Source organism: Chrysoperla carnea, chromosome 1, assembly GCF_905475395.1.
Source record: "Chrysoperla carnea chromosome 1, inChrCarn1.1, whole genome shotgun sequence".
NCBI lineage: Eukaryota > Metazoa > Arthropoda > Insecta > Neuroptera > Chrysopidae > Chrysoperla > Chrysoperla carnea.
In genome coordinates this window covers 1,905,000-2,034,322 of record NC_058337.1, presented here as the reverse complement: position 1 = coordinate 2,034,322, position 129,323 = coordinate 1,905,000, and the positions used below count along the sequence as shown (strand labels likewise).

Sequence of the window (129,323 nt, the reverse complement as noted above, 5' to 3'; positions counted from 1 at the left end):
AATATAACGCAGATTTTAAAATTACCATTACTTGATTTTATTACATGGCCGCAGAATTCTTTTGAATCAGCAAGACATAGCATGAGTTATTCTTTTTTTTGATAATCATTTATAGATAATTCTTCTTCAAAACTAATTAAATTATATTTTTTTATTCAGTTAAAATCGAAGTTTTGTATTTTGTGACAAAATAAATTAAGTGTTTTGTGATTTAACATCAAAGTGTTTTTTTTACAATGTTAAATGTTAAATTTATTTTATTATGTGTAATTGTTATTGTTAATTATATTTATGCAAATCCTGTAAATCCTGTAAATCCTAGTAAGTTCTTTAGAAAAATCAATTATTTATCAATTTTTGGGACGGTAGAACGATAACGGTCCAAGTGACATTCTTTATATTTGTAAGAAAATACAGATAATGTGTTTTTAAGACGTTTCGATACCAAAACGGAAGTGTTTCGTAATCAATGTTGGTTTTTTCATCAATAAGTGCTTTTAAATAAAAAATAATTAATATATGTAATGTATACATACAATGTTTTAGTATTGTACACTGTTGTGACAAATAGTGTCCGAATATGGCAGCATGTTTTTATGGACTTGACTATATAGTTATCGAAACGACTTAAAGCTTAAAGTATTTCGATACCGTAAAAATGAAAATGATACCAAAAATTTTTAATTTTATTTGTCAATAACTCACCGTTACATAAGCACATTTATAGTTCTCATGGGAATTAATAAAATTACAATTTTTTGCTTGCAGGTTTTTCTAAATATTAATTATAATTATTAATAAATACTTTTTTTTATAAAGCTTAAATTATTTTTATATAATAAAAAAAATTAAGAACGAGAGGTGTCGTGAGACACTCGGTTGGAACTATGTTACTGTCATATCTTCGTATATTATAAATGTAGCGCTAACTCTTTTACTAAGATTTGCATCTAGGTCAAGATTGTAAATTATTTTCATAATATTCTCAAAATTCATAGCAAGCTGAATCGATTAAAAAAGTTTTAATTTCCTAGGTAACACATCGTCGGATTTTTAGGTCGTTTTAAATTGTTGTACATTTTTTAGGTTTTACCTCCCAACCAGCAAACAAATTATAACTTGCGATAAGGAATATAATTCCAAAAACTTGTTTTTTTTAAAATGTTAGTTAAATCTTTAAAAATTATAATTTTTTAAGAAGGGAAAATTTGCCACAATTATGGTAAATTATTTCATTCCCATAATAACTAATGCTAAAAAGTTGTGACTTCTAAACATGTTTAAGAATAATTTCTCAAAAATTTAAGTTAATGGTTTTTTGTTTTTCTGTAGCGCCTCAATAACCTTAACAGCTCAAAGATTTACTATTTTTAAATTAATTTAAACAAAAAATTATTTAAAATCTAAAGGCCAATAAATTCATTTAAAGGTTATTTTCAAAATAAACGCATATGTATATATTATATATTTATTAATAAAAATACAAGTTTTAGTTAATGATTATGTTGAACTTGACATTTTCAAAAATAAAAGCAAGCAAAGACAAATATTTTCAAAATCTTAAAAATCTGATGTCAAATTCATATTGAAGGTTGAATAATCATTTACAAATTTTGCATTACTAAGCCAAAATAATTTACTTTTTATATTTACGGTATTCCATAGTTTATTATCCAAAAATTAAATTTACTAATTTTATTTAGTAATAAAATTATTTATTATAAGCGTTATTTAAAAAAGCACAAAAAAAATTATTATTTTCAAAATATCAAAAATGGAAAATTTGGTTTAATTATATTCAGCTTTCAATATTTCGAAAACCACGGCAGATATCGAAAACTGTCACGATTAAATGAATTAAACTCAGATTTTTCGTAATTTCACAAATCAAACGAATAGAAGTAAAAATATTTTTAATTTTTTTAGCGCCACAATGTGTGGGACTGTATGAAAGATGGGATGATTGTGGACCAGCATGCCCACAAACTTGTGATAATTTCCAAGAAAATATTATTTGTACAGATAATTGCGTACCAAGTTGTGTATGCACTGATGGTGCTGTTCGTAATCGTTGGGGTAATTGTGTTCCAGAAAAGAAATGTGCTTTAGAGGTAATGTGTAACATAAAAAAAGTAGCGCAGTAGATGCGCTAGCTAAGCAAATTTCCTCAGAGATTAAAGAATTGCATTTTTTGTTTTTCAAGAATTTTTATTTCGAAAACTAAGCATCTAGAGAACAAATCACAAGAGTACGTTTTGACTTACAGATATAAAACTGATACAAAATTACAAAAATATTTTTAAAAATTTTAAACTTTGTGACCCCCCCCCCCCAAACTTTTTTTATCGGTCGATTTTTCTCATTCATGAATTTGACCATTCAAATATCAAAACCCTTCTTGACACCAAATATTTAAATCGGACTTAAATTGCGACCACTAGAGAGCTTACAGACACATAAATATATAGATATATAGAGTGTTCTGTTATTGATAGTATGTAAGGTGTTCTGTTATTGATAGCAGAAAATTATACCAGTAAATTAAGCTTATCAAGACAAATGGAAAAGTTTCTTACCAAATTTCGATCTGAGGCCAAATTTGGGAGATGTGACTATGGGAAGAATAGAAATAACTGTGCATTCACAGACCTGTCAAACTCATTTTTACCGAAGGAAATGAAGCTATTGCTTTTGTACTCAATTATGAACAAATTTCTTCAAACGTTCTTACCTAATAGATGTCAAATAGCTGACCATAGGACACCATAGGTCATTTTTGACAACTATAAGGTAGGATCGATGAACGTTTGAAGGAATTTGTTCAAAATACTATTTTCGAGTACCAAAGGAATAGCTTCATTTCCTCAATTTCAAAATTTTAACTAATCATAAATTACTATAGAAAAATTGTCCTTATCAAAGATATCGAGCATAATATTTATCGAGAAATCTTATGTATGCTTATGTTGAAAGTTTGATGAATGGGCTTATTTCTTAATTTTTCGTAAATTTTAAACGTAAAATTTCTAACATGTGTTTTTTTTTCCAGAACCGTGCAAGAGCATTAAATCCAGATCATTCACGTGTACTCCGTTTCCATTCAAAACGTGAAGCTCCGAAATCTGAAAACTTTTGGAAATCAGATCTGAAGAAAGCTAAAAAATTGTATAAAAAATATTAATATATGATTAATTAATTAATGTGAATTTATGTGATAATGTGAGTTATTCCCCTTTTTGTGATCAAATTTTTTAAACAAATATCCCCTCTCCCAAATATTTTAATTAGAGAGAAGGTTTGGGGCACACTGCACAACAAATGGAACAAATTATTGAATGTGGTAAAATGGTAAAAGTTGTTATGATTTTCTTAAAATATATGTTTCCGAACTGAAGTTATTCTTACTTCTTGACGGGCGCAGGTTATAAAAAACAAAATATATTACAATTGTGCCCCATATTCCACTGAGCGCCCAAATTCGCGTACTTAAATGTACATAGTTGTGAAATTTTCATTTATATTTAATTTATTATTTAAGAAAATGTATCATAAATTAAATTCTTAAATTTAAACACACTTTTTGATTATTTTTATTTCAAATTAATCCTTATATCTGTATTATATTTCTAACAAATTTTTGGAAAGTTGAGTTGTGACCATTAACAAGAAAAGCAGGGCGAAAAACACAATTTTCCATGCAATGACAAATAGCTAATTACCTACAGCGTGTAACAAGTAAATTTGGCACACGCAGTGGGTATAATTATAGCTATTTATCGGAAAATATTTAACAAAATGTTTTATTAACAAAATTTTTTTTACCCACACACTTTCCGAGATACTTAATATTAAACATGCCAACAAATGTATACGAGTTGGGTTCAAACGACAGGAAGTCTATAGAATTTCATAGAATAGGGTATTCCACTATTTTTGAAAAAGTACCTCAAAATGTTGATAATAAAAAGCCACCAAAAATTTATTTCGGAAAAATACACACGCTTTCTTGCCAAAAACTTAAATTAAATTTAAACCTGTCAAAAACGCGGGCATCCAATTTGATGACGTAATATCGGTATCTATCGGTATCATTATACCAAATAACACAAATAAGTTTGACATAGACATCGGATTATAATAAATATAAGTACTTATTATCTATGGATATATTATACCCAGCTCTCTACACTGAACTAATTGATGGTCTATGGCTTATACCGATATGACGCCACAGCAAGGCTTGCCCACGTTTTGGGTCACGTGATATAGAGTTTAAAAATTACGATTTTTAATTTTAATATTTTAAAAGAAAAATGTGCTTTTATGACTCGAAATCAGAATATTTAAGTATATTTTTACATAAATTTTAACTTTAGCATCCCCGTAGCATCCGAAATACCATAATAGACTAATTTTGTAAATAAAGTGTATTTATTTATCACTAATTCACGATATGAAAATTATTGAAACAATAAAAACTAATTTTGAAAAAGTTCGTGAAATTTTAATAGACATGTATGTTTAATTCATTAAAATTTTCATTCAATTCCCTTTCCGGATATTTTTATTTTTATTTTTATATATTTTTATATCTAGCACGTTTTATTTCAGACAATAAAAAATTTGCAAAGTAGGCACATTTTTATCACGATTTTGAAAACATTTTTTTAGGATATATTCAACAATTTTATTAGATTTGAATTTAGTCAACTGCTGTTATTTATAGTGAAATTTTAAAAAATAATAGTTTCTGTATGTTTTTTTGAAGTTTCTCAGATCGCAGAAGGTTTGTAGATTTACTTATTTATATTTTTTAAACGCATAGTGAACGCAATAGTCCAGGAGCTCGTGGCAATAAAACAGCACTATATGTACTAGATGTGCCAGGGTTTATAATGGCAGAAATATTTTTTGCCAGGATTTTTTTATTTTTTACTGGTGTGACAGATATTTTGGTCAAGTTTTATTGGTAAAAATCGGTATGACAGACCTTTCTGCCTCAATAAGAGCTATCACACCCAATTTTCCAGAAAATAGATAAAATTTTATGGTCTCTTACAAATTAATTTCCATGAAAGTGCAAATTCTTGAAATGCCTAGTCCATATTGTAGCTATCGTTAAATTTATGCGAAATTTCGAAATCAGTGAAAGTGTAGATTTACTTTCCCGGGTTCTCCGCTTGCAATGTGTTTTTGTGCTAGGAAATCCAACTTTCTGGCCTAGGATCGTAATATACTATTCTGTTTTCGTACAAATTTCCTTCAAAATCACTTTGATTGTGTCAAACAAAATAAACCAAATAACAGTAAAAATATTTATTTAAAATGAGACTTTCTTCCGTTATTTTATTAAACAAATTTTTATGATAGCAATAAAATTGATTAAACAATTTTTATTTAAATTCTTTGCTCTATTTTCCTTTCAATACTGTCAAGTATTTAAGAGCTTTATAGCTCAAAGGTTTAGCAGATAAACGCATAGAAACAACCTTTAAAATTTCTTTAGAAATATGATGAGTTCTTGAAATAAATACCACAATACTCGAAATAAAATTATTGAATAACGGTTTTGGCCGTGGAAATTCATCCTTATATTTAAGCATGGATATGTTTACATTCAAGGGGGGGGGGTAAATCATGTTAGTGTTAGCTGCCTCCTCCCCCCCCCTTGGGCCCTGGATTAACCATTGGTTTAATTGGCTCAGTGCGTCTCAAACATTACTCATGCCAAAATACTGTTGTGATTTTTTTTTTATTTTTTCAAAACATCCGATTTGACTCCAATTCTCTAGACCAGGAAATTCCTTCTATACTTCAGATGGACTGCTCTCTCTCTCCATTTAATTAAAGAAGTATCACCCAGAAATATCCCACATTTAATTACTGCCATTAGGCTTCTGAAGCACTTGCAAGAAATTGCAATACAATACAAAAGATCCTCTAAAACTTACTCTTAACTCAAATCTAATCAAATATAAAAGAAATCCCGAAGAAGTTTAAATAAAATGACGAAACGTTGCTTAGTGTTTATTTTTACATAATTTGAAACAGCATCCTAAAAATATGAATCACAATAATATTCGATATATATATTTTTTTTAAACATAAACTTCTGATTAATTTCATTAATAATTTTTCAGTTAAATACATATTTTTAATTCTGAATGAATTAAAGTTGTAAAAATGAATTATAGTCAGTATTTATCCATATTAAGTTTAATTTTATTAAATATTCATTTGAAACCAATATTGGGTACATTATGTGCCGAAGGACCAAATTCATCTCCAACTTGTCAACCTCAAACTGAGGGTAAGTTTTAGTTTTTTTTATTTATTTTTATAATTTTTTTTTTTTAATATTTCTGTTAGTAGCCGCTGGTTTAAATGTACACCGATCCAGGACATTTTTCTTCAATTTAGTAAATGATTTTCAAGCTTAATTTGTTTCAAATTTTTAAATATTTTTACAATTTATCAACCCCAAAATTTTTTTTCAACAAAAACCTTGTAAATCCAGCCTTATCATTATATTATAATTGATTTTGTAGAATAGCAATAAATATCCATCTGTTGATGAGAAAGAGAACTATTTTTAAATTTTAAGATACGAACGCTATCTATGAATAGAAAATAGAACTGTAGTTGAATTGTAAAACAAAGAGAGCCACCTATGAATGGGAAATGAAATTATTCCAATGCATATGTTAAATTGTATTTAGACAAGGGGTAGAAAAGGGCGAAGTGCAGACAGAAGAGAAACCAAACACAATTTTTGGAACATTTCGAACTGACGACGTCATTTTTTTAATAATTCACTCTCAGTAATATTATTTTCATAGGCGTCCATTAAAAAGTTTCACTTCAATAACAAGACTTTCATGTTCTCCGAGTATTGTAAATTACCTAAAAATTTAAGTTAACTAAGATAATAAATATATTTTCTCAGCCGACTGTACCGAACGAGAGACACTAAATTCTTGTGGAAATCTATGTGAACGTTCATGCGATGATATTGAAGGGAAACGTCCATGTCCACTAATTTGTGGACCGCCGGCTTGTGTATGCTCTGGAAACTATGTACGTCATCCAAATGGGCAATGTGTTTTACCCCAAGAATGCCCGATACGTAAGTATCTGCAGAGATGTCTCTGTTATAAATTGTCGATTTTTTTTTACGTCGAAACTTGAACTTATTTGATTGACCACTTTTCAATGAAAAATTAAGCAGTCAAAAATTTTATGCGTAACACTTTTCCCAAAACATCAAAAAATAATTACAAAAATTTCTAATAAACTTTGAAAAACAAAGTTATTGAAATAAATACCACGATACTCGTAATAAAATTGTTTATTAAGAAATACAAATTAATTAATGGGTTTGTAATGTGTTATATGAATAAATTTAGCTATTGACGATGGTTGCACTGCAATCAAAATATCGATATTTAACAAAATGTAAGTCTGTTTCATTTCGAGTATCGTGGTATTTATTTCTAACTATGTCTCAACTCGAAATCAACAAAAATTCATCGTTGTTTGCAACGAATTTTTTTTTTAGAACAATGTCCACCGCATGAATATCTCAAATTGTGTGGCCGAATATGCGAAGACACTTGTGAAAATAATGGCAAACCAAAATTATGTCCTCGGATTCAATGTAGTAATTTTACTCAAAATTGTTCATGTTCCGAAGGCTATGTTCGAAATTCGAAGGATATATGTGTGTTACCGGAAGAATGCCCACGTAATTTTACATTTTCAAAAAATTATTTATGCCAAGTCTGAAATTATTACCATCACTTCTTTTTTAGAATGCCAACAAAATCAAACATACACGGATTGTGGGTCCTCGTGTCCAAGAACTTGTAATCCCAGATCCGATGCTCAAATTTCATGTCTTGCTGTTTGCTTAACGGGATGTTTTTGCAGTCCAGGTTACGTGACATCCCAAACATATGGTGGTTGTATTCTACCTGATGACTGCCCCAATTCTGGTAAATTCGAAGATGTGTACATGAAATTCACATCGTTTTAATTGATAATTCATTTTGTAGAAAAATGTTTCGATAATGAAGAGTATCAGGAATGTGGGACAGCTTGTCCCGATACTTGTGATAATTACAGGAATCCAAATCGACCCTGTACCAAACAATGTGTTCAAGGATGTTTCTGTAAGCCTGGATTAGTTCTCAATTCAGACGGTAAGTTTCTTCCAGAAATTAGTACTTTGATAGGTTAAATTTGAATGGTAGGTGCCAACATTTCACTTAAGTTTGTCAACTCGAATTTCATAAGGGTGCCGCCCCGTTAACTTCCCATTTGTCTTTTCACGCTCTTTACAAAATTAAAATTTTACCCAATTTAGTTTTAACTCCCCTTATAAAAAAGTCCAATTCAGTTCTGATTCAAATTTCCAATCCATTCTTATTCAATCCAATAGAATCTGAAATTTCCAATTCGATCCCATTCATGAATTGGAATCAATTGGAAATTTCCGACTAGTTTTATTGGATTGAATCGGAATGAATTGGAAATTTTTTCCCAATTACATCAAATTCATTTCAATTAAATTTGGATTCAAAATTTTTATTGGTTTCAATGAGAATGAATCGGAATGAATTGGAAATTTTTCCCAATTGAATCCTATTCATTCCGATTGATTGAATTAGAAATTTCTGATTCATGAATCGGACTTTTATATCAGGGTCAAACCTCCGATATATTACTGAATTATTCAGTTATTTAAATAAACTTTCTGTAAAAAAAGGAAAATGTATAAGTCCTGACCAATGTCCACCTCCTACTTGTGGAGAACACGAAGTTTACACCGATTGTGGAACAGCATGCCCAGATACTTGCAGTAATTTGGGTACCAAACTCAATTGTATTGCACTTTGTGTGCCAGGATGTTTTTGTGAACAAGGTTATGTTCGATCAGCTAGCGGAAAATGTGTACTTCCATCACAATGTCCAGGTTTGTTGATGTACAGGATGGTACATAAGGCACGCACTCATTTAAAATTAGAACACCTTTTAGAACAAAATTTATTGATTGAAGAAATTTGTTCCAATTTTAAATGTACGCGTAACTTTTACGCCACTCTATAAGATCGAATTTCGATTAACTGAATTTTAAATGTAATAATATATTTATTTTGCAGTGAATGAAACCTGTACAAAACCTAACGAACGTTATAACGAATGTGGGACCAAAAATCAAAGAAGTTGTACGAACTTTTTTAATTACAGTCCACCAGCAGGTGGTTGCGAAAAAGTGTGCGAATGTGATAACGGCTATGTTCGTGATTGTAATGGATTTTGTACACAACCTCAATCATGTCCAAGTAAGTGAAGAATTCCCTCAAAAATGTTTATCAAATCTCCTATATCCTGAGAAAACTATGAAAATTAAAATTTATTGAGAAATATTCTTAAATATTCGGATTTTGAGTCATAAAAGCACAATATTGTTTTATTATATTAATTATATTAAAATTAAAAGTCATAATTTTAATTTGTATATCATGTTACCCAAAACACAAGCCGCCATGATGTTACATCATAAAGGCAAAAATAATATGTATTAATTACTAATTTTTTTATGGCGTTCATAGAAATTGTAGGTCATGTCACCATCAACTTAATACATATCATGAAGGTTATAAGAAGAAGAACGATCGCTATAGAAAATATTGTCCCCGAAATATGGATAAAATAAGTGAGGCGCTGCGACCGCTAAGTAGTATCAATAGAAGCGGGCTGTTGTGCGCTAATTTGAAATGATATATCAATTTGTACATTATGCGACTAACTTCGTCTACTTGAACTCATAAACAGGTAACTTCGCAGATACTACTTCTTGATGACAGCGCGGCTGGTGGCTGAAAAATGAACTATAAATTCTACAAATTTTCAGGGACAGACGCGCTAATGCTTTAACACGTAGCGATCGTTCTCCTTCTTTATAACCTTCATGATACATATAATAATTACATACACCAATCTTTTACCAAAATTACGTCACCAAAATGGCTGACATTGTTTTTTGCAAGAATAAAAAAGGTTTAAAATGAAATTTTATGGCAAAAAAGTGGGCTTATTTTGCTGAAACATGTTTTTTGTAGATTTTTATTAGGAAAAACAACTTTGAAGTACATTTTCAAACATAGTAGAATACCCTACTGCTGAAGAGGTAGTCGCATTTACAAACGCACCTTTCAAAAGACTTTGCACAGAGCATGCGACAAGGCTCGGTTGAAACTCACTAAAACACAGTTGATAAGGTTGGTGAAACTCTTGAAAGGACACTTTCGAATGAACTTCCACCATCATAACATGGAGACCTCTGGTGATACCACTTGTAGCGCCTGTATGGAGGACAATCCATACATGTTATTTGCACATGTAGAAATCTGCAGGGCGTCAGGTTTAGAATGTTGGGTCCGATTTCTGCATGGCGTCTGACCAGAATCTTCATCTGCTTAAAATTGCACCAATTACGTGGAGACGTCTCGCCTTTGATTGACAAGTTGTTTCTAAGAATGGTATAGAGGATTCCTTGATTTAGGGTCTAGGAACTCATTTGTATTACCCGTCTTATGTATTATTATTATTATTATTATTATTCCAGATTTGTGTGGAAAAAATGAAAAATTTGATTGTGGATCAGCATGTGACACAGAATGCGCAACATTGGGTCAACCATGTCCAATTCAAAATATCAAATGTAATGAAAAATGTTATTGTATTGATGGTTATGCCAGAAATTCGAAAGGGGAATGTATTCCAATTAATGAATGTCCAAAAAAAGAATGTACTTGCCCACAACCAACCAGAACGAGAAAACGGCGACGTTCTTGTAATCATAATTAAATTTCTGGAATTAATAATGACTCTCTAGTTTGGTATGTTTTAATAGAAAAATTGGAATAAAAAAATTACAGTCTACCATTTTGAATACTCAAAATAGAGATAGTTCGTTAGGTAAAATTTGATGCGGTCGTGTTACATAAGGCAAGAGGCTAAAAAATAAATAAAATCTCCTAGCAGTAGGTGTGTATTTCAGTGATAAATAAAGGGTAACTAACAACCTTTTTTAGCCTCCTGCAAAGGGTAACTAACACCTATAACTGCATAATAGGGTGTTATCGTTAGTCAAAAATAAATTAAGAAATTTGAAAAAAGTTAAAATTTATGTAAAACAAGTGAAAACTGAGTCAATTGTTAAAATACCATGCATAGAAAGTATTGATTTCTTTATCACATTACACATACAAACATGTGACACATACATAACTGTTAATCAAGTATACTTAGTACATATTATAAAATTTTCGTCTAATTAGCGCCCTCACGGGTAAATAGTGATGTTTACGAAAAAATGATTCAAACAAAAGTTGTTTAATTTTTGATAAGGAACATTTTTTACATTTAAACTTTTGTTCTATCTCTAACGATTTACGAGATGAGTCCTACGAACCCAAGACCAAATTGACCTATGATGCTCATTTACGAACTTGACCTCACTTTTTACGTCCTGAGCACGCTGTAAAAATTTCATCTCGATAATTTTTTTCGTTTTTGAGTTATCGTGTCCACAGACGGACAGACGGACAGACGGACGGACGGAAATGGACTAATTAGGTGATTTTATGAACACCTATGACAAAATTTTTTTCCTAGCATCATTATTTTTAAGCGTTACAAACTTGGGACTAAACTTAATATACTATGTATATTTCATATATACATAGTATAAATATACTTAAATATTCTGATTTCTGAGTCATAAAAGCACATTTTTATTTTAAAATATTAAAATTAAAAATCGTAATTTTTAAACTGTATATCACGTGACATAAAATGCGGGTAAGCCCTGCTGTGATGTCATATCGGTATGAGTTAATTCGGTGTAGACAGCTGGGTATAATATATCCATAGACAATAAGTATTTATATTTATTATAATCAGATGTCTATGAATATATCTGTCAAACTTATTTGAGTTATTTCGTATAGTGATACCCATATTACGTCATCAAATTGGATGCCCGCGTTTTTGACAGTTTAAAAAAGGTTTAAAATTTAATTTAAGTTTTTGGTAAGAAAGCGTGTGTATTTTTCGGAAATAAATTTTGAAGTACTTTTTCAAAAATAGTAGAATACCCTATTTTTTGCATTCAACTCGCCAACTGGCGATAATTATTCGTACTACTTAAAATCAGAATAAGGTCTGAAATGAGTAGTTCCAATTTAGATTACCAGATGGTCATACTTGTACTTATCATTTCTTAAGGCCAATAAAAATATTAAAATTCAAATCAGATAAATCCCGCTAACCGAACATAAAAATTTGTACTATTAAACAGGAAGTGGGTCGCTTTTTCAGTAGTTTAGACCATCTGATTACTTACCATTTATCAATAATATAATCAATCCTCAAATCAATCTAATAGGGAATATTCATGAAATTTAAATTTGGTTCAAATATTTTTCTTCCGCAACTTTAATGACTGGACATTTCAACTAAACCATTACTTTAGTAATTAATATCTTTTTAATTACTTAAAATTAATTAATAAAATTTAGTACAAATTTAGTGAGGGGATTTAAAAATTTCTAAAACGGAAATTCAAATTTTTATACGGACGTGACATCATAGTACGGGTTTATCAAATTTGTTGACATACTGTATGATATTAATTACTTACATTTTATTTGGTATTTCATTAAATTATATTATTCTACCGGCTTTTTATTAGAAAACTTAATAATAACGAGTGTAAATTCTGTGTTGTTAATTCTTTTTTTTTAAAGTGTAAATTATACATTGAACTGTCATCAATTGACAGATCACGTACTTATACGTCATCAACAGATAGCGCCAAAAAACTGCGTTTAAATATCTCAAAATTATAATGTATTTTAAATATTTTTTTACACTTAAGTACACCATTTTTAAGCAGTATTTATATTTTTTACTTTGTTATAACGGTGTAAACAATGAATTAAAAATATTTAAAAAAAAATACATGAATATTCCCTATTAGTTTTTAGGTTATATTTTCAAATAAATTATTATAAACAAAGATATTGTATTTATTAAATAATATATTTAATGATAATAAAATAAATTATATAAATCATTTAAATATCGTTTTGAAATATCTTCTGTACCTTTAGCGCCACTGTGATAAAAATAGAAACTAGTTTCACAGAATGCCAAAATATTTTATAGCAGTGTTTTTCAAATCTTTCCATGGCGTGACCCCCCAATGTAGTGACTAAAAATATTTCCTATCGGATGTCTCACAACATCTCTTGCTCTTTTCTTTTCCACTTGCGCATTAAAAGACGTCGAAAGTTAAATACTCCCGCTGTGTATTCTCGTTACGGCCCTGGTTATTCCAAGGGTTTTAAGAAAATCGAAATTTGATTCGTAAGATAAATATTATCGAAGATAATAAATGAGAACTCTAGGATATATCGAAATAAATTTCGATTTTTGTCCCAATTTCCTAGATCAGTTTTTTGTATTTTTAAAATACGTATTTTCGATTACCAAGTAGTCATCATCAGTAAGAATTTAGCTAGTGATTACTCTTATTATGAATGTTACTCTTTGCTAATTTGGTGGCGGACTGGACATGAAACCATCATTGTGCAGTCCGCCACCAAATTAGCAAAGAGTAACATTCATAATAAGAGTAATCACTAGCTAAATTCTTACTGATGATGACTACTTGGCAGTCGAAAATACGTATTTTAAAAATACAAAAAAACTGATCTAGGAAATTGGGACAAAAATCGGAATTTATTTGATTCTTAAGGGATAATAAGTGTATGAAGCTTTTTATGTTGATTTAAGGTTGTCTGTTGAGTAAAAGTTTTATCACAAACATCACATGCATAAGGTCGTTCTCCCGTATGAACACGTTTATGAACCCGTAAATAACTTCGTACTTTAAATGTTTTTTCACAAAAATCACATGAATACGGTTTTTCTCCCGTATGTGATCGTCGATGTAAATCCAAAAAGTTTTGTTGCGTAAATGATTTATCACAAAATTCACATGAAAAAGGTTTTTCACCGGTGGTGTGATTACTTAAATGTCGTTCTAATTCAACTTTCCGACAAAATTTCTCATCACAAAATTTACACTCAAATGGTTTTTCTCCCGTATGAAGTCGTTTATGTTGAATTAAACTACTGGATTGCGTAAATGTTTTCTCACAAAATTCACAATTAAAAGGTTTTTCCCCGGTATGAATTCGTGTATGAACGGTTAAATAACTTTGTCGACTAAATTTTTTTTCACAGTAATCACATGAAAATGATTTTTCTCCGGTGTGAAGTAGTTTATGTTCGATTAAATTCTGTTTATGAGTAAATGCTTTATCACAAATTTCACATTTGAAAGGTCTTTCTCCGCTGTGAATCGTTTGATGTCGCGTTAAATAAAATTTATGAATAAATGCTTTACCACAAACGTCACATGAAAAAGGTTTTTCCTTTGCATGAACTTTTTTCTTGTGTTGAATTAAATTCTTATTCCGATGAAATTTTTTCATACAAATATCACATGAAAAATGTTTTTCGGTGTTATGAATTAGTTTATGTCGGTTTAAAGTGTTCCGGAAATTAAATGATTGACCACAAACTTCACATGACAAAGGTTTCTCTTCCTGTTGATGTTCTGCACTAAATTCTTGCCCCAGTTCATCGGTGTCACATTCGGCGGCAATCGCTTGATTATCTTCAGTCTGTAAAAATGGCATGAATAAATAAATAGCAATGTATGAGTCTGTCTTTAGATTGTCAAACTAGCAATATGTGAATCTGTCGTTAGATTGTCAAATCTGCAATATGTGAATGTGTCTTTAGATTGTTAAATTATCAATGTGTGAATCTGTCTTTAGATTGTTAAATTATCAATGTGTGAATCTGTCTTTAGTTGTCAAACTAGCAATGTGTGAATCTGTCTTTAGTTGTCAAACTAGCAATGTGTGAATCTGTCTTTAGATTGTTAAATTATCAATGTGCGAATCTGTCTTTAGGTTGTCAAATTATAAATGTGTGAATCTGTCTTTAGGTTGTCAAACTAGCAATGTGTGAATCTGTATTTAGATTGTCAAATTATCAATATGATTGTCAAATTATCAATATGTGAATCTGTCTTTAGATGTCAAATTAGCAATGTGTGAATCTGTCTTTAGGTTGTCAAATTATCAATATGATTGTCAAATTATCAATATGTGAATCTGTCTTTAGATGTCAAATTAGCAATGTGTGAATCTGTTTTTATGTTGTCAAATTATCAATATGATTGTCAAATTATCAATATGTGAATCTGTCTTTAGATGTCGAATTAGCAATGTGTGAATCTGTCTTTAGGTTGTCAAATTATCAATATAATTGTCAAATTATCAATATGTGAATCTGTCTTTAGGTTGTCAAATTATCAATATGTGAATCTGTCTTTAACTGTCAAATTAGCAATGTGTGAATCTGTCTTTAGATTGTCAAAATAGCAATGTGTGAATCTGTCTTTAGATTGTCAAATTAGGTAAAGATAGAGCAAATTGCCTAGTTTACGTGATTTTTAGATCATTTTATTACATTTACATTATACAAATTGGCCTAGTCACGTAACGGCCAGGCTACTTTAATTTGATTACCTTCATTAGTTGATTTTCTTCGAAAATTTCCTCTTTAATTTTAAATTCTTGCCCTTTTTCATCGAATTCACAATCGGCATCAACCATTTGATTATCTTCCTTCAATAATTCATTTTCTTCTTCATAATTTTCTTCCATTTCCACTTTAATTGATACTTTTTCGATATCAATTTCCTTTTTGATTTGTTGTTCTTCCATTGTATCTTTTTCTTCAAAGATATCATGTTCTCCCGTTTGAAGATCTGTATGAAATTCTTGCCCGAATTCACTGGTTTCACATTCGGTCCTAACCAATTCATTATCAAACGGTTTTTCTAAGGTATGAATTTTTTCAGTAAAAGTTGGTTTTTCTTCGCTGTGAATTTTTTGATGTTGAATTAAACTAATTTTTTGCGAAAATCTACTATCACAAATTTCACAAAAAAACGGTTTTTCCCCGGTATGGACTCGTCTATGAACATCCAAATAATTTAAAAGCGCAAATTTTTTATCACAAAATTCACATTCAAACGGTTTTTCGCCGCTGTGAAGAAATTTATGTTTATTTAAAACAATTTGTTGGGTGAATTTTTTATCACAAATTTCACAAGCAAAAGGTTTTAAACCGGTATGCGTTCGTCGATGCGCGTTTAAGTACGCACGTAAACGAAATTTTTTATCACAAAAATCACATGAATAAGGTTTTTCCCCGGTATGAAATCGTCTATGTCGATTTAAACTTTGAGTTTGTGTAAATGTTTTGTCACAAAATTCACATGAAAATGGTTTTTCTCCGCTATGGATTGTTTGATGTCGCGTTAATAAATATTGATGGATAAATGCTTTATTACAAACGTCACATGAAAATTGTTTTTCTAAAAAATGTACTTTTTTCTTGTGTCGAATTAAATTCTTGTTAAGATGAAATTTTTTCTTACAAATATCACATGAAAAAAGTTTTTCGCTGTTTTCAATTAATTTATGGTGATTTAAATTGTTTCTGAAATAAAATGATTGGTCACATGAAATAAATTTTCCTCTGGTTAATGTTGAAATTCATCAATCGAAAAGTTCTAATTGGTGAAATATAGAAATAATGGTCGTAATATTATCAATTTCGGAAACGGCTCCAACGATATTCGTATGCATTAGAAAATGTTGTTTTATCCGTGTTTTCAGGAAAAACTGAAAAATGTAACTCTTACTGCCATCTATTAGCGGGTAATAATACTATTATTATTTTTAATTGAGAGGAGCTAACTGCTTTACCGACACTAAAGCCAGGTTTCGATAGATGGCGTTTCTAATTGATCTTGCTAGGTTTTATTTTAGGAAAACTAAAAGAAATTAAAATAAAAGTATTAAACCTTATAATAAAAAAGTTTTCCATATGTAGGCAACTTGAGTAACGCCCTGTATATTTCACCAATTTAAACTTGTTGATTAGACCTTGGTAGAACTAGACAAGGTATGCTCTTTTGTAGGTAGAAGTAGGATGGGGACATTCTCTCACTATCTTGCACGGTACCCAGTCAGCGCCATATTACTTATTTATTTATAGTGTAGGCGCTGAATATGTTTTGTATACATTAAGAGGTCCTACCGAACAAGGAGTGTATTGTATTTTGTATCGACGTATTTTGATTCGCTGAATCTGAATTTTCAGCTTACTCATGGTTCAACCTGGGGGGAAATCTTTTATAAACAAATAAATTGTTTATTCAAACATGTAAAAGCAAATATTTTCTTTTTTTACGACCAATAGAACCGGAGATATGATTAAAATTGTAAACAAAAATGATAATGCATCAGATCGACGTGAAGCGCTTGGTTCCAAACGGCCGTAGATTGGCCAATTGAAAATATTTTTGTACTTTATGGTACTCATTTTAAAGGTATGAGTCTATATTTTAATGTTATTCACATAATAATACGTTTTATGAAATAGCAACGAAACTAGCACGATTGTAAATATTAAGTTTCATCATTTTTCCGGCCCATTATTAGTTTATAAGTCGATAGTGAGCCCTTAGCGAAAGAAAATCCCACATAATTATATATAAGAAAATTTCAAATTTGTTCTAGTTTAAGAATCTTTTTGTAGGCACTCAGCGCCTTTACTATTCCATTTGAGCTGTCAAATTGGTCAATCTTTTGTTTACATATTAAAAATTGAAAAAATCTGTGACGGAAAAAGTTCATTAATCATTAATTATTTATTCATTGTCAGGAACTATTTTTCACACAAAGATTGCTCACGCAAACGTATTCATGTTTTTTTACAATATTTGAATCAGGAAGCGAGAAAAAACTAAAATGGCGTCGACTGGGTACATGCACCTACTGAACCAAAACTCATCCTACATCGAAAATACCTTGTCTAGTTCTACCATGGATTAGACTACTTACCCCATTTGTATATCCTCCTTAATTAGTTCATTTTCTTCTTGAAAATTTTCTTTTTTCACTTGAATTACTACTTCTTCGATATCAATTTCCTTTTTGAGTTGTACGTGTTCCATTGTATCTTTTTCTTCGATGAATTCAAGTTTTCCCTGTTGCAATTCTGTCCTATTAAATTCTTCCTCCCGTTCACTAATTTCACATTCGGGAATAATCAATTTATTATTTTTCTTCATTACTTCCCCGGTTTTTTCTCCGCTGTGAATTCTTTGATGTGAAATTAAACTACTTTTTTGTGCAAATGTTTTCTCACAAATTTCACAAACAAACGGTTTTTCCCCGGTATGAATTCGTAAATGCACGGTTAAAGTACTTTGTCGACTAAATTTTTTCGCACAATAAACACATGAAAATGATTTTTCTCCGGTGTGAAGCCGTTTATGTTCGATTAAATTATGTTTATGAGTAAATGCTTTTTCACAAATTTCACATTTGAAAGGTTTTTCTCCGCTGTGAATCGTTTGATGTCGCGTTAAATAAAATTTATGAATGAATGCTTTTCCACAAACGTCACATGAAAATCGTTTTTCTTTAAAATGCACTTTTTTCTTGTGTTGAAATAAATTCTTATTCCGATGAAATTTTTTATTACAAACTTCACATGAAAAATTTTTTTCGGAAGATTTCTCTTCGTGTTGTTCTGTCCTAAATACTTCGCCTTGTTCATCAGTTTCACATTCGGCAGCAATCGCTTGATTATCTTCACTTATTAATTCATTTTCTTCTGATATTTCCACTTTAATATTAACTTCTTCAATATTTATTTCTTTTTTGATCTGTACTTGTTCAATTGTATCATTTTCGTCAAGAATTTCAGGTTCCATTTTTACGGTCACTTCAGAAGTTTTCATGGATTCTTCATTTAACTCATTTTCATGTTTAATATTTTTGCCACTTATAAAAGAAGAATTAATTTTATTATTAAATAAATAATTATTTGACATTGACATGATGCGTTTTCAAAATACTCCATCTGTCATGGTAAATGGGTGCGTTCAACAGATTACACAGGTTTGCGACTTAGGATTTTTTTACATTTTCTTATAGATTTTGACCTCCCAAAAACAGGAAAACTATTCAAAACATTCTATCACATAGGTTTTCATAGATATTAGTAACAACATAAACTAGTTTTAAAGTATTATTATTGCACAATAAAAATAAATTAGCTTCGCTTCCAATGCGGTTATTCTGTGCATATGGAAGAAAACTAACTATAACCATTTGGCCATTACCTTGGAAAGAATCAAATATCAAGACCATCAAGGGATGATTTGTGGGGACTTCAAAATACTCACGATGCTTTTGGGTTAGCAGGCAGGCTATAGTAAATACGCAAGCTTCTCATGCTTATGGGATAGTAGGGTCAGAAAACAGCACTAAAAGTGATTGGCCACCCCGAGAAACTTTAAAACCTGGGGAGAAAAATGTTATCAATAATACTTTGGTGCCGCCAGAAAAAGTTTTGTTGCCATCTCTCCATATCAAATTGGGGTTGATGAAACAATTTGTAAAATCACTGCAAAAGAATGGAGACTGTTTTAAATATCTATGTAAAAAATTCGCGAAGCTGTCAGAAGCAAAGTTGAAAGTTGGTGTTTTCACTGGCCCCGACATAAGAAGGCTTTTAACTGACACCCTCTTTGTGGAAAGTATGATTCAGAAGGAAAAAGAAGCTTGGGTATCGTTCAAGGATGTAATGCGAAAGTTTTTGGGAAATACTAAGGATCCTGACTACAAAACAATTGTTCAACTAGGAGCATGCGAAGCTCAAGGCTGCAATATAAGCCTGAAGGTCCATTTTTTACACTCCAGGAATATTTTCCTGATAACCTGGGAGCTTACAGTGAAGAACAGGGAGAGAAGTTTCACCAGGATGTCCGTGATATCGAGAGACGGTACCAAGGAAGATGAGATGTCACTATGCTTGTCACTACTTTAGCGAGGATGAACTCTGAATTTTTTTTAAATTAAACCTTTATTCTCGTTTAATTTAAACATTAAAAAATATATATATTATAAATTTATTTATTAAATATTCTCAAAATTAATACCGATTATAAAAATAGGATATACTTTCGAACGATAAATAATCAGTTTAGGCTGTTCTGCCATCTGGATCTCCCGTTCGGCCTAAAATGACCACGTGACCTAATTTGACGCTCAAACTCATCGTCAAGCGTCATCATGAAAGTAGTATACCTTCATTAGAATTGAGTTAAAGTTGAGGATGTGCCTTTATTAATGTCGACTTGGCGGTGTCTAATGCCACCTTTTTATGAAAATGACAAGCAAAGAATAATATTGATGAATATTGATTATAATTCAATGTTTAAATTATTATTTAATTAGAATTTTTTAAAAAAGAAAATGTTTTACGGAATATTATGCCTTTTTACTCGACCCCATGCCTTTAATGGGGTCGAGTTAGGACGGGTCTGCGGGTTTTTGGTCCTTGCGTTCACTCTGTGATTTGATGTCAATCGTATTTTTAACGGGATCGAGTTAGCATGAGTATCGTAGATTAATAGTTGGTTTTAGGCTTTCATACTATCCATTAATTGTGTCGTCAACCCTATTTTTGCATGTTTACACAAACAAGTTAGATGTCACATGTTGACGCCATATTTATTTTGAAACTTAATACTTAAATATTTAAAAATATTATTTTATTGAATATATTTTTATAATTTTTGTATAATTTTAACATATTTAATAATAAATAAGGTAAATAAAAACATATGTTTAATTAACTTAACCCATATATTCCATTTTAGGCTTAAAATATAACTTGTATTAACCAAGAAAATTCATATTTTCAAAAAGCATATTTTCCTGAATTAAAGAATTTTTCGGTATCGCCGCATACAGATTCATAATCTACATGAAAAATGCTTGAAAATGTTTTTTTTCCTGATGTTCTGGGATGTTTTATAAGAAAAAGTGCTAAAACTGAACTTTTGGTACAGTAAATCTGGCATTTTGACTGGAAAAAATTACAATACTGACTCTGAGGTTATAGATCGTTAGGGGGGCATGTAAATAACTTTAAAAAAAATTAAGAGAATTTTTCGTTCCGCTGTTTTTGAGAAAATCCAAAAAAATGGGGAAAAAAAAATTTGGAATACGTTTTTCTCGGAATCTATTGATTTAAGGGAAAAGTTTTTCAAATAAAAAATGTAGAAGACACTGTCAGCTACATTTTATGTCATTGGAGCAACGTCATACGAGTTAAATTACAAAAAGTAGGTGGCGTTAAAGTATCAAAAAAAGGATTTTCCACGATTATCATTAAGAAAAAATGATTTTTTTGTAAAAGTGTAAATGAAAAAGTTGTTTGACTCGAAATTAGCTTCAACTTTTATTTAAGCAATTTTTTTGTAAAACTTACCGTTTTTGAAATACAGCTTGCTAAAAAATCTGAAAGTTAAGTTTTTTAAAATTTTGAAAAGGAGTACTTGATTTCCTTTTTATTTTCTTGGTTTATTTTAAACATACATTGTTTTACTATAGCTCGGAAACGGTAAGTTTTTCATAAAAATTGTTTAAATAAAAGTTGAAGCTAATTTTGAGTCAAACAACTTTTTCATTTACACTTTTACAAAAACATCATTTTTTCTTAATGAAAATCGTGAAAAACCCTTTTTTTGATACTTTAACGCCATCTACTTTTTGTAATTTAACTCGTATGACGTTGCTCCAATGACATAAAATGTAGCTGACAATGTCTTCTACATTTTTTATTTGAAAAATTTTTCCCTTAAATCAATAGATTCCGAGAAAAACGCATTCCAAATTTTTTTTTCCCCATTTTTTTGGATTTTCTCAAAAACAGCGGAACGAAAAATTCTCTTAATTTTTTTTTAAAGTTATTTACATGCCCCCCTAACGATCTATAACTTCAGAGTCAGTATTGTAATTTTTTCCAGGTCCGGCCTTTTTTTCGTCTATATTGACTGAATCATTTTACCGAATTATTTTATGCAAAAAAAATTGGTCGTTACTGTGGTTTTTGTACAAATATTTGAGTTCAATTTTAGGAAAGTCATACTTTTATGTCATTTAAATTACATACTTGTTTTATGATAAATAATTAATTAAAGATACAATATTAATTATTTCATACTTATAATTACTAAAAAAAATATTAGTATGTATGATTCTCTATAAAAATTAATTAGATGTACTGCCGAATTTGACATGGCATCCATCATTAAACCTTGAAAAAATATTAAAAACTCGCTGTTACCCGCCCGCTTTGCGTGGCGTAAAGGCAACATCCCCACTTGCACCCCTCCCTCCACATTTCCTTGTGTTGGATAACAGTTTTGTAATGTACACGTCATGCTCTTTTATTTGATACCCCACTTAGGTATATTTGTAAATATTCGATATTTCCTTCCCACTTTCTCGCTACACCTTTCTATCCTCCGAAGGTTAAAAAAATTTCTAAATGTAATTTAAAACATTCTGACCAAGTTTTGAACTATTAAAATCCATAATTGAAAAATTGAATTTTTTATTCATGAACACCCCCGCAACCCCCCTTGTGGGTGGAATTTCGTAAAATCTGTTCTTAGCTGACCTCTACTTGGCAAAAGGAATATTCCTGCCAAATTTCAAGTCTCTAGGTCTTATAGTTCCAGAGATATCGTGATGAGTGACTATCTATCTATCTATATCTATAGGAAGTCTCCTATATATTTATAGAAGATATAGAGCTCAAACTAGTTTGACTTAAATAATAATTTTGTAGATAAAATATATCATCTTATTTGTTTAAAATCTGATTAAAATCCAGAGGTAAAATGGGAAATATAAATTATAATATGTTGATATGTTATTAATTTAATAATGTTATAATTTTTAGTGCTTTAATTATGGATAATCCGGATATAAGGTGCCGTTTAATTGATGCGATTCGTCATGGAAAACTGGAAACAGTAAGGGAGTTAATAAATTCTTACGGGCTGTCATATTCAGAATCATCGCCAAAAGGATATGATTTACTTTGTGATGCTCTTGATAATAAACATTCGGAGATTGCTAAATTACTTTTAACAAGCGGCTCTGAAGTCAACAGTAAAACATACAATTATAAAAACTCTTTTGAGACTCCCCTTCATTTTGCTGTTATAAATGGTGACATAGAAATTATGAAGATGCTTCTAGTCAGAGGTGCTAATATTAATGCTCAAAATTCCTGTGGCGAAACTCCACTTAGTGATGCGATTAAAAATAATCGATTAGAAATTACTGAATTACTTTTAAAACATGAAGCTGATGTTAAAGTTAAAAATTGGCGTGGTCAAACTCCACTTTGTCATGCGATTCAAAATAATCGATTAGAAATTACTGAATTACTTTTAAAACATAAAGCTGATATAAATGTTGAAGACAAAAACAGAAACACCCCACTATTTTATGCTATTGATAATCATAATTTAAGAATTATCAAGCTACTTTTAGATAGTGGAGCAAATGTTATAAGATTATCCCGACCTATTGTATATTGCTGTTATTTGGGGATACACGGAAATTGTTGAACTTCTTTTGCAACATAATGCTGATATTAATGGTAAAAGTCGTTATGGTGAAACTCCACTTTATGTTGCGATTAAAAATAATCGATTAGAAATTACTGAATTACTTTTAAAACATAAAGCTGATGTAAATGTTGAAGACAAAAACAGAAACACCCCACTATTTTATGCTATTGATAATCATAATTTAAGAATTACCAAGCTACTTTTAGATAATGGAGCAAATGTTAAAGATTATCCCGACCTATTGTATATTGCTGTTATTTGGGGATACACGGAAATCGTTGAACTTCTTTTGCAACATAATGCTGATATTAATGGTAAAAGTCGTTATGGTGAAACTCCACTTTATGTTGCGATTCAATTTAATCGATTAGAAATTACTGAATTACTTTTAAAACATAAAGCTGATGTAAATGTTGAAGACAAAGACAGAATAACCCCACTATTTTATGCTATTGATAATCATAATTTAAGAATTATCAAGCTACTTTTAGATAATGGAGCAAATGTTAAAGATTATCCCGACTTATTGTATATTGCTGTTAATAAGGGATGCACGGAAATCATTGAACTTCTTTTGCAACATAATGCTGATATTAATGGTAAAAATCGTTATGGTCAAACTCCACTTTATGTTGCGATTCAATTTAATCGATTAGAAATTATTGAATTACTTTTAAAATATAAAGCTGATATAAATGCTGAAGACAAAGGCAGAAAAACCCCACTATTTTATGCTTTTGAAAAGGAAAATTTAAAAATTACCAAGCTACTTTTAGATAATGGAGCAAATGTTAAAGATTATCCCGACTTATTGTATATTGCTGTTAATAGGGGATGCACGGAAATCGTTGAACTTCTTTTGCAACATAATGCTGATGTTAACGCTACCGATGAAAACGGTGACACAGCATTGCTTTTAACTGTAAGTGATTGTTATGAAGTTTCTAATAGATCTCTTGATAGAGATTCTTATGTTAATCTAAAGACGAAAATTACTAAACTGCTTCTTAATCATGGTGCTAATGTAGACGCTGAAACTCGAGGTGGTGATACGCCACTTCATTTTGCTGTCTACAATGGATATTCACAAGTTGTTGAAGTTCTTTTAGAATATAATGCAAATGTCAATGTTAGAGAAAAAACAAATTTCGAGACACCACTCCATATGTCTGCACGAAGAAAAAATGTAGAAATTTGTAAAATGCTTTTGAATAAAGAAGTTGACGTAGATGCTGGGGAACGGAATGGATTAACAGCGTTGCACATGGCAACACTAGAAGGTTCCAACGATATTGTAAAACTATTGCTTGAACGTGGTGCCGAAGTTGATTCTAAAACTAAATATAATATTACACCCCTGTATTTCAGTGCTCAAAGAGGTCAACAGGAAATCATTGAAACTCTCTTGAAATTTGGTGCTGATATTAATTGTAGAGATATAGATGGCAAAACAGCACTCCACATTGCATCTCACGAAGGGCGTTTTAAAGTTATCACAACTCTCTTGGAGTATGGCTGTGATATTAATTCTAGAGACAAGGATGGCAAAACAGCACTCCACATTGCATCTAACGAAGGGCATAATGAATTTGTTACAACTCTCTTGGAGTATGGATCTGATATCAATATTATGACTTACAACGATCTTACACCTCTTGATTATGCTAAAACTGCTGAAACTATTGAAATTCTTAAACGCCACATAGTTCAAATGAAAACCGCAAATTTATATGTTAATCAACGAAATTTGCTTTCAGTTGATGAAATTTCCTATGCTGATTTTCAGAAAAACTGTGAGAATGAGATAACAAGCATGAAGAGCGAGAAGAATAATTATAATATTTCATTTTATGATATCTTGACAAAGAATACTCTTTCATTAGCAATATGTTTGAGGAACGAAAATATAGTGCAGATTCTAAAATTAGACGATTATAAAACAAAATTTCCAATATATGGAAGCATGATGAACAGTCGTTTCAGAAATGGTATGAAAAAAAAAGAGTTACTTGAGTAACGAAGATTTAAAGATTTCAATTAAGTTTCTTACGTCTGAATTTTACGAGTGAAGCCAATTTTCTCGATAAATAACGATTTTACACGAAAAATTATTTTATTTATGGTAATCTTTTTTCATGTAAATTAACATTTATCGAGTTAATTAACCTCTTTCATAAAATTCTAGAGGGTAACCTTTACGAAAGTATTGCTAGGAGTGAAAATTAAAGTTTTACGAGGACATACAGTCGCTACTTAGTATTAACATTCCAATGTACTTCGATTACCGCAAACCTTGATGGCCTAAAATTACAGATGTAAAATCCACTAATTTGTTTTGTACCGGAATATTTTGCTAGAGAATACCAAATTTTTATACCATGTATATATGAAATATACATAGTATTATAAGTTTAGTCCCAAGTTTGTAAGGCCTAAAAATATTGATGCTACAAAAAAAAAATTGGTATAGGTGTTCATAAAATCACCTAATTGATCCATTTCCGGTTGTCCGTCCGTCCGGCTGTCCGGCCGTCCGTCTGTGGTCACGATTACTCAAAAACGAAAAGAGATATCAAGCTGAAATTTTTACAGCGTGCTTAGGACGTAAAAAGTGAGGTCAAGTTCGTAAATGAGCAACATGGGTCAATTGGGTCATGGGTCCGTAGTACCCATCTTGTAAACCGTTAGAGATAGAATAAAAGTTTAAATGTAAAAAATGTTCCTTACAAAAAAATAAATAACTTTTGTTTGAAACATTTTTTTGTAAACATCACTGTTTACCCACGAGGGCGTTAATTAGGTACAAATTTTATAGTATGTAATTAATATAGGAATATCAAAGTGAATATCTTTTGTTATTTACATGACGTCAAAAAAAAACAAACGACTGCGCATCAACACTTGCGCATTATATGAGAATATCAGTTAAATATGTCAGATATGTATGTATGTGAAATGTGACAGAGTTATCAACACTGCCTATACATGGTATTTCAACAATTAACTCAGTCAATTGTTTGTTTTCACTTGTTTGTATTTAAATTTAAAATAAATTTTTACAACATATTCAATTTTTTTAATTGAACAATTATTTTTTTATTTTTCGCAGCAGACCTAAACCAATAGAACTTTCCTATTAAGAAATCCTAAACGGATAAACCGATTTTAATTTGTGTTTTGTATCGTATGATAGGTAATTTAATGGAGAGTGTTTTTAGATATGTTTCAAGTGCGAGTTCAGGGTTCCGTACAAGAAACAACTAAAAAATTGACAATGATCTTCAAAATCGATTCAGTTTGGAAAAAGCATTAAGGACGAAAGTAATTTATTGTAAAGTGTTCTTGGATATGATTCAAGTGTAAGTGAAATGTTTATGGGATTTTTTAAAAATTTTGTAAATTTCACTTGTTATAAAAACTGTTTATTATATTGACGAACCTAAATACTGACTTTTGTTCAGGGTGAGGCTTTACTATCCTTCAGGACAAAACTTTTGTGCTAAACTGAATTTCGCAAACTCCCTGTGCTCGATAAACTTATAATTTTTATGATATGCAAAAACTCAAAAAATATATCACAAAAGGGTATTCCACTATTTTTGAAAAAATTTATTTCGGAAAAATACACACGCTTTATTGCCAAAAATTTAAATTCAATTTTAAACCTGTCAAAAACGCGGGCATTCAATTTGATGACGTAATATGGGTATCACTATACGAAATAACACAAATAATTTTGACAGATATGTTCATAGACATCTGATTATAATAAATATAAATACTTATTATCTATGGATATATTATACCCAGCTGTCTACATATGGATATATTATACCGCTATGACATCACAGCAAGGCTTACCCGCATTTTAGGTCACGTGATATACAGTTTAAAAATTAAGATTTTTAATTTTAATATTTTAAAATAAAAATGTGCTTTTATAACTCGAAATCAGAATATTTAAGTATATTTTTACATAAATTTTAATTTTTCAAATTTCATGATTTATTTTTGACTAACGATATAATACCCTGTTTATCATTTTTTCTCCAACAAATGAATAAGTTGAAATTTAAAATGGAAAGACTGGAACATACAAAAAAAAATACAATTGTTTAATTAAAATTTTTTTATTTATAGAAACACACCAAGTATCAACAATATTTAAAATTTACGCAGCCACAAAACAGGATAATTAAAGTTTAAGAACGAATAATTATACCATATTTTATTCATAAGCCGGGATATCGAAGATCGCTTTACGCCCTCTCTCTAAAGCGATCAAGCGTTTACGGCCATGTTATTATCGCTATGAGTTAGTCACATACAGTTTATTATCTCCGTGACCCGGACACCCGTAAACCGTAAAATTAACTTTTTTTATTTGTTGCATAGTTTTTTTTTTTTTAATTTGTAAAAAACTGCACATTTTCTTTAAATTTCGTGGTTATTTGGCTTTCAAAAGTTATGCATACCTCCAGGAATGGTGCAAATTCGAATTACACGCATTTAGGACCAAATGAAGATACTAAAACGATTTCCAGCTTAAATTAGGTTAGGTTAGAAAGGCTGTCCTGGGATGGGATACACTTAGACCTTAGGGTCCGTTGTGATACTGAAAAAGGGTTGGCTCATCTCCGGCCACTAATTCATGAAACATTTGGAGCTGTTTAAGAACAACAGAAGTGCTTTGACGTCGACGGACTTAAGGTCGTCAAAGAAAGGCTGCCTCAAGCATTCTTGTTACCTTCGACTTCGTCGGACTTTAGGTCGGAAAGGTCGTAAAAAAGAGGCTGGCTCAAGCCCTCCTGCTATCTTGACGTCGTCGGACTTTAGGTCGGAGAGGTCGTCAAACAGAGGCTGGCTCAAATAAGTCCATCTCTTTATGGCAACAGCTGGGCAGTGACAGAGAAGATGAGACATAATCTCCCCCTCCTCATCAGCTCCTGCAGTAGTCGTGATACACTGCCAGGCCCAGGCGTTCAGAATTTCCAGTTTGCTGGGAATTAATTCTTCGTAAAATCTTAATTTGATTAGACTATAACGCCCTATTAGCTCAGTTGATTAAGGCGTAGCCAATTCCGTCCGCGTTACGTGGTGTAGTGCCTAAGTGTGTCCTTCGTGGACAGCCAATATAACCCTAACCTAACCTAGGCTTTTACCACATCCCTGTCTTAGGTTCACTTCATCTTTTTTTCTTTTTTATTCAGTATGATTTAATTTATGTTTCTTTAAAACATCACGTCGAGCAAACTTTTCATCACAAACATCACACGAAAATGGTTTTTCTTTCGTATGAGTTCGTTTATGATTCTTTAATGCAACATTCTGTGTAAACGATTTATCACATAAATCACACGAATAAAATTTCCCAATATGGATACGTCGATGATTTTGTAAATTACTGCTCGATTTAAATCGTTTCTCACAAAAATCACAAACAAACGTACGTTCATCGCTGTGACTTCGTTTATGCGAAACTAACGCACCTTTATCGATAAATGTTTTCTTACAAATATCACATTCGAATGGCTTCTCTTTGGTGTGTAAACTGCGATTGTGTCGATCCAAATGAACCGCATGCATGAATGTTTTGTTACAAATATCACAGGAAAATGGTTTTTCACCTAAATGTTTTTGTTTGTGATAAACGAATGTACTTCGATGGCTAAATGTTTTATCACATAAATCACAAGCGAACGGTTTTTCCCCGGTATGTAATCTTTTATGTACACGTAAATTACTTTCCCGAGTGAACGTTTTATCACATTGATCGCAAGCGAGTATTTCTGGATTATGTACTTTTTTATGGCTAACCATATTACTTTGAGTCGTAAATACTTTACCACAAATATCACAAGGAAAGGTTTTACTCGAAACTTGTTGAACTCTTTGATTGGTTAATATTTTACTAGGGAAATTTTTTGAATGAATTCGAGAATGTTTCGTTAATTTACTTTGTTGAGTGAAAACTTTCCCGCACACGTCACATGGAAAATATTGAATATATTGATTGGTAAATGTTTGAAGTGGGATTTTATCATCTAAATGTTTTTGTTTGTGATTGATTAAATGAATTTGGTAGCCAAAACTTGCACCACAAATGTCACATAAGAACGGTTTTTCGCCGGTATGAATCCGTTGATGATTATTGAAGCTAACTTGTTGGGTAAAAGTTTTATCACAATAATCACACGAGAAACGTTTTGGTTCGGTATGCATTTTTTTATGAATTAGTAAACTGCTTAAAAGAATAAATTTTTTATCGCATATATCACAAGGGAATGGTCTATCTTTGACTCGTTTCGGTTTAACGGAAATAGGTTTCGTGAATACTTCCGTTGGTTTTTCTTCTTTTTGATCAATTAAAACATTTTCTTGTTTCGTTTTATCGAATATTTCTGCAGGTTTCTCTTCGTTATAGATTGGTTTTTGTTCAACAAGTTCTGTCTTCGTTTCTTCTAACATAGAATAATTGCAGTTTCCGGTTGTATTTTCCTCAGCAATTGGATCTTTGACACTAAGAGAGACAAAAAAAATTACAAATTATTATAAATACAACTACTCTAGATGAGTCAAAAGTCTTTGATCTATCTGAAGTAAGTTTTTGAGACTAAATGGGACTAAAATAGAAGGAGAAATTCCTCTTGATTTTACTGAAATGGGATTTAGGTTAGGTTAGGTTAGAGTGGTTGTCCTGGTGTGGGACACACTTAGACCATAGGGTCCCTTGTGATACCGTAAATGGGTTGGCCTATCCCCGGCAACTACTCCATGAACCATTTGGAGCTGTTTAAGAACAGCAGGAGGGCTTTGACGTTTGAAGATGAGACATTGTCTCCTCCTCGTCACCACTGTGACAGCTCCTGCAGTAGTCGTGATACACTGTCAGGCCTAAGCGTTCAGCATGCTTGCCGCCCAACCAGTGTCCTGTGATAGCCGCAACAACTTTTCGAACAGAGGCCTTTGGAAGTGATATGAGAACTTCGGAACGCCTGCGATTGTACTCAGACCAATGGGATTTTATTCTTCTTATCTTTTATGTTTGACATGAAATATCTTCATAAAAGACTACCGCCTGGCACTAAATAACATAGTCAGACTGATCTGGGTACCGAGCCAATCTGGCATTAAAGGAAATGAAGAAGCGGATTCCTTGCAACGAGATGGGTCGTATTTAACATCCCTTTCAACTGAGCCCGACATACCCATAGCAAGATGCTTCGTAATGTACATAATCAAGGAACTTTGCGCAGGGCATGCAGTTTGAAGAATGGGCTTGCCGTAGTTATTCCTTGATTCTATAAATTACGGAGTATCTTGCTATGGAAAAAGCTCAAGTGAAAGGGATGTTTGAGACGACCCTTCTCATGTCAACTATTCTGTTGCTTTTAGCGCCAGATTGGCCCGGTACCCAGATCAGTCAGACAGTGTTATTCAGTGTCAAGCGGTACTCTTTTAGATATTTCTAGATTTAGGAAAAATAGACCGAAAAAAAATTTATGTAATAGTGTCCCATTTTTAAACGCAAGAGCTAAAAACTACAGAACCCCACAAACTCCACTATAGTCGACAAACTCAACCCAACCAACTCGTAATTAAAACAATACTCCGGGTCTTTAAAATTTTCCATCTATTTTTTCGGGAGAAACACATAAGGTGATTTACGAAGACTAAAAAAACGGCGCTCTATGATTTTCACATCCCGGTGAGAACTGCATTGTCTAGAGGCTTCGACATGGGTTAATTCGACACTTTAAATACCCAGTGGAAAAGAGGAGCCTGCTGCGTGAAAACACCAGGAATACTATAGGCTAGAGAGGGTACATTTTTGGGGAAAATATGTCTAAAATATTTCATGTGATGAAAATACCTGATTGTAGGTTCCTCTTCACTAAAAGCTTCTTCAACGTAATCATCCACATTAAAATTATCTTCAGCATCACCACTTGAATCTTCAATTTTCATATTTTCCAATTTTGTTTGCTTCAATCGATACTTTTCACAGCTAGCCTTTGTATGTTTCAATAAACTCGTTTTCCGTATAAATGTTTTATTACAAATCTCACACACATATGGTTTTTCACCGCTATGAATTTTTTTATGCGTATCCAAAGCACCTTTTTGCCGAAAAGCTTTCTCACAAAAATCACAAACATACGGCCGTTCACCGGTATGAACTCGTTTATGTATCGATAATGCCGTTTGTCGAGCAAATTTCTTCGCACAAAGATCACATGAAAATGGTTTTTCACCTGTATGCGTTGGTATATGATTATCTAAACCAGCTTTTTGCGTAAATGTTTTCTCACAATAATCACATGAAAACGGTCGAATTCCTAAATGGATCCGTTGGTGTACAACTAAATGTCTTTTCGTTGTGAAAAATTTATTACAAAAATCACATTGAAATGAACTATTTCCCATCGGTTTTCTCACTTTATTTAAATTATTTTCAACAGGTCGGTAATTTTCATTATAAATATCCCAAGAAAAACACGGTTTCCCTTTATTTTCTTGTTTAATTTGTTTATTTTCGATGAAAATTCCATGTTCCTAAAATTATGGATTCAAGTTCAATTTAAATACTTAAAAATCATCTTAGAACGTCAGGAATAAATCAAATTATAGAATTTTTTACGTAAATTACGAATCCGTTAGCGTGGCTGTCCTGGGGTGGGACACACTTAGACCACGGGGTCCGTTGTGACACCGTAAATGGGTTGGCCCATCCCCGGCCACTACTCCATGAACCATTTGGAGCTGTTTAAGAACAGCAGGAGGGCTTTGACGTCGACTGACTTTAAGTCGGAGAGGTCGTCAAAGAGAGGCTGGCGCAAATAAGTCCATCTCCTCATGACAAGAGCTGGGCAGTGACAGGGAAGATGAGACATAGTCTCCTCCTCGTCACCACTGTGACAGCTCCTGCAGTAGTCGTGATATATTTTCCTTAATTAAAGAAAAACTGTAAGTATTTCCCTATCTTCGCCAACGGATTCATAATTTACGTAAAAAAACTCTTTAATTTAGGTTTTTTTTCTTGACGTTCTAAGATGATTTTTAAGAAAAGTACCTAAACTGAAACATTCTTAAGGAGTCCTCAATAACAGCTCCGATTTTGATTGATATATCGACGCCCAGCCTAAATCACCTAATAAAAATTATTTCACCTATAGAATGCTACATTATCAGCAATTAATATGGATTGAGCCTAAATGGCCGACCGGTCTAAGGCATTAGACTTGGACCGGTCGTCTATTTAGAGTTAGGTTGCGGGTTCGAATACAGGCAGCGGCAGTGTGAACAATTAAAAAAATAATAATAATGGGGGCGGTAGAATTGATCATATTGTCGTCGTTTGGATAAGAACGAAGTAACCGAATCCACCCACATCAAAATGGAACTGTAAACATGTATGAAGTTAAAATAAATAAAGATTAACAAATAATGATGTGGGTGGCCTCTGTTATAGGCGCACATGTCAGAGAAACGGAGGTTAAACCACATTATTATTATTATTATTATTATTAATATGGATTGTGTTTTATTTTCAAAAAAGTTAGGGTTCCTCAACAAAAGTTAAAATCTATTTTTTGTGGAAAAAAATCATGCAAGAGTGAATTAGAAGCTCACTTCCCTGGGCTTAAAAGTAAAAACCGCAGCTTTATAGCCTCCAACTCTCTTGACCTCACTTATCCCCCTTCTATAACACTTGACGCGATTGTTTTTACGCAGCTAAAAGGTATGCACAGTTTTCAAGTTTTTTTAATTGTAAAATAGTCATAATTGATTGAGTATATCAGAAAAGGTGGCCATGAATTGTTTGACATTTACTATTTTAAATTTTTACAGAAATCTTTAATTTATGGTTCAAAATGATAATGATCATTTTGCTCCATCTGTGATCATTATTTTGAACCATAAATTAAAGATATCTGTAAAAATTTAAAATAATAATAGATTAAATTTAATTTTTTTTTTAAATATCTATATCTTTATAAATTATAGCTCATGTGTTATTCTGATATATGAACAAACATACATGCTTACTTTCACATTTATAATATATAGGTATAAAAAAAAATCGTCCGAATCGGAGCTGTTATTAAGGACTCCCGAGTAAAATCATTCATTGATGCGGCTACAATTTACCTTTTTATGTTCACATAAACCGATTTGATTAAAAAATTTCGCACTACAAACATCACACGAATACGGTTTATTTTTCACATGCTGTAATCGCATGTGCGAATCTAAATTATCTTTTTGTTTAAATGTTTTCAAACACACTTTACATAAATATTTCTGTGCTTCAAGTTTTTTATGCCGTGCTAAATGTTTTTCCGATGTAAAACGTTTTTTACATAAATCACATGCGAATAATTTCGATAATTTTTTTCCAAACGTTGGTTTACGTCCCGTTGGTTTCTTACGTATTCGTTGTTCCACGGTATGCGTTAATTTATGTTTATTTAAACTACCAAGATATGGGAATTTTTTCGCACAAATTTCACACGTAAATGGTTTTTCACCGGTATGTGTTCGTTTGTGATGATCTAAATTCTTTTTTTGTGCGAATCGTTTATCACAGATTTCACATTCGAAACGTTTAATTCCGGTATGGGTGAGTAAATGTTGCGTTAGATTATTTTGTAAAGTGAATCTTTTCGCACAAAATTTACATGCGAATGGTTTTTCACCGGTATGAATACGTTTATGACCAATTAAATGGCTGCTTAAAGTAAATGTTTTTCCACAGACATCACACGCGAAAGGTCTTTCCCCGGTATGTTTACGTTTGTGCGTAAGTAAATGATGTCGATACACGAAAGTTTTCTCGCATACGTCACATGAAAATGGTTTTTCCCCGGTATGTATACGTTTATGCATTCGTACATTACTTTGCGTTGAAAATGTTTTGCCACATAAATCACATAAAAATGATTTTTCACTAGTTTTTATGATTTTATCTTGAATTATCATTTCTGTTTTTAATGGTAATTCAAGATTATTATCTTTGGTTAGCAGCTGATAGTTTTTCTCATCAGCAGATGTACGTTCTGTCATTTTGTTTTGAATTTTTAGATACGGAAAATTTGGAAATATTTATTGTTTATTATCCCGTACAAAAACTTGATTACGTGGTTGTAGAAATAATTTTTATATATTTTTTGTGTATTTTTCTATGATCGCCATCATAAAAAAACTTGTGAGCAGCAGAGCTCCATAACTAAAGAAATATTCCCATAGAAGTTGTAACATAGAAATAGAATCGTAAAGTGGCCATAGACCTTTACATCGATTTGCTTTTGTTTCGGACAGTTGTCAAAAAACTATTCAAACTAAGAAACTTAAATATATTTTGTCTTTTTCAAGCAGCGCTTTTTGACAAGGAAAGAAGATATAAGATATGTCTTTACTTGATTGAAAACAGTCCGAAACAAAAAAGAATCATTTTGTAAATGAAAAGCCCTATTTCAAACGGTTCACACTTTCACAGTGTTTCGTCTAATACAAGCCAGCGGGACAAAATTATTTTTATACCATGTATCCATGAAATATATCATAGTATATTAAGTTTAGTCCCAAGTTTGTAACGTTTAAAAATATTGATGCTACCAAAAAAATTTTGGTATAAGTGTTCATAAAATCACCTAATTAATCCATTTTCGTTTGTCTGTCCGTCTGCCTGTCAACAAAAAGTTTGAATATAAAAAATGTTCCTTATACAAAAATAAACAACTTTTGTTTGAAACTTTTTTTTTGTAAACAATACTGTTTACCCACGAGGGCGCAAATAAGATGCAAATTTTATTGTATGTATTAATGTGGGAATATCAGTTATGAATGTGTGGCTATCTAAGAGTAACCACCTTTCTTTATACTTACGTGACGTCAAAAAATAAACGATTGCGTCATCAACACTGTCCATGCATGGTATTTCAACAATTAACTCAGTCAATTGTTTGCTTTCACTTGTTTGACTTATTTTCAATTGTTTATATGTATTTTGCATGTATATTGTGCTATTTTAAGATAGAAGAAAGATAATTTGTGTACTGTAATGCATGCAGACCCTAGATCGGTATTGATCTCACAATTTCGCACGTTTCATCATTATTCCCGTGGTGAAATTTGGGCAATGGATGTTCTATATACCTAATTAGCAGTATATACCTACATCGCTCGCTATCACTATTATATAATTAATAGTGATAGCGAGCGATAATTAAAATCACATTCAGTAAATTATAGTTTTAATCAAAGATATTGTAATAGTAGTTTTAATTGTATATTGAAAACGTAACCTATAATTGTAGTTTGTTGACAGTATGTTAGCAGCCGCCATTTGTCGCTCGGAAAGTAAAAGAGAGAAGACAGTTCTCACTCCAACTCACACGCTTATATGAATCTATCCAGATCTTAGATCATATATTTTAAATAGATGAGCCCAGCGTATACCAAGTATGTATATTTTGGCTTCATAGAGTAGATTAACAAAGACAAAAATACAATATTCAAACAACTGACAGGGAAAACACGTAATACCGAAGGATGGTATTCAATGCGCATGATCGTATGACCAGAATCAGCTGCATCAATTTTCTGTTTATATTTTACATTCACAACTGCACATAAAAATTTATTTTGTTTTAACGTTCAAACAAGTAATATTGTTAGATAATTTTGTGTTAATTCTATGAAAAAAAATTTTTTAAATGGTAAAATGATAATTTTTTTCAAAATATACTGTTTTATCTTTATTTAAAGTGAATACGCGCCAGAATATTATGTTGTATGTTAAGACATGCGTATTGTGACCATGCTTCGGTATTTATTATCTTTGTCAATCTACTTTGAGACGTGGTTCTCACTCTGTTGACAATTCCAGTAGTGTATTTTCAAAGATCCAGATTTTAATTTATAGGAACTTTACAGCTTACTAGTCACAGGTTTATAAAGTTTGTGCTACTAGTTGCTCCCAGCCCATACAGTCTACAATAATCATAAGTCTATGATTCTGCCATGTTCATATTCTATTGCAGTCTATTCTATACTTGCTCTTTGGTTATCATTAAATAGAGACAACTAAATACAGATTCATGAAATCGAACAAAGAAAAACAATTAAAAACTACAAAGCGTATACGTCATCACCAAAATAGTTTGGAAACTTTTGACTTAAATTAAAATCAACAAAAAATGGAAAATAATTTTAATAAAATTGATTTTTTATCAATGAATGAAATAAACATTAAACAAGAAACAGATACGGATGAAGAATTTATAAATAAAAGAATTAAAATGGAACCTGAAGAAGAAAGTATTATAATCGAACCAGAAATAAACATCGAACAATTGGAACAAGTAATAATTAAACAGGAAATACTAGAAGAAAATATAATTATAGAACCCGAATTAATTGATATCAATGGACCATTATTTACGATTAATTATGAAACGGAAAACAAACCGTTTTCATGTCAGATTTGTGGTCAAACATTTAATTACAAAAGTAATTTAAATCAACATAAGAAAATTCATCGCCGAAAGAATTTTCACATCGGAGAAAAACCATTTTCATGTGAAATAGTGACGCAACATAAACGGATTCATAGCGATCAAAAACAGTTTTCATGTGATTTTTGTGATAAAAGTTTTAACACACAAAGTTCTTTAACGAATCATAAACGTTTTTCACACGGTGATAATCGTGCTTTTCCATGTGAATATTGTGAGAAAATCTTTACACGACCCGATAATTTACGAGTGCATCAACGTATCCATTTACACGATAAAACATTAGCGTGTGATTTATGTGCGAAAACATTCTATCGAAAAGATAAATTAACGGAACATAAACGTACACATTCGGGTGAAAAACCGTTTGCATGTGATTATTGTGCGAAAACATTTAATCGAAAAGATACTTTAATCGAACATATACGGATACATTCCGGTGAAAAACCGTATGTTTGTGATTTTTGTAATCGACGATTTACACGACAAAACACTTTAGTGAAACATATACGAACTCACACGGGAGAAAAACCATATTCATGTGATTTGTGTGAGAAAAAATTCACACAACAATCGTTATTAACGAAACATGAACGTACACACACCGGGGAAAGACCTTTCTCGTGTGATATTTGTGCGAAAGCATTTTCTCGTAAAGATAGTGTTGATCGACACAAAAGAATGCATACGGGTGAACAACCATTTTCATGTGATGTTTGTGATCGAACATTTGCTCAATTCGGTCATTTATCGGTGCATAGACGTATTCACACGGGCGAAAGACCTTATTCATGTGATCTGTGTGAGAAAACATTTACACAGTTAAGTAGTTTAAATGTTCATAAAAAATTACATACAAAATAGACGAAAAACAAGTGAAAATAGACAATTGAATGAGTTAATTGTTGAAATACTCTGTATAGACAATGTTAAATATCAGTGCTTGTATTATTTTTACTAGCTAAAAGTATAACTTTGTAATGGCTCGCGAATGGTATCATATAAAATATATATTTCTAAAATAAAACAAGTGAAAACAAACAATTGACTGAGTTAATTATTGAAATACCATGCATAGTCAGTGTTGATTTCCTTATCACATAACACATGCAAACATGTGACACATACATAACTGATAATCAAGTATAGTACATATTATAAAATTTTCGTCTAATTGGCGCCCTCGCGGGTAAATAGTGATGTTTACGAAAAAATGTTTCAAACAAAAGTTTTTTAATTTTTGATAAGGAACATTTTTTATATTTGATTTTTTGTTCTATCTCTAACGGTTTACAAGATGGATCCTACGAACCCAAGACCCAATTGACCTATGATGCTCATTTACGAACTTGACCTCACTTTTTACGTCCTGAGTACGCTGTAAAAATTTCAGCTCGATATCTTTTTTCGTTTTTGAGTTATCGTGTTCACAGACGGATGGACGGACGCACATCCGGAAATGGACTAATAAAATGATTTTATGAACACCTATGACAAAATTTTTTTCCTAGCATCATTATTTTATCACTATAATTAAAATTTTTTCATTACTTGTATTAATATCACTTAATGTTTTTAAGTTATTAACTCTAGAACTGCAAAAATTAATTGTTTATGTTTTGTTATCACGTTTTTTGTATTTTTCATTATGAAGTTTTTTTAATACTTGAAAGAATCTACAGATGGCCACTCCATTAAAATTAATATTAAATGCAGCCAATTAAATATTAGTATTAGATGTAGCTCACAGATGGTGCCACTGTCTCTGCATATATATAGATTGTAGACATACATGTAATAAATAAAAAATATTGTTGTTTTTTATTATTTATATAATTTTTTCTAAAAATAATGATTGATAACACATCTAGACATAAATATGGAACTGCAACATTTCATTTCATGTCTAAATCTTTTGTATTTTTTTTTAAAGTTTACCACCAAAAAGTTACATTTTAATCTAGTACTGGCTCGCTTCGCTCGCCCGATAAAATTATTTATTATTGTTAATATGGAAGTAAGCATGAAAGTACTTTAGTTGACAGTTAAACACATTTCCCATCATGCAGTGCAGGATTAGAATACCTGTCTTTTATATTATCTTAAGATTGTCTAAACAAGTGAACCATGGAGGTTATAAAGAAGGAGAACGATCGCAATAGAAAATATTGTCCCCAAAATATGGATAAAATTAGTGAAGCGCTGGGATCGGTAAGTTGTCTCATTAAATGCGGGCTGTTGTGCGCTAATATACTACTTACCGACGACAGCGCGGCTGGTGGCTGAAAAATGAACTATAAATTCTACAAATAGGGCTTTTCATTTACAAAATGATTCTTCTTTGTTTCGGACTGTTTTCAATCAAGTAAAGACATATCTTATATCTTCTATCCTTGTCAAAAAACGCTACTTGAAAAAGATAAAATATATTTAAGTTTCTTAGTTTGAATAGTTTTTTGACAACTGTCCGAAACAAAAGCAAATCGATGAAAAGGTCTATTTTCAGGGACAGGTACGCTAATGCTTTAGCACGTAGCGATCGTTCTCCTTCTTTATAACCTCCATGAACTGAACATACCTACATGGTATGGATTACTTTTCTGTTTGAGAATAAAATCATAAAAAATGGAAAATATTAAAATTGAAAATATAAAAATCAAAGAAGAAAATATTAAAGTTGAAGAAGAACTAAATATAGAATTATTAGTTGTTAAAAATAAAATATTTGAAGATATTGACATTGACAGCGATACATTGGAAAATCAAGATGGACGCAAAATTAAAAATGAAATACAAGAAAACATCAGCAACGATGCAGGTACAATCGAAGAAAAACAAGTGAAAAATGAATGGATTCATGAAAATGATAATCAAGTGAATTATGAAAATATTAAAAGTGAAGAAAAACGTTTTTCATGCGCTATTTGTGATAAAGCATTTAATTACAAACAAAATTTAATTGTACATGAACGTATTCATAGTGGACAAAAACCATTTGGATGTGAAGTTTGTGATAAAACATTTTCTACGCGAAGCAATTTAAAACAACATAAACGATTGCATAGCGGTGAAAAGCCATTTTCCTGTCGCGATTGTGATAAAAAATTTGCTCAACAAAGTTGTTTAATTATACATAGACGGACTCATAGTGTACAAAAACCTTTCTCATGTGAAGTGTGTGATAAAGCTTTTATTCAAAAACATGATTTAATTCGTCATGAACGCGTTCATACGGGGGAAAAACCTTTTTCCTGTGCAATTTGTAATAAAGCTTTTACACAAAAAAATGATTTAATTCGACATGAACGAATTCATAGCGGAAAAAAACTGTATTCTTGTGAAATTTGTCAGAAATCATTTACTCATCGAAGCAGTTTCTATTATCATAAACGGACTCATACTGGTGAAAAAACGTTTTCCTGTGAAATTTGTGATAAATCGTTTACTTGTAAACAGAATTTGATTGTACATAAACGAATTCATAGCGGAGAAAAACCATTTTCTTGTGAAGTTTGTGATCAATCATTTACGCATCGAATCAGTTTAAAAACACATGAACGAATTCATACCGGGGAAGTCCCGTTTTCTTGTGATGTTTGTAACAAAAACTTTAATAAAAAATGTAATTTAATTCAACATAAACGTATTCATAGCAGGGAAAAACTTAAGAAAAATATATACGAATAAAAAAATATAATATTTCGTAATCTTGTATATTATTTACTCTAGCAAGTTTTTTCTGTCCTACTTCCTTATTTTCCTTATTCCTTTACCTAATTCCATGATTCTGCTCTCATTTTAAAGCTTATTGTGTCTTGATTTGGTGAAAAATATTAATCCGAGTCCATAAGGTTTTTAAAATGCTGATATATCAACATCCAGACTACCCTGATATTAAAATCCAATTACTGAATTGGAAATTTCCAAAATACCTTTTCCAAAATAATATATTTTCATATTTATGTCCTATGATCCTGAGGGGGACGTAGGGCATCAACAAATGCTTGCCAACGAACTCGATTCTGTGCCATGGGCTTGACTTCTCCCCAGGATTTGCCTTCTTCAGTAATTTCTTGCTCCAGGGTTCTTCGCCAGGTATAACGAGGTCGGCCCACCCTTCTTTTTCCTTGGGGGTTCCACTCAAGTGCTTCTTTGGCAATGCTGTTGTTTCGCCTGAGTGTGTGACCAATCCAACCAAGGGGTAACGATATTTCTTGTTCATATGGGCGCGGCCATGTTTTTTCCTATTGCTGACATCTGGCGTCGCGAAGAAAACCTTTATATAAAGCTACCTACATTTCACATTATGGAAACGAACCTTTTTGATAGTATTTTGTGCAAAATGCAAAATTTTTATCTGGTCTGATTTAAAATCATAACTTATATTAAAATCGAATAATCTACTCTTACAAATAAATTTAAATAAATAAATAATAAATTTCTACATAAATTTAAAAATTTGTAAATAATTCTATTTTATAAAAAACTAACCCCATTAGGGAAACCTACTACCTACATTAGAGGAAATAAATCAGGTTAGCGTTTTCACGTATGAAATTTTATATGATCAATTGAAAATTACATAAATTAAAAAACAAAATTATTGTAAATGAAGTAACATTTGAATATTGCCGCCATTAATATAACCACAAAAAATCAACTAAAAAATAAATGTAATTAATAAATTAATTATACTTTCCCAACTGATGAAACCGTGTTTAATGTGATTCCCAAATTAATTAGATTAGTCTCCATGTAATTATTATCAAATAACGTAAAAATGGTGAAAATTTAATTTTTTTCCTTCTAAGTATACGCTTTGAAGAACTAATTAATTAAATTAAAACTAATCAGTCCTAAATAGTCAAATTATATTCCTAAATCTACCAAAACGATTTCCAATTGAATAAGAACAGTTTTAAGGCAAAATAAAACTTAACATTTACATAAATTATAAAATAAATTATTCAGTAATATTTGAATATTGGCGCCATACTGCTATATAACAATTAATGGTTCAGGTGTACGGTTAATTAACATAACCTATCAATCAACTAAAAAATAGGTGTAATTAATTAATTATACATTCCCAAACTCTGAAACCGTGTTTATCGTAATTCCCAAATGATTTCCTTTCGAATAACATAAAAATTAAGTGGATTTAATTTCCTACCTGCTAACTATACGCTGAAAAAAGAATCATTAATTACAGGAAAACTAATAATTCCCAAATTCTAAAATTATATTCCCAAATCCTCCCAAACGATTCCCAAATGAATGGAAATAGTTTGAGTGAAAAATAACAATTTTATCTGCTAACTATACGGAGCTTAAAGTTGACTATCTATTTATGTAATAAATTATAACCTGCTGCTGTGGTTACATCTAAGAATCTTCTATTAATATAAACAAAATGACGAGTAATACATTTCAAAACGAAAATACTGATTTATTTATCAGTGAAGAACAAATAAATAGAAACAAATTAAACGAATTAAATACAGAAGTGATTATTAAAAATGAAATATTTGATGTGAGTGAAAGTGATTTAATAGATTATAAAGAACCATTCAAAGGTGGACACGAAGGAATTAAAGAAGAGGGAATACTTGAAGAAACTGATATTAAAATGGAGAATGAACGAATTAAACTTGAACAACAATTAAATACTGAATTAATTATTAAAGATGAAATATTTAATGAAAATGATTTAGAATTTCATAATATTGAAAATGAAGAAACATCTTTAACATGTGAAGTGTGTGATAAAACTTTTAATAAAAAACACCATTTAACTTCCCATAAACTAATTCATACTGATAAAAAACGTTTTTCATGTGAAGTGTGTGATAAATCATTTAATAGAAAAAACAGTTTAATTCGGCATGAACGAATTCATACTGTTGAAAAAACTTTTTCCTGTGAAATTTGTGTTAAATCGTTTACTTGTAAACAGAATTTGATTGTACATAAACGAATTCATAGCGGAGAAAAACCATTTTCTTGTGAAGTTTGTGATCAATCATTTACACATCGAATCAGTTTAAAAACACATGAACGAATTCATACCGGGGAAGTCCCGTTTTCTTGTGATGTTTGTAACAAAAACTTTAATAAAAAATGTAATTTAATTCAACATAAACGTATTCATACTGGTGAAAAAACGTTTTCCTGTGAAATTTGTGATAAATCGTTTACTTGTAAACAGAATTTGATTGTACATAAACGAATTCATAGCGGAGAAAAACCATTTTCTTGTAAAGTTTGTGATCAATCATTTACGCATCGAATCAGTTTAAAAACACATGAACGAATTCATACCGGGGAAGTCCCGTTTTCTTGTGATGTTTGTAACAAAAACTTTAATAAAAAATGTAATTTAATTCGGCATGAACGAATTCATACTGTTGAAAAAACGTTTTCCTGTGAAATTTGTGATAAATCGTTTACTTGTAAACATAATTTAATTGTACATAAACGAATTCATAGCGGAGAAAAACCATTTTCTTGTGAAGTTTGTGATCAATCATTTACGCATCGAATCAGTTTAAAAACACATGAACGAATTCATACCGGGGAAGTCCCGTTTTCTTGTGATGTTTGTAACAAAAACTTTAATAAAAAATGTAATTTAATTCAACATAAACGTATTCATACTGGTGAAAAAACGTTTTCCTGTGAAATTTGTGATAAATCGTTTACTTGTAAACATAATTTAATTGTACATAAACGAATTCATAGCGGAGAAAAACCATTTTCTTGTAAAGTTTGTGATCAATCATTTACGCATCGAATCAGTTTAAAAACACATGAACGAATTCATACCGGGGAAGTCCCGTTTTCTTGTGATGTTTGTAACAAAAACTTTAATAAAAAATGTAATTTAATTCAACATAAACGTATTCATACTGGTGAAAAAACGTTTTCCTGTGAAATTTGTGATAAATCGTTTACTTGTAAACATAATTTAATTGTACATAAACGAATTCATAGCGGAGAAAAACCATTTTCTTGTAAAGTTTGTAATCAATCATTTACGCATCGAATCAGTTTAAAAACACATGAACGAATTCATACCGGGGAAGTCCCGTTTTCTTGTGATGTTTGTAACAAAAACTTTAATAAAAAATGTAATTTAATTCAACATAAACATATTCATACTGGTGAAAAACCATTTTCATGTGAATTGTGTGATAAATCATTTAATAGAAAAATCGATTTAATTGTACATGAACGAATTCATACAGGGGAAAAACCTTATTCATGTGACATGTGTGATAAAACATTTGCACAGACCAGTAATTTAATTCGACATAAACGAACTCATACTGGTGAAAAACCTTTTCCATGTGAACTGTGTGATAAAACATTTACACAAAAAACCAGTTTAATTGTACATGAACGAACTCATACTGGTGAAAAACCTTTTTCATGTGACATGTGTAATAAAACATTTACGCATAATTATCATTTAATTCGACATAAACGAATTCATACTGGTGAAAAACCATTTTTCTGTGAACTGTGTGATAAAACATTTACACAAAAAAACAGTTTAATTCATCATGAACGAATTCATACAGGTGAAAAACTTTTTCCATGAAAATTTAAAACATTTACTTTTGTTATAAATAAATAAAAATCGTTAGATATTTTAAATTTTGTTTTATTTTTTTAATTTTCCTATCCTAATTTTTCTTTCAGAACAATATTATCAATTAATTAACTATTTAGTACTCTGTAAGGGGGTGGAAAAAAAATCATGTTCTCCTATTACACAATATAAATAAAATTTATTCCACCAAAAACATTCTGTTAAAAACTAGCCAAGTCTCGATGGAGCTGCTTGTTTATCTCTAAAAAGTAATGAAATCTAGACGAAGTCGTGCCAAGTCTAAGGTTCCTTACTGCGATTTCTTTATTATTATAGTTAATGTTGTGTGACTTGGCCGTTGAAGGGTACACAAGGATACAAAACCATATACTCCATGACACCATTGCACCAATCTGTCGCCAGAACCGCTACCCATTAACGATGGAAAATTGCCACTTGGATTCAATAAGCAGTCAATTGTAGGCTTGATAAAGCTTAGTATTTCAATAATACTTATTTATAAGGGAGCCAAGTTTTGTACCCTTGTGTACCCTTCAACGGCTTAGTCACACAACATTAACTAAATAATAAAGAAATCGCAGTAAGGAACCTTAGACTTGGCACGATTTTCCGGTTCTGATTCTTGTACAGAAGCAACAATTTTTATAGGTATTTACGCGTACGTGCTTTATATCCGGAGGGTTTTATATTTACGCCTTTGTAAAGGCAGTATGTCGATCTCTAATAGTTTGTTTGGACTCTTGTGTTTTCTAATCAGGGTCACCATGTACTTGAGATCTTCGATTATCCTAGTTTTTATAGTTTGCCCTTTATGTGGCCATTAAACCTTATCTTTGTAGCAAATTACAGCTCTCTGAGTTTATGGGAAGTAAGAGTTCTATTCTGATTATCATGAGTGAGTGTCATAAATGCGGTTGGTTATAACATCAGAATCGTCTATTCGTTGTGTGCGTAGTCATGGTAGGGACAATAAAATCGATACCAGCGCTTCCAATGAAAAATTTTGGCGTTAAAGAAGGCTGTTATTACTAATTTGCACCTAATTTGCAGTTCTTTACATGTTAATGTTATAGAAATGTCAAATTAAAATTATTGTAAAACACAAATTAATTAAACTTAATGCATTAAAAATTGTGAAAATAAGAAATCAAATTGCATATATATTATTTTTCAAATGTAAATTATCATAATTATTTATTTAAATTTGTGAGACAATAATATTAAATTTTCAATGTAAGCCTTAAATGCAATCCATACAATTATGGAAACGAAACTCACGCACGGAGCGAATATCTCATTGTCAGATGAAAAAAATTTCATAAGAATTTTTATCAATGAAAATTCATTTACAATGTTAGGTTGGTATATTTAGTTTTAATGTTGGTGGGTTGGCAGTATTGATATTACTAATATACTTCTCTCTTTTGGTTCAATATAATATCTATATATCTTACTCATTTATAATTTTATTTTAAAGCAGCCATGTTTTTTGAAATTTCGACCAATAGAAATACTATATAATGAATAAAGACACACCTTTTATTATACTTTCGTCTAATAGGAGGTGTATCTTTATTATATTTCTGTAATATCACTTGTATAACATATTCAAAAACTTAAAAACAACTTGTAACGTGCCTTGCCTATATGAGGAAGATTCTTAGTTTTAACTGTGAACAAAGATTTGACATGACGATATTCGCTCCGTGCGTGAGTTTCGTTTCCATGGTTACGAAACACTACTTTAATTATAGAATTGTATATGGATGCATATATAATTGTATGGATTGTATTTATGACTTACATTGAAAATTTAATATTATTGTCTCACAAATTTAAATAAATAATTATGATAATTTACATTTGAAAAATAATATTTGTGCTATTTGATTTCTTATTTTCACAATTTTTAATGCATTAAGTTTAATTAATTCGTGTTTTACAATAACTTTAATTTGACATTTCTATAACATTAACATGTAAAGAACTGCAAATTAGTCATAACAGCCCCCTTTAACGCCAAAATTTTTCACTGGAAGCTCTGGCATCGATTTTATTGTCCCTACCATGACTACGCACACAACGAATATCTGAAAAAATTATCGAATAAATAATTACTTTAAATCCTTATTTGTCGCCCAAAGCCAACGTCAAGCGTCATCATGAAATTAAATCTTAGAAATGGAAGCTTTCAAGAAGTAAAATATACAAACCTTAATAATTAGGTAATAGAATAAGAAAAATTTCTTAAATTTTTTAGTTACACTAAAAACAGTTCTTAAAAACCTTTTAAAGTAATAACAGTTTTTAATTTTTTTTTTTAGTAATTTTACCAATAAAATGCCACCATGTCGTACGTTGACGGGTCGTAAAGAGCGTGATCGTAATCGATCATTAATGCGTGATCATCGGAAACGACGAAAACAAGGTCAAGAAGAATTATATCTTTATCAAGATGATATTAATTTTAAAATTTATGCACAAAATTTTAAAATCGCTCAAGAGAATTTAAATTTTGAAGTATGTAATGTATGTGATCGTCGTTGGTTTGATTTGTCATAAATTTAAAATAAACAAGTTAAAACAAACAATTGACTGAGTTAATTCTTGAAATACCATGCATAGTCAGTGTTGATTTCTTTATCACATTACACATACATACATGTGACACATACATAACTGATAATCAAGTATAGTACATATTATAAAATTTCCGCCTAATTGGCACCCTCACGGGTAAACAGTGATGTTTACAAAAAACTGTTTCAAACAAAAGTTGTTTAATTTTTGATAAGGAACATTTTTTACATTTAAACTTTTGTTCTATCTCTAACGGTTTACAAGATGACCCAATTGACTTATGATGCTCATTAACGAACTTGACCACACTTTTTACGTCCTGAGTACGCTATAAAAATTTCAGCTCGATATCTTTTTTCGTTTTTGAGTTATCGTGTCCAAAGACGGACGGACGGACAACCGGAAATTGACTAATTAGGTGATTTTATGAACAGCTATGACAAAATTTTTTTCCTAGCATCATTATTTTTAAGCGTTACAAACTTGGGACTAAACTTAATATACTATGTATATTTCATATATATACATGGTATAAAAATGAATTGAATATTTTCACAGCGGATAATAACATGGATCCTGGTTTACAACCTGATGTTTTAAAAAAATAAACATTTGTTGAGGAACAATTAAATTAAAAATAATTGTAAATAATTGAAGTATAATTTTATTTTAGAAATATCTATTTTATTTGAAACCATTCGCGAGCCATTACAAAGTTATACTTTTAGCTAGTGTAGGATTTGACTGGCGTATTTGTAAAGATTTTTAATCACTTTCATCTTCTAATTGATCGATTTCATCTTCAGCTGTAATTAATTCATCTTCCATTGTATCGTTTTCTTCAAAAGGTTCCTCTTTAATCAACACTTGTTTCAAATTTATTTGAACATTTTCTTCATTTTTCGTGAATTCTTCATTTTTCAAATCATTTTCCTTTTCAAATACTCCCGTTAAATAATCGGTTAAATTTAAATCAGTTTGTTGACTAAACGAATGAATTTTTCTATGACGTTTTAACGAAGTTTTATGATTAACTTTTTTCCCACAAATTTCACATGAAAAACGTTTTTCCCCCTTATGAGTTATTTTATGTACAGTCAAACTACTTTCATGTTTAAATTGTTTACCACAAATTTCACATGAAAGTGATTTTTCATCAATATGACTCACTTGATGTCGATTTAATTTACTTTGTTGAATAAATTTTTTACCACAAATCTCACATGAAAATCGTTTTTCCCGTTCTAGTCCAGTATGAATGAATGCATGTATTTTTAACGAGCTTCGTTGTGAAAATTTTTTACCACATACTTCACATGAAAATGGTTTTTCCCCGGTATGAATTCGTTTATGAATAGTTAAAAAACCTAACTGTACAAAATTTTTACCACAAAATTCACATGAAAATCGTGGTTCCCGTTCTTCTCCCGTATGAGTAAATTGATGGGTTTTTAACGTGCTTTGTTGAGTAAATTTTTTACCACAAATTTCACATGAAAATGGTTTTTCCCCGGTGTGAATTCGTTGATGCACAATTAAATCACTTGGACATTTAAATTTCTTGTGACAAAAATTACAAAAATGTTTTCTATTTACTTTACGTTTCGAAACAGTTCGAACTTCTAAGTGATCGGTTGCGGTTGCATTTTCCGTGTTATTTTCGTCTATAATAACTTCGCATGGAAAAGTTTGAAATCCTCCATTGTGAGTTGTTTTATGTTTCTTCAAACTACTCTGTTGTGTAAATGTTTTATTACAAATCTCGCACGAATAAGGTCTTTCTCCCGTGTGAATTCGATTATGACTCACTAAACTATGTGACCAACGAAATTGTTTATCACAAATTTTACACGAAAATGGTTTATCACCCGTATGAATTCGTTTATGATTAAGAAAATTTCTTCGTCGTGTGAATGTTTTCTCACAAAACTCGCATGAAAATGGTTTGTTTTGGTAATCTTCTAACTGATCAGTTGCATCGTTCAGTTGCAGTTCCATTGTGTGATTTATTTTTTTATGTATATTCATACTACCTTGTTGTGTAAATTTTTTCCCACAAATCTCACATGAGAATGGTTTTTCTCCCGTGTGAACTAGATTATGACCAATTAAACTATGTCGCCAACGAAATTGTTTATGACAAATTTCACAAGAAAATGGTTTTTCTCCGGTATGAATTCGTTGATGTTCAGTTAAAGTATTTTGTCGTGTGAATGTTTTATCACAAAACTCACACGAATATGATTTGTTTTGTTGAGATTTGGAAGCAGAATCTTCTAATTGTTCGATTGTGCCGCTTTCTTCAAATTTTTCCTCTTTAATCAAAACTTGAGGAGCCAAAACTTCTTCCAAATTGATTTCTTCTTTAATTTGAACATTTTCTTCGTCAATAATTTCATTTTTCGTAAATTCTTCAAGTTTTTCTTCGACTTCTTCGACTACTTCGGCATCACTTAAATCTTCGCCGTGATGAAATATTTTTTTATGTGTCATTAAACTACACTTAAAACTATATTTTTTACCACAAATTTTACATGAAAAACGTTTTTCCCCCGTGTGAGTTCTTTTATGAGTACTCAAACTACTTTGTTGGGTAAATTTTTTATTACAAACCTCACAAGAGAAAGCTCTTTCTCCCGTATGTTTACTTTTATGTGCATTTAAATTCTGCTTCAAACTAAATTTTTGGCCACACACTTCACATGAAAATGGTTTTTCACCAGTATGAATTCGTCGATGTCCAGCTAAATTTCTTCGATCTTTAAACTTTTTGCCACAAAACTCACATGAATGTAGTTTGTTTTGTTGAGCTTTTGAAGAATTTTTCACTTCTAATTTATCGGTTTCATATTCAGCTGTAATTAGTTCATGTTCTAAATTTTCACTTTCCTCTGATATTTCTTCTTTAATAAATATTTTTTCTAAATCGATCTCTTGTTTAATCAACACATTTTCTATTGAATTATTTTCGTCCAATATTTCTTCTTTTTCAAGTTTAACTGATTCCATTTTAAGTTGTAATAAGTTTCTTGTTCCTTTGCGTCACTTTCTTCTGATTTGTTTTTCTTTAATTAATATTTCCAACGAATTTATTCATTGTTTAAACAGCACATTTTCCACTATAACATTTTTGTCCAATGTTCCTTTTGTAAAATGTTTTTGTTCACTGATTTAAGATCAGACCCATCTTCAATGTGTCCACTGATTTAAGATCAGACATTGAAATAAATTACTTGAAATTTTAATTAAATTATTATTAGTTTGGGAATTCAGAACTTTTCGGAAGTTATTTTTTAAGTTTTTTCTAACAAATATTTTTAATCAGCTTTCAAATTTATCTAATTGCGATATAATCTATATATACGTCCGTGCGATATAAACAATTTTTACGAAAACTTTTTTTTACCATGATGACAGTCAGAATGTCAGATGCAGGGTTGCCAGGTTTTTTTTTCGACTCGTCGCCGACCCGTAGCGCTAAAGTCGCCGCGATTAATTCAAATGGTAAAAATGAAATAAATTTTTTTTTTTTTTTCAATTCTGATTTATCAAGAATTATAGAATTATTATCATTATTATTAAACTTATTTATTTTCCAAACAATTAAATTAAAAATTTTCCATTTCATTGTTTAATTTCAAAAATCGCCCATCGGCGACGAGTCGCCTTCAATAAAATTTTAATCGCCGAGCATTGTCAAAAGTAGCCTAAAAGGCGATAAGTAGCCCTATCTGGCAACCCTGAATTGTCAGATGACATCATGACGGTATGGATCAGAGGTTCTCAAACTTTTTTGTACCATTGACCACTTGCAATATTTTTCGGTTTTGTGTGGACTGCAGGCCTGTACGCAGGAATTATCCAAGGGAGGGGTTCAAAATTTTGTTCGTCATTTCGCAAGAGAACATTTAATTGGATCAAAATGTGATATTCAGGCATTATTTTCAATAAGTTAATAAGACGTTTCCAGTAAATTTTTCGATGTACCAAAAACACGTCGAATCGATTGTAGAGACAAAAAAAAAAATGATTCCTATAATAAAATATTTATATTTAAATGTATTTTGTAATAAATTTTCAGAATTTCGATAAAATCGCCCTCTTTTGGGGTAATTCACCTCGCTACTCCAAAATTGCAATATTCGGTAAATATTCAACAAAATGGATCAAAAAAGTATACTCAGGGGTTTTTGGGGTCACTGATCACGATTTCGAAGCTAGAAAAAGCTAAAAAAAACTGGCCCGATATGTTGAGATACATAAAAATTCTTCATTTTGTACTTTTTTCATCTAAAATGATTCGTCTAAAGAGTTTATACAACTAGAGAACGTCAGGGCCCAAAACTTGTCATATGATGAATGAGAGAGAAGACTGCTAGTGAACTGCCCTGTGTCCTTGTCTAATCTACATGCCGTTGGCTACATATTGTTTATAATATGGTAATTTGAATTTTAGTAATAATTGTATAAGAAAATAATATGTCATCTCATGACTAAGAAACTAACAACCATTTTCTGTATATCCTCCATATTACGTTATCGTTCCATACACACTTATTGTATAAGGGTGCTTTCTAAAGTTTACACAACAGTGCACACAAATACACTGAGCACACTGTGCACACTGTGCAGAGCGAGCGAGTGAGCGAGTAATGGTTGAGTTTATTATTTCTAACAGTTTACCTTATTGCTGTTAAGTATATAGTTAAAAAACGATTTATGGAATATTATTTAATACATTAAAAGTTATTCAAAAAGTAGAAACGTCAAAAGAAACTTTATTTACATAACAAACACAATATAAACAGTTTAATTTTTAATAAAATTAACTAAAATTAAAAAGAAACATTTTATTTAATTAATAATCTAGCTAAATATTTTTTTTCTTGTGGATCCTGAGGGAAATATATTTTTAAAAAATTTATCATGAATGTGGTTTGTTTTGTTGAGATTCTTAAACAATATCATCTTTTAATTGATCGATTTCATCCTCAGTTGTAATTAATTTTTCTTCCATTGTATCGTTTTCTTCAAAAGGTTCCTCTTTAATCACAACTTGTTCCATATTTATTTCTTCTTTAATGTGAATATTTTCTTCTTCAATAATTTCATTTTTGGTGAATTTTTCTTCAAATTCATAGTAATTTTCAAGTTTTCCATCATCAAATTCTTCTTTAATTAAACCATTTTCCTCTTCGAATACTTCATCGGTTAAATTTAAATCAGTTTGCTGGTTAAATGAATGAGTTTTTTTATGACGAGATAGAGAAGTTTTGTGACTAAATTTTATACCACAAATTTCACAGGGAAAACGTTTTTTCCCCGTATGAATTATTTGATGTAAATTCAAACTACTTTTATGACTAAAATTTTTACGACAAAATTCACATGAAAATATTTTTTTCCCAACATGAGTTGCTTTATGTGTTTTTAACGAACTATTTTGAGAAAATGTTTTACCACAAACGTCACATGAAAATGGTTTTTCTCCCGTATGAGTTCGTTTGTGAATATTTAAAATACCTCGCAGACTAAACTTTTTATCACAAACGTCACAAGAAAAGGTTTTCTTTCCTGTATGACTTACTTGATGGGTTTTTAACGTGCTATATTGAGAAAATTTTTTATCACAAACTTCACATGAAAATGGTTTTTCACCAGTATGAGTTCGTTTGTGGATAGTTAAAACACTTCGCAGACCAAACTTTTTACCACAAAATTCACATGAAAATGTCCTTTCCTCGGTGTGAATTCTTTTGTGTATATTCAAACTACTTTTATGACTAAATTTTCGATCACATATTTCACATGAAAATAGTTTTTCACCAATATGCATTATTTTATGCTTACTTAAATGAGTTTGTTGATTAAAATTTTTTCCACAATCTTCACAGGAAAATGGTTTTTCTCCGGTATGAGTAAATTTATGTGTTTTTAACGCACTTCGTTGTGTAAATTTTTTATCACAAATTTCACATGAAAATGGTTTTTCCCCGGTGTGAATTCGTTGATGCACAATTAAATCACTTGGACTCTTAAATTTTTTTTCACAAAAATCACACGAATATTTTTTATTTATTTGACCTTTTGAAACAATTCTAATCTCTAATTGTTCGGTTGTATCTTTCGGATGTTCCATTGTATCATTTTCTTCGAATGCTTCCTCTTTAATCAAAACTTGTTCCAAATTTACTTCTTCTTGTACATTTTCTTCTTCAATTAGTTCACTTTTCGTAATTATTTCTTGAAATTTATTACTGTTTTCCATTTTTTCATCACTCAAGTCAAGTAAAAATGGTTTTTCATCGATGTCAATTAGTTCTTCTTTAACCAAATCGATTTTTTCTTCAAAAACTTCATCGATAAAATCTTTGTCGACGTGACTTCTTTGTTGGCTAAAAGAATGAGTTAGTTTATGACGATCTAAAGAATTTTTATGATTAAATGTTTTTTTACAAATTTCACATGAAAATGACCGTTTTCCGGTGTGAGTTACTTGATGTCTATTCAAACTATTTGCCACAGTAAATTTTTTACCACAAATATCACATGAGAAAGGTTTTTCTCCGGTATGGATTCGTTGATGCACGACTAAATCCCTTCGATTTTGACATTTTTTATCACAAACTTCACAGGAAAATGGTTTGTCTCCAGTATGAATTCGTTTGTGTTGAGCTAAATAAAATTTTTGATTAAATGTTTTATCACAAACTTCACATGAAAATACACTTTCTTCTCTATGAATTATTTGATGTCTTTTTAAACTACTCGCTAGCGTAAATGTTTTATCACAATCTGCACATGAGAAAGGTCTTTCACCAGTATGGATTCGTTGATGTCCAGCTAGATCACTTCGACATTTAAATGTTTTGTCACAAAAACCACAGGAATGTGGTTTGTCTCGTTGAGCTTTTGAAGCATTCTTAACTTCTAACTTATCACTTTCTTCTGATATTTCTTCTTTAATAAATATTTCTTCTAAATCGATCTCTTGTTTAATCAACACATTTTCTATCGAATTATTTTCGTCCAATATTTCTTCTTTTTCAAGTTTAACTGATTCCATTTTAAGTTGTAATAAGTTTCTTGTTCCTTTGCGTCTTGTTCAACGAATTTTAAACAGCACATTTTCCACTATAACATTTTTGTCCAATGTTCCTTTTGTAAAATGTTTTTGTTCACTGATTTAAGATCAGACCCATCTTCAATGTGTCCACTGATTTAAGATCAGACATTGAAATAAATTACTTGAAATTTTAATTAAATTATTATTAGTTTGGGAATTCAGAACTTTTCGGAAGTTATTTTTTAAGTTTTTTCTAACAAATATTTTTTATCAACTTTCAAATTTATCTAATTGCGATATAAACAATTTTTACTAAAACTTTTTTTTTACCATGATGACAGTCAGAATGTCAGATGCAGGGTTGCCAAGTTTTTTTTTCGACTCGTCGCCGACCCGTAGCGCTAAAGTCGCCGCGATTAATTCAAATGGTAAAAATGAAATAAATTATTATCATTATTATTATTCAACAATTTTTAAATACGTATTGTAACTCAAAATAATGATTAAACTTATTTATTTTCCAAACAATTCCAAAAATTTTTCATAGCCATCTATTTAAAAAAAAAAATAATTGGAAAAAAATTTCCATTTCATTGTTTAATTTCAAAAATCGCCCATCGGCGACGAGTCGCCTCCAATAAAATTTTAATCGCCGAGCATTATCAAAAGTAGCCTAAAAGGCGATAAGTCGCCCTATCTGGCAACCCTGAATTGTCAGATGACATCATGACGGTATAGATCAGAGGTCCTCAAACTTTTTTGTATCATTGATCACTTGCCATGTTTTTCGGGTTTGTGTGGACTCCAGGCCTGTACGCGGGAATTATCGAAGGGAGGGGTTCAAAATTTTGTTCACCATTTCGCAAGAAAACTATTCAGGCACTAATTTTCAATAAGTTAATAGGACGTTTCCAGTAAATTTTTCGATGTGAAGAAAAACACGTCGAATCGATTGTAGGGACAAAATGGGCCAACAAAGTATACTAAGGGGTTTTTGAGGTCACTGATCACGATTCCGAAGTTAGAATATACTCCTTCCCTTCTTGGGGTTTTTCACCCTTCGCTGACACAACACTGCAATTTTCTGTAAATATTCAATTTGATCCAGCGAGGTGAATTAATTATCTCAGGAGGGTGTGTACGTTTATGGCACATTTTGTTGCATATTTTTTAAGGTTTTTAAAGTTTCAAATATCACCTCAAAAATGGATTATAATAATTGGCTTATTTGGCTTCATTTTGTACTTTTTTCATCTAAAATGATTCGCCTAAAGAGTTTATACAACTAGAGAACGGCCCTGACTGCCCCTGAAAACTTGTCATATGATGAATGAGAGAGAAGACTGCCAGTGAGTTCCCCTGCGCCCTTGTCTAACCTACATGCCGTTAACTACATATTGTTTACTTTATTGCTATTAAGTAAATAGTTAAAAAACGATTTATGGAATATTATTTAATACATTAAGAGTTATTCAAAAAGTAGAATCAAAAGAAACTTTATTTACATAACAAACAGTTTAATTTTTAATAAAATTAATTAAGATTAATAATAAGAAACATTTTATATATTTAAAAATCTAGCTAAATATTTTTTTGTGGATCCTGAGGGAGATATATTTTTTAAAAAAAAATCATGAATGTGGTTTGTTTTGTTGAGATTCTTAAACAATATCATCTTTTAATTGATCGATTTCATCCTTAGCTGTAATTAATTTATCTTCCATTGTATCGTTTTCTTCAAAAGGTTCCTCTTTAATCACAACTTGTTCCATATTTATTTCTTCTTTAATGTGAATATTTTCTTCTTCCATATTTTCATTTTTGGTGAATTTTTCTTCAAATTCATAGTAATTTTCAAGTTTTCCATCATCAAATTCTTCTTTAATTAAACCATTTTCCTCTTCGAATACTTCATCGGTTAAATTTAAATCAGTTTGCTGGTTAAATGAATGAGTTTTTTTATGACGAGATAAAGAAGTTTTGTGACTAAATTTTATACCACAAATTTCACATGGAAAACGTTTTTTCCCCGTATGAATTATTTGATGCATATTCAAACTACTTTTATGACTAAATTTTTTACGACAAAATTCACATGAAAATATTTTTTTCCCAACATGAGTTGCTTTATGTGTTTTTAACGAACTATTTTGAGAAAATGTTTTACCACAAACGTCACATGAAAATGGTTTTTCTCCCGTATGAGTTCGTTTGTGAATATTTAAAATACCTCGCAGACTAAACTTTTTATCACAAACGTCACAAGAAAAGGTTTTCTTTCCTGTATGACTTACTTGATGGGTTTTTAACGTGCTATATTGAGAAAATTTTTTATCACAAACTTCACATGAAAATGGTTTTTCTCCCGTATGAGTTCGTTTGTGGATAGTTAAAACACTTTGCTGACCAAACTTTTTACCACAAAATTCACATGAAAATGCCCTTTCCTCGGTGTGAATTCTTTTGTGTATATTCAAACTACTTTTATAACTAAATTTTCGATCACATATTTCACATGAAAATAGTTTTTCACCAATATGCATTATTTTATGCTTACTTAAATGAGTTTGTTGATTAAAATTTTTACCACAAACTTCACAGGAAAATGGTTTTTCTCCAGTATGAGTAAATTTATGTGTTTTTAACGCGCTTCGTTGTGTAAATTTTTTATCACAAACTTCACATGAAAATGGTTTTTCACCAGTATGAGTTCGTTTGTGGATAGTTAAAACACTTCGCAGACCAAACTTTTTACCACAAAATTCACATGAAAATGATCTTTCCTCGGTGTGAATTCTTTTGTGTATATTCAAACTATTTGCCACAGTAAATTTTTTACCACAAATATCACATGAGAAAGGTTTTTCTCCGGTATGGATTCGTTGATGTCCAGCTAAATCACTTCGATTTTGACATTTTTTATCACAAACTTCACAGGAAAATGGTTTGTCTCCAGTATGAATTCGTTTGTGTTGAGCTAAATAAAATTTTTGATTAAATGTTTTATCACAAACTTCACATGAAAATACACTTTCTTCTCTATGAATTATTTGATGTCTTTTTAAACTACTCGCTAGCGTAAATGTTTTATCACAATCTGCACATGAGAAAGGTCTTTCACCAGTATGGATTCGTTGATGTCCAGCTAAATCACTTCGACATTTAAATGTTTTGTCACAAAAATCACAGGAATGTGGTTTGTCTCGTTGAGCTTTTGAAGCATTTTTAACTTCTAACTTATCACTTTCTTCTAATATTTCTTCTTTAATAAATATTTCTTCCAAATCGATCTCTTTTTTAATCAGCACATCTTCTGCTGTAATATTTTCGTCCAAAGTTTCTTCTTTTCCAAGTTTAACTGGTTCCATGTTTAGCTGTAAAAAGTTTTTGCCCCCTTACGTGGCTCCCCTCTTGCGTCAATTTCTTCTCACAGTTTTTCTTTAATAAATATTTATTCATTGTTTAATCAGCACATTTTTATCCAATGCTCCATCTTTTCGGCTCATTTTTTCTTATAAATTTTTTGTTCTGAAAAAATGTTTTTGTTCACTGGTTTAAGATCAAACCCATTTTGAAATAAATTACTTGAAATTTTGTTTAAATTAATTAGTTTGGGAATTAACCATTTTTTCGCCAATAAATATTTTTTATCGGCTTTCACATTTATCTGATTGTGATTTAAATAATTTTTACTAAAACTTTTTTACCGTGATGTCAGATGAAAACACTGCAATTTAATCGAAGATTATAAATGGTAGACGTAAAAGGATAACTATCTCATAACGAATGTCTCGCGAAAGGAAGAGTTAGGCTGCCGTTACCGACTGTGCCATGATCAAATGTTCCTAGATTAAATTTAATATTATTTAATTTTAATATTAAAAATTTCTTTTTTCTATAATAGTGTCCTATTTTTGAACGTAAGAGCTAAAAACTTCAGAAACCAACTCCTCTATAGTCGACAAACTCAACACAACTAACTCGTAATTACAATAAGAGTTACATATGATAACTTCGCTCTTTAATTCATTTCACTTCACTCCTTAGGCAAGACCTAGTCATCCACCCACTTCAATTTTCACTTCTTAGGTGACACAAGTTATATTGGAAAAAGGTCGGACATATACGGGCAGATTTTTACTTTCACCCTCATATCCTCCACCCCCGCATCAGTGATTTATCCACCATTGCCGAAAAAGAGGAACCCCCTTTTACATAAGGACAACAGCATTGGAAGGACTACAACAGATCACGTCTCTATTTCTTGGCCCATAAATATGTATATAAAGATGAGAACTATTAATATTATGAGTTCCATAATTTATATTAAAACCTTTACTTATGCTGTGTTGATTATAAGTAAATTTATCCAAGGATATCCGTAACTATTGGGATCTGACAAAAGGAGCCATGACACCTGGCTGTCAAAGTAGAAATTACTTTCAAGTTACAGCTTTTAGTGTTGAGCATTGAAAGGTTTGGAGTTGATTACTTTTTGCAAATTATAATTACAACAATAATAAAAAATTGATAAAAAAAATTAAATTATTTCGTCTGGAAAGTATTTACCTCAATTTGAAAGCACGAGAAAAGTAAATTGTTGTGTGAAAAATTGCCAAAGTCGTTCCAATACGAATACAGATCCGAGTTTTCATAATTTGCCTCAAGCATGCAAATATTACAGGAAAGTTGAAAATTTATTTTGATAATTTTGAGAAAATTGATGTCTTAAACTTGTGGTAGAAAACATTGCAATTAAAAAATATCTTACCAAATCAAAAAGTGTGCTCACTTCATTAAAAAAAAAAGATTATATCTTATCAAGTAAATTTATAATGTATTATTGAACTATTATGTTTAAATCTAAAAAGATAATTGTGTTTTGACATCAAGAATACTTGAAGAGATATTTATTTATCTATATCGATTTGATGAGGCTTTTCTTTTAAATTAGTTGTTTGTAAACAGTATGACGTTAAACTGAGCACATCCTCCTCACTTTCGACTTGATTTTTTCCACATTTAATCACATGACCTTCTTTCAAAAGCCTTCCACCTTCAGTAAAATAACGATTACTCGGTTTTTTTTGTCCCCAACAACAAATTTCATTAATATTAATCATTCTCTTCTTGAAATATTGCATAAAGAATATGTATGGCTATGTTATTTTTAAAATTTGTCACTTTATGTCAGCCATGTTTTTTTAGCCCCGCTCATATGTCAGGTCCCAATATATAAGTCTGTGATTTTTAAGTTCCCGTATTAGCAATCTATTTTATAACATTAAAAAGTCTGTGATGAGACTTTTTAGAAAGTTAAATAAACAAAATGGAGAGTGAAGGTAATATGAACTTTGTAAAAAACTTAAATATAATGAGAAGTGTGGAAATATTAAAAGAAAATATTAAAATGGAACCTGAAGAAAGTGATACCGCAGAACCCATACAATTTAATGAAGAAATAAAGCTGAATGAAATACTAATTAAAGAAGAAATATTCGAAGAAAATGATGAACTAATTAATTTAAATAAACTTTCATGCGATTTTTGTGGTCAAACATTTAACACCAAGAGTAACTTAAATCGACATCAGCAAATTCACACAAACAAAAAATCATTTACATGCGAAATTTGTGAAAAAAAATTCCATCGGAAAATTAATTTAGCACAACATATAAAGCAAGTTCACACGACAGAGCGACCTTATTCCTGTGATATTTGTGACAAAACATTTAAGTTACACAGTTATTTAACAACACATAAACGATTACATACCGGTGAAAAACTATTTTCATGTGATTTCTGTGATCAAAAATTTAATCGACGTGGCATTTTAATTGTTCATAAACGAATTCACACTGGAGAAAAACCATACGCGTGTGATACATGTGATAAAAAATTTACACAACCAACCGATTTAAATAATCATAAACGTGTTCACACCGGTGAAAAACCATTTTCATGTGATTTTTGTGATAAACAATTTTCACGTCAAGATAGTTTAGTGTTACATAAACGAATACATTCCGGTGAAAAACCATGTGCTTGTGATTTATGTGATGCACGATTTAATCGACAAGATAGTTTACGACGGCATCGAAGAATTCATACCGGGGAAAAACCATATTCATGTCAGGTTTGTGAGAAAAAATTTACCCAGCAAGCGTTATTAATTAAACATGAACGTGTTCATACCGGTGAAAAACCATTTGTTTGTGATTTTTGTGAGAAAAGATTTTCACGTAGTGACACTTTAGACAGACATAAACGTACACATTCCGGTGAAAAACCATTTGCATGTGATTTTTGTGCGAAAGCATTTAAACAATTCGATCTTTTGATACAACATAAACGTATTCACACGGGGGAAAAACCATTTTCGTGTAAAGTTTGTGAGAAAACTTTCACGCAATCAAGTAGTTTATCAGTGCATAAACGAACTCATACCGGGGAAAAACCATATACGTGTGATGTTTGTGATAAAACGTTTGCTCAGTTGGGTACTTTAAGTGCCCATAAATTGATTCATAGCGGGGAAAAACCATTTTCATGTGAAATTTGTAATAAAACATTTAGTTTACAAGGTAATTTAACTGTACATAAACGAATTCACGCAGAAAATAATCGAAGATTAGAAAATGATATTAAAATAGAACCGGATGAAGATGAAACGGATGCAATGAAACGTATTTTTGTGGAAAAAGAATTTGATATCGAACAAGTTATAATTAAACAAGAAAATGATACAATGGAGCAAGTGTTGATTAAAGAAGAAATATTGGACGACAGTGATATGGATTATGAATTTAGGACATTTCCACATAATTCTGTTTTCTTAGGATCATCTTGAAAATGTGAAATGCTTGTCCGACTGTTCGAAACGTTTTGAGCGGCAATAAATATGATTGGCTAATTTGAATTGTGAGAGAGCATATACTTTTGTACTTTTATTTTTCTCAATAAAAAATAAATAAATAAATATCTAAGAGTCAAAAAAATCCCTAAAAAATCCTATTATTTACCCCCTAATTCTGAGGGAAAAACCCCCTGTTGGAATAATAACACAGGTCTGAAAAAAAAATTTTTTTGTCAGCTGCATGAGATATTTTTACTAAATTATATGTTTTAGAATGCGCTGATTTCAAAAGTGATGGCCATTTTTATACCATGTATATATGAAATATACATAGTATATTAAGTTTAGTCCAAATTTTGTAACGCTTAAAAATAATGATGCTAGAGAAAAAATTTTGTCATAGCTGTTCATAAAATCACCTAATTAGTCCATTTCCGGTTGTCCGTCCGTCCGTCTGTGGACACGATAACTCAAAAACGAAAAAAGATATCGAGATGAAATTTTTACAGCGTACTCAGGACGTAAAAAGTGAGGTCAAGTTCGTAAATGAGCATCATAGGTCAATTGGGTCTTGGGTCCGTAGGACCCATCTTGTAAACCGTTAGAGATAGAACAAAAGTTTAAATGTAAAAAATGTTCCTTATGAAAAATTAAACAACTTTTGTTTGAAACATTTTTTCGTAAACACTCGACTACATTAAATTACCTTCATCCTTAAAGCCTTTTCTAAACTGAATCGATTTTGAAGATCATTGTCAATTTTTTAGTTTTTTCGTGTACGGAACCCTGAACTCGCACTTGAAACATATCTAAAAACACTCTCCATTAAATTACCTATCATACGAAACAAAACACAAATTAAAATCGGATTATCCGTTTAGGATTTCTTAATAGGAAAGTTCTATTGCTTTAGGTCTGCTGCGAAAAATAAAAAAATAATTGTTCAATTAAAAAAATTGAACATGTTGTAAAAATTTATTTTAAATTTAAATACAAATTTGGTATTTTCTAGCAAAATATTCCGGTACAAAACAAATTAGTGGATTTTACATCTGTAATTTTAAGCCATCAAGGTTTACGTTAATCGAAGTACATTGGAATGTTAATACTAAGTAGCGACTGTAGGTCCCCGTAAAACTTTAATTTTCACTCCTAGCAATACTTTCGTAAAGAATTTACGTTTACGTTTACGTTACCCTCTAGAATTTTATGAAAAAGGTTAATTAACTCGATAAATGTTAATTTACATGAAAAAAGATTACCATAAATAAAATAATTTTTCGTGTAAAATCGTTATTTATCGAGAAAATTGGCTTCACTCGTAAAATTCAAACGTAAGAAACTCAAATGAAATTTTCCAGGAGCGTCTACTTATTTATCTTTACTTTTTTTGATGATTATCTTTAAATCTACGTTACTCAAGTAACTAATTATATTTTCTATACATTCTTGAGGTAATTGAAAATGATTGGCAAAAAAAGAATAAAGAAAATGTAAAATTTTATTCACTTGATCAAGTAACTCGTTTCTTTTCATACCATTTCTGAAGCGGCTTTTAATCATGCTTCCATATATTGGAAATTTTGTTTTATAGTCGTCTAATTTTAGAATCTGCACTATATTTTCGTTCCTCAAACATATTGCTAATGAATGAGAATTCCTTATCAAGATATCATAAAATGAAATATTATAATTATTCATCTTCACGCTCTTCATGCTTGTTATTTCATTCTCACATTTTTCCTGAAAATCAGGAAAGGAAATTTCATCAACTGAACGCAAATTTCGTTGACTAACATATAAATTTGCGGTTTTCATTCGAACTATGTGGCGTTTAAGAATTTCAATAGTTTTAGCTTTTTTAGCAGTTTTAGCATAATCAAGAGGTGAAAGATAGCTGTAAGTCATAATATTGATATCAGATCCATACTCCAAGAGAGTTGTAACAACTTCATTATGCCCCAAGTGAGAAGCGATGTGGAGTGCTGTATTGCCAACCTTGTCTCTAGAATTAATATCACAGCCATACTCCAGGAGAGTTGTGAAAACTTTAAAACGCCCTTCGTGAGATGCAATGTGGAGTGCTGTTTTGCCATCTATATCTCTAGAATTAATATCACAGCCATACTCCAAGAGAGTTGTGACAACTTTAACATGCCCAAATTGAGATGCAATGTGGAGTGCTCTATTGCCATCCATATTTCTACAATTAATATCAGCACCAAATTTCAAGAGAGTTTCAATGATTTCCTGTTGACCTCTTTGAGCACTGAAATACAGGGGTGTAATATTATATTTAGTTTTAGAATCAACTTCGGCACCACGTTCAAGCAATAGTTTTACAATATCGTTGGAACCTTCTTGAGTTACAATGTGCAACGCTGTTAATCCATTCCGTTCCCCAGCATCTACGTCAACTCCTTTATTCAAAAGCATTTCACAAATTTCTACATTTTTGCTTCGTGCAGACTTATGGAGTGGTGTCTCGAGACTTGTTTTTTCTCTAACATTGACATTTGCATTATATTCTAAAAGAACTTCAACAACTTGTGAATATCCATTGTAGACAGCAAAATGAAGTGGCGTCGAACCACCTGGAGTTTTAGCGTCTACATTAGCACCATGATTAAGAAGCAGTTTAGTAATTTTCCTCTTTATATTAACATCAGGATCTCTATCAGTACGTAATTTACAAAAATCTTGATAAAAATCACTTAAAGTTGAAAGCAATGCTGTGTAACCGTTTTCATCGGTAGCGTTAACATCAGCATTATGTTGCAAAAGAAGTTCAACGATTTCCGTGCATCCCCTCTTAACAGCAATATTCAATAGCTCGGGATAATCTTTAACATTTGCTCCATTATCTAAAAGTAGCTTGGTAATTTTTAAATTTTTATTTTCAATAGCATGAAATAGTGGAGTTATTCTGTCTTCGTCTTCAGCATTTACATCAGCTTTATGTTTTAAAAGTAATTCGATAATTTCTTCTTGATCATCTATGTCACCATTTTTAACAGCAAAATGAAGGGGAGTATTAGAAGAGTTTTGATAACTGTTGACTTCAGAGCCGCTTGTTAAAAGTAATTTAGCCACCTCCGAATGTTTATTATCAAGAGCATCACAAAGTAAATCATATCCTTTTGGCGATGATTCTGAATATGGCAGCCCGTAAGAATTTATTAACTCTCTTGCTGTTTCCAGTTTCCCATGACGAATCGCACGAATTAAACGGCGCCTTATATCCCGATTACGACGATCCATAATTAAAGCACTAAAAATCATAACATTATTAAATTAATAACATATCAACATATTATAATTTATATTTCCCATTTTACCTCTAGATTTTAAACAAATAAGATGATATATTTTATCTACAATATTATTATTTAAGTCAAACTAGTTTGAGCCCTATATTTTTAATATTTTTTCTAGTTTTAATTTAATAAATACATATATTTACACATACTTCAAAAATATATCAATAAATAAGTATTTTTTCCATATTATCTATTTTCTATTAAATCTAATCTATAGATTGTTGAAATGTATAAAGGCCATCACACATAAGACATAGTATGACGGAAGACGTACGCACGTTAGTGCTCTATATATACAAGTAAGAATGTTCGCCATTTTTATGCTAATGTGAAATAGACAAAATGTTCGTGGATAGTACTTTTAAGAAAAGGTAAGTTTCTTAATTAATAATTTATTTGGAACATTAACGCTACACAAAAATTGACAGTTTTTTTTATAGAATATATTTGAAGAAGAGAGTGCGTTAGATATTTTTTTCAAATATCAATTACTTAATACATATAAGTATTATAAACAGAAAAAACAAGTCCAGTAGTTTACACCGCAATTTTAACAGTTGAGCTCCATTACAAATTAAAAGTTATTTCCATACTTCCATATCTTTTTATACCATGTATATATGAAATATACATAGTATATTAAGTTTAGTCCAAATTTTGTAACGCTTAAAAATAATGATGCTAGAGAAAAAATTTTGTCATAGCTGTTCATAAAATCACCTAATTAGTCCATTTCCGGTTGTCCGTCCGTCCGTCCGTCCGTCTGTGGACACGATAACTCAAAAACGAAAAAAGATATCAAGCTGAAATTTTTGCAGCGTACTCAGGACGTAAAAAGTGAGGTCGAGTTCGTAAATGAGCAACATAGGTCAATTGGGTCTTGACCTATGGGTCCTTAGGACCCATCTTGTAAACCGTTAGAGATAGAACAAAAGTTTAAATGTAAAAAATATAAACAACTTTTGTTTGAAACATTTCTTCCTAAACATCACTGTTTACCCGTGAGGGCGTAAATTAGGCCTAAATTGTATAGTATTTATTATATACATTGTATATGTATGTGCAATGTGATAGAGTAATCAAGACTATTTATGCATGGTATTTCAACAATTAATTCAGTCAATTGTTTGTTTTCACTTGTTGTTGCTTAATATTAAATGTTATTCCACACTAACCATATTTGTGTCTTTGGTGAACACACCCTAAAAATTCAATTGGTGTTGTGATGAACTTTTTACAACACAGTAAAGAACGTACTAAAATCGTTTTTGAGGAACATACACAAGTTTTGTAACGGTTCAAGTGTATCATTCATTTTAAATTACATTATAATTATTTTCTCATTTTTGTGTTTTGATTGAATAAAGAATTACAAGAATATCCATATCTTTCATTTTAAACAAAACAACAAAACTTAAAAATGAATAAATGGTTAAATTTAATAAAAATTTGTCGTTATTTACCTTATTTATTATTTAGAAATATAAAAAAATATCGATATAATCATTTAAAAAAAATGTTTTTAAGTTTTTGAATATTACAAAGAATGACGGATCTTAAATGCCAAACTAGAAAGTTTCAAAGACTACCACTACAGAACAGATTGTGTATTCTTTGAGTTTGATGATACATACCATGAAGGTTATAAAGAAGGAGAACGATCGTTACGTGTTAAAGCATTAGCGCGTCTGTCCTTGAAAATTTGTAGAATTTATAGTTCATTTTTCAGCCACCAGCCGCGCTGTCATCATTAAGTAGTATCTGCGAAGTTAGCTGTTTATGAGTACAAGTAGATGAAGTTAGTTGCATAATGTACAAATTGATATATCATTTCAAATTAGCGCACAACAGCCCGCTTTTATTGATACAACTTAGCGATCGCAGCGCCTCACTTATTTTATCCATATTTCGGTGACAATATTTTCTATAGCGATCGTTCTCCTTCTTATAACCTTCATGGGTTACCGTTCCATACACACTTATTGTATAAGGGTGCTTTCTAAAGTTTACACAACAGTGCACACAAATACACTGAGCACACTGTCCACACTGGCAGAGCGAGCGAGTGAGCGAATGAGCGAGTACTGGTTGAGTTTATTATTTCTAACAAAATGCATATGTTTATTTTCTCAATAAAAATGTAATTTTTCAAATCAAATTACAGCTTGTCACTAATTGAGCATTTTCTTCTTCAATGATTTCATTCTTTTGTATATTCTTTATCAAATTTATTATTTTTTTCAAGTTTTTCATCACTCAAGTCAAGTAAAAATGGTTTTTCATCGATGTCAATAAATTCTTTTCTAACCAAATCGATTTTTTCTTCAAATACTTCATCGATAAAATCTTTATCGACGTGACTACTTTGTTGGCTAAAAGAATGAGTTAGTTTATGACGAACTAAAGAATTTTTATGATTAAATGATTTCTTACAAATTTCACATGAAAATGACCGTTTTTCCGGTGTGAGCTACTTGATGCCTTTTCAAACTATTTGCCACAGTAAATTTTTTACCACAAATATCACATGAGAAAGGTTTTTCTCCGGTATGGATTCGTTGATGCACGACTAAATCTCTTCGATTTTGACATTTTCTATCACAAACTTCACAGGAAAATGGTTTTTCTCCAGTATGAGTAAATTTATGTGTTTTTAACGCGCTTTGTTGAGTAAATTTTTTATCACAAGCTTCACATGAAAATGGTTTTTCTCCGCTATGATTTATTTGATGTCTTTTTAAACTACTCGCTAGCGTAAATGTTTTATCACAATCTGTACATGAGAAAGGTCTTTCACCAGTATGGATTCGTTGATGTCCAGCTAGATCACTTCGACATTTAAATGTTTTGTCACAAAAATCACATGAAAATTTGTTTTTTCCGGTATGAGTTACTTGATGAGCCTTTAAAGTGCTAAGTTGAGTAAATTTCTTCCCACAAACTTCACACGAAAATGGTTTCTCTCCCGTATGAGTTCGTTTGTGGACAATTAAAACACTTTGTAGACTAAATTTTTTGTCACAAACTTGACATGAAAATGTTTTTTCTCCCGTGTGAGTAGCTTTATGTGTTTTTAACGTGCTAAGTTGAGTAAATTTTTTCTCACAAATCTCACATGAAAATGGTTTTTCTCCTGTATGAGTTCGTTTGTGTTCAATTAAAATACTTCGTCGATTAAATTTTTTATTACAAATTTCACAAGAAAATGGTTTTTCACCCGTATGAACCATTTTATGTTTATATAAATTATTTTTTTGATTAAATTTTTTATCACAAATTTCACATGAAAATGCTTTTTTTCCAGCATGAGTTACTTTATGTGTTTTTAATGTGCTATATTGAGAAAATTTTTTGTCACACACGTCACATGGAAATGGTTTTTCTCCCGTATGAGTAAATTTATGTGATTTTAACACACTTCGTTGAGTAAATTTTTTATCACAAACTTCACATGAAAATGGTTTTTCCCCGGTGTGAATTCGTTGATGCACAATTAAATCACTTGGACTCTTAAATTTTTTTTCACAAAAATCGCACGAATATTTTTTATTTATTTGACCTTTTGAAACAGTTCTAACTTCTAATTGTTCTGTTGTTCGATCTTTCAGTTTCAGTTCCATTGTGTCATGGTCTTCTATTATTTCCTCTTTAATTAATACTTGCTCCAAATTTACTCTTTCTTGTACATTTCCTTCTTCAATTAGTCCACTTTTCGTAAATTCTTCATCAAATTTATTATTTTTCCCAAATTTTTCATCACTCATATCAAGTAAAAATGGTTTTTCATCGATTTCAATTAGTTCTTCTTTAACCAAAACGTTTTCTTCTTCAAAAACTTCATCGGTACGATTGTCTTGGGTATGAATTATTTTATGTTTATCTAAAATACTTTGCAAACTAAATTTTGTATCACAAATTTCACACGAATATTCTTCTCTATTTTTTTGATGTTTTATAGCAGTTTTCACCTCTAATTCGGAGTCATTTACTTCGAATGCTTCCTCTTTAATTACAACTTGCTCCAAATTTACTTCTTCTTTAATTTGTATATTTTCTTCTTTAAATTTTTCCAAGCGTTTTTCTTTAATGTGAATTAATTTATGTCTCTTCAAACTATTTAGTTGCGTAAAACTTTTATTACAAATCTTACACGAATAAGGTCTTTCTCCCGTGTGAATTCGATTATGTTTCACTAAACTACTTCGCGAACTAAATTTTTTGCCACAAAATTCACATGAAAATGATTTTTTTCCAGCATGAATTGCTTGATGTGTTTTTAACGAGCAAAGTTGAGTAAATTTTTTACCACAAATATCACATGAAAATGGTTTTTCTCCACTGTGAATTATTTGATGTCTTTTTAAACTGCTCTGTTGTGTAAATTTTTTATAACAACCCGCACATGAGAAAGGTCTTTCTTCATTATGAGTTCGTTGATGTCTAGCTAAATCACTTCGATATTTAAATGTTTTGTCACAAAAATCACAGGAATGTGGTTTGTTTTGTTGAGCGTTTAAAGAGCTTTTGATTTCTAATTCATCGGTTTCATATTCAGCTGTAATTAGTTCATGTTCCGACTTAAAACTTTCTTCTGATATTTCTTCTTTAATAAATATTTCTCCTAAATCGATCTCTTGTTTAATCAACACATTTTCGTCCAATATTTCTCCTTTTTCAAGTTTAACTCCTATTCCATGATTAGCTGTAATTAGCCCATCTTCCATTATGTCACTTTCTTCTGATAGTTTTCTTTAATATTAAAGTAAGTTTTTGAATATTACGAAGAATGACGGATCTTAAATGTCAAACTAAAGTTGGTTCTTAGACCATTCAATTATATAGATTGGGTGTTAACAACTGAGGTAATTATTTAGGTCAAATCCATCATGGTGGCGGTGTAGAAATGTCAAAGTAAAGTGTTGTTGTCATACTTGTTATTGTAAAATGATACGTGATAAGTATTTTTTTAAGTAAAAAAGCGAAAAAGTTATGTGAAATCACGATGTTTTATGTAAAACATTTTATATGGACATTCCATGTAGGTTTTTTTTGATAAATGTCCCTAACTAACCCAAGCAATTACCTCGTGTGGATAGGAGATGCTCAAATAAATGTGGAATTATAAATTATAAATAAGTGGAAAACCATGAAGGTTATAAAGAAGGAGAACGATCGCTACCTGTTAAAGCGTTAAGTTAAAGCAGTCTGTCCCTGAAAATTTGTAGAATTTATAGTTCATTTTTCAGCCACCAGCCGCGCTGTCATCAAGAAGTAGTATCTGCGAAGTTAGCTGTTTATGAGTACAAGTAGATGAAGTTAGTTGCATAATGTACAAATTGATATATCATTTCAAATAAGCGCACAACAGCCCGCTTTTATTGATACTACTTAGCGGTCGCAGCGCCTCATTTATTTTATTCATATTTCGAGGACAATATTTTCTATAGCGATCGTTCTCCTTCTTATAGCCTTCATGGGATAAACAAATTAAAAAAATTCATTGAGTTGAAAAAAATGCATTCGTGCCTAGAACTCGAATAGTTTAATTGGTAGGGCGCTTGTCATGAATCCAAGAAGTTCGGGTACTGGTTCGAGTGTATTTTTTTCAATTCTCTTTAATTAAGATTACTAGACAAGATATTTGTCAATATTTAGTTAACGCCTGTATGTATCATATTTCATCAAATATAGTCGAATATACCATGATGTAAATAAATATCGTATGCATGATTATAAGTAAACAAAAAAAAAAAAAAAAACAATAACTAATAAATGTGGAAAATTTCAAAGATGCATTAAATTTTTCTTTATTATCATATTTTATTTAATTTTATTAGACTTTTACATTACTAAAATATTATTTCTAACAATATAAAATAAAAAATTAATTATATCATCGCCATCATTGTGTCATTTTCTTCAAATATTTCCTCTTTAATCAATACTTGTTCCAAATTTATTTCTTCTTTAATCTGAACATTTTCTTCTTCAATGACTTCATTTTTGGTGAATTCTTCATTCAATTTATTATTTTTTTCAGGTTTTTTATCATCCAATTCAAGTGAAAATAGTTTTTCAGCATCTTTTTTAACTAAATCATTTTCTTCGTCAAATACTTCATTGATACGATCGTCTTGGAGGTGAATTGTTTTATGTTTACTTAAACTACTTTTATGACTAAATTTTTTTCCACAAACTTCGCAAGAAAATGATGTTTCTCTCGTGTGAGTTCGTTTGTGTACAATTAAAATACTTTGTCGATTGAATGCTTTATTACAAAAATCACATGAATACGGTTTTTCATCTGTATGAATTCTTTTATGCCTAATTAAACTACTTTTATGTGGAAAATTTTTATCACAAACGTCACATGAAAATAGTTTTTCTCCAGTGTGAGTTACTTTGTGTCTTTTTAACGCACCAGGTTGAATAAATTTTTTATCACAAATTTCACATGAAAATGATTTTTCACCGGTATGAATCATTTTATGTCTATTTAATGTAGTCTGTTGATTAAAGTTTTTATCACAAATTTCACAGGAAAATGGTTTTTCACCCGTATGTAACCTTTTATGCTGAACTAAACCTTGAAGATGAGAAAATGTTTTATCACACACCTCACATGAAAATGGTTTATCACCAGTATGTGTTCGTTTATGAACATTTAAATTATTTTCATAGGAAAATTTTTTACCACAATCATTACATGAAAATGGTTTTTCTCCCGTGTGTGATCTTTTATGTAGATATAATCCACTTTGTTGTGTAAAGTTTTTACCACAAATTTCACAAGAAAACGGTTTTTCCCCGGTATGAATTCGTTGATGCCCAATTAAATTTCTTTGATTTTTAAATCTTTTATCACAAAAATCACAAGAATATGGTTTGTTTTGCTGAGATTTTGAAGTAGAATCTTCTAATTGTTCGGTTGTATCTTTCAGCTGGACCATTGAGTCATTTTCTTCTAAGGTTTCCTCTTTAACCACAACTTGCTCGTTATTTACTTCTTCTTTGATCTGAATATTTTTTTCTGGAAGAATTTCATTTCTCGCGTTTTCTTCTTCAAGTTTTCCATCATCAAATTCTTCTTTAATCAAATCACTTTCCTCCTCGAACACTTCATGGGTTAAATTTAAACCAGATTGCTGGTTAACTGAATGAGTTCGTTTATGACGAACTAAAGACGTTCTGTGATTAAAGTTTTTATTACAAATTTCACATGAAAAACTATTTTCCCTAGAATGGATTTCTTTATGTGTATTCAAACTACTCTGTTGGGTAAATGTTTTATCACAAATCTCACACGAGAAAGGTTTTTCTCCCGTGTGAATTCGATTATGACTAATTAAACTATGCCGCCAGCGAAATTTTTTATCACAAATTTTACAAGAAAATGGTTTATCGACAGTATGAGTTCGTTGATGTTCAATTAAGTTACCTCGTCGACTGAAGGTTTTATTACAAAACTCACATGAAAATGGTTTATTTTCTTGAAATCTTGAAGCAAAATCTTTATCAATTTCAGTTGTATTTAAGTTATGTTCCATTGCATCATTTTCTTCTGTAGTAATTTCACATGAAAAACGTTTTTTCCCAGTGTGAATCTTTTTATGATGTGTATTCAAATTACTTTGCTGTGAAAACGTTCTATGACAAATCTCACACGAAAAAGGTTTTTCTCCCGTGTGAATACGATTATGGCTGATTAAATTACTTTGCCAACTAAATTTTTTTTCACATATTTTACAGGAAAATGGTTTTTCACCTGTATGAGTCCGTATATGATCCATTAAATTGGGATACTGAGTAAATTTTTTATCACAAATTTTACACGAAAATGGTTTTTCCCCGGTATGAATTCGTTTATGGCTTATTAAATAATTGTTATGGGTAAATGATTTATCACAAATTTCACAAGAAAATGGCCTTTTTCCGGTGTGATTCACTTTATGTCTATTCAAACTATTCACTACAGTAAATTTTTTACCACAAATATCACATGAAAATGGTTTTTCTCCGGTATGAGTTCGTTGATGTACGAGTAAATCTCTTTGATTTTTAAATTTTTTATCACAAACTTTACAGGAAAATGGTTTGTATCCAGTGTGAATTCGTTTGTGTTGAGCTAAATAAGATTTTTGACTAAATTTTTTATCACAAATTTCACATGAAAATGATTTTTCTCCATTGTGAGTTCGTTGATGCACAGCTAGATAACTTCGACACTTAAATGTTTTGTCACAAAACTCACAAGAAAATGATTTATTTTCTTGAAATCTTGAAGTAGAATCTTCTAATTCATCAGTTTCATATTCAGCTGTAATTAGTTCATGTTCTAAATTTTCACTTTCCTCTGATATTTCTTCTTTAATAAATATTTCTTCTAAATCGATCTCTTGTTTAATCAGAACATTTTCTGTTGTAATATTTTCGTCCAATGTTTCTTCTTTTCCAAGTTTAACTTCTGATTTACCGATTCCATGTTTAACTACAATTAGCCCATCTTCCATTGTGTCCCTTCTTCTGATAGTTTTTATTTCATTTCATTTATTCAGGGGGATTCCCAATTTTTGGGTAGCTTTTTTAAAGTTCTTTCTCGGCTTTCACATTCATTTGATTGTGAGATATACAATTTTTACCAGAGACTATTTTTACTAAAACTTTTCTTTCTTGTACTACGATGACAGCAGACAGTGACGGCAGAGAATATATCATGTAAACGATATATTCTCTGGTGACGGTCACGCTGTCTTTTAGACATAGGAAACATGACTCATGGCGGGAATATAAATTACTCTTGAAAAATTGTTGTAGAAATCATTTTATTGATTTAATTCATAAAATTGCTATCGTTCAAAATTATTCAATTCGACGTTAAAGTGTAAATTTACCATTATTATATGTCTGCCAACACTGCAGTGAGATGAAAGCATAGAGATATGATTTTACCTTAGATCATCTATTACTAGATATGCCCAACGTGTACCAAGTATGTAATAGGACTTTTCATCATGTTATAAGCGCAAGTGCAGGGTTTATTTTTTCGTATTGACAGCAATAAGTAGGACTAAGATAGAAGATATTTGTTATTCATTTTATCACATTGGTTATAAATCACTTAGTACGAAACAAAAGTGAATCGTGATTTTAAAATGAAAAGCCCTATTTATACATTTTTACTCCACAGAGAAGATTAACAAGGACAACAACACAATATTGAAGAAGGTGTTATCGTTAGTCAAAAATAAATTATGAAATTTGAAAAAAGTTAAAATTTATGTAAAAATATACTTAAATATTCTGATTTCGAGTCATAAAAGCACATTTTTATTTTAAACTATTAAAATTAAAAATTGTAATTTTTAAACTGCATATCACGTGACCTAAAACGCGGGCAAGCCCTGCTTCGGTATGAACCACAGACCTTCAGTTAGTTCAGTGTAGACAGTTGGGTATAATATATCCATACGTAATAAGTATTTATATTTATTATAATCAGTTGTCTATGAATATATCTGCCAAACTTATCTGTGTTTTGTATAATGATACCGATATTACGCCACCAAGTTGGATGCCCGCGTTTTTGACAGTTTAAAAAAGGTTTAAAATTTAATTTAAGTTTTTGACAAGAAAAACTTCGCATATCGTAAGTTTTGGCCGCTGGCTTGCTCTACCGATTTATACCTCTATTTATATCCAAATCGCATTTAAAAAATTCCAATATTAGGTACTTTTTAGGTGCTAATTAAATTCAAAGTCAGAAATTAGGTGCTCTGTAACTTACGCAACTCAAAGTTAAGTTGGCTCTAATTTTGTAAAACTAGGACGAATGCTTAATCAGGTATAAACTAAGCGTGGTGGTTAGGTGCTAATTAGATGAAAAGTTCAGATTTTGGTTTAGTATATTAAAAACGTGATGACTTATCACCTTGTATGATTGTGAACCTAGTGAAGCGGGCGCGTATCGAGCTAGTATTCTTATAAATAACGAAAATATGAGGGTGTCTTCATCTTATATGCGACACACTGTATATTTCATATATACAGGGTGTAAAATTCAATATATATACAGGGTGCAATTTCTTTTCTCAGGAAAACTATTATTTCTGTTGAAATACCTCATGAAAGAAAAAGAAAAAATGAAACAACTAAAAAGTTAATAAATTCATTTATTTTAAACTATTAAGGAATAAATAAATGTAGCACAGAAATTCATTCATTATCGTGTTCTTATAATAATATTTCCTTTTTAATTAATCCTTCCTCCGAATTGATTTCTTCTTTAATTTGAACATTTTCTTTTTCAATAATTTCATTTTTCGTAAATTCTTCATCAAATTTATTATGTTTTTCAAGTTTTTCATCACTCAAGTCAAGTAAAAATGGTTTTTCATCGATGTCAATAAGTTCTTCCTTAACCAAATCTGTTTTTTCTTCGCATACTTCATCGATACACAATTTATTATCATGATGGGTTCTTTTATGTTCTTTTAAAGTACTTTGCCTACTAAATTTTTTCTCACAAATTTCACATGAAAAACGTTTTTCACCCGTATGAGTTATTTGATGTATTTTCAAACTACTTGATTGTGTAAATTTTTTTTCACAAATCTCACACGAGAAGGGTCTTTCCCCGGTATGTGTTCGTTTATGAATAATTAATCCACTTTCTAGAGTAAATGTTTTCTCACAGAAATCACACGAAAATGGTTTTTCTCCCGTGTGAATTCTTTTATGTCGATTTAAACCACTTTTTTGTGTAAATTTTTTATCACAAATTTCACAGGAAAAAGGTTTTTCCCCGGTATGAATACGTTTATGTACAAATAAACTGTTTGCTTGAGTAAAAACTTTATCACAGATTTCACATGAAAATAATCGTTTTCCAGAATGAAGTCGTTTATGAGCTGTTAAATTCGTTCGATGTTTAAACTTTTTATTACAAATTTCACAAGAAAAATATTTTCGATCACTTTCACTCACAATTTTATTACAGTTTTCAAGTTTTTCATCAATATCACGTAATTCTTCTTTAATTAAATCATTTTCTTCGACTTCATCGCCATCGATGTGAATTCTTTTATGTCGCGTTAAACTACGTACATTCGTAAATTTTCTACCACAAACATCACATGAAAATGATTTTTCATCCGTATGAGATCGTTTATGTACAATTAAACTACTTTGCCAACAAAATTTTTCATCACATATTTCACACGAAAATGGTTTTTCACCATTATGTATCACTTTATGTCGATTTAAATGGAATTTTCTCGTAAAATTTTTATCACAAACGTCACATGAAAATCGTTGTTTCCCGTAATGAGTTACTTTATGATTGTATAAACTACCGGATTGGGAAAATGTTTTTTCACAGACATCACATGAAAATGGTTTTTCTCCGGTGTGAATTCGTTGATGCACAGTTAAAATGATTCGTTCTTTAAATTTTTTATCACAAAAATCACAAGAATATTCTTTATTTTTTTGATATTTTGTAGCAGTTTTCACCTCTAATTCGGGGTCTATTTCTTCGAATGCTTCCTCTTTAATTACAACTTGCTCCAAATTTATTTCTTCTTTAATTTGTATATTTTCTTCTTTAAATTTTTCCAAGCGTTTTTCTTTAATGTGAATTAATTTATGTCTCTTCAAACTATTTAGTTGCGTAAAATTTTTATTACAAATCTTACACGAATAAGGTCGTTCTCCCGTGTGAATTCGATTATGTTTTACCAAACTAGTTCGCGAACTAAATTTTTTGCCACAAAACTCACATGAAAATAATTTTTCATCACTATGTAAACGTTTATGTTCAATTAAACTACTTCGCCAATTAAATTTTCGGCCACAAACTTCACATGAAAATGATTTTTCATCACTATGTAATCGTTTATGTTCAATTAAACTACTTCGCCAACTAAATTTTTTATCACAAATTTCACAAGATAATGGTTTTTCACCTGTATGAATTCGTTTATGTTGAATTAATAATTGTAGCTGTGAACACTCTTTATTACAAATCTCACACGAAAATTGTTTTTCTTTTGTATGTGTTCGTTTATGAACAATTAAAGCACTTTGCCATCGAAATTTTCGATCACAAATTTTACACGTAAATGGATTTTTTCCGGTATGAATTCGTTGATGCACAATTAAATTACTTTGAAATTTAAAACTTTTTTCACATAAATCACATGAAAATGGTTTGTCTGGTGTAGATTTAGAAACATTTTTTACGTCTGGTTTATCGGTCTCATGTTCAGCTGTAGTTAGCCCATGTTGCATTTTATCATCACTTTCCTCTGATGTTTCTTCTTTAATAAATATTTGCTGGAAATTTATTTCATTTTTAACCAGCACATTTTTCGCTGCAATATTTTGGTCCATTGTTTTTTCTTTTTCAAGTAAAATGTTTTTATTTTTTATGTCACTGGGTACACAGACATTTTACTTGTTTCAGACTGTTTCAGACAAGTGTCTCGCGACAGTATGTATTAGGCTGCCGAGACATTAAGTCTTGAGAAAAGTGGAGAAAGGTAAACAGAGATGTTTACGAAATAATGATTCAAATAAAAGTTTAGTAATTTTTTTTTAAGGACTATTTTTACATTAAAACTTTTGTTCTTTTTCTAATGATTAACCAAATGGAGGGGAACCGAAATGGATACTTTTTAATAACAATAGACTACTAGAATAACTTTTTCATGAAAATCCGAAATGCTTTTTGATAATTTTTTATGAAAATATAGTTCGAGTAGAGCCTGTAACTCAAAAATTACGCATTTTTCACAATAAAAACACTATGAAAAAAATTGTAAAAAGTCACAAAATTTGAAATATTTTAAAACGATTTTTTTTTTTGGCTCCACCGCACACGTGATCTGTGATGTCAATCCTACAAGCAATGACAATAAAACAATGTCATGATAGTGATCGTTCTCCTTCTTTATAACCTTCATGGACAAAACCATGGGCCTCTTAATGAAAATGTTTTAGTTACATTATCAAACACTAGATAGCGCCACATATTTCAAATCCAAAGAGCGCTATTAGTAAAAAATTTAAAATAAATAAACAAGTTTTAATTATGTTTAAATTCTATTTATTTTCATTAAATTAATAAATAATTTTGATTAATTGATAATAATATTTGTTGAAATTAATATGGTAATTTAAATTTTAGTGAAATAAAGACGCAAGTTTTTTATTTAATATTGTATTTAATGAAGACATGTAATTACATAAATTATAACATAACTTTGTATTCTCAAGTTGAACAGAACATTTGATTAATGAATAATAAATTGTATAAGAAAAATAATATGTCATCTCATGATTAAGAAACTAACAACACTTTATATCCATCTTAGGTTATCATTCATACACACTTATTGTATAAGGGTTAGAAAGCACCATACACACTTATTGTATAAGGGTGCTTTCTAAAGTTTACACAACAGTGCACACAAATACACTGAGCACATTGTACACACTGTGCAGAGCGAGCGAGTGAGCGAATGAGCGAGTAATGATTGAGTTTATTATTTCTAACAGAAATAAATAAATAAATAAATTAATTAGCAGTATGAACCATTTTATGTCTATATAAATTAGTTTTTTGATTAAATTTTTTATCACAAATTTCACATGAAAATGTTTTTTTTCCAATATGAATTGCTTTATGTGTTTTTAACGTGCTAAGTTGAGTGAATTTTTTATCACAAATTTCACATGAAAATGGTTTGTCTCCCGTATGAGTTCGATTGTGGGTAATTAAAAAACTTTTCAGGCTAAATTTTTTATCACAAATACTACATGAAAAAGGTTTTTCACCAGTATGACTTTGTTGATGAACGACTAGATCTCTTCGATTTTGACATCTTTTATCACAAACGTCACATGAAAATGGTTTTTCTCGCGTATGAGTTCGATTGTGGGCAATTAAAATACTTTTCAGACTAAATTTTTTATCACAAATTTCACATGAAAATGGTTTTTCACCAGTATGAACTACTTTATGTCGATTTAAATTAGTTTGTTGAGTAAATTTTTTATCACAAACTTCACATGAAAATGGTTTTTCTCCCGAATGAGTTCGATTATGGGCAATTAAAACACATTTCAAACTAAATTTTTTGTCACAAAAATCACATGAAAATGGTTTATTTTCTTGAATTCTTGAAGCAGAATCTTCTAATTTATCGGTTTCATTTTCTTCTTTAATTTGTACATTTTCTTCTGCAATAATTTCACATGAAAAACGTTTTTCCCCGGTATGAATTTTTTTATGATGTGTTTTCAAACTACTCTGTTGCGTAAAAGTTTTATCACAAACCTTACACGAGAAAGGCCTTTCTCCCGTGTGAATTCGATTATGAATAATCAAACTACTTTGCCAACTAAACTTTTTTTCACAAATTTTACAAGAAAATGGTTTTTCACCTGTATGAGTCCGTATATGATCAACTAAATTGTTATACTGATTAAATTTTTTATCACAATATTTACACGAAAATGGTTTTTCACCGGTATGAACTCGATGATGCACAACTAAATTTCTTCGATTTTTAAATCTTTTGTCACAAAAATTACAAGAATATGGTTTCTTTTCTTGAAATCTTGAAGCAGAATGTTCCAATTTAATTATTTCAGTTGTATCTATCGGATGTTCTATTGTGTCAATTTCTTCGAATGATTCCTCTTTAATCAAAACTTGTTCCAAATTTATTTCCTTTTTAATTTGAATTTTTTCTTCATCAATAATTTCATTTTTTGTAAATTTTTCATCAAATTTATTATTTTTTTCAAATTTTTCATCATTCAAGCAAAGTAAAAATGGTTTTTCATCGATTTCAATTAGTTCTTGTTTAATCAACACATTTTCTGTTGACATATTTTCGTCCAATATTTCTCCTTTTTCAAGTTTAACTCCTATTCCATGATTAGCTGTAATTAGCCCATCTTCCATTATGTCACTTTCTTCTGATAGTTTTCTTTAATATTAAAGTAAGTTTTTGAATATTACGAAGAATGACGGATCTTAAATGTCAAACTATAGTTGGTTCTTAGACCATTCAGTTATATAGATTGGGTGTTAACAACTGAGGTAATTATTTAGGTCAAATCCATCATGGTGGCGGTGTAGAAATGTCAAAGCAAAGTGTTCTTGTCATTGTAAAGTGATACGTGATAAGTATTTTTTTAAGCCAAAAAGCGAAAAAGTTATGTGAAATCACGATGTTTTATGTAAAACATTTTATATGGACATTCAATGTAGGTTTTTTTTTTAATAAATGCCCCTAACTAACCTAAGCAATTACCTCGTGTGGATAAGAGATGCTCAAATAAATGTGGAAATTTTCAAAGATGCATTAATTTATTCTTTATTATCATATTTTATTTAATTTTATTAGACTTTTACATTACTAAAGTTTTATTTCTAACAATATAAAATAAAAAATTAATTATATCATCGCCACCATTGTGTCATTTTCTTCAAATATTTCCTCTTTAATCAATACTTGTTGCAAATTTATTTCTTCTTTAATTTGAACATTTTCTTCTTCAATGACTTCATTTTTTGTGAATTCTTCATTAAATTTATTATTTTTTTCAAGTTTTTTATCATCCAAGTCAAGTGAAAATAGTTTTTCAGCATCTTTTTTAACTAAATCATTTTCTTCGTCAAATACTTCATTGATACGATCGTCTTGGATGTGAATTGTTTTATGTTTACTTAAACTACTTTTATGACTAAATTTTTTCCCACAAACTTCGCAAGTAAATGGTGTTTCTCCCGTGTGAGTTCGTCTGTGTACAATTAAAATACTTTGTCGATTGAATGCTTTATTACAAAAATCACATGAATACGGTTTTTCACCCGAATGAATTCTTTTATGCTTGATTAAACTACTTTTATGAGTAAATTTTTTATCACAAACGTCACATGAAAATAGTTTTTCTCCAGTGTGAGTTACTTTATGTCTTTTTAACGCACCAGGTTGAATAAATTTTCTATCACAAATTTCACATGAAAATGATTTTTCACCGGTATGGATTCGTTTATGTTGTATTACATCTTTTTTTTGACCAAATTTTTTACCACAAATTTCACAAGAAAATGGTTTTTCACCAGTATGAACCATTTGGTGTCTATTTAAATTAGTTTGTTGATTAAATTTTTTATCACAAATTTCACATGAAAATGTTCTTTTTCCCGTGTGAGTTACTTTATGTGTTTTTAATGTGCTATATTGAGAAAATTTTTTGTCACATACGTCACATGAAAATGGTTTTTCTCCCGTATGAGTTCGTTTGTGGACAATTAAAACACTTTGAAGACTAAATTTTTTGTCACACACATCACATGAAAATGTTTTTTCACCAGTATGAGTTACTTGATGTGTTTTTAACGAACTTTGTTGAGTAAATTTTTTGCCACAAACTTCACATGAAAATGGCTTTTCTCCAGAATGAATTCGTTTGTGGATAATTAAAACACTTTTCAAACTAAATCTTTTATTACAAAAATCACAAGAATATGGTTTGTTTTGTTGAGATTTTGAAGCAGAATCTTCTAATTGCTCGGTTGTATCTTTCAGCTGTTCCATTGAGTCAGTTTCTTCTAAGGTTTCTTCTTTAATCACAACTAGCTCTTTATTCACTTCTTCTTTGATGTGATTATTTTTTTCTAAAAGAATTTCATTTTTCGTGTTTTCTTCTTCAAGTTTTCCATCGTCAAATTCTTCTTTAATCAAATCACTCTCCTCCTCGAACACTTCATGGGTTAAATTTAAACCAGTTTGCTGGTGAACGGAATGAGTTCGTTTATGACGAACTAAAGACGTTCTGTGATTAAAGTTTTTACTACAAATTTCACATGAAAAACATTTTTCCCTCGTATGAATTTCTTTATGTGTATTCAAACTACTCTGTTGGGTAAATGTTTTATCACAAATCTCACACGAGAAAGGTCTTTCTCCCGTGTGAATACGATTATGACTCACTAAACTATGTGGCCAACGAAATTGTTTATCACAAATTTTACAAGAAAATGGTTTTTCGTCAGTATGAGTTCGTTGATGTTCAATTAAGTTCCCTCGTCGACTGAAGATTTTCTTACAAAAATCGCATGAATATTTTTTGTTCTTTTGCCGTTTTGGAACAGTTCTTTTCTGTAATTGATCGGTTGGATCTTTCAGTAGATCCATTTGTTTGTGGATTTCTTTATGTGTATTCAAACTACTCTGTTGAGTAAATGTTTTATTGCAAATCTCACACGAGAAAGGTCTTTCTCCCGTGTGTATTCGATTATGACTTATTAAACTATGTCGCCAACGAAATTGTTTATCACAAATTTTACAAGAAAATGGCTTTACTCCGGTATGAATTCGTTTATGTTTAATCAAATTACTTCGTCGACTGAAGGTTTTCTTACAAAAATCACAAGAATATGGTATGTTTTTTCGAGATTTTGAAACAGTTTTAGCTTTCAATTTAATGTTTTCATTCTCAGTTGTATTTAGGTAATTTCCTTCTAATTTTATTAAATTTTCTTTAATTTGTACATTTTCTTCTTCGATAATTTCATTTCTTTTATCAAGTCTTTCTCTCGCGTGAATGGTATGATGTCTTTTTAAACTAAATCGTCGACTGAATGCCATATGACAAAAATCGCACGAATATTTTTTATTTTTTAGACGTTTTGAAACAGTTATAGTCTCAAATTGATCGGTTGCATGCTTCAGCTGTTCCATTGGGTTATTTTCTTCGAATGCTTCCTCTTTAATCAAAACTTGTTCCAAATTTATTTCTTCTTTAATTTGAACATTTTCTTCTCCAATGACTTCATTTTTTGTGTATTCTTCATTAAATTTATTATTTTTTTCAAGTTTTTCATCATTCAAGCCAAGTAAAAATGGTTTTTCATCGATGTCAATTAATTCTTCTTTAATCAAAACGTTTTCTTCTTCAAAAACTTCATCGGCACGATTGTCTTGGATGTGAATTATTTTATGTCTATCTAAAATACTTTGCAAACTAAATTTTTTGTCACAAACTTCACAAGAAAATAGTTTTTCTCCAGTATGAATAACTTTGTGTCTTTTTAACGCACCATGTTGAGTAAATTTTCTTTCACAAACTTCACAAGAAAATGGTTTTTCACCGGTATGAACTCGATGATGCACAACTAAATTTCTTCGATCTTTAAATCTTTTGTCACAAAAGTCGCATGAAAATGGTTTATTTGCTTGAAATCTTGAAGTAGAATCTTCTAAGTTATCGGTTTCATTTTCTTCTTTAATTTGTACATTTTCTTCTGTAGTAATTTCACATGAAAGACGTTTTTTCCCAGTGTGAAATTTTTTATGATGTGTCTTCAAACTACTATGTTGCGTAAAAGTTTTATCACAAATCTCACACGAGAAAGGTCTTTCTCCCGTGTGAATTCGATTATGACTAATTAAACTACTTTGCCAACTAAATTTTTTTTCACAAATTTTACAGGAAAATGGTTTTTCACCTGTATGAGTCCGTATATGATCCATTAAATTGGGATACTGTGTAAATTTTTTATCACAATATTTACACGAAAATGGTTTTTCCCCGGTATGAATTCGTTGATGCCCAATTAAATAATTGTTATGTGTAAATGATTTATTACAAATTTCACAAGTAAATGCCCTTTCTCCGGTGTGATTCACTTTATGTCTATTCAAACCATTCACCACAGTAAATTTTTTACCACAAATATCACATGAAAATGGTTTTTCACCAGTATGAGTCCGTAAATGATTAATTAAATTGGGATACTTAGTAAATTTTTTATCACAAATGTTACAGGAAAATGGTTTGAATCCAGTGTGAATTCGTTTGTGTTGAGCTAAATAAGCTTTTTGACTAAATTTTTTATCACAAATTTCACATGAAAATGATTTTTCTCCATTATGAGTTCGTTGATGTCTTTTTAAACTACTCGCTAACGTAAATGTTTTGTCACAAAACTCACATGAATATGGTTTATTTTCTTGAAATCTTGAAGCAGAATCTTCTAATTCATCAGTTTCATATTCAGCTGTAATTAGTTCATGTTCTAAATTATCACTTTCTTCTGATATTTCTTCTTTAATAAATATTTCTTCTAAATCGATCTCTTGTTTAATCAGAACATTTTCTGTTGTAATATTTTCGTCCAATGTTTCTTCTTTTCCAAGTTTAACTTCTGATTTACCGATTCCATGTTTAACTACAATTAGCCCATCTTCCATTGTGTCCCTTTCTTCTGATAGTTTTTATTTCATTTATATTTGATCCAAATTTATCGGTAGTTTTTTTTCAAGTTTTGGCAATATATATTTTTATCGGCTTTCACATTCATATAATTGCGATATAAACAATTTTTATTAAAACTTTTCTACGACGATGACAGAAAGCGATATATCGGTAAAGCAGAAGCGAAAGTCAATGTTAATTTTTATCGCATGCAATCCAATGCCATCTCTGATTGTCCCTGCAAACTAAATTGGTATAATTGTCTATATAGATCTCGTTTTTATTTTATATAATAAGGTTATCTTGAATAATAAGGTTATTGTCTTGCATAAAAATGGTATTTATCCTATTCGTTGTGTGCGTAGTCATGGTAGGGACAATAAAATCGATGCCAGCGCTTCCAGTGAAAAATTTTGGAGTTAAAGGGGGCTGTTATGACTAATTTGCAATTCTTTACATGTTAATGTAATAGAAATGTCAAATTAAAATTATTGTAAAACACGAATTAATTAAACTTAATGCATTAAAAATTGTGAAAATAAGAAATCAAATTGCACAAATATTATTTTTCAAATGTAAATTATCATAATTATTTATTTAAATTTGTGAGACAATTATATTAAATTTTAAATGTAAGTCTTAAATGCAATCCATACAATTTTATATGCATCCATACAACTCTATAATTAAAGTAGTGTATCGTTACCATGGAAACGCCTCCGATAAAACTCACACACGGTGCGAATATGCGTCAACATTAGAAAACTTATAGTATTTAATTAACTTTGAAAACTTATTTATAAAATTCAATTATTGTATAACAAGTGAAAACAAACAATTGACTGAGTTAATTGTATGTATTTTAAATATTTTTTTACATTTAATTACAGCATTTTTAAACAGTATTTATATTTTTTACTTTGTGCAACGGTGTAAACAATGAATTAAAAATATTTAAAAAAAAAAAACATGAATTGTTGCAAAATATATCAGTTTTATCTTCGACTTTATTTAGTTCACGATTAATTTTAAAATTGTATTTCTTCTTTAATCAATACTTGATCAAATTTTATTTCTTCTTTTATTCCAATATTTCTTTCTAAAATAATTTCATTATTCTTAAAGTTTTCTTCAATTTCACCGTAGTTTTCAAGGTTTTCATCACTCTCAATTGGTTCTTCTTTAATTAAATCGTTTGCTTCTTGAAAGACTTCATCGATAGAATCTTCTTTGATGTGAATTCTTTTATGCCGATTTAAAGAACTTTGTTGTGTAAAATTTTTATCACAGATTTCACAGGTAAATGGTTTTTCACCAGTATGAATCCGTTCATGTTCAATTAAACTGTTTTCTTGGATAAAAACTTTATTACAAACTTCACAGGAAAATAATCGTTTTCCAGAATGAAGTCGTTTATGAGCTGTTAAATTTGTACGATGTTTAAACTTTTTATCACAAATTTCACAAGAAAAATATATTTGACCACTTTCACTGACAATTTTATTACAGTTTTTATGTTTTTCATCAACAAGTTTTTCTTTAATTAAACCATTTTCTTCATTTTCGCCTTCGATGTGAATTCTTTTATGTCGCGTTAAACTGCGTGGATTAATAAATTTTCTATGACAAATGTCACATGAAAATGATTTTTCATCCGTATGAGATCGTTTATGTTCAATTAAACTACTTCGCCAACTAAATTTTCGATCACAAATTTTACAAGAAAATGGTTTTTCACCAGTATGAATCCTTTTATGTTGAATTAAACCTTGAAGTTGAGAAAATGTTTTATTACATATCTCACATGAAAATGGTTTTTCTCCGGTATGAATTCGTTGATGCCCAATTAAATTTCGTCGATTTTTAAATCTTTTCGCACAAAAATCACATGAATATTTTTTATTTTTTTGATATTTTGAAACAGTTCTAACTTCTAATTGTTCGGTTGTTCGATCTTTCAGAAGTTCCATTGTGTCCTGGTCTCCTAATATTTCCTCTTTAATTAATACTTGCTCCAAATTTACTTCTTCTTGTACATTTCCTTCTTCAATTAGTCCACTTTTCGTAATTATTTCTTCAAATTTATTACTGTTTTCCATTTTTTCATCAATTTTCTCTTCATCGATGGATTGTCCTTGGAGATGAGTTTTTTTGTGTTTCGTTAAACTTCCTTGCCAACTAAATTTTCGATTACAAATTTCACAAGAAAATGGTTTTTCACCCGTATGTAACCTTTTATGCTGAACTAAACCTTGAAGCTGAGAAAATGTTTTATCACACACCTCACATGAAAATGGTTTTTCACCAGTATGAACTCTCAAATGATCAATTAAATTATTTTCTTGAACAAATGCTTTCTCACAGAAATCACATGAAAATGGTTTTTTTCCCGTGTGAATACGTTTATGTTGTATTAACGTACTTTGTTGCGTAAATTTTTTATCACAAATTTCACAAGAAAATGGTTTTTCACCCGTATGGATTCGTTTATGTTGAACTAAACTTTGAAGTAGTGAAAATCTTTTATCACACACATCACATGAAAATGGTTTTTCACCGGTATGAAGCCGTTGATGGACAATTAAATTTCTTCGATTTTTATAACTTTTTTCACAAAAATCACATGAATGTGGTTTAGTTTTTTTCACATCTAGTTCGGAGTCATTTTCTTCGAATGCTTCCTCTTTAATCATAACTTCCTCCAAATTTACTTCTTCTTGTACATTTCCCTCTTCAATTAGTTCACTTTTCATAGATTTTTCTTCCTTAATAAAATCATTTTCATCCCCACCCATAAAATCTTCTTGGTTGTGAATTCTTTGATGTTTCTTTAAAGTACTTGGATGTGAAAATTTCTTATCACAAAATCCACATGAAAATGATTTTTCATCCGTATGAGATCGTTTATGCACAATTAAACTACCACGCCAACTAAATTTTCGATCACAAATATCACAAGAAAATGGTTTTTCTCCATTATGAATCCTTTTATGTTGCACTAAACCTTGTAACTGAGAAAACTTTTTGTCACACACATCACATGAAAATGGTTTTTCACCCGTATGAGTTCGTTTATGTTCAATTAAATTATTTTCTTGGACAAATGCTTTCTCACAAACATCACATGGAAATCCTTTTTGTCCCGTATGAATTCGTTTATGTTGTTTTAAAGTACTTTGTTGAGTAAATTTTTTGTCACAAACATCACATGAAAATGATTTTTCACCAGTATGAGTAACTTTATGTCGTATTAACGTGCTTTGATGAGTAAATTTTCTATCACAAACTTCACATGAAAATGGTTTGTCCCCGGTATGAATTCGTTTATGTTCAATTAATCTGTGGACTTGGATAAATGTTTTATCACAGACGTCACAGGGAAATAGCTTTTCTCCCGTATGTAGTCGATTATGATTTCTTAAATTTCTTCGATCGTTATATCTTTTGTCACAAAAATCACATGAATATGGTTTGTTTTGCGTAGTTTTTGAAGAACTTTTTACTTCTGATTTATCGGTTTCATATTCAGTTGTAATTAGTTCCATTTTATCAGTTTCTTGTGATATTTCTTCTTTAATAAATATTTGCTGCAAATCTAATTCATTTTCAGTTCCATCTTGAAATAAATTATTTGCCATTTTGTTCTTATTATCGTTAGTTTAGAAATTAACAATTTTAATCCGTTTTTTTTTTTTTTTATTTATGTCACTTTGACATTGTTTCCCAGTGTTACAAACTCTCAAAAATATTTCTCCTTAAAGCCCTTAAAGCTTCAAACAAAAACCCTTAAAATCCCCTTTAAAAAATAATAAATAATATGCTGTATTATTTTTTAATACTCTTTTTTTCTAATTAGGGTATTATCGTTAGTCAAAAATAAATCATGAAATTTGAAAAAAGTTAAAATTTATGTTAAAATATACTTAAATATTCTAATTTCGAGCCATAAAAGCACTTTTTTCTTTTAAAATATTAAAATTAAAAATCATAATTTTTAAACTGTATATCACGTGACCTAAAACGCGGGTAAACCCTGCTGTGATGTCATATCGGTATGAGTCATAGACCATCAATTAGTTCAGTGTAAACAGCTGGGTTTAATATATACATAAATAATAAGTATTTATATTTATTATAATCAGATGCCTATGAATATATCTGTCAAAATTATTTGTGTTATTTCGTAAAGTGATACCCATATTACGTCATCAAATTGGATGCCCCCGTTTTAAAATTAAAGTTTTTGGCAAGAAAGCGTTTGTATTTTGAGGAAATAAATTTTTGGTGGTTTTTTATTAGTAAAATCAACATTTTGAAGTAATTCTGATAATAAAAATAGGATATATTTTTCTATGATAAAAAGTTTAAGCCGTGGTGTTGCCTGGATGAAAAAAAAAATTTTAAGCAGCGTCAAATCGTAAAAAGCTAACCATTGTTTAGCTGAAGTTTTTTTTTCATCCAGATGATAGCACGGCCTAAACTGACCACGTAACAGCTAATTTGACACTCAATCTCAGCGTCAAGCGTCATCATGAAAATAGACTTTTCGATTTTTGATATGTTGTTAATTACTTTGATAAAAAATGTTTTAATTACTCTAACTATTGAAATATTTAGAATAAAAATGAAATAAAATTCACAGGAAAGTATACAAGGTCGTTTTTTATAATTGTTACACAATTATTAATTCAGTAACTGAAAAAAGTCTTTTATTTTGGAATTTATTAATTAAATAGTAAACAGTTTAATTATTTATTAGTTTGATTAAATATTTTACATTCATTATGGGTGATTCCGAAATTTACACCAGTATACTGACCAGTGTTAAACATAACCTATAAAATATGTCATAATATATTCTCAAAGCCAGCCACAAGCGTCATTATTTTTACCGATATATTCTCTGGTCATTATGAAATTATATCTTTACAGCGAAGCGTGGCAGGGCACAGCTAGTGATATATAGTAATTTATGATATATAGTTATAGTTATAGTTAAATGTAATTTATGATATATAGTTTATGATATATAGTTAAAAACATTCAATAATCATATCAGTAAAATGTTATGAAAGGTATTTTCAATTATAAAGATAAAATAACATGGTAAGTAGTACATAAGTTGTAAAAATAATTATTCCATGTCCACACATATGTCTGTTTAATTTCATTATTAAGTTTTACAATAACAATAAAAATTAAATATCATGAATTATTTTACAATAACAAAATTTGTGTTAATTGTAACAATATTAAATATGTGCGACTGTGCGAAAATATTATTTGTGGTACCATCAAAAGCATACACCCATCAAATGTTCTTCAGACCAATTCTACTTGAGTTGCTAAATCGTGGCCATGAAATTGTTTATTTAACCACACAACCAATAAATCAATCAACATTAACAAATTTAACCGAAATAAATTTAGAATTTACAAGGAAATTAGAATATCCTGATCATAAACATTTGAATATGTATACAAAAAATCAATTTCCATTCCTGTATTACTTGAAATATATGATAGAAACTGGAATAGAGATAGCTTTTGAGCATTCTGCAATTCAAGACCTGGTTTCAAAAAGGAACAATTATCATTTTGATATCGTTGTAATGGAATGGCTTTCGTTTCCGTACGTAGCGTTTAGTAAGCTTTTTAATTGTCCGGTAGTTGGAATGCTATCTTCGATGAATTCATATTTCTTGGATTTCGATATGGGACTACCAATGCCTATTTTACAAAGTGTAGATACGTTATATGCATTTTCACATCCTGATAAATCCATTAAAAGACGTTTTTATAAAGTCTTAACACAGTTATGGTATTACCCAATTAGAACAAAATTAATAGAATGGGAAAAGGGAATTGCAAAGAAATATTTTGGTTTAGAAGCAACTGAATACATGGAAGCCAAAAATAGTATGAAGATTTGTTTGGTTAACCAACATCCAGCATTTACCGGATCCGTTATTCAATCACTAGGTGTTGTTAACATTGCTGGTTTGCATTATAAAACAATTAATCCCTTACCCAAGGTAGGTTTTTTTTATAGAATAATCAATAGAGTATTCTACTATGTTTGAAAAAGTACTTCAAAATGTTGATTTGCCTAATAAAAAGCCAAAAAAAATTATTTCGGCAAAATAAACACGCTTTGTAAACCTTTTTTTCTCGCAAAAACGCTGTTAGCCATTTTGGTGACGTAATACTGGTAAAAACAACAGTCGTGTATGTAATTATTATATGTATAAATAAAGTTGATGGTAACATAACCTATAATTACTATGACAGCCGTCAACAAATTAGTAATTAATACATATTATTTTTGACTATATGACATCAGATCATGGCGACTCTTGTTTTAGGTTACGTGATATACAATCAAATTTATTTTAAGTGTCAAAATCAGGTGATTGGCCAACGTCACAATTTGTTAAATACAAATGTGCAGACCGTTATTAGGATTAACTTATTAATACTGATGACTACTTGGCAATCGAAATACGTATTTATATAATACAAAAGTTTATATAGGAAATTGAGGAAAAATTGAAATTTTAGTCGAAATATTCTAGAGTTCTCATTTATTATCTTTGATAACATTTATAATTTTTCATTTAGAACTTACAAGATTTTCTAGACAATGCTCCACAAGGAGTGATTTACTTAAGTTTTGGTACAACTGTTCAGCCTCATTCATTTCGTCCAGAAGCTTTGAAAGTTTTAATCGAAGTTTTAACGAATTTACCGTATAAAGTTTTATGGAAATGGAATACTGATTCTATCTTCAAGGAATATCCAAATATCTTAGCACAAAAATGGTTTCCACAAAATGATGTTTTAAGTAAATATAAAAAATAAATATTCTTCTTCAGATTAAAAAAAAATATTTTGCTTTTTTTAGATCATCCAAATGTCAAATGTTTTATAAACCAAGGTGGAATACATTCTATAGAAGAAGCCATTTTTGCTGAGGTGCCATTGATTCCAATTAATATTTTTTCGGATCAACACTTTTTGGCTCATAGAATTCATGAACTTAAAATCGGAATTCAACAGCAAATGGCAACATTGAATATTATTGATTTACAAGACGCTATTGTTAATGTAATAAAAGACCCAATGTAAGAAATATTTATAGAAATTTCGATAAATCTTAAGACATTGGCTCTTTTTGTTAGTAAGTACAAAAAGAGCCAGAAGAAAAGCATAAAAAATGTATTTAAACGCTTACAGCTCGACATAGGAGCTTCACGTCCTTATATATATCTTGGTTCTGTTAGTAGCCAAAAGTCTAAAGATGTAATTTCATGAAGGCGCTGCTGAAGTTTTTTGATTTTATCCAGTTGGCAGCACAGCCCAAATTAACAATGTGGCCTAATTGACGCTCAATATCAGCGTCAAGCGTCATCATGAAAATACACTTTTAAGAGTTGAGAGCCAATTTCCTTAATTTTTGTGAAATTGCCTATGATATATAATAATATTATAAATGTGAATTCTCAAAAATAATTATTACTTTCAGATATAAGGAAAATATAAAAAAACTAGCAAGTCTATACAAAGATCAAATCAATCCACCATTGGATACGGCAGTTTGGTGGATTGAGCATACCATCCGCCATAATGGAACTGAATACATGAAAAATCCTTTAAAGGATTATTCAATTATTGAATTTTATATGTTAGATGTGTTAACAATATGTTTAGTAGTTATTTTGTTAATTTTAATTATTGTTATTTATTTTATAAAGTTTCTATTCAAATTATGTAAAAAATCACAAAAACAAAAAACGAAATAAAATTTAATTAAAAAATAGAATTAAATCAAAATCAAAATAACTGCCTTAAAAAAATTGTATAATAGCTTTAGTGAATGTATATTAAAATTTCAATTTAAGATACAAAAATTTATTAAAAGTTTGTATGAAGATTATGTAATTTTATATATTCGCGGCAACTTGAACGAGTAGCTAAATTAAATTTTATTATAGTAACATTTGTACCAGATCAGTTGTACCCGAAGCCTAATTCTTACTGTCGCGAGGCGGACATTGCATTATTAGGTACATTTACATAGGGTGCGTTCTGTGATACACAGCGAGCACTGTACAGTGCTCTTACTGAAGACAAATTCGTTCCGTATAGACTTCCAAAATACTGCCATAGTTTTGTAGTTTAATAATTATTTAAGTAGTATTTAATTAATAATTAAGGGAAAAAACCGTATAATAAACAGGGTAATAATTATTCATTAAATATTATTTAAAATAATATTGACCCAGCATTGAACAACGTTGAAATATATATTGCGACTTTACAAACTTATACCGTTTTGTTTGTAATCGATTTATACGACGGACTCTTTTACGCTTTCGCGAACATACAAAGTACAAACATCCGTACCATCACTAACACATTCTACTTTCTTTTTTTTTTAATTTGTATAATTAAAAAAAAAAAATAAAAATAAAAAATTCAATAATCTTATCATTAAAATGGTATGAATGGTATTTTTAATGATTAAGATAATATAACATGGTATATAATTGCCTTTATCAATGTCTTTAATATAATAATAATTATTATTTTTATTTGTGATAAGTCTTTTTAAACGGTGTAAATTGTGTCAATCAGAATAATTACAAATACATCAATTTTTGTGGAAAATATATAAATATATAATTTAAACAATTTGTTTAAATATAAATTCATTTATGTTTTATGACGTCTTAGATCATGGTGACGCTTGATACTGTTTCTAGTGTCAAATTTGGTTTTTATCTAGATGGCACTCTGATCGAAATTATACCATGTGTTCAAATTTAACGCTAGAAGCTAGCGTCAAACATCACCATGAAATCATACCCTTAAGGTGCAGGCAGCAATAAAGCTGAACATATTTTAGCTTTAATTAATTTACGTTGGTATCATTTACTTGACACTAAAAATGTTATATCGAACTAAATTACACTCGATATTATGAAACAGTTTTAAAATACTTCAGACTACAGCCATATAATATATACTAAATTTATTTAACTTCTGACAAAACCATGGGTCTTTTAATGAAAATGTTTTAGTTATATTATTAAAAACTAGGCAGCGCCACATATTTCAAATCCAAAGAGCGGTATTAGTAGAATATTTAAAATAAATAAACAAGTTTTAATTTTTTATAAATTCTATTTATATTTTTATTAAAGTAATAAATAATTTTAATTAATTGATAATAATATTTGATGAAATAAAAATTGAATATTAACTAATTAATTACCGGCCGGTGATTTGGATTCGATACTAGTGGCGTTGCTAGTAGCAGTTTTGGGAACTAACTCGTACATTAATAAGGGAACATATGTTTCAAATGCATTTTATATAGAGTTAACAGACTTGTGTATATATAGACAAGTCTGTCAACAGACTTTGTATACAGTCATATGACTGTGCAGAAGGCATATCGCTCATAAACAGCACAAACAATATGGGACCTAAAATGCTATCCTGAGGTATTCCTTTTATAGCTTTTTTTCTTCATTTTGAATGTATATATTTAGGAAATTTGGCACTGTTGAAAACATTAGACACGTTGTTATCGTATCAGTTAAGTATGATTGAAAGAGTTGGAGCGTTTTAGCTCTTACGCCACAATTGTCTAGATTTTTAAGTAAAATGCTAGTAATTAGAAAATAAATTATGATAATTAAAGTGATATATAAGGTATAATAATGTAAACTATAATTAAAAAATTTTCAATAATCTTATCATTGCAATGGTATGAATGGTATTGTCAATTTGTAAGATAATATAACATGGTAATTGTACATGAAAAATTTATTCCATGTCCACATATATGTCTGTTAAATTTCATTCTTAAGATTTACAATAACAATAAAAAATTAGATATCATGAATTATTTTACAATAACTAAATTTGTGTTGATTGTAACAATATTAAATATGTGCGACTGTGCGAAAATATTATTTGTGGTACCATCAAAAGCATACACCCATCAAATGTTCTTCAGACCAATTTTATTTGAGTTGCTAAATCGTGGCCATGAAATTGTTTATATAACTACACACCCAATAAATCAACAAACATTAACAAATTTAACCGAAATTAATTTAGAATTATATAGAAAATTAGAAATTCCTGATCATAAACATTTGAATATGTACACAGAAAATCAAGAACCGTTCCTGTATTTCTTGAAATATATGATAGAAACTGGAATAGAGATAGCTTTTGAGCATTCTGCAGTTCTAGATCTGGTTTCAAACAGGACCAATTATCATTTCGATATCGTTGTAATGGAATGGCTTACGATTCCGTACGTAGCGTTTAGTAAGCTTTTTAACTGTCCGGTAGTTGGAATGTTATCTATGGCGAATTCATTGTTCTTGGATATGGATATGGGATTACCAATGCCTATTTTACAAAGTGTAGATACGTTATATTCATTTTCACATCCTGATAAATCCATCAAAAGACGTTTCTATAAAATCTTAACACAGTTATGGTATTACCCAATTAGATCCGAATACATAGAATGGGAAAAGGGAATTGCAAAGAAATATTTTGGTTTAGAAGCAACTGAATACATGGAAGCAAGAAATAGTATGAAGATTTGTTTAGTTAACCAACATCCAGCATTTACGGGATCCGTTATTCAATCACTAGGTGTTGTTAACATTGTTGGTTTGCATTATAAACCAAGTAATCCCTTACCCAAGGTAAAGTTTTGAAAACTAATAAATTTTGTTTTATCAAAAATATCTAGGAAAAAAAGTTTTCAAATTAAATTTAAAGATTATTTCCCAATTTCCTAGATTAATTGGATTCAATTAAGAAATTTATTAATTTAACAACTTTGTAATTGTTTTGTATACCACTTGCCATCACTTTGTTTCACATTTGCCTCGCCAGGTGGTGTCAAAGTCATCTTTCTCAATCCTTAATCGCGTCACTAAACTAGCAAGTAGGTAACGTACACTATAAGAGTATTTCAGATTAGCTAATTCATGCTGATGACTGCTTGGTAGTCGAAATAAGTATTTATATAATACAAAAGTTTGTATAGGAAATTGAAGAAAAATTTAAATTTATTCGAAATATCCTATAGTGTCTTCATTTATTATCTTTGATAACATTTATAATAATTTTTCATTTAGAACTTACAAGATTTTCTAGACAATGCTCCACAAGGTGTGATTTACTTAAGTTTTGGCACAAGTGTTCAACTTGAATCATTTCGTCCAGAAACTTTGAAAGTTTTAATCGAAGTTTTAACGAATTTACCGTACAAAGTTTTATGGAGATGGAATACTGATTCTATCTTCAAGGAATATCCAAATATCTTAGCACAAAAATGGTTTCCACAAAATGATGTTTTATGTAAATATAAATAATAAATATTTTTCTTCAGATTAAAAAAAAATATTTTGCTTTTTTTAGATCATCCAAATGTCAAATGTTTTATAAATCAAGGTGGAGTACATTCTATAGAAGAAGCCATTTTTGCTGAGGTGCCATTGATTCCAATTAGTATTTTTGCGGATCATCACTTTATGGCTCATAGAGTTCACGAGCTTAAAATTGGAATTCAACAGCAAATGGCAACATTGAATGTTATTGAATTACAAGACGCTATTGTTAATGTAATAAATGATCCGATGTAAGTGAAATTTATAGAAATATTTAATAAATGTGAATTCTCAAAAATAATTATTACTTTCAGATATAAGGAAAATATAAAAAAACTAGCAAATGTATACAAAGATCAAATTAATCCATCATTGGATACGGCAATTTGGTGGATTGAGCATACCATCCGCCATAATGGAACTGAATATATGAAAAATCCTTTAAAAGATTATTCAATTATTGAATTTTATATGTTAGATGTGTTAACAATATGTTTAGTAGTTGTTTTAATAATTTTGATTATTGTTATTTATTTTATAAAATTTGTATTCAAATTATGTAAAAAATCACAAAAACAAAAAACGAAATAAAATTTAATCAAAATAGAATTAAATCAAAATTAAAATAACCGCCGTTAAAAAAATTGTATAATAGCTTTAGTGAATGTATATTAAAATTTCAATTTAAATACCTTAATTTAAGATACAAAAATTTATTAAAAGTATGTATGAAGATTATGTAATTTTATATATTCGCGGTAACTTGAACGAGTAGTTAAGTTAAATTGTAATACAGTAACAACCGACCAGAGCGTAGTTGGTACTGGCAGCCAAATTCATACTGTCGCGAGACGGACATTGCATTAATTTATAAAGTTTCAAATTATGTAAAAAATCACAAAAACAAAAAATTAAATTTTATTCTAATAGAATTAAATCAAAATTAAAATAACGAAAAATAAAACTGTAACAGATACATTTACATAAATAAAAAAATAAATTATTTTAAATAGAGTAACATTTGAATATTGCCGCCATATAACAATCAATAGCGTTAGCTGTCAAGTGTTTCAGGTTATGGTCGTTCAGGTATACAGTACATGCAGGTTAAAAAGAAGGAGAACAATCGCTCTAGAACATTTATGTAGAAATTTATTATTTATTTATTTTAATTTATATGTAAGAGTAGATTATTCGATCGGATGTCGATTTACATTTTAATGTCAGTTATGAGATTTTAAATCAGACCAGATAAAAATTTAGCAAAATACTTTCAAAAAGGTTCGTTTCCATAATATCAAAATATAGGTAGCTTTATATACATGTTTTCTTCTCGACGCCAGATGTCAGCAATAGGAAAAAAAACATGGCCGCGCCCATATGAACAAGAAATTCGTTACCCCTTAATGTTCAGAAGAGTTGCCTACCTATTTATGTAATAAATTATAATCTGTGGTTAGTAAAATTTATAAAAAAAAAAAAAAAAAAAAAACATTATTTATTTATTTTAATCAATTTATTATTTATTTATTGACATGAAAAATATAAACTACGATTGATAAAATAATAATAATTATATGTAGAACGCTAAAAAAAAACAGATGATATTACGATACACGCAGATTACCCGCAGTGTACGAATAGTCCCAGACTAAATAAATTTAGCCCCAGCCCAAAATAAATTTAACACGTAAATTACTCATTTAAATGCAGCGAAATCATTCATTATCGTCTTCTAATATTTCCTCTTTAATCAATACCGGCTCAAAATCGATTTCTTCTTTAATTCGAACATTTTCTTCTTCAAATACTTCATTGCTAAGATCGTCTTTGATGTGAGTCCGTTTATGTTTATTGAAACTACTTAGTTGATTAAATTTTTTACCACAAACTTCACATGAAAATGATTCTTCTCTCGTGTGATAACGTTTTTTGTGAACAGTTAAAATAGTTTTTCGAGTAAATGTTTTATCACACACGTCACATGAAAATGGTCTCTCACCAGTATGAATTCGTTGATGATCATTTAAATGATTTTCTAGTAAAAATTTCTTATCACAGAAATCACACGAAAATGGTTTCACTCCCGTGTGCAATTTTTTATGTCGATTTAATACATTTTGATGTGAAAATTCTTTACTACAAATTTCACAAGAAAATGGTTTTTCTCCCGTGTGAGTTCGTTTGTGAACGATTAAATTATTTTGATGACGAAATTTTTTATCACAAATTTCACAAGAGAATGGTTCTTCACCCGTGTGAATTAGATTGTGGGCAATTAAACGTTGCGACTGTGAAAACGATTTACCACAAATTTCACATGAAAATGGTTTTTCCCCGGTATGTGTACGTGTATGTACTTTTAAATGACTGCCTCGATTGAAGGTTTTATTACAAATTTCACATGAAAATGGTTTTTCTCCCGTGTGAATTCGTTTGTGTACAATTAAATGGCTTCCTCGATTGAAGGTTTTATTACAAAAATCACATGAAAATTTTTTATTTTTTTGACCATGTTCATGTTCCATTGAGTCACTTTCTTCTAATTTTTCCTCCTTGATCAATACTTGCTTCAAATTCCCATTTTCTTGATTTATACCATTTTCCAGGTCTATTTCTTCTTTAATTAAAACTTGTGTCACTAAACCACTTTCTTCCATTTTAACATTTTCGTTCAGTATTTGTTTATTTACGTCTTGTTTACGTTTAATGTTGTTTTCTTCGTTTCTCAATAAAGGATCAATTTCATCTTTAAATGAATTATTTGCCATTTTACTGAATTTTATAATTTAAAACTTGCAATTAAATCTGTTCAGATAAAATGAACTTACAACCAAAGAATATGTCAGTAAAACAGAAGCGAAAGTCAAAGCTAATTTTTATCGCATGTCATTTAATGCCATCTCTGAATATCAATGCGAACTAAATTAATATAATCGTCAAAATAGATATCATTATTATCTTATATAATAAGGTTCTTATCTTGAATATTAAAGTAAAGTGTCTTGCATAAAAATGGTATTTATCCTATATGCATCAACATTAGAAAACTTATAATATTTAATTAACTTTGAAAACTTATTTATAAAATTCAATTATAATAATCAAGTTGTAAGTAATTTTTAAAATTGAATTGTTTAGATAATTTTTCAAAGTTAATTAAAGATTATAAGTTTTCTAATGTCATGCAAATAGGATAAATACCATTTTTCATACAAGCTCATATATTTTATACATTTTAAATTTTTATCTTTTATTTCGTGTGTTCAATTTTTAATAACTCAAATTATATAGTCTTTGGAGTCTCCATTCAAATTTGATTGATTTTATTTATTAGGAGTATAAAATTCATGAAGGTTATAAAGAAGGAGAACGATCGCAGTAGAAAATATTGTCCCCAAAATATGGACAAAATAAGTGAGGCGCTGGGATCGCTAAGTTGTATCATTAAATGCGGGCTGTTGTGCACTAATATACTACTTACCGACGACAGCGCGGCTGGTGGCTGAAAATGAACTATAAATTCTACAAATTTTCAGGGATAGGTGCTCTAATGCATTAGCACGTAGCGATCGTTCTCCTTCTTTATAACCTTCATGATAAAATTTATTATCGTATGAACAGTTTAGTAATAAAATGTGAAAATATTCTGAGTAAATTTTTTTGATTTTTATTTATAATTTGCCAGCTTGTACACCATCTATCAATGTTCAGTTGAAATAAAAGTCGCGTTTAATTTGCGCATTTAAGATATTTATCTGTTTACTGATATAGTCTCTGTTAATTATGTAACCTCATAATGACGCTTGATGCTGTCTTTGAGCGTCAAAGTAGGATTTTACTTACCTGAAAAAAAGTGAATCAATATCGAAAGTCGATATTTCTCGAGATATTCGTACTAAAAGTGAAATTTACAAAATAAAAAAAACCCAAGAAATTTTTATATTTTTCCTTAAAACCTTCTCCAAACTGGTCCGATTTTGAGGATCATCTCCTATTGTTTCATTTTCCCGGGTATCTAACGCTGAACTTGCACTTGAAACATAGCTAAGAACACTATGAATTCGCCATGATTTTGAAATACTTATTTACATAGGAGGGTGGAGAGGTATCAGGGATCAGATCGGATTGGATGAGCGGAAATATTTGGAGCGTTTAATTGAATGAATGTTCAACTCAGTATTGTTTATTTAATTTATTAATAAAATTAATTATAATATCTACTACAAATGAAATATAATTTTATTCAATTTTGATAAACCAAGTATGAAATCCTACTAAACTTGGGTCATACTTTTCAAATTTGTGATCAAAGTTTACCTAGCTCTAACAGGTTTGAAGAATGTGAAGTTCTGATCACGGAATTAAGCATATAAGTGATAGCTAGCGAAAAACTGACATCACAACTGAAAAAAAGACCTAAAGTTAGTGATTGGAAAAAAAAATTTGGAATCAACAAAAATTCCAGTAAGATCGGATCAAATTTGTTTGTGTTTTCAACTGTAATTAATATGATCATACTTGATCAAAATTTATTTCCTCTTTAATTCGAACATTTTCTTCTGCAACATTTTCATTAGCAAAATCACCCTTGATGTGAATCCTCCTTTTATGTTTAAATAAACCACTTAGTTGCCTAAATTTTTTCCCACAAATTTCACATGAAAATGGTTGTTCTTCAGTATGAGTTCGTTTGTGGGCAATTAAAATACTTCGTCGATTAAATGATTTATCACACAATTCACAGGAAAATGGTTTTTCACCAGTATGAATTCGTTTATGTTCAATTAAACCATGCGACTGAGAAAACGTTTTACCACAAACTACACATGAAAATGGTTTTTCTCCGGTATGAGTGCGTTGATGTACAATTAAATTACTTCGTTGGCTGAAGATTTTATTACAAAATGGACATTTTGGTTTGTTTTTTCCAGATTTTGAATGAGTTTTATCTTCTAATTTCTGGGTTTCATCTTCCATTGGATCATTTTCCTCGAATATTTCCTCTTTAATGAAAAATTCCTCCAAATTGACTTCTTCTTTAATTTGTACATTTTCTTCTTCAAGAATTTCCTTTCTTTCTCTCGCGTGATTTCTTTCATGTCTTCTTAAATTACTTCGTCGACTGAATGCCTTATTACAAAAATCGCACGAAAATTTTTTAATTTGAAATGATTTTTCATTAATATGAGATCGTTTATGTACAAATAAACTACTTTTCCAACAAAATTTTCGTTCACAAATATTACAAGAAAATGGTTTCTCACCAGTATGAATCCTTTTATGCTGAATTAAGCCTTGTGACTGAGTAAACGATTTATCACAAACCTCACATGAAAATGTTTTTTCACACATATCACTTAAATAAGGGGTTTCCCCCGTGTGAATTCGTTTATGTTGTTTTAAAGTATTTTGGCGGGTAAATTTTTTATCACAAATTTCACAAGAAAATTTTTCACCTGTATGAATCCTTTTATGTGTATTTAAAACACTTTGCTGAGTAAAATTTTTATCACAAACATCACATGAAAATGATTTTTCACCAGTATGAGTGACTTTATGTCTACCTAACGAACTTTGTTGTCTAAATTTTCTATCACAAATTTCACATGAAAATGGTTTTTCTTCCGTATGCGTTACTTTATGTCTTATTAAAGTGCTTCGATGAGTAAATTTACTATCACAAACATCACATGAAAATGGTTTTTCACCGGTATGGATTCGTTTATGTTCGATTAAAGTTTTTTGGTAATTAAATTTGCTATCACACACTTCACATGAAAATGGTTTTTCTCTAGTATGAATTCGATTACCATGAATTCTTGTATGTCGTGTTAAATTTATTTGTAGACGAAATCTTGCATCACAAAAATCACATGAAAACAGTTTTGTATTATTTTCATTTAATTTTTCACTCACCCCCAATTTATTAAGTTTCAATTTTTCATTTTCATTATAAATTGGTTGATTTTCCATGATAACATTTTCTTCTTTAATAAGCACACATTCCAGATCTATTTCTTCTTTAATTAAAACTTGGGTCAGTAAACCATTTTCCTCCTTTTTAATATTTTCGTTCAATATTTGTTTATTTACGTCTTGTTCACGTTTAATGTTATTTTCTTCATTGATCAATAAAGGATCAATTTTATCTTTAAATGAACTATTTAACATTTTAATTCTTTGAAAATTATTTATGTTTCAGTTAAAAATAAACTTAAAATTGAAACTTGAAACCATTGACAAGTTATTTGTATAATCCAAGATATTAAACCACACAGATAAACATATCTTTGTCCATATATCTTGGTATGCGTTTTCTCTTTATTTAATTTATAACTTTTTGAAATAATTTGTACTAATTTGAAAAAAAAAGAAATAAAATACAATAAATATATTTATATTTTTATAAATTGTTTAGAGCTAAGTATAAACTTTCAGTAGGGCTTTTCATTTACAAAAACATTCTTTTTTGTTTCGAACAGATTTCAATCAAGTAAAGACATTTTCTATTCTAGCCAAAAAGCGCTGTTTGATAAAGGCTAAAATATATTAGCTTTTATTAAGGTGTATTTTCATGATGACGTTTGACGTTGAGTTTGAGCGTCAAATAAGGTCACGTGGTTAATTTTTGGTCGTGCTGCCATCTGGATTTAAAAAAAAACTTCAGCAGCAATGTATAGCTTTTTACGATTTGTTGCTGATGATTAAGAAAAATTTGGAGCGGTATAAATAAAAACCTATGCATTATACAGAAAAAAGTTTCCAGTAAAAGTTATAGAAAATGTTATTTTGTATGAAAATGATCCCTATTATTTTTGTTGTACGATACCCGGTTCACAAGATATTTGATAAAACGTGTTTTCCAAGATGACGGCTGAAGTTCACGCACCTGCGTCCCGCCAATTTGGATTCACACTTTGAGGATACCCCTAAATATGTTCCAACTCGTAAAAAATTTCTGCAGTAAATTGCAGAAAAAAAATACTCGGTTATTGACCTATTTATAATATATATTTTTTAAGGTTTTAATAAAACGAGAATAAAGGTTTAATTACAAAAAAAAAAAAAATTTATTTTCAATTGATTGCCATTTCCAAAGAATTTTATTGAACAATTGATAATCATATTCGGCGCCCAAGCTGAGCCTGTCATTCCATATAGCTGTTTATCATTACCATCTGTCTCATTAAAAATGAGGTTATGGATTAATAAACTTTTTTGTTTTTTGACGCTCCGTTTTACAATTTGACGCTGGACATAGTTCTATTTTTTTCAGCTAGGTGGCTTCCAAATTTGACGCTCAAAGCCAACGTCATGCGTCATTATGAAGTTACATTTTTTAATTTGACGCTGCACATAGTTCTATTTTTTTCAGCTAGGTGGCTTCCAAATTTGACGCTCAAAGCCAACGTCATGTGTCATTATGAAGTTACATTTTTTAATTTGACGCTGCACATAGTTATTTTTTTCAGCTAGGTGGCTTCCAAATTTGACGCTCAAAGCCAACGTCAAGCGTCATTATGAAGTTACATTTTTTAATTTGACGCTACACATAATTTGTCGCTCAAAGCTAGCGTCAAGCGTCATCATGAAATTACATCTTCATATTAGGTCAAAATTGATTTCTTCTTTAATTCGAACATTTTCTTCTGCAATAATTCCATTTTCCGTAAATTTGTCTTCAATTTTATTATAATTTTCAAGTTTTTCATTATCTAAATGAAGTTGAAAAGGTTTTTCATCGATGTCAATTGATTCACCTTTAACTAAATCATTTTCTTCTTCAAATACTTCATTGATAAGATCGTTCTTGACGTGAATTTTTCTATGTTTAATTAAACTACCAAGTTGACTAAATTTTTTGTCACAAACCTCACATGAAAATGGTTTTTCCCCAGTATGAGTTCGCTTGTGAACAATTAAATTACTTTGTCGATTAAATGTTTTATCACACACATCACATGAAAATGGTTTTTCACCAGTATGAATTCGTTTATGCTCATTTAAATTATTTTCTTGGAAAAATTGTTTACCACAGACATCACATGAAAATTGTTTTTCTCCCGTGTGAATTCGTTGATGAACAGTTAAATTGTTTTGATGACGAAATTTTTTCGCACAAATTTCACAAGAAAATGGTTTTTCACCGGTATGGATCCGTTTATGTTGTATTAAACGTTGAGACTGAGAAAACGATTTACCACAAATTTCACATGAAAATGGTTTTTCTCCGGTATGAGTACGTTGATGTACAATTAAATTACTTCGTCGACTGAATGTTTTATTACATAAATCGCAGAAATATGGTATATTTTTTCGAGATTTTGATACAATTTTCACTTTTAATTTATTGTTTTCATTCTCAGTTGTATCCTTTTCTTCTAATTTTATTAATTCTTGCTCGAAATTTACTTTTTCTGCGTCAGTAATTTCATTTCTTGTAAATTTATCTTCAAAATGATTTCGTTTTTCTCTCGCGTGAATGCTTTCATGTCTTCTTGAATTACTTCGTCGACTAAATGCTTTATTACAAAAATTGCACGAATATTTTTTAATTTTTGGGCATTTTGAAGGAGTTCTAACTTCTAATTGTTCGGTTGGATCTTTCAATAGTTCCATTGGGTCATTTTCTTCGAATATTTCCTCTTTAATTAATACTTGCTCCAAATTTACTTCTTGTTGTACATTTCCTTCTTCAATTAGTCCACTTTTCGTAAAATTTTCAAGTTTTTCTTCGATATGAATCCTTTTATGTTGAACTAAGGCTTGAAACTGAGAAAATTCTTTATCACAATTATCACAAGAAAATAGTTTTCCACAAACAACACTCGAACAAGATTTCTCTCCCGTGTGAATTTGTTTATGTCGTTTTAAAGTACTTTGGCGAGTAAATTTTTTATCACAAACTTCACAAGAAAATGGTTTTTCACCAGTATGGATCCTTTTATGTGTATTTAAAATACTTGGCTGACTAAATTTTAAATCGCAAACTTCACATGAAAATGATTTTTCACCCGTATGAGTGACTTTATGTCTAATTAGCGTGCTTTGTTGGCCGAATTTTCTATCGCAAAACTCACATGAAAATGATTTTTCCCCAGTATGAGTTAATTTATGTCTTATTAATGTGCTTTGATGAGTAAATCTTCTTTCACAAATTTCACATGAAAATGGTTTTTCACCAGTATGAATCCGTTTATGTTCAAATAAACTACTTTGTTGATTAAATTTTTGACCACAAGTTTCACATGAATATGGTTTTTCCCCGGTATGAATTCTTCTATGTCTTCGTAAACTATCGTGTCGATTAAATCGTGCATCACAAAAATCACATGGAAACAGTTTTTCTTGTTGTTTTAAAATATTTTCATTTAATTTTTCATCCAATTCCAATTTAAAGGGTTCCAATTTTTCATTTTCATTATAAATTGGTTGATATTCCATACTAACATTTTCTTCTTTAATTATAACATTTTCCATGTCTATTTCTTCTTTAATTAAAGCTTGTGTCACTAAACCATTTTCTTCCTTTTTAACATTTTCGTTCAGTATTTGTTTATTTAAATCTTGTTTACTGTTGTTTTCTTCATTGATCAATAAAGGATCAATTTCATCTTTAAATGAACTATTTGCCATTTTGCTGATTTTGATAATTTTAAAACTTTGCAATTGTTTGAAAATTATTTAGGGTTCAGTTAAAAATGAAACCATTGACAAGTTTTATAATCCAAGATATTAAACCACACAGATAAACATATGTTTGTCCATATATCTTGGTATGCGTTTTCTATTTATTTAATTTATAACTTTTTTAATAAATTGTACTAATTTGAAGAAAAAAGAAACAAAATACAATAAATATATTTATATAATTTTTATATTGCATTGATTTTGTATTTCTTAGCTTAAAGATTAAAGTTAAAATCTCAGCGCCACAGTCAAAAATATACATGTTCCATTTTCGGTGTTATTTTTGAATATGCAAAAGGCCCGCACTGATCGTTTTCAAGAGATTTGTGTGGAAATTTTATCCAAAACAATAACATCTTAAATGGAACACCCCAAAACGTTTATAATAAGGACATAAAACCTCTTATGTCGAACTATAGGGCGTTTCTAACCTAATTTGTGCCCTCACGGATAAACAGAGTCATGTTTACGAAAAAATGTTTCAAACAAAAGTTGTTTATTTTCTTATAAGGAACATTTCAAACTTTTGGTCTGCCTCTAAAGGTTTAAAAGATCGAAGATCCAATAGACCTATGTATTTAATATAGAATATTTTGAACATTTTAAAAGTGATTGAAAATGAACTTTAGTTAACAAACTCCAACCAAAGTTCATTTCATGGAGATTATAAAGAAGGAGAACGATCGCTATAGAAAACATTGTCCCCAAAATATGGACAAAATAAGTGAGGCGCTGGGATCGTTAAGTTGTCTCATTAAAAACGGGCTGTTGTGCGCTAATTTCAAATGATTTATCAACGTTTAATATACGTGTATATAATATCATTCAAAGGAAAAAAAAAGCAAATAATGAAATTATTTTTAATTATTATTATTTACTAATGAATAAATTATAAATTATCTATTCTACTTTATAAATTTATCTATATTACTTTATAAATTTGAATGGTACTAACTTCATCTACTTGTACTCATAAACAGCTAACTTCGCAGATACTACTAACCGACAACAGCGCGACTGGTGGCTGAAAAATGAACTATGAATTCTACAAATTTTCAGGAACAGATGCGCTAATGCTTTAGTGGGTATCGATCGTTCTCCTTCTCTCTAACCTCCATGGTTCATTTTATGCTAAAATAAAATAACGGAAGTAACGTGATTTTTTTGCGGTATTTAATTTAAATTTTTAAAATTTCTATTGTAACATTATCTAGAATAATTTTGTCGACCTGGAATATGTCTAGTCATTGCATTATATTCAAAAATTGTTAAACGTGACCGATTTACGTTTTCCTAATTAATATAGAAGGTATATAATTTTTTTTTCAAAGTAAATATTTTAAAAATCGAAATGGCGGGCATTAATTACGTCAATTAACACTTTATTCGAATTATTAAAATTAAATTATTAATGTATATTTTATGAATATGGATATTCTTAGATAATCGAAAAAAAAAACAAATAATTCGGTTCTGTATCAACGAAGTGATTTTGTATTTAAAAAAAAAAAAAAAAACAAAAACAAATTTTGTAAACGCATTTGGATCGCAGTTTATTTAATAAAATGGTTGATAAGTAACAATAATTTTTATATAACAAGCATTTGTAAAATATTTTGTACAAACAAAAAAATTTTCCGTTTTAGTTTTTTCCAAAAATATAATTTCATTTCGGTTCCATCAGTTTTTTCGGTATATTAAAATATTTTTTTTTTCATACAAAATCATTTAAATTTGATACAAATAATAATTTCTGGGGGGCTATCAATTCAAAATTAATAAGTAAATATTAAAATTTTGACGTCAAATTTACTTACACAAAATATTTTATAAAAACGTTCCAGTGTTAAAGGTTATCTTTTTTTAATTTTTTGAGAAATTTTTCTATGAATAAAATAATTGTGCTACAAACGAGTTAAAAATGGTAATTTTGGGAAATCAGGTGAATTTTCTTAAAAAATAATATGTTAACGATAATTTGGTGTTTTGTGTAGGCTTCAACATTAAAATATTTAACAAAACCAGGCCGAATTCTTATTCATCCATCATCAAGTCCATTGCGTGTAGTGTGTCGAAATATGTGTCAAAGTCATGAAGATGTTATTCTTGAGTCAACTAAAACTGTGGGGGTAATGATGCTAAATCGGCCACAATATTTAAATGCTTTAAATCTGTCCATGGTTAATAAAATTTTGGCTGCGTTAAATGATTGGCAAGAAACAAAAGCAGTTGTTATTATGCGAGGTAATTTCGTTTTTTTAAGGATTTTGAAAGCTTTGTAGGCACAATGATATAGGAACGTATAAATCTCCAATAGGAACAAAAGGGGTTCCGAAAATCAGACCTAAAGTATCTAGATGTAAGGGTTATTTGTGCCCTCTTAGAGATTCCGTCTCCAGGTGGGATGTCATATTTTAACCAAATTGTTGTAGAGGACATTGTGCCCTCTCTGAGATTCCGGCTCCTGGATCGAATCTTCTCCAGAAGATGAATTCTTATTTGCCATTTTGTTCCGATTTGAACCCTGTAAGAAATACGAAGTCAGACATCTCACAACTTCCCCACCGGGATTGCTCCCAGGATTCCGACTGCAACATTCTTTCATCCTTTCAACTTTGCAGGTCTCTGCTGGTGCAAATAACAGGTGTGGAGGTTTCATCCTCCCCATACAGGCTGTACAAGTCGGGATCATCAAAGATCCCCAAGTTATGAAGATGGTAATTCAATCGACAGTCCCACCACCCTTTCCAACTCTAGTGAATTTCAGCCGAGAACAGTAGAATGGTTTAGCTGTGGTAACGCAGTTTGATCTGTCGCATGGCCTGCGTCAAGTCTCAGTAATGAAGACGAATTTGTCGTAGCCTTTCCTTGATTCAGTAAATTATGGAGCATCTTGTAATAGGAATGGCAGATTCAATTGAAAGGGGGATTAGAACTGGCCTCTCTCGTGCCAACGAGTCCACTACTTCCTTCCCCTTTAATGCCAAAGTAACCCGGTACCCAGATCAGTCTGTTATTCTGTATTAGACCACTCTCCATTGTAATCTTACCAGATTTATCATTAAATAATAAGTACAGAACTCAGAAAAAATTAAACAAGAATTTCGAAAATGTTTCACTCCGACCTCTTGTTATCTTAACCATCTTTCTACGAGGCCAGATATTCCCTAATCGATGAAATTTAACATACTTTTATTTTTATAGCTCTGGGTCAAAGAGCATTTTGTGCTGGTGGCGATGTAAAGAAAGTTGCCGAAGCTGCATATATTGGTGATTACAATTACGGCGACGAATTTTTTTATCGAGAGTACAAGATGAACAATCTGATCGGAAATTTAAAGATACCATATGTTACATTCATGGATGGAATTACAATGGGTGGAGGTGTTGGACTTGCCATTCATAGTAATTATCGTGTTGCAACCGAAAATACATTATTTGCAATGCCAGAATGTCGTATTGGATTCTTCCCCGATGTTGGCAGTTCTTACGTGTTGCCACGCATGACTGGTTACCTTGGCCTCTACTTAGGTCTTACTGGGCAACGATTAAAAGGTCCATGTGTGTATCATGCGGGTATTGCTACACATTACGTCGAAAGCAAGAATCTACATAAATTGGAACAAGAATTACTACTCTGTTCGGGACATAAAGACGTTAAAGATACCTTAGATTGTTTCCACAAACAAACCGACGAGGGCAAATTCATCTTAAAACCTCATCTTGGTATGATCGATGCCGTCTTCTGTGAAAACGAAGTCGAAATGATTATGACAAAGTTGAACATGTACCGGGAGGACTCTGAATGGGTACAGTGTGTAATGAAAACATTGTACGATCAATGTCCAACCAGTTTAAAGGTGACCACAAAAGCCTTCTACAAAGGCATGACCATGAACTTAGATCAATGCTTGAATATGGAATTACAAATGGCGAAATATGCAATCAGACAACCCGATTTCTATGAAGGTATTCGTGCCCAATTGATCTCGAAAGATAATAATCCGAAATTCTCGCCAGCCACTATTCCTGAAGTGACCGATGAAATGGTGGATGCATTCTTTGAAGATTGTACATGCACGAAGTATGGAAAAATATGAGCAGTGTTTGAGTCCCATTTTTTGAGTCATTTGTGTGAGGAACGTTTTTCTTTTGACCCTTTAGCTCGATTAATTAATATAAGTAATATAAGTTGCCCCGTTGTTAAAGTTGAACATCTTCTAAGCGCATGATGGAAGTATGAAATATTTTTTTATACAGAAGTTTTGAATGTTTTCTTGGTGAAGTCGTTTTTAAATCTGTTTTACAAATACTTGTTTTACATTCTATTTTTTACACTTGTTATAAATATATAAAAAAAATGTTTTTATTTTACAATCCTTGTACGTTTTTGTTTTTACCTTTTCAGGGGTCTTTTTCAGGTGAAATTTTTAGGGTACGGAATCCTCAACTCGCTTAATAGACCTTTTTCATGAAAAACAGAAATGCTTTTTGTAATTTTTTATGAAAATATAGATCGAGTAGAAGAAAAATTACGCATTTTTGACAATAATATCACTATGAAAAAAATTGTAGAAAAGTTACAATATTTAAAATAATTTTAAACGTTTTTTTTTGCTCCACCGCACACGTGATCTGTTACGTCAATCCGACAAGCAATGACAATAAAACAGTGTCAACAGGCGTATTAATATATCATTAGTATCAACGTTAAATTACGTCATACCAACCTTCGTGTAACTTCGTGTGTTTCCGAATCGTTTTCGTCAATTTGAATTTTAATGATTTTCATTGTCTGTTTTCTCGGTCATATGGCTCCAAAAAAATCGGGGAAAAAAATGTAAAAAAGGTCTATTCACTCTCATACTTTTTCATAACTTCAAAAATTGAAAACGACATTATGTAAAAAAAGACGAATTTATTAATTATTGTATAAACAATAGCAATTAGTACAATTTTATTCGATCTAAGTTAAGACTAAAACAAATATCAAACTATAAACAAATTTAAGAGGAGGTTTTACTGTACGTAATATGTTATTACTTATACAATAAAAACAAACTTATTGTTTAATGGTCGAGTTTAAAACTGCTAACTTTTCTCTATTGTGAAGCACTAGCAGTGACCAGAACAAATACGAATCACTCATGTTTTGGACGAGATACAAATAAAACATAACGCAATATTTAAAAAATACTCCCGATATTTTAAAAAAAATTGTATTAAAAGTTATTTTTATCTGGTAATGGAAGTATGAATTCAAAAAAACTCGACCTAAAATAAATTTAACTAGGCATAGAATTCACGGTCGGATCACAATGGGAGAACGATTTTCTGGTTCGATTGTTTCATTATGCCATAATTAAATTATTTATTACTTAACAAAAAATAACTTAAACAGAGTTTAATGGAAATATAATGTTCCCACATCAGGCTTGACCAAGTGCATTAGCTAAAAGTTGTCAAGGGTAATAGAGGACATTCGCCTGTGTCCATGACTTCGACCTACAAATATCAAAAACTTATACTTCGTTTTTATGAAACTTGCACCTGGTGTTGCAACATTGAACGCATTATAACTTCAAAAATATTAATTTTAATAAATAAAAAAAGGTTAAGCAAAAGTTGTTGGAAATTTCCTTGCTTATTACCGAAATTTATTCGTACATAATAACGTCCATGTTTGATTTCTTTTTCTTGGTGGAAGCTCTCAATTCAAAAATCAGACCTACCTTAATCTTAACCTACCTGAACGAATACTAAAAACGCTTGCACCGTTTTTGACATATCGGATATGATAGCGGAGGTAGAAAAAATGGTAGTATGTAACCAAATGGAAAAAAAAACAATATTAGGAAAATGCACTCACACGAAAATATCGTATTCATGTGACGGAGTTCCTAATATTAGCGACTCCCTGTGTGGTCCGATCGTTAAATATACTCATCAAAAGTAAGGCGTTCTGTAATTGACTGCAGATCGTTATCCTGCAGAATAAGCTCATAAAGACGAAGGAAAAAGTTATTTTCCACTTTTGGATCTGAGCCCTAATTTGTGATATAATTAAGAAAATAATTTAATATATCTTTAGCGAATCACAGTTCAATAATATTTTGAATGAAACCAATAAAACACTACTTAAAGAGAGGATGTGTTTTATCATAGTGGAAGGCGGCTCTAAATGCAAAATTATTACAAAAAAACTCTATTTGGCTACTTTTGTAATTATAAAAACTAACCCAATAAAAGCTACACTACGTTTCTTAATAAATTAAGTGTTGTACGCAACTTACCGTGCGAATATCACATACGTTATGATAGTCCCCTCTATATTCTAAATTGACATCTACTAATTTAATGAATTTGATAGGTCTGTGAATTCATAAATCTTTCTATTTTCCCATAGTCACATCTTCCACATCAGGCCTCAGATCGAAATTTGGTAAAGAGCTTTTCTATTTGTCTTGACAAGCTTAATTTAGTGGTACAATTTTCTGCTATCAATAACAGAACACCCTGTATAATGTGGGATACAAAAAAAAAGATAAAGCCAATGGTTTTTTTTTCGAAAATGATATTAAAAATAACGTTTTTTTTTTTTTTCAAAGTCTGTATAAACAAAAAAAAACATTCACAGCAAAACTGAATATTTCTGAATGGAAATGATGAGTGGAGAGATTATTTTAAACAACCCAACAAATAAATGGAACTTAAAAATTAAAATATTTTGGAGGAAAACAGATCTGATGTTCCAAGAATTGTAAAAATGTTTGTGTTTGGTTGGCGACTGATGAGTGTTTTATTTTCTCGAAGTTAATTTGATGTTGTTTTTTTTTTTGAATCTGTATCCTCCAAAAATGTTTGATTTTCATTATTTTTTTTAAAATAAATTGTTTCGTATTTTGTGGTTTTAATTTATTTCAGTCAATATATTGAGCCAACCAACGGAAACCTTCACCATAACCTTGTCTTTTTAAAACTGAACACATAAACAGTTCAAGTGGACGTCCGGGTAAATCACCTCTAGGAACTTTACCCTAAAACAAATAATTTTTGTTAAGTTCTAATATATAAAATTATATTCCATTTTCGATGAAATTTTTTTGTTTTGTACCAGAAAATTATACATTATGGCTCCCAAACTCCCCATGGGTCCCTTGTATCTAAACCTAGGGTTCCTCTGTGCTTGAGAGCCGTTTCGGGATAAGAGGTTCTATTTTAAGCAGATGAAGCTACTGGATTCTGCCAAGGCCAGATATCGAATCGATTGTTCAAAGCTTCTTCACCGGTATTGCTCTCAGGATTGATGGATCTAAGATTTCGAGCCCTCACATCAGCCTGACTATGTTATTCAGAGCCAGGCGGTTTAGTTCCTAGAACCATTCATAGACTATCCTCGATTGGAATCTTGAAATATCAAAATGACAGGATATTCTAGTTCAAAACACCAAAATAGTAGCAAATTCAAAAATAACATCGAAAATAAAGGGATTTATGAAAAAAAAAAAAAAAGGAAAAAAAATATACCTTTCCAGTTGTCTGACCATACAACGAGAAATAATTTCGTAGTTCATCTTCAGAAGCTGCTCCTGGTTTATCTATTTTATTACCCAATATTAATACGGGACAATTTGATAATGTTTCATCTGTTAATAAAGAATCTAATTCGTCTTTACTTTCTTTGAAACGACCTCGATCATGTGCATCTACTAAAAATACAATTGCATCTACAGCTGGAAAATAATCTTTCCATACTCTTCGAGCTTGTGTGTGACCGCCTAAATCAAATGTGGTAAATCTCATATTTCCAATTGATAATTCTTCGGATGCTGTACAAGAAAATAGAAAAATAATTTGATTACAAATCTGACTAACAAAAAGGGAATAATATTCACGAAATCACATTTTTTATATCCGAACCAGGTTTTGACTCAATTTCAGACTAAGTAGAAGTAACCACGAACCCATATAACAAGGTTGTGAAACTCTTATGTCGAGCTATAAGCGCCCGTGGCTGAAGTTTGGAAAAGGCTTTAAGGAAAAAGGTAATTTAATGGAGAGTGTTCTAAGATATGTTTCAAGTGTGAGTTTAGTGTTCCGTATCCGAAAAACTTCTTGACCTGGCTCGAATGACAAGACTATACACATGTTTAGTAAAATGAAAAAGAAAATAAAAAAAGTATTAGTCTCTTACTAGGATGCAACGTTGGTACATGCTGTGCAAGGCGATCATCTTTAAGCATATGTAATAGAGTTGTTTTTCCTGCATTATCCAGTCCAAGAAACAGGAGTTTACCTGATTTCTTCCATAGACCTGTGTACAAAAAAACAAACCATGCAAACATATATTAATCATAAAATTCACTTACAATCAATTTTATCATAATCGTCGGGATAATCTAAGGGTATTATTAATCCTTCTTCCACAAGTAATTCTAATAAAGATGCTTTTCCTGATTGATTTAAGCCCAATATAACATAACGACCTGCTGTACGAGGTATTACACCTAGTTTAAATAATTCAAACTCATCATATTTTGAAAACTATACTCAAAAAGTGTTAGACGAAAATTTTAAAAAGACTATATTTCAAAAAGTTGTATCTCTGCGCAGAATCGCTCGAAGAAACAAGTTTCGTATAACATCGTGTGACGTTATAAATTTAATTAAGAATTTTTATAAAAGGTTTGTTCATTCAGTTAAAATTAACGGTTTAATTAATTATTCAGCAGATGGAGTTACAGTAAAACGGTGAGTTTTATACTTAGATCATCCATTACTAGAAAGGCACATCGTGTACCAAGTATGTACATTTTTGCTTCACAGAGAATATTAACAAAGACAATAATACAATATTCAAACAGCTGACAGAGAAACACAATAAGAGAGAATGATATTCAATGCGCATGATCGTATTGAAGTAAGTCAGCTGCTTTAATAATTAATTCTGTATACAAATGGTTAGATTTGTTTTATTTGCAAGGAATTTGGTTAGTGTATTTTAACATTAACTGCGTCACAAACACACTGTGCCCAAAAAAACGTTGGTAACGTTTGTAATCTGTGAATTCTTTTTTATATTTTATTCAATTTATTTTTTATCTTTTATTCAACAACCCAATTAGCCTTTTTCCTGGGAAGATTAAAAATAAATCCTCCAGATGGCAGGATATATTTGTACTCCCCCCCCCTTATAGTGTCGCCATCTAGCGGTTCTTTTTTAATCTTCAGAGGAAAAAGGCCTGAAATTATTAATTATTGTATGTCCGGATTTATCTATTGTAGTTAGTTAAAAAATTTTATTAGTATTATTTAAAAAATATAATGCTTTAATTAGCCTTTTTCCTGGGAAAATTTAAAAAAGATTCGCTAGATGGCAACACCAGGGGGGGAGTACAAATATATCCTGCCATCTAGAAGATCTTTTTTTAACCTTCCCAGGAAAAAGGCTAATTATTTAGTATTTTATAATTTACGTGAGAGGAACAAAATATTCACGTTAGCGTGTGAATCGAATTGATAAAATTTAAAAAGAAAAACATAATCTGTAACTTCTTGTTCACATATTGACGATAGCCTGTGAATCAATTCGATGGAATTTTAATTCGCTTACGTTTTATGAAATTTATACATAATTATGGGTTATGATACAATAATTTTAGAATTTTAATTAATCACGTTAATCAGAGCAAACTATTTGAATCATTTAATCAGTACTATTAGAGAACAATAAAACATGAATCAATCAATTAAGGTAGTACGAATCTAACGTCAAAGGTAGCACAGGACTGCCGTACGTCCTTAAATAAGCTGGCGGAACGAATGAATGTAGACCTGGTATGGGTACCGGGACACAGAGACATTCCAGGAAATTGTGAAGCCGACGAATTTGCCAGAAATGGCACAATGCTACCGTACACAAGCATCAATAAATACCCGGGAGTTCCATTTGCGAACTCCAAGTTACTCCTGAAAGAGGATATTCTGAAAAAGGCCAATCTTAGATGGAGGGAAGAACGTACTTGTGGTACTACAAGACAGATATGGTCTAAGTACAATCGCAGGCGTTCCGAAGTTCTCATATCACTTCCAAGGGCCTCTGTCCGCAAAGTTGTTACGGCTATCACAGAACACTGGCTGGGCGGCAAGCATGCTGAACGCTTAGGCCTGGCAGTGTATCACGACTATTGCAGGAGCTGTCACAGTGATGACGAGGAGGAGACAATGTCTCATCTTCCCTGCCACTGCCCAGCTCATAAGGAGATGGACTTACTTGAGCCAGCCTCTCTTTGACGAACTCTCCGACCTAAAGTCAGTCGACGTCAAAACCCTCCTGCTGTTCTTAAACAGCTCCAAATGGTTCATAGAGTCGTGGCCGGGGATGGGCCAACCCATTTACGGTATTACAACGGACCCTATGGTTTAAGTGTAACCTAACCTAAGGTAGTACGAGCACCAAAGCAATTTTAGAGTTAGAGTTGTAATTATTTGTACATTATTTTCAACTTTAATGATGTATTTTGTTATAACTGCATCAATAAATTGCCTTAATGTCCGATCAACCTTAAGTACCTTCTTAATTTTTATACATTTGCTTCTATATTTACAGAAATTAAAAATGTATTCGCTAAGAAATCGCTATAATTTTGATAATTTACAATTAATTTATTGACAATGTAATAAAAACTCAAAAAGGGTTCAAATTCCATCATGAATTTTAAGAAATATTATTTACAATACGCAATAATTAAAATAGTTAATTGTTTACATACCTAAATAACCTAAAACACCAGTAAACCAGTCCCAAATAAACATGACGTTATTTTGAAATTTGTTTAGACTCTAAAACAAGAAAGATTTCGTTGAAAAAAAACTAGAATCACTTCGAACAAAAAATAACCTTGATTCATATAATAATTTCGAGTACACGCGTATGGATTATATGACTCAGCTGTTTCTGAGATTTACTTTAATTTATAAATAAAATTTATATTAAAAAAAATTAAAAACATCCGATTTAATACTATTTTTAAATATTTAAAGACAATAAATAAAGGTTTTAATTAAAAAGGTCTTTTAAAATGAAACCTGTCTGTCTGTGGTTAGGTTAATGTTAAGTAATCGAAAACTTGGTTAATTAATTTGTGTATTTAATTAAAAATAAAACGTAAATCACATACATTATTTAATTAAAATTAAAGAAATAAATATTCACTTAAAATAAACTTGAATAAGTAACACTTTTTTGTACTTGTCAGGCAATTTGGGCCTGGGTTGTATTATGAAGAACGTCACATCGGTTACCAGTTGGCAGATGATGTCACAGTTTCCTAGTTCCGGTCTCCTTTAAAAAAATTTACCAAATCGAAAAGAAAATATATCTATATTATGTGAAATTTTTAATCGAGAAAAAATTTTTATTTATATATAACATAAAATCGAATATAGAATTTTTTCGGGGAATAATTTAAATAATAGAAATGTTCTTACAGACAAAAATAGATGCGCGCGCATATGTCATTTTATAAGAGAGAAGTACACGTCGAGTGTGATTTTATCCAGAAATAAAATTCTATATAAAATTATTTATTTTACCAAATATATTTATACAATTTTACATATGAATGTTCGATTTAAAAATATTTACAAAATTTGTAAACGATTTATATAAAAATGTCTAGATATTCGATTGATAAAAATCAATATTTTTCACATCTATTAATGCTATATAGACGCGGTAAATTTAAATAATGTCGGGTCAATTACCTCGTAGCACACAATATGGTAAAAAAATCCGTAATTTTATATTACCGAATGTTAGTGGAACGTTGGAAAATGGTTTGAGTCCATATTTGGGACATCCAGTTGTGCCAGTGGATGATCCGAATTTTTATAATCGTAACGGTGATAGTTTTCATGTTGAGTCAAGTATTTCGTCGTTAAGTGATATTGAATCGTGGGATACGGGATCAACGAGTTCAGCTTCATGGTTTGATGAATTCGATCAAGTTGCGACCCAACAAATTAATAAGGAATTGAAGGATATTGATAGTGTTTTATATGATGAAGCAGATGTTTCGATTCTAAGATCGGATCTCCATGAGGAATGCCAGGAATGGAAAGATGCATTTCCTCATTTACGGTAAGTCCTACATTTTTAACTCCCGAACCATAAAAGGGGTGTTATAAGTTTGACCACTATGTCTGAGGCATCATAGCGCCTAAACGGGTGAATCAATTTGGATTTTTTTGTTTTGTTTGAAAGAAAATTTAACTTGGAGTGTTCTTAGCTATGTTTCAAGTGCGAATTTAGGGTTCCATACCCCAAACAACTAAAAAATAGTCGTTGATTCTCAAAATCGGTTCAGTTTGGAGAAGGCTTTAATGAAAAAGGTATTTTAATGGAGAGAGAATGTTCTCAGATGCGTTTCAAGTGCGAGTTTAGGATTCCGTACTTAAAAAATGTCATTAAAAGTCTTAAATTTCAAAAAAAATGTCTACTTATGGGCTTAAAGTGGTGAAAGGGTAACAAATTAAATATTTTGACTAAAAATTCGAGATCAGCGCCCCCTTATACGTTATTAAAAGTTTCTTCTTGCAAGAAAATGGTCTAATTCATTTTGAGAGTCTTTCAGACCCCTGGAAGAAAGGGGGAGATGCATAAAGCACTTGGGTTACTTTAGCATTTTGACCTTTTTAAAACCTAATGTTATCTGATTTACTTAACCATATAAACTTCCTAATTCGAAGTATTTTTTTTTACAGAATAACAGGAACGGGTGTTAAACAATGCCCACTTCAAACGACAATAAAACGAAAAGGAAAAGATATCGAAGAAACAAAATCATTTTCCGTAATATCGAAAAGTAGTCCAGTATTATACAACAATAATTCGAAATCATTTCACACCAAATCGGATAAAATCTCAAATAAAACAAATAACAATGTCATTGAAATGGAATCATTTTTACGAATTTCACCAATCTCATTCTTTGATGCCACCGATAAACATCAAACGTCAGCCGCTTCAATTGTACGTTCCGAGTTAACATCGTCAAAATGGCGTCGAAACACAAGTCCAGAATTCTCTTCATTACCGTACATTCCAACGCCACGATATAATAATTCTAGTTCAATAAGTACACTATCATCGTCGAGCAGTAGTCATCGAGACACGAACTCAAATCGGAAAACTTTAGAACCGCTTGTAAGAAAATCACAACATCATCAACGCTCCATAAAAAGTGGTAAAAGTGATCATTTTTATCAAACACTTCCGTTACGCACAAAACCATTGATTCTACCGCCAATTGAACAGCTATCGATTAGCAAAGAATCGAATTTCCGTTCGATTTCAGCAACACCAAGGAATTCAGTGTTTTATCAGGGTTTTGTTGAGAATGCGTATCGGAAATTTGGTACAACAACGAAATGTACGCAAATTGTTGAGCAGCAAAGTAATAAAATTGCATATCGTAATGTAAATAATAATAGCAAAGATGTAGAAAAAGTAAAAAATGTTGTAAAACCTAAGTCCAATTATAAATAGTTTAGTTTTTTCCTATAAATAATTTCTACAGTGCCCCCTCATCCCTCCTTTCCCCTTCTTCTGTCATCAAAATGATTGTAACAATAATTATTTCTGTTTGCATTATTTATTATTTAAAATGTAAATAATATTTTTAATAAAAAAGGAATTTGTTAATTAAGTAAAAAGAAAAATTTGTTGTTAATTTATTTCTAAAGGTGCGATGTCATGATGACGCTTGACGCTAACTTTTAGCGTCACAATGTCACAATTGTCACATGGTATAATTTCGATCAGAGTTCCATCTAGATAAAAACAGCGATAAAAATTTAAGTTTCAATTAATTGGCGCTGGTATCAGTTATTTTAGATCGATAAAGATGTAATTTCATGATGACGCTTTACACTGGCTTTGAGCTTCAGCCACCTATCTGAAAAAAATTGAACTATGTCCAGCGTCAAATTGTAAAAAGGAGCGACAAAAAAGTTGAGTTGATTAATCTTTTATTAAGACATTTGGTAATGATAAACAACTATATCCATAATAGACGAATCAATTTAGACAAAAAAGTGTAAAATGAGGAATTATTTTGTACCTCAACTTATTGGACCAATTTTTTTAAAAATGTTTTTTAAAAAATAAGCCAAAAGGTACACTCAGGGGTTTTCCGGGTCCCTGATCGCGATTCCGAAGCCAGAATTCTAATCTGGATTCTGCTTTGGAACTGTGATCAGTGATCTCAAAAACCTCCGAGTATAGGTATAAAAAAAAAAAATAATAATAATAATAATAAAAAAATTAAAATTTTACTCTTAATTTTCATCTAATTTTCCAATATTTTTAAACTGCTTAATAAATAATATGGCCGCTTTCCTTTTACGCTTATCTCATTTAAAGTGAGTTTGAAGTGATTTGGAATGTTTTTGATATGTTTGTCTCTATTTGGAATTTGGGAATGTTTGTATATCTCTTCCTGTTAACTTCTTTCTGAATGAACCATTGAATCAATATTTTTGATCTTTTGACCAGTTTCTTGAACAATTTGTTAGCTCAAAATTTTCGTCGTTTTTCGGAAGTTAATCTTCAATAGTTCTACTTTATAATTCAATAGTTTTAAAACGATCAGCTCAATATTTCCCTCTTTCTTAGCGTTTTTTTAAGTACATGTATCCCACTTTCACACGGCTTCCTATTGTGATTCTTTTTATCATAGAAAAGTAAATCCTATTTTTATTATCAGGATTAGTTTTGAGAGTATTGAATAAATAAATTTAAATTATATATTTACTAATGTATTAATAAAACGAGAATGAGGGTTTAATTTAAAAAAATTTTATTTTCAATTGATTGCAATTTCCAAAGAATTTTTTTGAACAATTGATAATCATTTTCAGCACTCATTATGGATATGTGTTTATCATTATCATGTCACTCATTAAAAATGAGGTTATGGATTAATAAACTTTTATTTTGTCGCTCCTTTTTACAATTTGACGCTGGACATAGTTTTTTTTCCAGCTAGATGGAATCCTAATTTTAAGCATAAGCCTCAGCGTCAAGTGTCATCGTAGGTGAATTTTTCCCTGCTACCCTCTCCAGTCGAATTTCACGTCCTTATATATATATTTTCTTGTATACAAGTCTATGGTCTGTGTACTGAGCAGTACTCACGATTGAATGCAAAAGGAAAGCATAAAATAAAAACACATATATTTTAAGGTACAAAGGTTCTCGTTCAATAATAATGAATAAAAATAGTTTTTTTGATCAATTCATTCTTCAGACTTAAGATAGTATACCAGTATCGAGACGGGAGACAGTTAACTACTATTTTTTTTAAATATTATTCAAAAATTCATAATTTAGATTTTTCGAAATACCGTTGAAGAGATATAATTAATTAAAATTATGAAAAATTACAGGTTCGACTTGCGGTTTTTTGTATTCGATTTGAGAGTCTACAAACTTATTGAACAAAAGTAATGAGGGAGAAATGAAAATCTGAGAAAACTGGAAACTAAATATCGATGGAAATGAGTCTAGCCTCGTCTCTTGCAGTTTTACGAGAATATGTGACACATTTCGTCCCTGGGCACCTCTCTTTCGCCTGTCTTGTGTCCCATGTACCTCAAGGACCATTTTTGTTGTGATATTCAAGTTCAGAGGCACCAAAAGAGTTCAGTTTTCCCGATTTTTTCAATTTTTCATTTCTCTCACGTCAAATTTCTTACAAGATCACAAGATCAACAGTTCATTGCATTATTTCTTCAGCTAGTTGCCTTTTGTTAAAAAAATGGGAACTTTTGAGGGTATGTATATGAATTCAAACTACTGATCATAGAATATGACAGTTAAATTTTAGTCAACTGAGTTTTTAAAAATGTTTTTATGATTTGTATTTATTATTAATAGATACTTATAAAATTTGATCAATAACATATTAAATTGTGTTATTTTAATTTATTCTACCTTCTTTGTTATGTAACAATTCAAAAATGATGGCTAATTTGACTAAACTGTTTTCCCGTCTCGATACTGGTATACTACCTTAAACTCATTCTGAAGTCAAAACTGTTTTTTGTATTTTGTGTTGATACTTGATGTTGATCGTAAACAGATGATATAAAATTACGCGCTAAATAGAAATAAAAAATCAATGACTTCTTTGTTTTGTATTCTTTGTTTATTATTTGCTTCTTAAAATAAAACATAAATAACTTTTAAACTTTTGTGTGTGTGTGTTTTTTTTAAGCAATGCACATGTCTGTCGAATATTTTCTCTTTCAACAAAGACTTGTTTCAGTATTTATTTTATTCGGTGTTTTTTTTTTTTTTGTGTTCGTTTAACTCGTTCAGTGACGTACGAGAGAATTTTGGAGGCCACTACGATAAAATAATTATGGATTTGTTTTAACGTATTTCTTTAAGAGAATTTTAAGAAAACTTCTGTACAGAAAACTTTGACTGGACGGCAGAGTAAAAAACCCTCAACAAAATAAATATGAAAAAATTCTGTCAATTGGTCTGATAAAACTTAACATTAGTCCAACGAAAACTTTCACGATAAAAAGTTTTCGACTTTCAAGTTTCGATATTTCACACAACATAAAAAGGATTTTCTCTACACAAAACATACAATCATGTAATGTGAATTGCCTATAGCCGATCGGATATTAAAATAATTGACAGAATCAAAGTATTCATGTTTAGGCAATACTCATTACATAATTGTGGTTTTTTTGTAGAAAAAAAAGTTTTTTGCGTTAATAGAAATAGAACTGATTTATTAAAAGACCAACAAGTAGTTACTCAACCAAACTAAGGTAGATCCGAGTATGCCTCGAGGACAATCCCCTTTACGAAGCCCGTGTGGAGTTTGAGTTTTACCATAAATTTTAAACTTTATAGAAGAGAAACCCTCTCGTTCCCTACACCTCATATGAGATTATGAGATACGCCACTGGATTAAACATTATAAGTACTGTTATTTTTGTGGAGTCCCCTAAAGTTTTTTCACTTTGCTTTTGAATTTCTATTACAGTTAATAAATTTATTTCAAACCACTGATATTTTGAATTTTATTACCATTTTAAACAGACCGTGGAGGATATGACTTTTATGGGCAAGATCATTAAAGGTGTATTTTGTTGATTATATGACACCGACTTCAAAAATAACAATAATTTTGACTACATTATATTATCGATAATATTCTTACTTTTTAGTGCATATTTGTTTTGGAAAAGTTTTTCTTTTGAAGTCGGTTTTTTTTTTGTTAAAAGTTTTTTTTTTATTTTGTGATTTTTAGTGAATCTGAAGAGCAGTAACTAATTTGTCACTAAAAAAGGCGTGATATTGAGTTATTCGCCTTCTTGTCATGCATACTTAATGCAAATTTAAGACTTTTATGGTTTTCTCTTGGATGCCGTTATCAGAACTGGACTTAAATGAAATGGGACCACACGGGAAGCAACAGCTTTCAAATAGATAAAGAACTATCAAAATTGATTCATCCAGGCGAAAGTTCTGAGGTAACACATATAAAAAATAAAAAAAAAAATACAGTCGAATTGATAATCTCCTCCTTTTTTGTTTGAAGTCGGTTAGAAACAATTCATTAGATAATTAGATAACATTCAAATAAAAAACATAACAATTGAAGTTTTTCTACGTCATAAGAGCGCGGTTTTTTTGAATGATTAAAGAACCATTTGAAAAACAAAATCATATTTTTTACACAGATATCAAAAGCAATTCATCTTTTTGTAAATGTAATTTTAAATAAATAAAAAATCAAACATTTTTTTTAAGTTTTGAACCTAGATTTAAAATAACGTAAAAAACAAAACAATAATTTGAAGTTTAAAGTCTTCGTAAGTCATAACAGCGCGGTATTTTTGAATGATTAAAGAATCATTTGAAAGATGTCAGTAAAAATAAAATTATATTTTTTACACAGATATCAAAAGCAATTCATCTTTTAATAAATGTAATTTTAAATAAATAAAAAATCAAACATTTTTGTAAGTTTTAACATTAAATTTAAAATAACGTAAAAAACAAAACATTAATTTGAAGTTTAAAGTCTTCGTACGTCATCAAGAGCGCGGTATTTATGAATGATTGCAGAATCATTTGAAAGATGTCAGTGAAAATAATTTTACACAAAATATTAAAAATGATTTATCTATTTTAATAAAATATAATTTTAAATAATAAAAAAAAAACATACTTTTTTGTTCATATTTTCATTGCATTTATATCTTTATTATTTTCAAATAATATTGAATGCGCAGTTAGATAAGGATAACACATATAATATACACCCTTGTGTTAGTTGATATCTTTGTCAGGGGTCAGTTCTGGAATTGAACTTGCTTGCTCTGGTTGGGGTTTTCAGCTGTGTTACTCGCATAGCGCGTTAGCCACGCGGTTTTTAAACATATTCTTGTGTGTTCGCTGCAGACGGTTTTTTTTTCTTGTCGTGTTGTTGTGTTTCGTGAAAACGTGCTTTTTTGTTTATTGTTGTCGGAACGAATTCGCTTTTGTATATGTTTTGTTTGGGGCTTTTTTTTGTGCGTAAAACTTAATTAGGTAAGTTCGTTGCTTTTTGTTGAAATTGTTATGTTTTTTCTTGGAAATATTTTACAACAATGGATATTTATTGATGTATTGTTGTAACTTTTTTTCAAATTTCTGTAAAAAAAATTCATTTTTATTAGCCCAGAATTTTTCTGTGTTTTTATGAGGGTAACCGAGGGAACTCGTTGAAGAGATGCAGTTGTGTGGGCTTTTTTTAAAACAATTTCTGGTCTTACTTTTTAATATTTTTTATATAAGCATTGAAATTAAAATTTTCTGTAAATATTAAACTAAGCGAAAAATGATCTGATTATAAATTATAGTAAATTTTATTTTCTATAACTTTGCTATTTATAAAAATTGAAAATTTTCTTATATTAGCCAGACACTCATACATAAAGGGCTTTTCAAACTTTGTCGAATTTATGCCTAAACCGTTAGGTTTTCGAAGAATTGTTACGAATTAAAGTTGTTGATAATTTTATGACAAGCATTTTTGCTATTTAAATATTTGTGCCCTATCACTCTTTAGATTATTGACCGTTTATTCTGATGCACCCTGTATATTTCTATCTATTCATGGAAATCACTGACAAGGTTAAAAGTCTTATTACAAAGATATTGATAATTTTGTGAATTAATGAAAAATAATCAGCTAAAAAAAAAGATTTAAAACGTGCCACAGTTTTGATTGTTAAAATTATAGCTTTAGTTCTCATTTAAAAGAGAAAATTGTAATTCCCACTCACTGAGCTTTTGCGTTTCAAAGCGCGTATGACTCAGTTTTCGAAATAAATACAACGATTTTCGAAATAAATTTATATTAAGTAATTTTATTTAAAAAAACATATCAATATCAATATTTCAATTGCAACGCAATCATCGTCAGTAGCTAAATTTATTCAAACATTTTTTACAAAGTTTAAGTAGGGATGTACAAGCGCCAGGGTAGCTTTGGATTAAAGGTTTGATTTTTTTTTTTGTATATGAAGTTGGGCTAAGTCTAAATCAATTCTGAAAATTTTAGAGGAGGTTTAAATAAATAAAAGACCATCTACTTAAAACGGTAGATGGGTGATATATTTTTATAGATTTCCCCAAAACCGACCACTAAAAGTTTAAAAAAAAGTAAATTATTGAAAACAACAAAAAAAACCCATTGTGGCCGATTAATTAAGAATGAATGAGCACGGTAGTGGGGATACAAATTTAAAAAAATAAATTTTTCAATTTTGTTGATGAATTATGTTATAACTCGACTATGTAAGACAAAAAGTAAGAATAAAAATTTTCGATATCAGGAGTAATTTTCAAAATATTGAAAATTGTAAAATTTGTTTAATTATTTCGCTTTTGGATATTTCGGAATCGAAGACAGATATCGAAAAATTTTATTCCTTTCGTCTACGTTCATGAAGTTGTAAAAGAAATTCGTCAACCACAAGTCTACACTTACCTTGGTGCTCGTACTATCTTAAAAATACAATTTTCTCTTAAAGCTATAAAACTGTTACTTGAATCACTATGATTCTACCGTCCCTCATATTTTCTAATGAAAGTCAATCACACACAAAGATAATTTTAATTACGATAAAAATTTTATTGGAAATTTTTCAAAATTATTATTTTTAAATATGTTTTTGAGAATCGTGACACATACAAAATTTATTATGACACATAGAGTTCACCGTAGTCTAATAAAGCAGGCGCTAGTAAGAATTGAGTGCGCAAAATTCGTGGACCACATTTTGTTAATTGATTTGTGTTTAGAAAACCTTTTAGATTAATATTCCGGATGTTGCCAGAAACCTTATTGGTCCAATTTTTGTTTACCCCCTCTCCAGAAAAGTCAAATGTCAATTTTTTTGAACCAAATAAAGATTCGCGAGGTTTTCTGGGTAATTTTAAAAAGGCTTCTTGTGATTTCATAGTTTTTGAGTTATTATCAACAGAAAGGTTATTTTCAAAGGTGAAAATTAATCAGCGGGTAGCCCGTAATAGTAAACCTGCACTTACAAGGATTTCGAAATTTCGAATGCTATTTAACGATAGGTACAATATGGACTAGGTGTTCCAGGGTTTTTCCTGGCAGAAATATATTTTATATTTTTAATAATTACACGTATTTTGTACTTCCATGGAAATTAATTTGTGAGAGACCATTTTTTATTGCAAATTTTATCTATTTTCAGGAAAATTTAGTGTGACAGCTATCATCGTTGCAGAAAGGACTGTCACACCGATTTTTAATATACAAAGCCAATAAAATTTTAACCTTATCATGGAATTACTTTCTTTTTTTTTAAATTGTTCGTTTTGGGTTCTACTTTCGAAGTATTTCGGTGTGACAGTTCAAAGCTTCACCAAAATATCTATCACATCAGCAAAAATTAAAAATCCCGACAAAAAATATATCTACCAGGATTAATCCTGGCACACTTTGTCCATATTGTAAGTGCAATTTTTCTGTCATGGGCTCCAAGGGCTAATAGGTGTATTTTTTTTTGTAACCACTCGGTTATGTAAATTTGTGTTGTAAAAAAAATTAAAAATAATGTTTTTAAGAAATAAAAATTATAAATCTTAACAAAAGATGCTTATAAATCGGCTGAAAAAAGGGCTGCACATATAAAATCCTTGAAGATTACAAAAAAAAAAAAAAAAGGAATTTGAGGACAATAAATAAAATAAAACTTTGATTTAAAACGATATTAACAGGTATATAAAAATTAACATACAGGTAAAATAAATTGTAGCCAAAAAATATAAAATTGAAATGTAGCAGTGAGTGGAGCAATTGTGGCAATTGAAATTTTTGTAGCGTGCTTAGGGCATAAAAAGCGAGTTATGATATGAGTATGTGATCTGTCAATTGGTGACAGTTCAATGTATAATTTATACTTTAAAAAAATGAATTTACAAAACAGAATTTACACTTGTTATTATTAAGTTTTCTAATAAAAAGCCGTAGAATAATATAATTTAATGAAATACCATATAAAATGTAAGTAATTAATATCATACAGTATGTCAACAAATTTGACAAGCCCGTACTTTGATGTCACGTCCGTATAAAAATTTGAATTCCCGTTTTAGAAATTTTTAAATTCCCTCACTGAATTTGTACTTTTATTAATTAATTTTAAGTAATTAAAAAGATATTAATTACTAAAATAATGATTTAGTTGAAATGTCCAGTCAATAAAGTTACGGAAAAAAATATTTGAATCAAATTTAAATTTCATGAATATTCTCTATTATCATAGAAAACATTAATCAGTCTTCGAAATTTGGATGTATTTACTTACTACCAATAATTTTTATTTTGTCCAAAAAAAAAAAAAAGGTTTTGGTTCACTTGTTTTGATGAAATAAATAGGTTTCCAGTTATTTTTTTTTTTTTGTAACACAACTGTGACCCGTTCTATAGTCTATATCTCTATATTATAAACATAATATAAATTAAATGAATTGTTGATAGATCTATTGAGAAACCCCTGACGGATTTAGGGTTGTCTTTATATTAGGTAATATAATATATTATATAACAGGTACCCTCACAACTTTTCAATCGTGTCCATTCTACTTTACTTTAAATGTATCATAAAACTTTAATTATCTTTAAAAAAAAAACAATATTAAATTACAGTCTAAGACTTAATGGCGCCGCCGTTATATTCATTTAGACTCGAATCTTATCCTCCGATAAGTATGGGAAAATGAGACAAGAAGTACGCAAAAAAGTTTGATTTGCTTTAAAGATAAAACTTTTATCGATATTCTACTAGTTTTAAGCTTTAAAATCATACGAAAATTAAGAACTAAGCATTAAAGTAAAAAATTTTTTTTATATTAAAAACACTGACTTTGATAGCTAATTTCTGCTAAACCGTACATACAATCGATATGAATAATACACTGAAAATGAATTCTGTGTTTCTGAGAAAAGCTCAAACATACAAGCATATACATTTTAATTCTTTTATACGTAAATATAGGTTTTGATTTTCGATCATTCGAATAACCAGTACAACCATGGTAATAATTTTGAAGGCTAGGCAACTTATATTACATATATACAAAGTCATTGTATAACTAACCGAAAAAATGAATTTTTATTGAAACATTAAAATTAGATTAAGGATAACAAAAATACGCCAGTCAAATTCCTCATTAAAATCTTTTCTCTTTCAAAAAAGGGTTAAATAACTGAAAAAAGTTCGAAAATTTTGCATTTTTCCATGGATTACGGAGGTAGAACAACTTTTTTCTGCTTGCAAAGTATCCATCTTGTAAATCGTTAGAGATAGAACAAAAGTTTAAATGCAAAAATTATTCCTTATTAAAAAATTTAACAACTTTTATATGAATTTGAATCATTCTTTCGTATACTTCTCTGTTTACCCGCGACGGCGCAACTTAGGAAAAACTTTGGTGTCCATTTTCTCCAAAACTATAAAAAAAAGTGCGTTGAAAATTTTCAGGTTAACTTTAAAAAATACTTTCGAAAATAAGTTGGATACGCCTTTACAGGTAAAAGGGGATTTTTGTTATTAGCCTAGCTTGAATAGGTTTCAAGAATTTGGAGTTCTTATCACAGAATTAAGCACATTGACGATAGCTAGCGAAAAACTGACATCGTAGCTGAAAAGAATTGCCCAAAATTAGTGGATTACAAAAAAAGTTCCAATAAAATTGGACCAAATTTGTCTGTGTTATCCAAAAAATTAAATTTTTTCACTTTATGACGTCATCAGACTCCAAAAAATTTAATTTTGCTCTATCAAATCCAAATTTTACCCAATTTTGATAAACCAAGTATGTAATACTACTAAATTTCATACTTTTCAAATTTGTGATCAAAATTAACCTAGCTCAAATTATGATAATAATCAGGGCCGGATTAACAAGTAGGCAGAATAGGCAGTTGCCTGGGGCCCCCGATTTTAGGTGGCCCCCAAAAAATGAAAAAGCCTTCTAAAATTTTCTTACAAACATAAAATTCTAGAGAGTGAAAGGAAATATAATCAGAACTGAAAATAAATTTTACTCAAATAAATAAAACTCAATTGGCCGCATTCAAAAGGCGACGACCGACGAACTAGACAAAGTTCCTAAAAAGGACATTTCCGACTACTTTGACACAACTTATAGTCATTTGTATAAGATTCTAATGGAAGATCAATTAGCCGATGTATTTCCTAACACAGAAATAGCTCTTCGGATTTTTTTAACATTAATGATCACAAATTGTTCTGCCGAACGATCCTTCTCGCAATTAAAAAAAAAATCGAAGCTGCTGAAAGAGCTACAACGCGACAAGATCGATTCGAGATGTTAGGTATACTTTGCATTGAGTCAGATTAAGTTTGTATTTTTTAATCGAAAAAAGAAGGGAACGGACGTGAAAAAAGGGCCCCCAAGTTGATGGTTGCCTAGGGCCCCGTTGAGGATTAATCCGGCCCTGATAATAATATTAATATTGTAAATTAATTAGGGCCTTTACAAACTTTTTGTTTTATGTATAAAACATGCTCTAGTTACGGATCTGCTTATTTTACTGGCGTAAAATACGAGCAAGGATCAATAATAATTAATTTGATATTTTAAAAATAACATAATTTTTTTTTTCTTTACAGATAACACCGATTACCTTGTCCTGTTCTGTTTTTGTATGTGGCATGGAAAAAATAG

The 129,323-nt window shown here is 30.1% G+C and overlaps 22 protein-coding genes across 23 annotated transcripts; 7 read left to right on the top strand and 15 right to left on the bottom strand.

The window, feature by feature from the left end:
* The first annotated feature begins 188 nt into the window (after positions 1–188).
* Positions 189–11,260, top strand: LOC123306185 (zonadhesin-like). Its single transcript, XM_044888084.1, has 11 exons — positions 189–321; positions 1,927–2,111; positions 3,050–3,172; positions 6,169–6,310; positions 6,947–7,126; positions 7,559–7,744; positions 7,812–7,994; positions 8,055–8,201; positions 8,768–8,974; positions 9,162–9,344; positions 10,631–11,260. The coding sequence occupies exons 1-11, from the start codon at positions 237–239 to the stop codon at positions 10,870–10,872; spliced, it is 1,863 nt and encodes a 620-aa protein (XP_044744019.1). The 5' UTR covers positions 189–236; the 3' UTR covers positions 10,873–11,260.
* A 2,531-nt stretch (positions 11,261–13,791) lies between these two features.
* Positions 13,792–18,918, bottom strand: LOC123306183 (zinc finger protein 91-like). The gene is made up of 5 exons (XM_044888083.1): positions 18,902–18,918; positions 18,066–18,662; positions 16,622–16,656; positions 15,678–16,519; positions 13,792–14,762 (listed from the first exon to the last, which is right to left on the bottom strand). Exons 1-5 carry the CDS (start codon positions 18,916–18,918, stop codon positions 13,824–13,826), a joined length of 2,430 nt encoding a protein of 809 aa, XP_044744018.1. The 3' UTR covers positions 13,792–13,823.
* A 3,335-nt stretch (positions 18,919–22,253) lies between these two features.
* On the top strand, positions 22,254–26,058 carry LOC123306180 (ankyrin-1-like). The gene is made up of 4 exons (XM_044888079.1): positions 22,254–22,269; positions 22,830–22,922; positions 22,990–23,602; positions 23,649–26,058. Exons 3-4 carry the CDS (start codon positions 23,000–23,002, stop codon positions 25,683–25,685), a joined length of 2,640 nt encoding a protein of 879 aa, XP_044744014.1. The 5' UTR covers positions 22,254–22,269; positions 22,830–22,922; positions 22,990–22,999; the 3' UTR covers positions 25,686–26,058.
* LOC123290472 (serine/threonine-protein phosphatase 6 regulatory ankyrin repeat subunit B-like) lies at positions 25,946–64,674 on the bottom strand. The gene is made up of 3 exons (XM_044870680.1): positions 64,644–64,674; positions 62,568–64,576; positions 25,946–25,969 (listed from the first exon to the last, which is right to left on the bottom strand). Exon 2 carries the CDS (start codon positions 64,564–64,566, stop codon positions 62,677–62,679), a length of 1,890 nt encoding a protein of 629 aa, XP_044726615.1. The 5' UTR covers positions 64,567–64,576; positions 64,644–64,674; the 3' UTR covers positions 25,946–25,969; positions 62,568–62,676.
* Positions 28,297–32,122, bottom strand: LOC123290473 (gastrula zinc finger protein XlCGF26.1-like). Its single transcript, XM_044870681.1, has 2 exons — positions 31,542–32,122; positions 28,297–30,188 (listed from the first exon to the last, which is right to left on the bottom strand). The coding sequence occupies exons 1-2, from the start codon at positions 32,093–32,095 to the stop codon at positions 28,871–28,873; spliced, it is 1,872 nt and encodes a 623-aa protein (XP_044726616.1). The 5' UTR covers positions 32,096–32,122; the 3' UTR covers positions 28,297–28,870.
* LOC123306176 (gastrula zinc finger protein XlCGF7.1-like) lies at positions 32,135–34,813 on the bottom strand (the record flags this gene model as incomplete). The annotated part of the gene is made up of 2 exons (XM_044888074.1): positions 33,821–34,813; positions 32,135–32,224 (listed from the first exon to the last, which is right to left on the bottom strand). Coding segments are annotated over exons 1-2 (1,005 nt in total), but the record flags the coding sequence as incomplete, so codon positions are not given.
* Positions 36,872–41,728, top strand: LOC123306173 (zinc finger protein 271-like). Its single transcript, XM_044888071.1, has 3 exons — positions 36,872–38,043; positions 39,814–40,840; positions 41,688–41,728. The coding sequence occupies exons 1-3, from the start codon at positions 36,907–36,909 to the stop codon at positions 41,726–41,728; spliced, it is 2,205 nt and encodes a 734-aa protein (XP_044744006.1). The 5' UTR covers positions 36,872–36,906.
* On the top strand, positions 42,602–45,180 carry LOC123306172 (zinc finger protein 271-like). The gene is made up of 2 exons (XM_044888070.1): positions 42,602–44,667; positions 45,147–45,180. Exons 1-2 carry the CDS (start codon positions 42,602–42,604, stop codon positions 45,178–45,180), a joined length of 2,100 nt encoding a protein of 699 aa, XP_044744005.1.
* On the bottom strand, positions 48,149–50,392 carry LOC123306170 (zinc finger protein 43-like). Its single transcript, XM_044888069.1, has 3 exons — positions 50,032–50,392; positions 48,961–49,746; positions 48,149–48,249 (listed from the first exon to the last, which is right to left on the bottom strand). Exons 1-3 carry the CDS (start codon positions 50,390–50,392, stop codon positions 48,149–48,151), a joined length of 1,248 nt encoding a protein of 415 aa, XP_044744004.1.
* On the bottom strand, positions 52,338–53,232 carry LOC123306169 (gastrula zinc finger protein XlCGF71.1-like). Its single transcript, XM_044888068.1, has 2 exons — positions 52,568–53,232; positions 52,338–52,459 (listed from the first exon to the last, which is right to left on the bottom strand). Exons 1-2 carry the CDS (start codon positions 53,217–53,219, stop codon positions 52,338–52,340), a joined length of 774 nt encoding a protein of 257 aa, XP_044744003.1. The 5' UTR covers positions 53,220–53,232.
* On the bottom strand, positions 53,402–54,474 carry LOC123306167 (oocyte zinc finger protein XlCOF26-like). The gene is made up of 2 exons (XM_044888065.1): positions 53,468–54,474; positions 53,402–53,415 (listed from the first exon to the last, which is right to left on the bottom strand). Exons 1-2 carry the CDS (start codon positions 54,447–54,449, stop codon positions 53,402–53,404), a joined length of 996 nt encoding a protein of 331 aa, XP_044744000.1. The 5' UTR covers positions 54,450–54,474.
* On the bottom strand, positions 56,095–57,988 carry LOC123306166 (zinc finger protein OZF-like). Its single transcript, XM_044888064.1, has one exon. The coding sequence runs from the start codon at positions 57,815–57,817 to the stop codon at positions 56,111–56,113; it is 1,707 nt and encodes a 568-aa protein (XP_044743999.1). The 5' UTR covers positions 57,818–57,988; the 3' UTR covers positions 56,095–56,110.
* On the top strand, positions 59,793–61,373 carry LOC123290486 (zinc finger protein 501-like). The gene has a single exon (XM_044870702.1). It carries the CDS (start codon positions 59,797–59,799, stop codon positions 61,297–61,299), a length of 1,503 nt encoding a protein of 500 aa, XP_044726637.1. The 5' UTR covers positions 59,793–59,796; the 3' UTR covers positions 61,300–61,373.
* A 2,257-nt stretch (positions 64,675–66,931) lies between the features above and the next one.
* LOC123306163 (zinc finger protein 208-like) lies at positions 66,932–72,302 on the bottom strand. Its single transcript, XM_044888063.1, has 5 exons — positions 71,332–72,302; positions 70,571–70,929; positions 69,796–69,800; positions 67,988–69,374; positions 66,932–67,735 (listed from the first exon to the last, which is right to left on the bottom strand). Exons 1-5 carry the CDS (start codon positions 72,170–72,172, stop codon positions 67,064–67,066), a joined length of 3,264 nt encoding a protein of 1,087 aa, XP_044743998.1. The 5' UTR covers positions 72,173–72,302; the 3' UTR covers positions 66,932–67,063.
* A 28-nt stretch (positions 72,303–72,330) lies between these two features.
* Positions 72,331–73,412, bottom strand: LOC123306162 (oocyte zinc finger protein XlCOF15-like). Its single transcript, XM_044888062.1, has 2 exons — positions 72,391–73,412; positions 72,331–72,347 (listed from the first exon to the last, which is right to left on the bottom strand). Exons 1-2 carry the CDS (start codon positions 73,133–73,135, stop codon positions 72,331–72,333), a joined length of 762 nt encoding a protein of 253 aa, XP_044743997.1. The 5' UTR covers positions 73,136–73,412.
* Positions 73,413–74,966: 1,554 nt separating this feature from the next.
* LOC123306160 (zinc finger protein 678-like) lies at positions 74,967–77,019 on the bottom strand (the record flags this gene model as incomplete). The annotated part of the gene is made up of 1 exon (XM_044888058.1): positions 74,967–77,019. A coding segment is annotated over exon 1 (2,049 nt), but the record flags the coding sequence as incomplete, so codon positions are not given.
* A 980-nt stretch (positions 77,020–77,999) lies between these two features.
* LOC123306159 (zinc finger protein 271-like) lies at positions 78,000–79,596 on the bottom strand. Its single transcript, XM_044888057.1, has 2 exons — positions 79,455–79,596; positions 78,000–79,340 (listed from the first exon to the last, which is right to left on the bottom strand). The coding sequence occupies exons 1-2, from the start codon at positions 79,594–79,596 to the stop codon at positions 78,202–78,204; spliced, it is 1,281 nt and encodes a 426-aa protein (XP_044743992.1). The 3' UTR covers positions 78,000–78,201.
* Positions 79,597–80,092: 496 nt separating this feature from the next.
* LOC123306158 (zinc finger protein 208-like) lies at positions 80,093–83,954 on the bottom strand. The gene is made up of 2 exons (XM_044888056.1): positions 82,795–83,954; positions 80,093–82,686 (listed from the first exon to the last, which is right to left on the bottom strand). The coding sequence occupies exons 1-2, from the start codon at positions 83,894–83,896 to the stop codon at positions 80,093–80,095; spliced, it is 3,696 nt and encodes a 1,231-aa protein (XP_044743991.1). The 5' UTR covers positions 83,897–83,954.
* A 141-nt stretch (positions 83,955–84,095) lies between these two features.
* LOC123306157 (zinc finger protein 91-like) lies at positions 84,096–104,867 on the bottom strand. The gene is made up of 8 exons (XM_044888054.1): positions 102,945–104,867; positions 100,883–101,489; positions 99,848–100,828; positions 97,046–98,097; positions 86,206–86,831; positions 85,832–85,974; positions 85,042–85,345; positions 84,096–84,145 (listed from the first exon to the last, which is right to left on the bottom strand). The coding sequence occupies exons 1-8, from the start codon at positions 104,807–104,809 to the stop codon at positions 84,096–84,098; spliced, it is 5,628 nt and encodes a 1,875-aa protein (XP_044743989.1). The 5' UTR covers positions 104,810–104,867.
* Positions 104,868–106,307: 1,440 nt separating this feature from the next.
* Positions 106,308–109,354, top strand: LOC123290496 (3-hydroxyisobutyryl-CoA hydrolase, mitochondrial-like). Of its 2 annotated transcripts, none has more exons than XM_044870713.1 (3): positions 106,308–106,328; positions 107,014–107,263; positions 108,224–109,352. In XM_044870713.1, exons 2-3 carry the CDS (start codon positions 107,098–107,100, stop codon positions 109,117–109,119), a joined length of 1,062 nt encoding a protein of 353 aa, XP_044726648.1. In that variant the 5' UTR covers positions 106,308–106,328; positions 107,014–107,097; the 3' UTR covers positions 109,120–109,352. The 2 variants fall into 2 exon arrangements, with proteins under 2 accessions (XP_044726648.1, XP_044726646.1); XM_044870711.1 differs by lacking the exon at positions 106,308–106,328 and adding an exon at positions 106,894–106,943 and having other exon boundaries at positions 108,224–109,354.
* Positions 109,355–111,902: 2,548 nt separating this feature from the next.
* On the bottom strand, positions 111,903–116,340 carry LOC123290523 (GTP-binding protein SAR1b). Its single transcript, XM_044870745.1, has 5 exons — positions 116,200–116,340; positions 115,792–115,861; positions 113,214–113,333; positions 112,547–112,848; positions 111,903–112,056 (listed from the first exon to the last, which is right to left on the bottom strand). The coding sequence occupies exons 2-5, from the start codon at positions 115,832–115,834 to the stop codon at positions 111,940–111,942; spliced, it is 582 nt and encodes a 193-aa protein (XP_044726680.1). The 5' UTR covers positions 115,835–115,861; positions 116,200–116,340; the 3' UTR covers positions 111,903–111,939.
* Positions 116,341–116,710: 370 nt separating this feature from the next.
* Positions 116,711–118,628, top strand: LOC123290495. Its single transcript, XM_044870710.1, has 2 exons — positions 116,711–117,161; positions 117,785–118,628. Exons 1-2 carry the CDS (start codon positions 116,770–116,772, stop codon positions 118,566–118,568), a joined length of 1,176 nt encoding a protein of 391 aa, XP_044726645.1. The 5' UTR covers positions 116,711–116,769; the 3' UTR covers positions 118,569–118,628.
* The last annotated feature ends 10,695 nt before the right edge of the window (positions 118,629–129,323 follow it).

Excerpts from the sequence above, each read along its gene's own strand:
- LOC123290486 (XM_044870702.1), top strand. The coding sequence starts at position 59,797 with ATGAACTTTGTAAAAAACTTAAATATAATGAGAAGTGTGGAAATATTA.
- LOC123290523 (XM_044870745.1), bottom strand. The coding sequence starts at position 115,834 with ATGTTTATTTGGGACTGGTTTACTGGTGTTTTAGGTTATTTAG. Across the intron at positions 113,334-115,791 it reads TGGTGTTTTAGGTTATTTAG|GTCTATGGAAGAAATCAGGT; the intron begins GTATGTAAACAA and ends TTTTGTACACAG. Across the intron at positions 112,849-113,213 it reads TGTACCAACGTTGCATCCTA|CATCCGAAGAATTATCAATT; the intron begins GTAAGAGACTAA and ends TTTCTTGTACAG.
- LOC123306183 (XM_044888083.1), bottom strand. Across the intron at positions 16,520-16,621 it reads CCATAAATTAATTGAAAACA|CATGTGACGTTTGTAATAAA; the intron begins GCGAAAAACTTT and ends AAAAACAATTTT. Across the intron at positions 14,763-15,677 it reads AAGAAAATCAACTAATGAAG|ACTGAAGATAATCAAGCGAT; the intron begins GTAATCAAATTA and ends CCATTTTTACAG.
- LOC123306166 (XM_044888064.1), bottom strand. The coding sequence starts at position 57,817 with ATGGAACCAGTTAAACTTGGAAAAGAAGAAACTTTGGACGAAAATATT.
- LOC123306158 (XM_044888056.1), bottom strand. The coding sequence starts at position 83,896 with ATGGAAGATGGGCTAATTGTAGTTAAACATGGAATCGGTAAATCAGAA. Across the intron at positions 82,687-82,794 it reads GCATCATCGAGTTCATACCG|TTTGTGACAAAAAATTTAGT; the intron begins GTGAAAAACCAT and ends TTTCTTGTGAAG.
- LOC123290495 (XM_044870710.1), top strand. The coding sequence starts at position 116,770 with ATGTCGGGTCAATTACCTCGTAGCACACAATATGGTAAAAAAATCCGT. Across the intron at positions 117,162-117,784 it reads GATGCATTTCCTCATTTACG|AATAACAGGAACGGGTGTTA; the intron begins GTAAGTCCTACA and ends TTTTTTTTACAG.
- LOC123290496 (XM_044870711.1), top strand. Across the intron at positions 107,264-108,223 it reads AGCAGTTGTTATTATGCGAG|CTCTGGGTCAAAGAGCATTT; the intron begins GTAATTTCGTTT and ends TTATTTTTATAG.
- LOC123290472 (XM_044870680.1), bottom strand. The coding sequence starts at position 64,566 with ATGGATCGTCGTAATCGGGATATAAGGCGCCGTTTAATTCGTGCGATT.
- LOC123306159 (XM_044888057.1), bottom strand. The coding sequence starts at position 79,596 with ATGGAAGATGGGCTAATTACAGCTAATCATGGAATAGGAGTTAAACTT. Across the intron at positions 79,341-79,454 it reads TGAAAAACCATTTTTACTTT|TTTTGATTAAAGAGGAATCA; the intron begins GCTTGAATGATG and ends ATTTGGAACAAG.
- LOC123306172 (XM_044888070.1), top strand. The coding sequence starts at position 42,602 with ATGACGAGTAATACATTTCAAAACGAAAATACTGATTTATTTATCAGT. Across the intron at positions 44,668-45,146 it reads CATAATTATCATTTAATTCG|GGTACACAAGGATACAAAAC; the intron begins ACATAAACGAAT and ends TGGCCGTTGAAG.
- LOC123306162 (XM_044888062.1), bottom strand. The coding sequence starts at position 73,135 with ATGGAAGATGGGCTAATTGTAGTTAAACATGGAATCGGTAAATCAGAA.
- LOC123306167 (XM_044888065.1), bottom strand. The coding sequence starts at position 54,449 with ATGGAATCAGTTAAACTTGAAAAAGAAGAAATATTGGACGAAAATAAT.
- LOC123306169 (XM_044888068.1), bottom strand. The coding sequence starts at position 53,219 with ATGCATATTGGTGAAAAACTATTTTCATGTGAAATATGTGATCGAAAA. Across the intron at positions 52,460-52,567 it reads AGTATTCGAAGAGGAAAATG|AAGAAATAAATATGGAACAA; the intron begins GTTTAATTAAAG and ends TTCACATTAAAG.
- LOC123306180 (XM_044888079.1), top strand. The coding sequence starts at position 23,000 with ATGGATAATCCGGATATAAGGTGCCGTTTAATTGATGCGATTCGTCAT. Across the intron at positions 23,603-23,648 it reads TTTTAGATAGTGGAGCAAAT|TACACGGAAATTGTTGAACT; the intron begins GTTATAAGATTA and ends GTTATTTGGGGA.
- LOC123306163 (XM_044888063.1), bottom strand. The coding sequence starts at position 72,172 with ATGGAACATAACTTAAATACAACTGAAATTGATAAAGATTTTGCTTCA. Across the intron at positions 70,930-71,331 it reads GGGAGAAAAACCATTTTCAT|ATGAAAAACCGTATTCATGT; the intron begins GTAATGATTGTG and ends GAATTCATACAG. Across the intron at positions 67,736-67,987 it reads AAAAACCATTTCCATGTGAC|ATTTGTGAGAAAAAATTTAC; the intron begins GTGTGTGACAAA and ends TTTTCATGTGAG.
- LOC123290473 (XM_044870681.1), bottom strand. The coding sequence starts at position 32,095 with ATGGGAAATAGTTCATTTCAATGTGATTTTTGTAATAAATTTTTCACA. Across the intron at positions 30,189-31,541 it reads GAAGAGGAACCTACAATCAG|TGTCAAAGATCCAATTGCTG; the intron begins GTATTTTCATCA and ends TGTCTCTCTTAG.
- LOC123306185 (XM_044888084.1), top strand. The coding sequence starts at position 237 with ATGTTAAATGTTAAATTTATTTTATTATGTGTAATTGTTATTGTTAAT. Across the intron at positions 322-1,926 it reads TGTAAATCCTGTAAATCCTA|CGCCACAATGTGTGGGACTG; the intron begins GTAAGTTCTTTA and ends TAATTTTTTTAG. Across the intron at positions 2,112-3,049 it reads AAAAGAAATGTGCTTTAGAG|AACCGTGCAAGAGCATTAAA; the intron begins GTAATGTGTAAC and ends TTTTTTTTCCAG.
- LOC123306157 (XM_044888054.1), bottom strand. The coding sequence starts at position 104,809 with ATGGAAAATGTTATAATTAAAGAAGAAAATGTTAGTATGGAATATCAA. Across the intron at positions 100,829-100,882 it reads GTTCGTTAGGTAGACATAAA|ACTCAGCAAAGTGTTTTAAA; the intron begins GTCACTCATACT and ends GATAAAAATTTT. Across the intron at positions 85,975-86,205 it reads TCATTTGAGAGTTCATACTG|AAATAATTACGAAAAGTGGA; the intron begins GTGAAAAACCAT and ends ATAAATTTGAAG.
- LOC123306173 (XM_044888071.1), top strand. The coding sequence starts at position 36,907 with ATGAATGAAATAAACATTAAACAAGAAACAGATACGGATGAAGAATTT. Across the intron at positions 38,044-39,813 it reads ATGTTCATAAAAAATTACAT|ATGGAAAATATTAAAATTGA; the intron begins ACAAAATAGACG and ends AAATCATAAAAA. Across the intron at positions 40,841-41,687 it reads TCAACATAAACGTATTCATA|GGAAACCTACTACCTACATT; the intron begins GCAGGGAAAAAC and ends TAACCCCATTAG.
- LOC123306170 (XM_044888069.1), bottom strand. The coding sequence starts at position 50,392 with ATGGAATCAGTTAAACTTGAAAAAGAAGAAATATTGGACGAAAATAAT. Across the intron at positions 49,747-50,031 it reads GAATTTAAATGCACATAAAA|AAGAAATCAATTTGGAAGAA; the intron begins GTAAACATACGG and ends TTCAAATTAAAG. Across the intron at positions 48,250-48,960 it reads AGTAAATAGAAAACATTTTT|TGTTGATTAAAGAGGAACCT; the intron begins GTAATTTTTGTC and ends ATTTGAAACAAG.